Below are 108,318 nucleotides of genomic sequence, written 5' to 3' on the forward strand. Positions count from 1 at the left end.
TCTAGCTAAATGTCCATGCAAAATCCAATTCAAGTAATGCAGATTGTATGGAAGTACCATATATAGGTCTTTTCTCACACAGATTGTAATGCCGCTTGAGATATTGACATAAATATCACTCAAATGTGCACCATCTAATTAAAGGCTAGGGAGAGACTCTCGTCAAAATATAAATAGAAAAGTTATTTTATGGACATGCTTTTGATTTCCTGTTTTTTCTCTAGCTAGAAAACTAGCAATCTATAGGATCTTGTTGATTTCTTTAGCGTACACGAATTTATCATATCTCAATGGAAAATGGCCTTTAATTAATTTAATTTGGTGCTTTGAGTGTAATATGACACAAACCCTTCCCTAGTCCCTTACAAAAATCCTGTTAATAAGTTGAAAAACTACTCTTCTCATTGTATAAGGGTTTCAAATTTATCTCAAATTATTGATCACCTCATCCTTAATTTATTTTGAATTATTAATTTATCACGTCACACAAAAAATATATAATGTACAATATTTTAGAAAAGTTATTAAATTTACTAATATAATCTCATATATAGTGTATAGTGTATTCTTTTAAATGGTTGAAGAGTATGGTCATATTGTAGGCCATTTTCTAAGTTATATATATGGAGTAGAATCAAAATGTAACAATTCGATTTTGACACCTACTATGTGACCTATTATTTTAATCTGATCTCAATCCTCCCTTATACATAAATTTTAAGTACTCTTTTAATTCAGAACCACCAACTATTCTAAGACGTTTAGTGGTGAGAAAATTAATTAAATCACCTATTTTTATTTTTATTTTTATTTTTTAGGCTAGGGAGAACCGCAAGAAGAAGTAATGTGAATGAGATTTAATTCCAAGTTTTAATTTAATACCATCCTTCAAAACTTTAACTAGTTAAGCTAACTAGTTGAACATCCACAAGAAATCACAATTCATGATATGGCACCGGTGTATTAAATCATTTGATGAAACTAGAATAAAAAAAAAAAAAAAAAAAAAAAAAAAAAAAAAAAAGTAGTCTAAGGGCCTGTTCTCTTCTGCTTACTTTCAGTTCAGTTCAGCTCAATTTAGATGTGTTATGTTCAGTTCCTAATTTCCTTCTCTCATAAATAGTTCAGTTCAGCTCTAGTCAGCTTAGTTCAACTCATTTCAGTAAATTATGAATAGACCCTAAGTATACAAAGAGTCAATCTTTAGTATTAGGTCAACATGAAAACTAATGTCAAATGTAGAAAATACATACTTCGTATTTGTTAAATCACATGTGCAGTGGTAGGCCACATATTTCGTATATGCTAATACGGCGTATTTGTTATATTGTATCTAATACTACATACAGAGTATCATTAGTATACTCCTTACTCTTAAATTCTAAAGTGGCACCTTAATACCATACTTGGAAACAATACTAAGACATTTCTTAACATATGTTTTTTTTTTTTTTTTAAATTCCCAAAATATACTACCTCCGTTTCTTTTTAGTTGACACGTTTCCTTTTTGGGTAAATTTTTTTACCTTGCATTTACAAGCTACCCCACTTGCTTTTTCATTCTCTATTACTCTCTCTCCTCTCCTTAATAACCTAAATAAAACGCGTCAACTAAATAGAAACGGAGGAAGTATATTGGAAAAATTGCAGGTGCAACAGTTATCCAGAAAAGGTAAGATTGAACCTTAAGAACAGGTCATGTATTCCATAAAGATACATTGAAAGCAACAGCTAAAATACTGCCAACTGCTTCTTCTCTGTCAGTAAATCCCCCCCTTCCATATTTTCAGCCCATTTCTTTGATATATACTTGTAGACAAGTAGGAATCACAAATACCTGCACTTTCATTTTTATTTATGAATGTACTATACAATACACATACATTTTTCTGGCTCAAGATAATTTATGTGTTTGATTCTTATGCAATATTATTGCCCTGTTGCTCAAAATTCCTACACCAGACAATGTTTACAGTTGATAAGAATCTTAACCTTTCATAACCGTTACTACTTACTAGTATTATTGTTTTTACCCATCCTCTCAAACTTCTTGCCCATATATGTATCTCAGGTTTATGTTACATTATGTCGATCGATCCTCGAACGAATTGGTCTCATGTAATTTATTATGCAATTCAATGGTCAACGAAATATTTCATCTTACATCGAGTATGGTGTAAGTGTATAGAGGGCATCAGGAAAACCCTCTTTATTAAATTACATATACACGATAATAAATCACTGTGAGACTTTATTTAAAGTTAGTTATTTCTTTTTTTTTTTTTTTTAAAGAATAAAGTTAGTTATTTCTAAGAGTGAGGAATAGCTCAAGTGGTTAGAGTTTTCCTGCCGGTTATAGGAAATGTTGGGATCGATTTTTATCACTATATCCTTATGACTCTCTAAATACCAAAAAAAAAAACTTAATTATTTTTAATAAAACAAATTTATTCGCAAATGTAGCAATAAGTTACAAATTTTCAATTTTGATTATACTAGGAAATTAAGTCTAAGTACTATTGAACGAACTTAATGTATTAAGGTTAATTTCTAATACGGAGTATGTTGGTAAATTGATCTTCAATGCCCTAATTCACTATTCAATCGAACTAGGGTTCTTGGGCCCTTAGAAATTCTTGAGAATTAAAAGAAAGAAATAAAAAGGAAAAAACAAAATCAACCTCCATATACATGTACCTGAGCTTGCTATAGGTAAGAAGAAGAAGAAATACGACTGGAAGTTCCAGATGCTTTAATATCTAATGATTTGATGTTGACTAGACTATGTACATGTCCCTAGACGACGTAAGAACTTTTAAATTTTGGTAACGAAAAATCTTTTATACACTAAAATAATTACTTACTACGTGTATATAAAGAGGATGATCCAGTTTAAAACGAGATTTGATTTAAAACCTTAACCTTTCGAAAATTAGGAAGGAAGAACAAGGATATATTGATGTAATATGTACCATGTCAACATTTATGTTCACATATAATATGATTTAACTATTTTAGTTTTACTAATGTTTTGCGGTAGAATATTGAAGTTAATTATTGATTTTTTTTTCAAATGAGACGAAAAACTATTATTAATATTATTATTTTTTATGAAGTAGGATAACATAATACCTCAAATCAATTATAGAATACCTAAGTAAAACTTTTATATTATTATCCTGCCGGTCGTCACCCGTGTGGGATGATGATATGATATAATCGATATTTTCAAGAATAATAAAAGCAATCCCATTTGCATTACATAAATTAGAAACTAGTGGAAAATTATTTTATCCTATGTGAGGGATTCCGCCATAAATATTCTCTCTTTCTCTTTATCTTTGTTAGATCACCTTTCGCTTTATTATAGGGAGGAGATAAATTGGTCAAGCCGTACGATCAAAAAACCATCTAAAGCTTAGAAAACACTACTCTTCTCTTAATTATTGCTCTCATTTTTTATACAATGTTCGCCGTGTGCGAAAAACAGACTCGGCTGTAATCTTGTTAAATTCTTCTCGATATACAATTTCTAAGCATCAAGTCATCGTCAACTATATACTCATAAATTCTAAGATGCGTAATATTAACCTAATTTATCAAGCTGGTGTATGTCTTAGCTATCTGATTAAATCCTATTAAGAGCTTACTTTTTCAAATTTATTAATCTTTTTCGAACCTATTTTTCATGAATTAAGGTAAATTGAACGTATGAATATAAAGTTAATCATACGTAATATAAATAATATAATTATACACAATGTTATTCAAAATTATGCGTTGAAATCTGTTGAAAAAATCTAACGTAGAAAACCTCAAGGAACAGAGAAAGCACCAGAATAATAATGTGACGATAAAAGCCAAATGGACGGAAGGAGTAATAATAATAGAAATTCACAAGATGAAGAATTGAAGTAGCTGTAACGAAATGCATGGAGAACAATAAATGTGGAATGTTGCAACTTACAAATCAACATGGGCATCGCACTTACCCCAAGAAGATTAAAAACAAATCTACTCCCACCCCTCTCTTCATAATTCATACTCTATCATCTTATCTTTTTATCTTTTATTTTTTTTTTTATTTTTTTTATATAATTTTCTTCTTCAATTCATCTAGATTTTTGGTGGGGTATAATTTGTGAGAAACCCTAAATAAATTAGTGCACCCATGCATGTACATCAGTTTCGTACACAGTTCGTATCAAATTGCGTACTCTTAAGTCAAATTTATGTGCATGGGTGAAACAAATTTATAGGTCTTCTCCAATCCCTAGTAATACTCTACTAAAATAATTATGAATGTGCAGAAACAAAGAATTTTGTACTTGAATCACTCACTATGAGTACTACTGCTAGTTATTGACGTTGTTGGCCTTGACTAGTGACATTCTTAAATTTGTAGGTTGTGTATAAATCCAAATGACAATGGTTATCGTTGGGAGGATATATATTTAGCGAATGTTCATCCTCTGAGACCGGAGATGAGCTGAGAGCTCAACCATTGAGCTCCTATATGACACGAGTTGTTTTGATATAAGCGATAATGTTGAAGATGAGATTCGATCTCTAATCATTTATTGATGTATATGTCTAATGCACTCAAGACTTAAACAAAAAAAAAAAAAAGAGTTACTACTTACTAGTTTAGAGTTGTGAAGGTATTGCATTACTACATACACACAAAAAATCCACGAATAACAAACCAAATGGTCTACTATGACACTTTGCATATTGAATCTATTACGTGCGCAGTATAGTACTATGGTTTAAATATACTAGAATATATGATGATCCTCTCTACCTTCTACCTATATTTGCTTCGATATTGCATTGTGTATCACCATGGTTGATAGGAAAATAAAACCCATATATCATTATAAAAAATAATAAATAAAAAATAAATAAACCCAATAATTTTGGCAAATGAGATATTACATCTGTAATTCTGTTTATCAAAGAAAGTCCTACTTTCCATTTACTTTTGTTCCTTAAAAATCATCTCGCTTTTGTTTTATTCTAATTTCGAAAGGTTTTTTTATTCATTAATCACACCACATGATCATTTAATTCACTTAATAACACACATGTCTCTATCCAATTTTTTTATTTTCTCCATTTATATGAATTACAATATTCGACTTTATTATATTTCACACAATTACTACCCCCTATTATTTTATAACCAAATATTACAGTATGATTTATGAAGTATATGTAAAAAAAACTATATTTTGAAATCTTGTTAGATCTTTCTTGATAATACATTCAAACTATCAACTTTTAATAATCTATACTACTCGTACTTTACATAATTAAATTATTAAAGTTGTATTTTGCAATCCGTAAAACTCTACCACCTGTTATGATATTTATGAAATGGCAGAAGTATAATTTTACCAAAAAAAATGTGCCCACTTTTCATTAATTTCCTCATTTTCTTGATTTTTATCGTTTATATTTGCGGCATATTGCCGGGAATATGGTCCTAAAACAACATTTATTCGACAAAATTAAAGAGATACTATCCTTTGCTTCAAAAAAAAAAAAAAGAGATACTATCCTAAAACAACAATTACTTAAATTTTGAGAGGAGGTACACCAAATCGACCGATGGCAGAGAAACCTACTACGTATTTTATAATTTCGGGTACAATTGTACAATTTTCTTTTTTTATTTTATTTTTTTATAGTAGGGTACGATTTAGTGCACGTAGTGACGTAGAAATATTTAAAGCTCCAATAAACAGATGTAAATTTGGCCAGTACAGTGTACCTTTTTTTCCGATTTATTTGTACGTGGGGATTTCTTTTTTAAAAATGATTCATATTAAAATAATCATAATTATACTTTATCCACCATCAAATAAATAATACGGTTGTCAAAAAAAAACATACGGAATAATTATACTTTATCCACTTTAGAATAATTAACACGGCTTAATCGGATAATACAGAGTAATAAGTGCCTTTTACTGTATCATTTTTTTTTCACCGAAATGATGGGTGTAATAGAAGAGTGTGTAATATTCTTAAAAATAAGGGTAATTTATATGGGGATAAAATAATGACATTTTTGTTTCCAAAAAAAGAAATAATAATAATAGTAATGACATTTTTTTGAAGAAAAAATTAATAATGACATTTAATAAAGTTTTAGGCCCTGTTCTCTTCACCTTAAAAAAATAATACTTCGTATTAAGTAAAAATAATTTCAGTTCAATAAAAATAAGTTCAGTTCAGCAAAAATAATTTCTGTTCAGTAAAAATAAGTTCAGTTCAGTAAAAATAATTTAAGTTTAGTTAAAATCAGTAACTTCAAAGAAGAAATATAACATGGAATCAGTAAAATTAATTTCAGTTCAGTAAAATTAATTTCAGTTCATTAAAAATAATTTTAGTTCAGCAAAAATAATTTTAGTTCAGTAAAAATAATTTCAGTTCAGCAAAAATAAGGTGAAGAGAACGGGGCCTTAGTTATAGGGTACTCTATATTATATGGAAATTCTAAATAAACAAGTAAATTATGGCGTAAAATTGAGGAATGTAAAGGTCATTTATAGAGGAAAGATTTTTAAAAAAGTAGTATTGTATTACATCAGGCGTAACATTGTGAGACATTCAAAACGGAATTCATGCGCTATATTTTGGAGTGGAGTGAGTAATACAAATTCAACAACATTTACATGATAACACCTACTCCGTATATAATACATATCAGATAATTAAGAAATAATCAAAGTCATAACGTATATAGTGCAAAAAGATAACGTGTGTACGTTATTATATAACGGATCACAAAGGTAAGAGTGCAAACGAGATTCATCTTGAATTTTGGATACCAAAGCCCATAAGAGTTTACCAAATAGGTACCTTGGCTTATAGAAAATGTGATAGAATGTGAGTTTATACCGAATGTAGAATGGACACTTGAACTACGATAGTTGACATACACACACTTGCACTAGATTTGGAAAACATTTTCATGACTTGATCCTTACCTATGGCTGAAAAAGCACCCTCTCTCACCTCTCACTAAGACAGCATTATTTGGGTCCTCTTTGTGAGACATTAAATGCCTTGGAGCTGGCACTTTTCAAGGTACACATTATATATAGTCCCCTCTCACACATTCCTCTCATATCAGTCACACATACCCAAAACAAATCAACAAACAAAACAAGAAAAATCAATTGAGAAAAGAAACTTCTTTTCTTTTAGTATTTAAGTTTTAGTTAAGCAAATATAAATAAAAATGAAGGGTAAGTTTTTCCAAGTATCCTTAAACAAGTGCAGGAAAATGAGCAGCAAAGTTATACATTCATCAGAGTATGAATGTGACTCTTGCTGCCAGTGGTGTTTTTGGCCGTCGATGAGTTTACAGCAAGAAGCCGAAAAGTTCATCCCTAAGGATGTGCCCAAGGGTCATATGGTTGTATACGTTGGGCATGATCAGAAGAGGTACGTTATCAAAATCACCTTGCTAAAACACCCGCTTTTTAAAGCTCTGCTAGACCAAGCTAGAGACCAACACGACGATTCCACCACACCACCACGACTATGGATTCCGTGTGATGAACATGTCTTCCTTCATGTTGTCAGATGTGCCCGGTAACAAGTAACAACTGAGCTTTAAGGGGAGCAACATAAGTCATGACCCTCTTTGGTTTGAAAACTGTATGTGTATTTGGCAATTGGCATTATTTTGAGGCCTTTTTTCTGACTAATGTGAGAATGACATTCTTTGTAAGATAATGTAGTAAATAAGATTTGTATGAATAGCTTGTAAGTTAATTATCTATGGCTAAAGTCCTCATTTTTAGACTGAATCATTTCCAGTTGCATGATGTACATTCATTCACACTCTCTTCTTTTCTTTTTATTTTATTTTATTTTATTTTATTTATTTATTTATTTTATTTTTATTATTTTATTTTATTTATTTATTATTATTATTATTATTATTATTATTATTATTATTATTATTATTATTATTATTATTATTATTATTATTATTGTGTGTGTGTGTGTGTGTGTGTGTGTGTGTGGGTTAAAGAGAATAAACAAATAATGAAAAAACAATGGCAAAATTTTTAAGAAAAATACTTAAATTGGATTATTGTAGCATAAATAGTTGATACAAAATTTTACAACACAAAGAAACCCCAATGCTTCTAGATAAAAACTCAAGTTCCTGAACAGTAGCGATCATGCTGAACAAGTAATTAGTCCTGGTAACAGGACTTGTACATGAGGTTAGTTAAAAGTCACCTGGTAATTGGAGATGACATTTATAATCTTGATATAAAAGTGGCTATCGGCCATGGAACTTAAATATCTTCAATTGGAAGATTCTAAAATCAAATTCACGGCTGCATCAACAGTTTTGGCTAACTCAGTCGCTGCTCCAATATATGTGTGCGGTGTTAGCTTCAGGAGATTGGCCTTTGCCTCTTGTGGCAATTCCAATCCTTGAACAAATTCTTGCATGCTTTCTTGAGTGACTGCCTTTCCCCTTGTAAACTCCTTTAATTTTTCGTAAGGTTCTGGGACACCATATCTTCGCATGACCTGTGTATGATGAGCGCGTCAGTGGCCAGTTCAACTACAAATGATGTAGACAATCACATTGACATAACTTCAAACGGGTAAAAGCATAAATTCTATTACTGATTGGAAGACTTTCTACTTGACAATTTGACATGAAAGAGAATATGGTTTATCAAGGACAAAGAAAAACATAGCTATGTAAGAAAGACAATCAAATTTTACCAACAAGGTGAATTAACCAATTTTCACGACTTCCACCCCTCCTTTACAAGAATTTCAAAAAGCCGTCTGAAGTTCTAAAGCTAAATTCACAGTCAATCGAGTCAAATCTAGTCTTTTAACTTTCCAAACAGAGTGACAGTCTTAAAAATCTCCCAATGATAGACAACGGACTAGTAAGTAAAGGGAATTGGAATAAAAATCTTACAAATTCGTAAAAATATAGCAGCTTAAAAATCTTTCTTGTAAATATTAAAGTTCCTGGACAGTTACCAGTTGAGACAATCACAGTCATGCAACTCACCAAGCACATGTAAGCTATACCCTACAGTCTTTGAAGTAGATATAATTACTTGTTTGATGAGCAATTGAGCATAGCCTCAACTAAGTGTCAGGAAATGAAAATAAATGTGGAAGAAAAGCTAACCAATATCCTCTACTCTATGTCTCTATCAGTGATTCAGTGTAGAGTTTCGCTACATTTTCCTTTTTGATATGTGGGGAAAGTCCCCCAAAATAGGATCTTTTACTAGTTATCAACTCATTCCTTCATCAGAGTACGGAAATATACGAAGATTTTGACACTACAATTATTTTTTAAAAAATAAAAAGCAGGATCTATAATTTTTTGCAAAGAGTGCAGTGGTAACATTTATTATTTGGAGTAAATGCATACGATACAGGTACATACTGTTTGTATAGGTTCTGCAAGTACTTCCCACGAATGGTTCAAGTCTTCATCCAACCTGGTTTGGTTCACCTGTGTGTTCATAAAATATCAGATTGAGATACAAAATGTAAACAAAATGATAACTGGCAAATCGGCAATAGTGGTATATAAACAGATGCTTTTACTTCTTAGTTCTTACGGATAGCAAATCCTACTTTTAATCAAAATATTAATTTCTTACGTATAGTAACAAATGCAAATGACCAAAAAGGGCATTTAGTATGTAGGCATGTAGCAGAGACCTAATTTAAATAGTACACAGTAAGAGACTAAATACAACAAGAAAAGATGTTAACAGCAAGTTGTAGAGGTGTAAAAAGGAGTGTGCAAGCTAGAGAGGTCCACTAGTTTTTAGTAACGATACAAATTTTGTTTTCCACTATGGTCATTTTCCGGATATTCTACCAAGGTCTAAGCAGGAAACCCAGTCAGAAAAGCATAGAAATTATGTAATAGTACATCTGTAGCACGAAGCAAATACAGGCCAAGAAATCTCCTTAATTGCTTGTACCAAATGAAACAGTTACAAAGAACACAACGCATGTTTTACTGACCTGAAGCTTCCCAATACCCTGCAGGGTACTTCTGTAGGCTAGTAGGGAATGCCCTAATCCTTCGCCCATGGTCCTCAAAACTGTTGAATCAGTCAAGTCACGCTGCAATGTATACATTGAGTTAAGATTCAGCAAGACGCAACCAATCTAAAATATACAGGTAAAATTTCTGCTTTCCCAGACACCTACTTAATTCAGATTCAAATTAAGTACAGGGCACCAGTTGCAGCACATCTTATGAAGTCACCTACCCAGCCCACAGCATCCAGACCAGTATCAGACAATAACGTACACATTTGGGCCAAAAAACCATTCTCAAGAATGATGGCATCAGAGTTACTGTTTCAGAAGTATCCTTTCAAGAAAAGGACCAAAGAGCGGCCAGCCAAAAAAGGTATGACTTGACAAAAGCTAAAAATCTAAAAGAGGACCCGTTGCTAGTTTAGAAGAAAGAACAAGACAAGAAAGGAAAAGTTCTCATTGTAGCGTGGCAAAAGTATGGAGACAAGTTGTAAACCTGGAAAATACTAAATAAACAGCATTTTGGACATTGCAAGTTCATAAAAAGTGGAATGGAGTTGGTAAATCAAATCTTTAAGCAATATTTTTTACATTCCAGACCAGAATACTCTTTAAGATTAGCATGGCTTCTCAATGTCACAAAAAATGGTTATAATTTCCTTAAGAGAAATTAGTAAGTTCCAGTCAAGTATTGATCACAAAAGGCAGGACAAAGACGAAAATTAAAGCCCATGAAACTGCAAGAATTCTACTGTAGCATGACATAATAAAGACCAGTATGGTCAAATCTTAATCAAGAAATTACAGGACATTACCTGCCATCGCGAGATAGGCAACTTCATGCTTAGAAAAGATAGACCAGCATTAGCCTTGCCAAGGTTCCCTTCACTATTTTCAAAATCAATAGGGTTCACTTTGTGAGGCATTGTAGATGACCCAACTTCACCCGCCTTAGTCAACTGCAAATGATGAATACTCAGATTTTTTGTACAAAGGAGTTAATACTCACTAAGTAATTAAGTGAAACTTCTACAAAAGATTATAAAAAAAGGAAAGCAAAAAAAAAAAGTCACCTGCTTAAAATAACCCACTGAAATATAGCCCCATATGTCCCGGTCAAAATCAGTCAAAATATTGTTGAACTGGATAGTTGCATGGAACAGACTAGCCATATAGTCATGAGGTTCAATCTGCAAATGCATTGCTCATATATATTAACAAATGTTATAGGACTCCTAGAGAGAGGAATTGTACAAGGCAACACTTGTTATTCTAGCCAATAATCCATAAACAACTAATGACTAAACGTATCTTCTATCCAACTGGTAAAAATTCAATTTCAACAGATATCATGTAAATGGATGATAAACATATTAGCATCGCGAGTGACAAATACAGCAATTTGATAACAAGATGAAAGGCAACCAAGGACAGAATGCCATACTGAAATTGATATGACAGAATATCAAAATTTTAACGTGCAATTCTAATCTTTGAAAATTTGTCTAATAAATTTTTTCTTAAAAATTTTGCAAAATGGATTCTTATCCATATAACATTATATAGGGATAACAGGAGAGAACATTTGAAACATCTTGAATACTTAATATCTAGTTCATTAAGGACACGTGATCATTTTGTTTTCATATACCAAGATTGAATAATAGGTCTCAAGATATACCTCATGTGAAAGGATCTTTGAAGTTAAAGGTTATGGAGACCTCGGTTTTAGTTCCATTTTCTTATGGAGGAAGGAGGGAGGGGGGGGGGGGGGGGGGGGGAGTATATGGGTGCCACTACTTACCTACCTAAACATATACACCGGGAGAGGGGGGTCTGAAATTAATACCAACCAAAGTATCTTTACAAAACTTCACGCAAAACAGTAACTATTAAAGTGAAACTGAATATGACAAAACCAACAGATAAGCAAACGTAATATTTAACATATAAGAAACCATGAATAAAGAGATGGTAAAGTCGTCAACTGTAAGCTGCAAGGTCTGCAACTAAAACATTGCAAACGTACCTGAGTGACATAAGGATTAAAAGTTAGACCTAAAGGAAGATTTTTTCTCGGCAGAGAAGAGGGGACAAGCTCTATGCTTAGCGGAGCCCCATAAAGGGTGAAGAGCGAAGCTTGCACAAATTCTTCTGCAATCTTTGGCCAATCGATCTCAGGATAAGCAACCATATGAGCATTGTAGTTCCCAACAGCACCACCGAATTTCCCCAATAACTCAATCTGAGAAAGTCTCTGCCTCTCTCTGCTTAATCTGACTGCAAATATTGCCATCTCTTTTCCCAAGGTGGTGGGTGAAGCTGGCTACATAATATAAGCACAGAAAGAAAAATGGGTAACTCAGCAATTAGCAAAAGCAGAACATATAAAACATTTTAGGCTCACTATTGGAATCAATTCTTTTACAATGGGGGCAAAACATCTATTTTCATAAATCACAAGATTCACAACAAGGTAACAAACAATTTGTCGAATAATCACACTCCTTGTGAGTGGACAGGGAAAGGGTATAAAAAGACGTCAAGAAGGATATTGAGGAAGTTATATATGTAAGCACAATTTTGGAGAAAGGCATGTGAAAAGGCATAAAAGGTAGGATTACAGAAGCAAATAATTTGAGCGATAATATTTTAATCATATTTGAATTAAATAATATACTAATATTTTAATCGTATTTAAATTAAGAAAGCCCTGCTACCAGCCAAACACATAGTTCATGGCTGACACTAGAAGATGCAAATGGCCAAAAGTGTTAATTTAGTAGGATATGTAGCCTGATCAGGACAATGGATATTGTGCTAATCGGAAGCTGAGCTAGTGAAATGGCAACGTTGCTCTACTGAAGAAGGGTGGGAGTACATTTTCCAACTTCGACTGCTGAAAGTGCTTGCAAGTAAGAATAAAAAGGAGGCAAATAAGGTTATTGTCTCCACGAGATTGAAACTGCTTTTCATTGTGGATCATCAAAACCCCCATCAATTAATCATTTATATGTATAGATTGGTCACCTAAACTAGAGGGGACACTTGTGAAGTTCACCATGATTTCCTCCCTTTACCAATTACATACAGGTACAGGAGATAAATCAGTTCTTGAAAGAATTCTCAATTTCCCATAATCTCTGGCAAAAGTCAGTCTCTCATTGAGCACAATTGAAAGGTTTACCATGTAAACTTACCTGTCCATGAGTGCGGGAAAGCATAGGAATATGGGCGTATTCCTTGGCCATGTTACATATTGCTCCAATAACTTCATCCATGACAGGAAATAAAACATTATTCAATGCTTCTTTGAGCATCAATCCATGAGCAAGATTGTTGATATCCTCAGATGTGCAAGAAAAATGAAAAAACTCCAAAACCTGCAATAAGAGCCAAGGATGGATAACGGAAATATAGAACAATTCCTTCTAAGGCATTCTTTGCAGTTTCGGCATTATTAATAAAAAGTTCATATCAGTCACCGAAATATTGAAAACAGAACCTTAGAGATCTCTGGATGGGACTGGCATTTATCCTTCAGGAAGTACTCAATTGCTTTCACATCATGGTTGGTCACTTTCTCAATGTTTTTCACTTCCAATGCATCAGCCATGCCAAATTCATCAATCAAACTTTGCATATACTGATGTGTTTCATTAGTAAAGCTCGGCACTTCATTCACTTCAGGAATTTGGGACAACATCATTAGCCATTTAATCTGCAAACGAATGTCAATTATAAACCTAAGATAACAGAAACACAAGGAAGATATGACAATATGAATCAAACAAACAATTTCATCACAATACAGGCAATAAACATTCAACTTAAGTGCTTAACTAAACAAGTAAAACATTTTTCATTAGGCTCCTGATAACTTCATTTATTATATAAACAGAATTAATTGATTATGTGTAGCTTACTACTATACACAAACATCTTTTACAACTACTTATCCTACATTAAACTAGTTTTATGATTTAAGGAGGCACAATATGGTAAAATTTGTGGCGGTAACGACATTCTATCAATGTCCAATGCATATTCTTAGAAGCAAATACGAAACTACAACTATTAAATTACAGTTTCATATCATAACAGTGCCAATAAATCAAAGTTGCATACATGCATTACAAAACTGTAAGAATTTTAACTTCCAAGTTCAACCAACAAACCTCAACAATAACTCGGTATCGAATTAATCCATATTCACTCATAAAAGGAGCCAATTCCTTGACTTTGTTCCAGTATCGACCATCCAAGGGAGATAAAGCTGTCAAACTTGAAAGCTCAAATACACTAAAATCTCCCTCATTTGACCCCTTCACCTGCCAATAACATTCAACCATTTTCAACACACACAAAAAAAAACCAAATAATACAATTGGTACAAAAATCAGCATATTGAGAACCCAAAACTTCAATGTCAGTAAGTTGCAAGAAAAACCCAAAAATTCAAAAACCCCATTATAGTGAAATAAGCAATAAAATTGATTAATTAATAGAAAAAATGATACCTTTGAGGGAGAAATGGTGGCGTTGTTAGAGGTGACAGCGGCCTTGCAAGAAAAGGGTTTTTTGAGAGAAAAGGAAAAACCCTTTGAAGGAAAAAGGTTGGTTTTCAATGGAGTTTTGTGGGAGGAGAGAGAAAATAAATGGTGGTTAGTTAAAACCCTGGAAGTTGAAGAAGAAGAAGATACTGCTGCTCCAAACTCCATGAAATTGAAACTTAGAAAAACCCAGAAATTATGAAACTCAAGTGAAACGAAAGAGAAGCCTACAAATTGCAGGAATAAATTATGTGTTCTTCTTTTTAAGTGCCCGATTGGACCTGTACACTGTACTCAATTTTGGGCCGGGTAATCGGGTGTGGGTTTGATATGTTTAGACTAGGGTCAACAAATTCACTCTCGCATTTTCCTACGGTCCAGTGGCGGATTTAAGATTTGACTGATGGCATACCGAATTAAACTCATTACCAAAAAAAAGTTACTCCGAAAAATATCATTTTGAGATATGGGTTTATAATCTGCAATTTTATCAAATAAACAATAACATGAGTCTAATCATTCGACCTCAAATGCCTCAAACCAAGATTTGTGATCCAAACGTTTTTTTAGTTTTGTCACAATTTTGACTCAACATTACCGCTTTATCTTTATTTTTTAATTTTTTTGGTGGAGGCCGCTTTATCTTTAATGTATATTCTACATTACCTCGAAAGGCTCGAATTGTTTCTCATAAGCAAATTTTATACCTGCAATTGACTTAGTTGAAACTGATTTGTTTTTATCTATATATAGTGATATAGGGTTATAATGCCTTAATGAGCAACCATGGAATGATAAATAATAAAAAAAATAATTTGAAGCATGACCAAACTAAATATTACACCCAATGTGTGTGTAATGTAAAAGTTGTAGACTTGTAGTTGTTTTGGAATCACAAGTATATATATAATGCTTCGGCTAAATTGGTTCCATTCCTGCTCTAGAGCCCATTCGTTGATGGGTTTCGAGATCAAAACCATACTTATAACCTTTTCTTTTTATTCCTTGTTGTAGTAATTTAAAATTAGGTTAATTTATGAATAAGCTTTAGAGATCAAGATATGATCTAGTCTATATTTTAATACATGAATCCATCTTACCATATATATAGTGTTGAAAAGATCAAGAGATAACAAACCGGTGGTAATGAATATCTGACGTTTAACTCTTTTTTTTTTTGAGGGGAAATCTGACCTTTAACTCTTTAAGTAATGGTAATAGTTTGATAATAAAAACGGTTAATTAATTTTACTTACACCTCTTAAAAACAATGTACCAAACATGGTCTAATTAAAATTTACCTAAAATAAACACATGTCAACTAAATGGAAAATTTCCAAAAAACACTATGAGTATACATACGTCAACTATAGTTTTTAAATGAAAAACCGTAATCATATATTACATTGAATTACCAAACTAAGTTTGGTCTAGTGGAAAGGAGAGCAACACCTTTCAACCATGATGTTGGAGGTTCTTTTTACTTTTTAGGAAACTTTCCTAAGATAAATAAAACAAAAACAATTAAGATTATATTTTCTATGAAAAAAAAAAAGCTATTTATACCATATTACCGTGCTTTGTTTTTTCACTTTTCAATTCTTCCTCATACACTTTTCCTCAAGATATTCAAAACTTTGACGAGTACCCCAATTCTCTTGATCTCTACTCCTCTCATGGCGGCCTCTTCGAGCAAACGTTACGACATCATCTACCTCGCTAAGCTAGCTGCCCAAGCCGAACGCTATGATGGTATGTTCTTCCTCATCACTTTGTTTCACGTACCAGTTTGAACTCACAAACGCTATTTTTTGTGACTTCAAATAAAGTGTATTTATTGTATGTTAAAGAAAAATAGAAAATTAGTATTATCATGTGAAATCTTGTTATAGTATCACTTTATAGTTGTTCTAGGATATTTATGATATATCTAATACGTATGTTGTGCATTATTAAGCAATAAGCATGAAACTATTAAAATATAATACCTCCGTTTTTTATTAGTTGACACGTTTTGACTTAGCACTATTCACGCACTCCCCTTTGACCATGTTTTGTGATTTATACGTAATGAAAAATATAGTCACGTGGGGTCTTGTTAGATTCGTCAGTTCGTCACGGTATATATTTTCAAAATATCAACTTTTTATAATTTTCGGTAACTAAATATATTAATGTTTTGATTTGTGTATTGGCAAACGTGACTAAAGAAACGTGTCAACTAAAAAAAAACGGAGGAAGTAATTAACTAATGATTTCAAATCTAAAATTTTGCAGATATGATCGATGCAATGAAGAAAGTGGTGAAACTTAACAACGATTTAACAGCTGAAGAGCGTAATCTCCTTTCAACAGCTTACAAGAAAGTGATCGAGCCAAAGAGAGAATCATGGAAACTTCTCTCAATAACTGAACAGGAGGAGGATACAACATACAAAGACGAGACGTACATAAAGTGTATTCAAGATTATCGTAATATAGTTGAGTCGGACCTTGATAACATTTGCTACGACATTATAACTCTAATTGATGATCACCTCCTTCCTTTTTCGTCTAGCGCTGAATCCTCCGTCTTTTACTTAAAAATGTGAGTATATTTTTGAAGTATTTTAGCAATTAATTTATTGTGCATTAGTATTATTCTTTAAGTGAAGAGTTGGTTGGTTTAATTAACGAAGAGCGATAATATGATGTAGGAAAGCGGATTATTATCGATATATGGCCGAAATCAAAATTGGTGATGAAAAAACATTAGTTGCTGAAGAATCATTGAAAACCTATAAGGTAAATATTTGTCATTAACTTTGTGGTTAAATTATTTTGTATATCATTCGTTTTTCTTTTCGTTTTTTTTTTTTACAAGTGATTAATTGCAATTAAATTTTGTTGTAGGAAGCAATGGCCATAGCAGTACTTCAATTTTCACCTATTCATCCAACACGTTTGGGTTTGGCATTAAATTTTGCCGTTTTTTACTACTAAGTTTTAAATTCTTATCAAAGGTACTTGTATAGTACATTTATAATAAGCTTACAATTTCTCTATGATCATATATATTGTGTTGTTACTTACTTGTACGTAAATTTTTATATCTTTAGGGCATATCACTTGGCGAAGGAAGCTTTTGATGAGCCTATGTTAGAGCTCGATGATTTAGGCAAAAGGGCTTCTTCGAAAGACATCAAGATTATCCTAAAGCTTTTGAGGGATAATCTTACATTGTGGAAGAGCGAGAATGATGAAAGGAAACTTTGAAGCATTCACTTCGTATTATAGTAGCTTGAGAATAATGAAAGAAACATGTCAAACATTCCATTTGTTGTACAATAATTTAGCTTGAGAAAGAAAATTCAGAATAATATAGTAGTTCGAAATATCTGTGATTTTATAATATGTATTTATTTAAAAACTAGTGTCATTATCAATTGATCAAAAGTTGGCATAAAAGTATTTTTTCGGATTAATAGAGTTATTGAAGTTCAAAATTAGTGAAAGCAATTACTCTAACTTTGTCCAAAGTTTGTGTCAAAAAAAAAAACTTTGTCCAAACTCCAAAGTGTAAGGGCCTGTTCATATTTACTAAACTGAGCTGAACTGAACTGAACTGATTGGAGCTGAACTGAACTGAACTGAACTGATTGGAACTGAACTGAACTGAACTGAACTGAATTGAGCTGAAATGAATATTTTATGTGAGAGGGAAATTAAGAGCTGAACTGAACTGAACTGAACTGAACTAATTGGAACTGAACTGAACTGAACTGAACTGAAATTAAGTAAATATGAACAGGCCCTAACTCTATGGAACATGCAATGTATCGTAGTACTCCGTATATAACAATGCATGTCATAATTCATAAACCACATCTCTTATGTTAAAACTTAAAAGTGACTTATATATGAGTGTAATCATATCTTAAGCCAATTGTGTTTTGTGTATCAGTAAATTGGTGTAATAACGGACTTAAATTATGCGGTATAATTGCATCACAAACTAGGGTCTGTTTCCTTTAAAATAAAAAATAAAAAAATAAAAAACTAGGGTCTGCTTGCTTTTACTGAGCCGAAATGAATTGTTTACGAGAGAATGAAATTATAAATTGAACTGAAATTAAGTTGAAGTGAACGAACCCTTAGAGACATATCATCTACCCATTTTGCTGAACAACAAAAATTCATTGCATAAAATTCTTTACATAATCGAATGGCTTATCAGTTATCACATACAAAAGGGCCTAAGGACAACATCCCTGCGCTAAGGCTGTTACGCAACAATATTTTCTTATAAAGGTAGCATTTTTTAGCCTTGGATCGGAATATATTAGTCGTAGAAGTATAATCTATAGTACGGTAGTACTTTATCTTTGTGAACACTCTAGTGTTGCGATTAATACGAAATAGATGGAGGGAGTTAGGGATGGCACGTGGCCACGTGGGTATTAAAATGCGGGTTCCGCACCGCATCCGCCCCAATTTTGAAGTGGGTATGGGTCCAACTTTGGCAGGTAAGTAGGCGGGTATGGGTACAAAAGTCACACCCGGCCACCGGTAGCGGGTATATTTGATTAAAGTGAAGTGAATAGAGTGTTAATTGGTCAAAATCTTCTCAAATCCTTAAAGATAATTTCATAATAATCGAATTAACATCTAATACAACATAGTCATTATTGTGAATCACTCTAATATGGATACAAATCATTTATGATTCATATCATCTTTATTTCCAAATCATCCAAGCCCCCATTTCAATAATTTTTTGTAATATAAATAGAGAACGCCCAAATTCTTCAAATCAAATTCATTAATTAAAAAAAAATTCAATTCACCTTTTCAATAATTTTTTCATTTTGTTAGAATTTCATTGATGGGGAAACGAAGGGTTACATCACCAATAAAAGTGTTAACCCAATGGTTTCAAAGACGATCTTTTATTGTTAAATTTATTTTGGGAGCCGTAATAATCTTGTTTAGTTTGGTGGGATTAAAATTAAGTGTAAGAAATCATGATAATCTTTTTGTTGCCTCTGAAACTATTCATGCTCTTGGGATTTTGATCTTGATTTACAAGCTCACCATTCATCGATCTTGTTCTGGTATGAATTAACACTTTTAAAACCCATTTATGTATATTATATGCTTGTAATCATATATTTTTTATTTATAAAATAAGTTGAGATCTTTCATTAAGACTGTTGAGGAGTAAATTACTTGAATTATGGTTCGTATGATGTATGAATTACTTTATTGGTCATTTCTAAGAATTTTTGTTAAAAAATGTACTTTAAGACTAGCTTTTGAGTCATATAATTGTTTGATCAGGAAAATATGTAAATATATGCTTAATTGGGATTTATAAATCTTTGTTAATTAAGAGGAAAATTTTGGTGAAATGTGGTTTAATAGATTAATTTTCTAATTGGTAATTGAATAGAAAGACCTATAAACATAATATTTTGAGTTTTTGTATTGTATGTATTTACAGTCTCAATTTTAGATTTGTTTGAACTCCAATTCTTTTGTTGAATGATGAAAAGGAAGTGCATTTTGTGACTAACAAAGACTCATTTCTCCAACCATTTAAAATTTGACTTTTTCTTTCCTAGGTTAGTGTTAGTGCATTCCTAGGTTGGTACACTTTGGCTTGAAGAAGCTAAAATATAGTCATTATACGAGTATATTATTAAATGTATGTATACGCGAATCAAATTACCTCCTCAATTATATTTAAGGGTTTTTGCCTGCATGTATTTATTTTGAAATCTATTTGACGTCATCTAGTTGCTTTTTTAGTGAATTTACAATCAGATCTTGACTTAAATTATTCCATTTTTTAAGGAGGATAAATCAGGTTAAATACGAAGAATCATAGAGTTTTCTAATTAGCAAGTAGGGCAACTGAATAAAAAGATTTGTATTAAGTAGATAACTTAGAGTTTTGATATTTGATTGTGTATCATCGATCCTAGCTAAGATTTTCTCAAACGATAATGTTTTTCAATAATGCAAGGATGACAAAGAGATAATGAAGGACCAACCTATTGACTCTTCTACTCTTTAACCATAAAAATTACAACCTTTTTTTTAGAGTTAGTGCACATTAGTTCAAATATAAACCAACCTGCCTTATAAATGAGTATAACAATAATATCCATACTAGTATACTATCTATGAGTTAGCTCAATAACTCATCTACGTATAGATAAATCCGGCCTTTAGTGCAAATGTACAAGTTAAATTAACAATAATTTGAGTAATATGACAACTAAATCAATATGACAAAAGTAGTATAAACATAAGTATAATCTAAACTTTATATATTATTGAAATAATCAAATATATATGGTGCTGATTCCTTTGTAATTGTAACAGGGTTGTCACTAAAAACTCAAGAACTAACAGCTATATTTCTAGCTGCAAGACTTGTATGTAGTGTTATGGTTGAAGGTGACATTCATACATTTCTCGACTCCTTAACTTTGGCTGCTACTATTTGGGTGATTTATATGTTACGATTCACGCTGAATTGTACTTATAATAAAGACCTCGACACCATGCCCCTTTACTATGTGGTAATGTAATCTTCACTTTGTCTATTACTTAAATTTTGGATGATTATATCCTATATATACTGAGACATATACATTAAAAGTATTTCAATAACAATAGTACGATTTCTAAGGGTCTATTCTGATTTACTAAATTGAGCTAAACTGAACTGAACTGATTGGAGCTAAACTGAATTGAATAGAACTGAAATGGATTGTTTGTGAGAGAAGGAAATTAAGAGCTGAGCTGAACTGAACTGAAATTAAGCTGAAGAGAATAGACCCTATTTGTTGTCGATTTATTCCCTAACCTACCCCCTACTTTTAAGTGTCTAATCTACAAATACAGACCAATTAAAATCTCAAGAAAATCTTATTTGTTGATTAATAAACGATGATGTTTTACAGGTTATTCCTTGTGCCATCCTATCAATATTAGTGCACCCTCAATCGCTTTGGCCTCTTTTTGCTCGTGTTCTCTGGTCGTTTTGTCTGTGCGTTGAAGCCATTTCAGTGTTGCCTCAACTTCGATTTATGCAAAACGCAAAGGTTGTATTTTCACTTTAAAGCTATTAATTTGTTGTCATTTCGTCTTAAATTAGAGGAAATACACATATACAATACAATAGTACTTATACTAACCAATTTTTTGATTATGCTACTAAAACTTTGAGAATTTATGCTATACTTCAGATGGTTGAACCATTTACTGCTCATTATGTTTTCGCCTTGGGTATTTCAAGGTTCGTGGGATGTGCTCACTGGATCTTTAAGGTTAACAATTTTCGCGCTTTCAATCTACTATGAATTGAATTGCTTGAAATTTATACATTATTAACGTATAATAGTATACATTTAATGATAAACATTAACTAACTCTGTTCAATATAGATATATGAGACCGGTGGAACATATCTAGTGTTAGCAGGCAGAGGACATTTTTATATACTGCTAATATTGGTAGCTGAGATTGTTCAAACTTTCATATTGGCAGACTTTTGTTATTACTACATCAAGAGGTAAATTACTAAATCAACTTCTCGTATTTATTACTTTTGTCGAGATTTAATAGTTACAGAGTATATTAGTATTTCAAATTACACTATCAATGTGACTACTGATTTTGTACAAAAGGAGCTCTTCATTTTAGATTCACTACGTTATAAGACCGCTTGCTAATATCCTGTTTTATTTTGCAGTGTTGTGAATAGGAAGAAAATGATGAGCTTACAATCACCAGTCTAAAAGTTTATCACCTCATACAAAGTGATTTTGGTGATCAAGATTGGAAGGTTAACACAAAGGCAAAACTCAGGAGATCAATATCTTTTCTCTCTATTGTTGTTTGTTACTAGAGTAATGTTGCTCTTTAATATCTGGTAAATTTTCGCCGAAAACACATGAATAATTATCCTGATTTGAGATACATTAAAGAATCTACTTGTCCAAACTTTGTACTACGTATGACAGTTAAGCTAAGGCTTTTGGGCGAAGCCCCAACAAGAAAAGCTTTGTTGTATCATGGATTCATGGTTAGTTAAATCAAGTCGCGTCAAAGCAACAATACTTTGGAAGAGTCCGAAAAACGCATATCCCATCTAAAAAAGAAAAGAAAATGCAATAGTAGATCAGATCATATATACAATCCCCTCTGAAAAAACAATAACAGGGAAGAAAGCTGCTCCTACATATATTTTCCTTCCTTCTGAGTTCTGACTAATAACAGGATTATGTTCTTACTGCTTCAATCAGACTTTTATTGTAGCAAAGTATGATCCAAACCTTCAAACTAATGAGCGTAGGCTCATTATGGTCTGCCCCTCCATGACACTGTCGAACCACAAAAATACGATTCATCATTAGCCATAATGATTATGTAATCAGCACTCTCATCAGGAGTAGAGGAGTATATACTTTTTCACCTTATAACAGATAACTGGAAATTATGATATGTAAGTTCCCAATACTTACCTCTTAACATAGTAATAACAGAAATCTGCCAAGATGAATGTATGAACCAATTCAGCAACAAGAGCCAACAGTATCCAAAAATGTCCTTGTCCTATTAGCATCAGGTGAACACCTCTGGTCTCAATAATCTGTATAAGTTACAATGCATATAGTTAGTGAAGGAGACCCTTTAACATGTTACATATTAAGATTCATGTCATGCTAACTAGATAGGCAGCAAAGCGGACACAGGACACTGTCAACTAATACAGTAGGCGAAGATGAAGTGTCTGCTACGACTTCTTCAGAATCCATAAATAAATAAATAGATACATGACTGATTCCGAATTTAAAGCCTGAGAAGTACATGATACTGGAGGAAATGCCATACAAAATTTAAGCAGCAAGTGTTGTTCAGATCAATTTCCAAAGATAATTAGAAAATTTTCAGGTGTCAGAATGCTAACCTGAATTATCCAATTAGCACATCCCATGAACCTTGAGATGCCCAAGGCAAACACATAATGGGATGTGAAAGGTTCAACCATCTGCAAAATACCAATGAAGAAGTTAACATGTACGTAGTAATTAATATGTACAAGAGTACTTTTTAATTATTAATTTTAATTTTACAAAATCTTGATACTTGCTGCATTACACGAAGAGTCTGCCACTGATACACAACTGTGTAGTAAGGTAATTTGTTCAAAAAAGCCTCTATAGTGCTCAAGTGTAAGGTGAGTTCTTATGTAAAAAAAAAAACCTTCAGCTCTTTACCTACCGATTTTACTGAGAATTACCTTTGCATTCTGCATCAAACGAAGCTGGGGAAGGACAGCAACAGCTTCAAGCGAAATGCAAAATGACCACATCCACCGCATCAACAATGGAAAAGGTCCTTTAGGATTTGCTAATAATGCAGCAACAGCACAAGGAGCTAACTGTACAAAATAAAACAGTAAACATAGTTATTTATTTTTTACTTATGTGCAGAACATACTGCATAGTATAATCTTTGTTCATTCCATGATTAATTTTATGTACTTTATGAATAAACACAAATGTTTGATGCTCATTTCTTACGAGGTCCCTTTAAAATATGAAGTATATGATTGAAAGTTCTTGAGGAAATTAGTGAATGAATCATAGAAATACGTATGAAAAAACATTAGTACTAGTTGTCACAACTTTATGAGTACAGAGAAATACAAACTGTAAAAAGGAAAGGAAGAAAACAAGACATTATGGCACAACCAAGATGAAGACACTAAAAAATTACCACATAGAGCAGGGGCATATTGTCTAGTTCATGCAGGTAAGTTGATTTCAACTTGAACCGCATCATATACATCACCCACAAAGTAGCTACAAGGGTTAGGGAATCGAGTACAATATGTATCTGCTCTCGGATTGAAAGGCTAGACAGGAGTTTCACAAATAGATTTATAGCTGTAAGCTTTTGAGTCCTTAATGATAGACCTATGAGATACAAGCATTAAAAGATAATTATCAGTAATTAAAAGGGTCATATACTTGGTGCAACCATTGACATGTACTATATGCATTTACGCTCAAAAAATAGCTACTCCATGTCTCCATCTAGAACTAATAGTCACAATTCACGAATGTTCAGTAGAAAGATCTCACATTTCCTTAAAAACAAATAGACTAATATAGGTTTTCCATACATACAACATACCCCATTTTGCTAGGTGGTGAAGAGAGTATGGCCATATAAAATCAATTTAATACTCAATTTTGGACGGAGTGAGTACAGTATAACGCTTGCAAAATTTACTTTAAAAGGACAGCAATGTCTTCTGCAGTTACAAGATCAAATAAATGGAAAACTTAAATTAGTTGGGTCAGTCAGGTATTTACATTGATAGATGATCTGGTTTCTTATAAAACTCGCAATTATCATGACAGACAGATGAATTCTACATTGAACCATTTTACTACAAGTACTTTAGATTTGAGTACTAATACTAATTCACTTGTTAAACTAGTAAACTACTCCCTCCGTCCCATGATTACAGACAAATAACTCTAAAAAGTACGGTTTTTAAGGATGATGGAAAAAAATAGAGGAATATTGTATGGAAAAGTTAAAAAGTGAAGAATGTTGGGTGTTTTTAAGTGTTGAAAACGCAATTGATCATTTTCATTACCTATTATTTGGTAGGAGAGGTGAGTAACATACTCAATTTCTCGAGGGTAACCATTATTATCCATTTGTTAACCTTCCCAATTTTATGATAACAAAACCATTATTCTCCTTAATCTTCAATTTGATACAAGAGATTTTGTTCCTTAATCCTATTGCTTATCAACAACATCAATTGATTGGAAATTGAAAGTAACATAAAATCAATATAAGGATACTAATGGGTATTAATACTGTTGCAATGTGCAACATCCCAATATCTATATACTTCCTCTATTCTCTATTAATTGCAACATTGTCGATATACATTGGACTAACCTATAAAAACCAAAACATTGCAATTAAAAAAGAACGTGAAATGTTACAATCACAAAGATAAATGGGGTCAAAGAGCACATACCAGAACAAGTTTTGGAGATGGTAAGCTTGTAAATCAAGAGTAAGATACCAACAGCATGAGAAGTTTGAGCAGCAACAAAGAAATGGGAATGTTCTTTGACAAATATTTTTAACAAAAAAAGCAATACGACCGCAGCAATGGCGCCCATACATAGCTTCTGTTTCAGAGTACGATTTCGAACCCATCTACCAATTTGCTGCACCAATGCTGGTGTTTCATATTTGAATTTACCCATTTCGAATTTCTATATATTTTATTTTCTTGATTTTCTGGACATAATGAGGGAGAAAGATAGTGAAACACAAACAATTGGAAATTTGGAATTTCCATTTTTAGAGAGTCGTTAATGAATTGAAGGTGTTTATTGAATCATTTTTTGTACGAGTCTCTGAAAATAAACAGAGAGAAATCCGGTAATGAGAGGTCCGAGGAATTTTTTGGGTTCCAATGGGCCTTGCACCAAATATCATTTGTATTTTTTTTTTTAAAGAGCCACAACGATGGTTGATGATATCGATCGTAGAATCAAGTGGAAACTAGAGGGGAGCTCTTATCTGTAGTTGTTTTTAGATGTACGAGTAACTCATATAGTGCAAAGATGTTTAATTTAAAGTCAATATTAATATATTGCCCTAATTTTTTAAGCTTTAAACCGTAAGGGTTTATGTCTTTATGATATACGGAGTATTCATCGGAAATCTTGTTTGAAGGGCTATCCAACCATTTGAAATTTATGGACTAAACTTGATTTTGGTCTTATTTGGCTTTTAAAGAACCGAGATTATGTGCTCTTAGGAAATCCTCCTAAGGGCAATTTCTAAAGTATCAAAGGAAAGGATAAGGATTAGAATAATGATTAATACAAAGATAGATGCTCATTTAATCACTTAGTAAATGACCAACATTAGCGATCATGTTTGTAGCTCGATTTATCTCTCAATATATATGTTGGATGCTTCAATTATCCAACTTAATTGCTATCAAGGAAGTAGATGTTTGCCATAATATTCTTGATTTGCCATGGAATTGACCAAAAACCTCTAATTGAGTTTATCAATAATAGACTATTACTCAATAATATTGTATTTTAATAATTCCTTCTTTAAAAGCTTAAATTTGTTTTTGTAAAAAGAGTTGTAACTTCTGTTATGTAGATCTTGGTGTGCCAAGATTGTAAGTGCGAGCTTCAAAATTTGTCAACTATAATCTCTAGTGATAGTTCTTGTTGTTGAACACTAAACCTCCCAAGCAATTATGACAGAATTTGCTTAATTGGTGACAATGTAAGCTATAATTAATAGTTCGGAGTATGTTTGTATCAAAGAATAATTACTTACATTATTAGACTCAAAATAAAATGTCAAATACAAAATATATCTTTCCTTATTTAAGCTAGCATATCACCTATAGTGGTATTAATGTGGAAAAGCATGACAAAATCACACATCGATCAGTATAATTAATGTTAATTTTAAATTAATCTTTTTATTTTTAATTAGCATATCCAACGTCCTCGGGGCGTAGGGCGTTCGTTAGCTTTTGCCATTTAAAAAACATAATTATAAATAGATGATAATTAACCTATTTTGGCTTTCTTAATTATAATTTGGACCAAAATGAGATTATGAGAACATCCATCAAGAACATCTTGATTTTCAAAGGAGTGCAACATCTCAAAAACACCAAATGAATGAGAATGATCCTAAATCAATAAGGACAATGACCCATTGTCACGTGATTCACGTCTTAGCCATCTTTAATCTTGTTTATACACCAATAATTTAATTGTCTTCAATCTCTTCGTCCAACATACTAGGCGATATATTTCCGTTGTAGGGCCGAGCTTGATGTGAGGGCTTCTCTTCTACTCTGTTATAAAAATTGCCTCAACTGTCACCCATAAAATAAAATTTATTAATAAATAAATAAAAATGCTATCCAAAATCCATATATGGCAACAATAATTTGTGATTGTTATTTTTTGGGGTAAACATGGCAACATTAATGTAACACATGACACATAGTCTAACGAGGTCACAACCAATTAAAACCTACCACGTAGGACATATTACATGTTCTAGCCAATAAGATAATGCCATGCTATACTTGCAATTTATAATTTATTTTTTTCCTCTACTACTTCTAGCCTCTAAAATCTCTAATCTCTATAAAATGTTTCCTAAATTTATTATGTTGCAAAATTTAGTACTTCGTAATACTCGTATTAATTATTGATCATGCATTGATGCATATTTCATACTGTGAGGAGATGGAGATCAGACGAGGCTAGTAAGAATTTAAGTATAGGAAACTGTAAGAGATTTGAGATGTTAAAAATTTCAGAAAAATTAACTATCGTGTTATATTTTACATATATGTTTCATACTTTCATGGTATGATTTAATAAATAAACTAGTGTGTAGCCCCGGGCGATGTACCGGGTTTTGCTTCGAATATCAATACATATATTATTTGGGCTATAAAATCATAAACTATTTAATTACAAAAAATAAGTGAACAATAATAACTAATGAAATTAAATAAACGCTCTCAAATTGATGTCTTGTATGGTTTTCTTTTCCTTTTTTTTTAAAAAAAAAAAAAAAAAAAATCCTATTCAATACATTTTTCTTTTCTTCTTAGTTTCCTTAAAATAGACGGGAAGGGTGAAGACCTATATTTTAACGAATCACAGATATTGATAATACAGATAGAGTTAATTGTATTTCATAACTAATTGATTGGGCAACAACCCATAAACCACCTAAAAAAGAATACTTATTATTTGATCCATATCCTGACATAAGAAGTCCAATGGGAGCAATGCTTGAAATAGCGATCCTTAAAAAAAACACCAATATTGAGATCGGCTAGAACAAGGTGAGAAACAATTAAAAGAAATTACTGTATATTTTCACTTATTTTAAACTAATTACCTAACTGGATAATATAGGGTGTTTTTATCAACCTGATTTTTACTTATCTAAATTTACCTAAACTTATATCAAAAAGTTTTTATTTTTTATTTTTTAGTTCTTTCTTTTTTTCTAAACTAAACTTATTTAAAATAATCTAAAGTTCTAAACTTAACTGATTTCCTACACCTGAACTTATCAAATAAAAGAACAAAAGGCTAACCTTATATGAAGTACTCTATCCGTTTCGTAATAACAGTTACATAATAATTGAAACATTTCCATATTTAAAAAGAATCTACTATTATTTTATTTCTATCTTCTATCAACCCCGCTTTACAAATATTGATTAATATTTAATGTTTATATATATAGTCATATATCATTACCCTTAATAGGTGGGTAGCCATTTCAAAAAAAAAAAAAAAAAAAAAAAAAAAAAAAGTCTCTTCTAATTTTCACTATATAATAATTTTCCTAAAACTTTATGCATATCCCAGCGTTACAATCTGACAATCATTACGAAACGGAGAAAGGGTTAAATATACTTGAATAAATCATCACTCTCTCGTCTCCTTTTCATTAGAGTCAAACAAACTAAAACCAATTTCTCTCAATCTCAATATCTCTAAGTAAAAAGTCGGGGTAATGGGTGACAAAAGAGCAACTCCGACGGCAGTCAAACAACTGTCGCGATGGATTCGAAGCCGATCGGTGAGACAACTTGTAACAATGGCGACAATTGCAGCACTCATGTTCTTGATTTTACTCAAACTTTTCGTCAAAAATTATACTTATTATTATATTGCTGCTCAACTTGCTCATTCTATTGGGATTTTAGTCTTGATTTACAAACTCACCATCACCAAAACTTGTTCTGGTAATTTCCCCCTTTTTTCATTTAATCCCAATTTATTCAATTTTTGTTGTACAATTTCATATATTCTTATTTAATTTGATTTGATTGTTTATGAAGTATGACTCTGTTTTATTAATGTTTTCCTGTAATTTGCATACCCCTTTTATTCAATTTAATTAAATTATTTTTCCCCTATTCGATTGAATTTGTTATTTGGACAATGATGGTTCTTTTATTTAATTTTATTTTTTCCCCTTTTATTCGTTTTAATTTTTATGCTTGTCAATGTACGCCTTTGAATTAATAGTTTTCAATCTTATTAAAATAATTCATAAAAATAGATTATACTTGTATTGAAATTATAGAGTTTTATTGAGTTTCATGTTCATGTTCATCTTCATTATTGTCTGGAACAGAACCCTCCTCACGTGTGTGTCAGCGTGTTCATATGCAAAAAGACTTGCGTGAACCTGGTCCACAATAATGTTATTGTGGACCTGAGGTTTATAAACACGTAACTGACATTATATTGAACATAGTGACCCTTAGTTTTAACATAGTAACCTTATTTTTAACATAATAACCTTTATTAAAACTAGTATAACGTTTAATATTATTGTAAACTTAAAGTGCAACGTTATGACTCTAATTTTAACATAGTGACCTTTATTATTCATATTAATCGGTATATAAAATATTTCATTAAAAAATTAACATCTTATAGCCTATATATTACCAAAATGACTTTTATTTCAACATAGAGACCTTTTTTCTATTATAGTGACCCTTTTTTTTTACTAATAAAACACCTATAGTTTCTCCAATGCTAGTGGTCCACAATAAATTATTGTGAACCAGGTCCATTTAAGAATTTGTAGTTCATATGAGAATTTTTAAGTGAAAAAAAAAAAAAATATTCTACATTTTTTATTGATAGAAAGATTGAATATTCTTTAGGATTTTTAAATTGAATATTAACACTAACTTGTATCTAAATTTTGTATTTTTATGGCTTTTTGCTTGAATAATACAAGTACATGTCTGACAAAATAGAACTTAGATTTGACGAATTACGAATATTATTTTTGGGTTAAAGTTTGTTGAAAATGGAAGTAAATAGGGTGTTCTTAATGCCCTCCATGTTTCTTTTTGTCAATCTTGTTTAGATAATTCCAATGCAATGGATTTAAATACCCAATCAATATCTACAAGGGATTATAGCCGTGGTCTCGGGTGGGATCTTGTTTGATTCGTGTAAATTCACAATATTTATGCTTATGTGTATACATTGAAAATTTTGTGCAAAAAAGTAAAACAGGATTAAAAGAATAGAGAAGAAAAAAATCATACAGAGTACTCGTATTGTGACTATGGTCTATTAACAGTGCAAAAGATTTGATTGAGAAAACAATCTACATAAATCATGGAGAATAGCATAATTGATGCTAATATGATATAATATCCTGTCTACCTAACAATCAACCAGCAGATTACATGATTTTTGTTCATCTATTTGTGATACTGTAAATTTTTTTAAACAGATAGTCGATCCTTGGTTTGTTTTTAGTCTATTAATCATTCAATATGCTAGTATTTATGAATTTTAGTAATTGGTATATCCTTATTGATCTTCACAGGCTTATCATTAAGGACTCAGGAGCTTACTGCGATATTCTTAACCATAAGGCTCGTGAGTCATTTTATGTTCACACGCGATATTTACATTGTACTTGATTGTATAACCCTGGTATCTACTCTCTGGGTTATATATATGATACGATTCAAGTTGAAGAACACCTACTTGAAAGAGCTTGACAACATGCCTTTATATTATGTGGTAAGAACCCAAATTTATTTCCTATTCAATTTTAGATCATAAGTAACACATTCCGTGATATATTTGAGTCTCTGAAAATTGGTGTAGATTGAGGCATCTATTTGGATTGTTATATTTTAGAGTATGCAAAGAATAGTGACACGTTATTTTGCTGTTTGCAGCTGGTGCCTTGTTTTATTATTGCTGTTATAGGCAATCCTGGATCTGGAATCATCGGGGTGCTATATATGTTTAGTAAGACGATTGAAGCCATTTCAGTGCTTCCTCAGCTACGCTTAATACAAAATGCTAAGGTGCTGTAACTCTAGCTTTAATTTGATACTTAGCAAAAGTGTTAATGTCTCTTTTTTCATAAAGAAGCTCATTTCATTCTTGGGTAGTTTGGTTGTTTGGTTAAGTCATCTCATGCTTCATTCAGAATAGAGTCTTAGCTCAATTTAGGGGCCATCTATTGAAGTCCGTCTCTGCTAAAGCTAATGTTTGTCTTGGGTCCTGGTGAACTGGTTGGATTCAAGTAAAACGATACTCCATAATCCATATTAAACAAAGTGTAATAACTTACTTTCACAATGACACATACACATGCTTGAACTTATATCAGGAGCTACTTCATAGTTCATACTCGTTGATAACTTCCATTTGATTCTTCCCAGATGATTTTTCCTCTATCTTCTTGGGAAGAATTTATGTAATCACTAATCTTGGTTGAGCTGGATTTCTAAAGTCTTTTCCCTTTGTGATGCAGGTGGTTGAACCCTTTACTGCCCATTACGTCTTTGCCCTAGGTGTTGCAAGATTCTTCTCATGTGCAAACTGGATATACATGGTTAGTATACAACATATGTACTGACATACTGTCTTAACTCTCAAGTGTTCTTGTAATCTTTCATTTGTTTTCACAAGATTGTTTATGTGCATCTACATCATGAATTCAAATCTTTATGAAAGTTTAGCTGAGTCGGAGTTTCTTAACAAAGAGTGGAAGCATAGATGTAGGATTGATTGAATACACAAATGACTTGAATTGTGTGGTAGCGCTAATTTTATCATGATGCTCCCTTGACAGCTGGCATGTATGCTAGTATGCTAATTCTTCCTATTCTCCCTTTCTATGATCTTTGATCTAATCAGGATGAATCCTCACATCTGGTTTTTGAGAGGAACAAGAATTCAAATATCTAAAATTTAAGAGTTACTGTTCTTCTTCCCACCTATGGCGTTCTATCATCATGATAAACGTAGTGTTTTAGAATGAATGAAAAAATAGTTGTACGTGTATTTGTATATTTTTGTATTGTGAGTCATGTTACAGATTTGCCTAAGATTTCTCGACTTACTGATTTTGCAACTACATACAGATTGTTGACACCAAAGGAGCAATATTGACTGGAATAGGAAGAGGACAACTTTATTTGATCGTAATTCTTCTTGCTGAGGTGGTTCAAACTTTCATCTTGACAGATTTCTGCTATTACTATATTAAGAGGTACATCTATTTCTGAACACTTATGTCGCTTAGCTGCTCTAATGCAATATTACATCAAACTTCCAACCTCATATATTTGTGAAATTAGTAGTTCAAATAACATTAAACTCCAACATAGTGCTTTTTTTAATATTCTAATCTATAATCTGTTGCACAAATTTTTTGAAAACACTACATTTAAACCACATTGTCTTTTTACTCATTTCGACATACTTTCCTAGCTACTACAGGAAATTCTTAGCTATTTTGGTTATCCTTACTTTGCATTAGCTACAAAATACAGATTCTAATATGGAAAAACATTTTACAGTGTAGTGGAGGGACAAAGCATGATGCGTCTACCTTCAATGGTCTGAGCCCGGGATAAGAATTTGGGAGCTGCAGCCATAATTCTCTTCATGAAGATGCTTAAGTTAGTGAAATGCTCGCCTTCTGCCCATCTTTACATATCGGACAAATGGACCTTGTATATTAGGAAGGGTGAGCATCCAATTTGTGTAAAGTACTCTACATGAGTAGTAAATGTGAAGAATTAGGGTAATTGAGGTTCATTCTCGGCTGGAAGCAGCCCTGCTTATTGGAAATAAGAAGTGCACTTTTGATTATCCCGTTTCGTTTCAGTCTACTCTTAAAACTCCCCCTTGCTCTCTAGAAGAATAAAGTCTATCAGATGCATTTATCCTTGCATTAATCTTGATCTAAACAGGAGTATGTTTGTGTTACTAAACTCACGTGTAACGAGTCTGCAGCCCCTTATTTCTGGTTCTTCTGTGTATGGGCAGATACACTGATGTAGTTTGATTACTATCTCAGAGAACCCATATAGCTTAGACCTTGATCCTCCAAGCTCATAACCTCATAACCATAACATTATCTCGGGTTACTTTGTTTTTTTGTCAGAATATGGTCAGATCGAATCAGTTTTTGACAGCCCTACTCGTGTCTAACTGTCTATTATACCCATATTAGACGTAGTGCTGAACACACATAATACGTGTTTGCTATGTGAGTTCTTTTTAGCACGACTTATAAGTTGAATCCGAGCTAATGTTCCCAGAAAAACTGGTACCTAGAATTCATAAGTAGTTGATTAACAAAATGTACCCAGCATTCATAAACTTTGGATTTCCACGCTATGGAAATGGATAAGTTGGCGGTGTAGCAGCTTCATAACATTATTTGCAGGTAGAAGTGGTTCAAGTTCCACAAGTCAATCAACCTAACCATAATTGCATCACCTACAAGGCTACAAGTATTAAACTATGGCCTCGTCAATATCTCATACAATACAACATTAAATTGTGACTTAAAATTTAATTTAACTTTTATGAATAAAAAATTTAGTCCATTTGTTTATCAAGACTCGCAATGATTTGAATACATAATTTAACCATTATATCTGCAATTTACTATTAATAAAATTTTCACTCGTATTACAGTAAGGCATTGTTAAAATAATTCTATTAAAAAAAGTTTTTAATCAATAACTTTATATAACAAATATAATTGAAAATAAAACATAATATAATTAGTAAAATAATTTAATTGCTTTAATTAAAAAAAAAATTATTTTTTAAAGAAATAATTTTAATTCATCAAAAAGTAAATATTTCATTTTAGCAAAAATCAAAGGAAGAAAACGACGCATGTGTACCAGGACATAAATTCTCGTACGTGGCTAGATTACTTTGTTAGTTTTATAGAGGTCACTTTATTCTTTTACGAACGGTCAACTGAGCACATAATGTAAAACGAGCGGGTACGAATTAAAATGAGCCACAAGTATTTTTCTTTTTTTTTTTTTTTTTTTCTCGGGATTACTGTATTTGTGTATTTGAATGGAAAGGTTCGCCGACTCAGCGTGATTAGCAAATCCATTATAAAAATGGTAGTTAAAAGTCGTATCAAGTTGTATGTCATTAGTCATTAGTCATTAGTCATTAGTCATTACTCAACCAACTAAACCAATCTTCATCTCTCTCTTCTCTCTCCTCTAAGTTCCATTTTTAAAAAGAGTTGAAAAAATGGGGGACAAAAGAGCGACTCCGACGGCAGTGAAGCAACTATCGCGATGGATTCGAAGCCGATCAGTAAGACAACTAGTAACAATGGCGTCGATTGCAGCATTCATATTCTTGATTTTACTCAAAGTTTTCGTCAAAAATTATACTTATTTCTATGTTGCTGCTCAACTTGCTCACTCTATTGGGATTTTGGTCTTAATTTACAAACTCACCATCACCAAAACTTGTTCTGGTAATTTCCTCTTTTTTCTGATCATTTCTATTATTGATTTTTATTCTTTTATCAGTTCAGCTGATTATTTGAGAGTTTCGAGTTAATCTCTTTGATTTTGAAATAAATCAAGAATTTGTGATTTTTTATCTTCGAAAAAATCTCCGGAAATATATTGACGGTATATTCATTAATTATTTCGATTTTCATGGAATTGCTACTATATGTTTATTTTTCAATTTTAATTAGCACTTAATAACCAAGAGATGGACTTGGAATTTCTGGATTTTCCTCAAGAACTAAAAATGTTACTTCATCTCAATTATTTTTATTATGCTCTTCCTGTTTAGACGTTGAATAAATTTTAATAAGACTATAAAAGTATTTGTATAAATTATTATTGTGTCTTAATTAGGAATAATATTTAATACGGAGTACTAAATATTTATATTATTGGTAATTGACTAATTGGGATAAGATATGTCATAATGCGACAATGTCCACAGAGTGAAGTTATTGTTCACATGTCAATATCATACTATAAGCTGTAACACTAACACTTGTAAGTTGTAACATAAAAAAAAACATTTGGTGCCTTAGTGTCACCCGAGTACCTCGTGGAACACCTTGTTATTATAATAATATGTGTATGAATTCATTGTTATACAAGGACTCGTACTCCTTCCGTCCCTAAATTACATTCCTCTTTCTCATTCCTCTTTCTCACATTTAATGCTAGAAAGAGGAATGTAATTTAGGGGGGGAGAGAGTATTATTTTACATCCGTAAGGCATACTAGGCATTAGACAACGACTGTAAATGTATCTAATTTTATTCAAAATTGTTTTTAATTGATCATAATGGATTGAACTTACTAGAACTTATTTGATCTTATACTCTGTATGAACCTTTTTTTTTTTTTTTTTTTTTTTTTTTTTGGAAATCGGTAAAATTAGTTGGATAGAATGCACTCTAGTGTAACCATGCTTATGCACAAATGTGGAAAGGTTAAGAGGAATAGCCTAGGAGGGTTGGTGTTTAAAGATACGGAGTAATTTTGAAAACTATTTTCTTCAATCATGAAAATTGATATGAACTATGTGAAGGAAATGTCTACACAATCTATAAGGTTTAGTGCTTAATGGTTATTCCTATTTCTACTTCGTATTCAGGATGCATTGACATAAGATGTTCCTAGTAATATGTGTGTGTTCTTGATGATCTTTGCAGGTTTGTCATTGAAGACTCAGGAGTTAACGGCAGTATTCTTAGTCATGAGAGTTGCGTGCCATTTTATGCTCATACGTGATATTTATGTTGTACTTGATTGTCTAACCCTTGTATCTACTCTTTGGGTGATCTATATGATACGATATAAGTTGAAGCAAACCTACATGGAAGAGCTTGACAATATGCCTTTGTATTACGTGGTAAGCAATTCTGTTCCTTGTTTCGTTTTTGAAAACTGATGAACGATAATGTAGATTACATAATCAAGTATAATGTGCTTATATGTGAGGATCACTCAAAGGCAACTACAGCTTTACTAATAAAGAGAAGTATAGTACCTTATAAATTGTACCAGTAGGCAACTTTTTACAATATTGTCTTTGATCCGAAACTACTAAGCATGATTAATATTGAAATGTTACTGTTGTTATATACAGCTGGTGCCTTCTGCTATCGTTGCATTAGTAGGCCATCCTGGATTTGGAGTGAACTTTGGCCTCAGATTCTTCTATATGTATTCTAAGACAATTGAAGCCGTTTCAGTGCTCCCTCAGTTGCGCTTAATACAAAATGCTAAGGTATTGTTAGATTAACTTCGATACTTTACAAATATGTCTATAATATCTTTAATATGTTAAGATAATGTCAGATTGTAAAATTATAAAATATTGGAACTTCAATTCCTTGATATTTGGTGAGAGTGTGCTAGGTTGTTTAGTTGAGTCATCTCATGCCTCGTATAGGATTTAGGTCATCTAGTTTCTGGTTTTGCTTAAGTTTGAATAAGTAAACTGGTTGCATTCATGAGTCTGAAACTGAAAGTACCTATTCAAGTATTCATCACACCTAGGTGCACAATGCTCCGATGTAGTGATGTGGTAATATTTTTATTTAGAAGAGGGTTCAACCTATTTATGTCTATCTTTGAACAATCTTTACATCACCACAGAGCACATTCTCCCACTTTCCCACACGTACCTGGTACGTCGCATAACCTTCAGAGCTCAATTTCAGTAAACCAGTGATACCCCTCCAAACTTCATGCATCCTTGTTCAAATTCTATCAAAAGATAGAACCTATTTATACTCTGTCTAATGTTGTCTTTGCCATATAATTATCTACTTGCACTTGCTAATTTATTTATTGATTCCACTAATGCTTTATTAACTTTTCCTTGATTTCCCTTTGTGTTGCAGATGGTTGAACCATTCACTGCCCACTATGTCTTTGCCCTAGGTGTTGCTAGATTCTTCGCATGTGCAAATTGGTTGATCATGGTAAGGATATAGCATACATTACACTGTCTTAAACTCTTAATCAAGTGCCATTCTCTCATAAAAAATTTACAATCGCATGTTAAAACTTGTCTAAGATTTCTCGACTAACCACCCACCTTTTCTACTACATACAGCTTGTTGACAGCAGAGGAGCAATACTGATGCAAATTGGGAAAGGACATTTGTATTTACTAGTAGCTCTCCTCGCTGAAATTGTTCAAACTTTCATCTTGGCAGATTTCTGCTATTACTACGTCAAGAGGTACATCAATTTTTGAAAGTTCATACTTGTCCCTTTTTGTTTACAAAATAACATTACATCCAACAGTATACAATTTGTGTAGTTAATAGTTTAGATCATACTAATTATAGCGACAGGCTGATCATTCTATATACTGTACTAATTCTATGAGAATCCTCTTTTAACTATGTAAACTACTTGAGAGTTGAGACATATACTGTCCTAGCTACACTCTAGCATGTGGTTGCAAATCTATACCCCCCTTTTCCCCCTTTCTTTGGTAACAAAATGCAAAATTTAACAAGAAAATGGCTTTGACAGTGTAATGGAGGGACAGAGCATTATGAGACTACCCTCAATGGTTTGAGCTGCAGCACCTTGTGCTATCGGAAGGCTGCAACAATAAAGTCTCTTCATGAAGATGATCGAGTTTCTGCCCAAAGGGGAGAGTAAGACTTTACTCCCATGTTCGCCTTTCATGTGATAGCAATGTATCAATAGATAAATAAAGACTTGTATGCTCTCAGTCTCAGATTATATTTTATTTTATTTTATTCTTCCTATGAAAAATAAGGATTTGCTCTGTCAGCTATCAGAAATAAGAAAGTGAGCATCCAATTTGTGTAATTCGCACCACATTAGCTTATGTGAACTGTGAAGCAGGGTAGTTAGTGAAGTTGGGTTGGTCATAGGAACTTAAGAAGGTTCAACCTCAACTGAAAGTAGCTGTTGTATTGTTGTATACTTCGTGCTAGAAATGAAAAGGTGCAATTACCGTTTTACTTTCTCCAAGGATTACACTTTACATGATATTCATATTCATGTTACTCTCCCCTTCATTTGTATCCATGAGAAAGGCTGCCAATTTTCTTTTAGAGAGAAACTCTTCACCAAGCTCGGTGATTGAATCATATATTTCAAGATTTTTCTTCCAAAACTACCCTTCTCGAGTCCTCCCCACACAAAAAAAAAAAAGTCTTCAACTCTAAATGACACGTAGGCCTGGTCCGCATGTCCTAAATTAGGCTCACTCACCTGTTTCATGGGCTTAAAAATGATCAGCCCGGCACGAATAATGACCCCATCGCCCTGGCTGGCTAAAGAACCAAGCTCACCAACATGACCCAATACCCTCCTGTTATCAATTTGACTTCAATAAAATGGGTGAAATTTTTTAGTTTATGGTGACCTTGTATAGCAACAGCTCCCAGCTCTTATTATGAAATCGTATCAATTATTTTTTATTTATTATCTATTGAAATGAACCCTTTTTTAAAATACTTTTGGAAGAATTTCGAAGTTTATTTATTTGGTAAGAACACTACTACGCAACCTCACCTCATTATAATCAATATTTATGTAGTGGCTAACATGGCTAACATGGCTTATGGTTGCTCTCTATTATTAAGTCAACCAATAAATCCCATTTATCTCTCACTCTAATTTTCTCTCATTCTGTCCAAATTACTACTACCAAAGAATAACTGAATTGAAGTGAGATTAAATGAGTCACAAGAGGGGGGCAACTCCGACGGTGGGGAGGCGGATGGCGGGATGGGTTCGTGGTCGAACAATGAGACAGCAAGTAAGCATGGGCACATTTGCAGCATTGGCGTTGCTGGTGCTGTTGAAAATGTTCATGAAAGGAGAAACACATTTGTTTGTTGCTTCTCGAACATCTCATGCTGTTGGCATTTTAATCTTACTTTACAAGCTCACTATCACCAAAACTTGTTCAGGTAATGTACTTTCTTTTTACTTTTCTTTTTCCTCTACTAGAAAAGTTTATATCGTGATTTCCTCTTTAAACTTGTTGAATAAGATATGTTACATATTGGTTGTTGTGTTATTTACTTGTTTGAATGTGTTGCAAGAATTGGTTGTAATTTGGAATGTAATCATTTGCTAAATCAAGATAAAAGAGTTGCTTGACTTGCTACCATGAGATTTTTATCAATGAAACAATAATTTTATTAAACCAAAAAAATAATGTTGATTGTTAAAGAATTTAACACTGATGATTCTTGTTGATTGTTTAAGAAATAATAACTACAACACCGTCAAAACATATGAAGTAAATCTTTGATCTTTTCTGTGTCTTTTGCCATCATTCACTATTTGTGTTCTGTTATTTTTCTAACATATTGATCATAGACCGAGCTATATGAGCCATCTTACTATCTTAGTAATAAATGTGTGCAATAATCGTTGATGATGATGATTTTCACAGGTCTTTCAATGAAGACTCAAGAGCTTACAGTGATAATCTTAATCATGAAAATTATGTGCTGCTTTACACTCTTGTCCAAAATTCACGTTTTACTTGATTCTGTAAGTCTTGCATCTACTTTGTGGGTGATCTATATGATGCGATACAAGTTAAAGAACACCTACATGCAAGAGCTTGACACCATGCCTTTGTACTATGTGGTATGAAATTTTGTTTCATGCATGATCTATTCATCTTGCAATTGTAAATTGTAGGATGAACAATAGTGACATGTTATGTATATTTGGTGTTTACAGTTGGTGCCTTGTGCCGTTGTTGCATTAATAGGCCATCCTGGATGGCAATTCGACATTGTCACCAGATTCTTGTACATGTATTTAACAACAATTGAAGCTGTTTCAGTGCTCCCTCAGCTTCTCTTAATACAAAAGGCCAAGGTATCATATATTTATAGTTACAGATTTATTACCTTGCAACAAGTTTGTCTACCCTTGATCAGCCCTGAAAGTCGATCTCAGCACAAGCTCATATCAGTACTGATGAAACTTTGGAAATTCCTATATGTTACATTGTTGTAGTAAGAGTTGTATAAGTCATGAGTTGAATACATGAATTTACTCGAATGTTAGTTGTTCAGAATCAAGTCTTCACCTAAGTATAGCCAACTACTCGATGAAGCCCATTTAAGCTTTGAATTTAAGTAGGTAAATAGTTCAGCTGGAATTTAAGTAGGTAAATACACAGTACAGGCATGCTGATACAGGCACAAATGTGTATCAGTAGTAGTTGCTGTTTCTTACTTGTTTTTCATTGTTTTGTGTCGCTTTCAGACTTCATCAGTTAGTTCTCCTAGCTGAGTGACTCTATAATTTCACATGTATCTAGTAAAGAATTGTACATGATCGTGAATCCTGAATTCGTTTGTGTAATTTTTCTTTTGTAATGCAGCTGGTTGAACCATTTACTGCTCACTATGTCTTTGCCTTGGGTGTTGCCAGATTCCTCTCATGCGCGAATTGGATATTTTCGGTTAGGATACAGCGTGCCTACATTTTATACTGTCTCAGATGTTTTCTCTTAACCTTTCAATTCTTTGATTGATAATCATGTATATTTTGTAACTGTAAACAGCTCATTGATACCAAAGGAGGTATATTAACGCAAATAGGGCAGGGACATCTTTATTTATTAGTATTTCTTCTCTCAGAAGTGGTTCAAACTTTCATCTTGGCGGACTTTTGTTACTATTATGTCAAAAGGTATACCAACTGAACTCCTTAACACTTATATTCGTCACTTCACACTAAGTAATACTCTGTAGTCTGTACTAAATATTTTCACCTGCATTAATTTGTCGCATTACTGGTTCAAATTAAGTGTCTGTGACAACTATTATTTACTGATAAAGTTGGTCTAACAATCTGATCTAGCTATAAACCATACTAGATTTCGACTTGTTCAAGCATAGTCAGATGTATTCTTCTCTAGATAGTCTAGAATGGTGTATTTGTGATATTCAATTCTTCGGTCAAATACATAAACTAAAGAAATTTGGTTTTACAGTGTGATGGAAGGACAGCGAACGATGAGGCTACCTTCAATGGTCTGATGCTGGGATTTACATGGATCAAGTTTTCTAAGCCCTTAGCTTTGTTCCATACATTCTTTGTATTTGACAGCAAGACATGTATGCTTTTGGCCTATAAAATCTGCCTGTATAGAAGAAAAAAACATCTAATTTCTGTAAATTGTTTTTTACGAGCAAAGTCTCTATTATACACTTGACTGTACTTTTATGTACTTATTAGTCTATTAGATGTAAGTAAACCCGAGTTTATACAAAAGTAATTAACAACTACGAGTATTTCTGAATACAGTGAATATATAGTTAATGTAACAACAATTTGTTCCTGACAAAAAATAAAAAAAATTTCCCATCAAAAAAAAAAATAAAAAAAATGTAACAACTAAGTCTGATGAATATATAAATCCTCAATGATAAATGAAATAAATGAAGGTCACATTTTAAAAAGTCACTTTCATTCATTAATAAATAACAATGGAAAACAAAAAAACGTCTGCCTCAACTTTGAAGCTAAGCTGACCCACACCACCAGTTCACGTTCACTACATAATTGTAGTGACCCTTAACTCTCCCTTACTAATTTTTTATTTATTATACTTTCTTCTGCAATTCTTCATCTCAACTTTGACAATTCTAGTTGTTAGCTCTAAAAATGGGTGACAAAAATGCAACACCGGTGGCTGTGAAGAGGATAAGCAGATGGGTTCGAAGTCGATCAGTGCGAGAGCAAGTGACCATGGGAGTGGTTGCTGCATTTGTGATGCTTGTTTTGATCAAAGTTTTTGTTAAAAGCCAAACTTATTTGTTTGTTGCAACTCAAGTTGCTCATTCTGTTGGTATCTTGCTCTTAATTTACAAGCTCACTATCAACAAAACTTGTTCCGGTACGTACTCGATCTTTTCTTTTATTTACCTCTTTTAATGTTGATACGCCTCGTTTGGGTGGTTGGGTTTTATTACAATTTGCAAGTTTCCTTTAGGCATCATAGCTTATGTCATATATATAGGCTGTGCCACATGAGAGTTGGGACGGCGCGGCTCATGTGGGGTGGCCGTGCCATCCCATGGGTCACTACAAGTGTTGCTAATAGTATCGTGATTAAAGAACATACAGTATAACATTGTGATGCATTTTAAACGAAGTTATCACATTGTATTTCATGCTCTTTATTATCTTAAGTTCATAATATCATGTTTTATTTTACAAACAAATTAAATTGTTATACAATATATATGTACACATTAGTATTTTTGTGCATGCTATTTATCATGCACTTGTGTAGTTGTGTATGATTTAATTTCGGGCAGAGAATACTTTCTTTTCTTAAATTCCTCCCTATGTTTAGTTGGATTATTCTGTTTTCTTGGTCAAACTGATTTTAACCGTATTTTTTTTTTTTTTACTTTTTTTAATCATCATTTTAATATGTTGGTAAAATAGTAATTTTGTCACAAAATATATTAAATTTTGACAATATTTTTATCCAAGTATGAAACAGAAGTTATTAATGATTTAAGCGGTATAGTAGTGTCTAGAGACCATGGAAAAGATAGTGCAACAAATATATATATATATATATATATATATATTTTTTTCCTTTTAATTTAATTTATTGATAGAGTTCTGAAGAAGACAAGGATCCAGATAAGAAAAGTGAAGTTGTTATCTATTTTTGTACAATTATCAGATAACACTGTTAATGATAATCAAGATTGGTCCCATCTCATTTGTCACAATTAATAGCAAACTAACACTCGTGAAACACATGTTTGGAGGATAATATTGTGGATTTGTGGGTCACATAGATGATTATTATACTGTTGTCGTAAGATTGATACCAAAAAAAGGTTTTAACTCCTAAAAGTTAAGCATCAAGTAAAATTTACACAAATTTTTGGTAAATGATATGGTCTTAGATCGAGGTGGTATATAGTTATTTGTAATATGTGAATTTGTGAGCGGATTTGTTTAGGAGAGCAACAATGGCAGCAATGTAGACGAGATTTAATAGTAGTCAGTTAATCACCTTTCCTATCTCAAAATCAAAGACATTCAATGAACAAATTAAATAAAAAATCAGATGATTTTTTTATCAATCCAATTGACCAACACCCTAAAGATCTCTTACAAAACATGGCTACATTCAAAGAGCTACGTAACACAGATAATTCCTTAATTTTCTAGTAGACTATATTAATGTATCCTTGCTTTCAAAAAAAAAAAAAAAAAAAAATATTAATGTATCCTTTCTCAATCTTCACAGGTCTATCACTGAAGACTCAGGAGCTTACAGCAATGTTCTTACTCATGAGAATCCTATGTTTCTTTGGGATCTTCCGCGATATACATGTTGTTCTTGACTCACTTACCCTTGTATGTACTCTATGGGTTATCTATATGATGCGCTTTAAACTAAAGAACACATACATGCAAGAACTTGACAGCATGCCTTTGTATTATGTGGTAAGCAATTTTTTTCTTGTCCTGTTTTCAATCTTTTATTTTTCGCTTTTTTCGTTTAGTTTGGTGCTTAACTTCATTATTATTGCCTTGAACACACTTATCTCACTCATAGGATGATTAATATAGTGATTTCACATGCTATGTTTTCGGTTGACAGTTAGTACCTTGTGCCATTGTTTCAATAATCGGACATCCTGGAGGGCGAGCTGGCATTCTCTTGGGGTTTTTGTTCGTGTACTATATAACTATTGAAGCTGTTTCAGTGCTCCCTCAACTTCAGTTACTACAAAAGGCCAAGGTACTGTAATTCCTGTTTTACTTTGCTAATATTTTACTAATCTCTTTAAGCTGTTTCAGTGCTCCCTCAACTTCAGTTAGTAAATATTCCAAAGTACTTATTCTTATTTTGTAATTTGATTGTATAAGGCTTTAATCTTCTGTGTTTTACAGAATCATGTTCACTTTTATATGTTCTTTCGCCTATTTGTTTATTGGTGGCCCTGTGTGAACTAACGCGTTCTTCTTTTACCCTTCATCTTATGTTTCTCAGATGATTGAGCCATTCACTGCTCACTACGTATTTGCGTTGGGTGTTGCAAGGTTCTTCTCATGTGCAAATTGGATAAATATGGTGAGGATATAAGTCTGTTAGGATCGGATACATTTACTGCTACAAATGCTCTAGTAACTTACCCCTTTTAATGTATTGGAGTGGAAATTTTGAAATGTATGATTCATGTCCAACTGAAATTTGTCTAAGATTATTCAACGAAACTTATAGCCGTATATTGATCATATTGCATACAGCTTATTGACAGTAGGGGAGAACTCCTGACGAAAATAGGGCAAGGACAACTTTATATAGTGGTGGCTCTTATCTCAGAGGTGGTTCAAACATTCATTTTGGCTGACTTTTGTTACTACTATGTGAAGAGGTACATTAGCTTCATTCTAAATTTTACGTATGCATTTTACGTTATTGATAGTGTATAAAACATGTGACAATGTCACAATGCTAGCTGAATGTTGCAATTTGATTTAATATAGAAAACTACATTTACAGACTGATGTCTGATAGACAGCATCTGACCATGTAGACATCATATAGCTATACAAATTTTGGGCTTGTTCGACAAAAGTAGTTGATAGCTTCCTTGGTAGATGTTATACTTGTAACTTGTCAGCATGATGTTTATAAGGGAATGGTTTTTGCAGTGTGATGGCGGGAGAGCGCATGATGAGGCTACCTTCACTGGTCTGAGTCTAGGATCCGTTATCGGGGCAGATAATGCTGGGAGCTGCAACCGTAAACTTTGTTCATGTATATGCTGAAGTTTGTTTGCTGTTTGTTTCATTGTTTACTGCCTTACTGTACAACCCCAAATAAACAATAAGGAATAAGACGTGTATGTATGTGTTGAGTCTCAGATTGACTGAAACCTTCAGCCATCATCGACTCGAAAGTGAGCAAATTTATGTAAAATACAGTACTAACCTTGCAAACATTCAAGTGTAGGGTTGCTAATGAGACGAGAAAACTCGTGAGCTACTCGAGTTCGACTCGGTCAAAACTCGACTCGAGTGAGCTTGACTCGAACTCGAGATTGACTCGTAATGTTAACGAGTCGAGTCGAGTTGCTCATTACTCGACTCGAAAGCTCGTAAGAAGCTCAAAATCCTTCATATAATATAATATTTACAAAAAATGAAAATATTTTGATAAAAAAACTTTTATTTTAGATTATTAATCAATAAATAAACATTATTTACGTACTCTAATCATCATATATATACTTCTCAAATGACAAAATTAAAGAGAATGAAGAGATATTATAGTATATACGGAGTTTTACTAAAGATGGATCAAATTTCAAGCTACCCGAGATCGGCTCGACTCGGTCAAACTTAGTCAAAGCTCGACTCGGTCAAAGCTCAGTCAAAACTCGACTCGATAAAGCTCGACTCGATATGTTAACGAGTCGAACTCGAACTCGACTCGCATCATAAGCACCCCTATTCAAGTGTGTGTATGGTCTGAGTAAAACTGAGAGGAAAAGGGTGAAACAAAAGCTATTTACTATGTACGAAGTATATGACAATATGACATACTTGTAATTGACATTGCTTAAAAAAACCAGTTTTACGCTAAAACATACAAGGTTCATTTGGGCTTTGTTGGCTGAACGCCCAAAAAAAAGTTTGGGCCAGTCATTACTGCTGAAAATTCAGGTCTGAAACCAATTAAAGTTAAAGGTGATCAATTCTGGATTGTTATTTTCCATTGCACTCACTTTGTAAGGAATTGAATCATTTAAAGGTTTATCAGTAATATGAATCCGATAATTTGAATCTGATTCAATGAAACTGAGGGAGTATTAGACTTTTCGTCCATGATGAACAAAGTACACATAATCCAAAAATTCGTAGATACTTCCTGTGTTTTTTTTAAAGTGTCCTACTTTTCTAAAACAACTGTTTTTTAAAGTATTTCATTATCAAATTTGAAAAATCTCCTTACAGTATATATTATTTACTTCTTATCTTTTTTGACCCATCTTCATTTTATAATAGTGGTCTCCGTTTAATTACCCTCTTTTACAGTTTTACTTTTCAAATTTTTTTATTTCTAACCATCTCCAATATTACTACTCCCTCTACGTAATACTAATAATCACAATACATTTCTTTAACATTCGTGTACACCCTAATAAATACGAGTAGATCACTTAAAAATAAACGGAGGGAGTAAATAATAATAGGAGACGGAAGGAATATCTTGTACGTCGCCATAGGTCCCATCGAAAATAAAAACCTATCAACTTGGGAATAACAAACATGTGTCCACTTCTAACATCCTACTCAAGCAGTCAGTACCCACCACAAGAAAGAAAAATCACACTACTAGCTTAAGCTTAAGCTTAAGCTCAAGTAGTGTTTCACTTAGTCAACCAAATTAACCAATTTTCCAAACTTTTGATAACTCTTTCTCTCCAAAAACACCATTGTATCGAAGTAGAATAGTAGTAGTATGGGGGATAAAAGAGCGGCGAGTCTAACACCGACGGCGGTGAAGCGAGTAGGAAGATGGGTTCGAAGCCGGTCGGTAAGAGAGCAAGTAACTATGGGCGTGGTTGCAGCAATTATGTTGCTGGTTTTGTTGAGAAGTTTTGTGAAACCCCAAAACAACTTGTTTGTTGTTACTCAAGTTGCTCATTCTGCTGGTCTCTTAGTTTTGATTTACAAGTTATCTATCACCAAAACTTGTTCAGGTGTTTCTTCTTTCCTTTTTTAATTCCACCAACTTTTAGTTATTTTTTTATTTTTATTTTTATTAATTATTTAATACTCGTACGAAATAATATGCTCATGTGAGATTTTGTTTGATTCGTGTCAAGGTAAATTTTTAATATATATTTTTTAAATTTTTTCTAGAAAATGTTTTGTAGATATTATCTACTCCAATTGATTAACTTTTTATTGTTATAACAAGGTATAATATGCTCTTTTTGGCTCAACTAATTTGAATTTGCTTTCATTAAATACACAATTTATATATGAGGGCTTTTGTATGATTGGATCAAACAAATAGAAATTATGTGGTAATTTATTCTAATTAAGAGTTGTGATACTACTATACTAGAATTTTAAAATTTTTTTTTTTTTTTTTGAATAATACTAGAATTTTAACTTCAGAGATGATTATGTTGGCTTTTAAGACTTATTTAAGTCTTGTGAGTCATTATTTAGGCTTATCATCTTTAACTGTTGAAAAGTAGAAATCTTACATCTTTATTTATTATGTTCATTATTGTTTGTGTAACAGTGTAAGTGCTCAAGTTCAACTCTAAAAGTAAGTTATAAACAATACAATTGGAAAAAATCAGGTGAAGATAATATAATTAATTTGGTTTTATAAACATAGTGCTTTTTTATGTTTTGACCATCAAAGTCAAATGTGACCTATAATTTAAGGACTACGCCACATAGAGGCATAGACGGAGTCTTGACCAAACCTCTAGTAGAAATTATCAAGATTTTACTAAAACTATTTGCAATCTGCATAATTGCATAAACTCTGAAGTTAGCAATGAATTACATGGACAATAAAAGAATGAAACCTCAAATTAACAAGCAAAGACACATAAATGTGGCAATCAAATGATCTTTGTTCATTCTAACAAATTGTGGGTCTTTAACTTGTACAATTAGTGTACTAATCATACAACTTTTTATAAACACAATCTTCTAATAATCTATGTATGCTTATGAATCATATGCATAATGATCATCTTACAGGTCTATCATTGAAGACTCAGGAACTAACAGCTATATTCTTAATCATGAGAATCATAGCTTATTTTGGCTTTTTACGCGATTTTCATGTTATACTTGACTCACTAACCCTTGGATGTACACTATGGGTGATCTACATGATACGGTATAAGTTGAAGAGCACCTACTTGCAAGAGCTTGATAACATGCCTTTGTATTATGTGGTAAGCCAATTTTCGATCTCTTGTTTAGGCCACTATATATAAATATACTTTTGTACTGTACACCCTGTTTTTTTTCTATACTCAGATTCAGATTTACAGTAAGTCTTTCAAAACATGTTGGAAAGTAATTGTTGTTGTATTTATAGACAATGTAGTACAATTACTCTACCAAAATGCACTTATGTTTAGTGAATAGCTACTTTTAGAGAGCTCTATTTATCTTGAGATCACTGAAACATTGATAATTTTGTTAAAAGTTTCTACAAGTATATATATTGCAAGCTTAAGTATAGAACATATATAGCAAGAAGGATAGTGACAGATTTTGGTTATTGCTTGCAGTTGGTGCCTTGCGCTATTGTTGCGTTAATCGGCCATCCTGGATGGCAAGCTCACGTTATCTCAAGATTCATGTTTGTATATCTTATCACAATTGAAGCTGTTTCGGTGCTCCCTCAGCTTCGTTTAATACAAAATGCTAAGGTTAGTAATACTTGTCCTAGATTTGATACTTTGTAAAATATGTTTCATAATCTCTCTGTCTCTTAAACAAGCTCATTTCATGTATTGGATGAAAAACTTAAAATTTCTTTTTGCGTTTCAGTACGAGTGTGAATTGGGAGTTGGAATGTTAATAATAGTGAGTTGAGTTGAATCATGTACTGATCATAATCGAGCTGTCCATTTCTACCAAGGCATGTTTGAGTATGTAGGTATACAAATTGGTCTCAAGTTGATAGTATTGAACTTAAAAGGTCAAAAGTATGATGAACTACTTGCAGTCACTCATACAGAACTTGGTCTCAAGCTGTGTCAATATTCAATTCTTGACACATAGCTACGAATGTTAATATGAGTTTGATAGTTGAATTTTCAATGTGATTAAGAGTAGTTTTATTTTATTTACAATTTGATCATATGAGATTATGAGTTTTGTCGGATCATTTTGCTTCTAGAGCATTATTAGCCGAATTCTCTAATTTCCTTATTAACATCTTCAAAAATGTTGTGTTGCAGATAGTTGAACCTTTTACTGCTCATTATGTCTTTGCTTTGGGTGTTGCAAGATTTCTCTCATGCGCAAATTGGATATTTATGGTCAGCACACACCATACATTTTACTGTTTAAGTGTTCTATTTCATTGCCTTCCTTTTTATGAGATTACTATGGCATGTATCTTGTTGTTCATGCACCCATCTATTCATACCAAAATAAGGAGTGCAAACACTGAAAACTATGATTGGTAGGATACATAAATAATGTGATGTCCTGATTGTTTTTTCCACTGGCGTGTATGCTACTAGTCTATCTAATTCAAATACTATCATGGATCCTGTCAAATCTACTATAATCTTCTGTGAATTAGCACACAGGCTCCCCTGCCCCAAGCCCAGCTCCGTAATGGGCAGGTATCCCGTTAGTGCATTGGGACAATGTTGATGATGTATAAATGCTAAGTTCTGAAACTTAAAGCAGGCTGCACACAGCTTGCTCCTTTGAGAAACCAACTTCATCCGAAGCATAACTAGGCCCTATATAGAGCCGGTCTTGGGACACTTTATTTTTCTATACCTGATCATTTGGAATGTTTCACATATTTCTCACCACGACGAAATGCACACACAAGTCATTGATCTAAGACAGAAAAGTACCACTTTCTGCTCTTCTGATCTGCCGAATCACTGTATTAACCCCTTTTTTTATTGAGAAAAATCACGGTATTGCATTGGTAACTTATTGATGAACGATTTCTAGTTTGCAGGGTTAGTATGCTCTATAATATGTCTTATTGAAAACTTGTCTATGGTTTTTTGACTGACTGTATACGATGCAACTACATACAGCTGATTGACAGCAAGGGAGAAATCCTGACACATATAGGACAGGGACATCTTTATATACTAGTGGCTCTTCTCTCGGAGGTTGTTCAAACTTTCATCTTGGCAGACTTTTGTTACTACTACGTCAAGAGGTATACGAACTTCTCAATAATGTTTTATATCTGTCCATTCGTCGTTGCAATACTGCCTCTAATTGCATCATCTGCATTGTCACGCTATTAGTTCAAATTGCACTTGTCATATCTGATCAATGGCTTTGCCTGATACTTCCACTTATTCTTGGAATTTACAGTGTAATGGAGGGGCAGCGTATGATGAGGCTACCTTCGCTAGTGTAAGATCAGGATATGCTGAGAGCTGCAGCAATAAATTTATGGAGACACATAAGTTTGTAAAACTCTTGCTTTCTGCCCCTTCCCCCAACCAACAAAATAAAGAGGTAAAGAAAGCATAAGACTGTATTTCCATATTCTCTGAATATATGTGACGCCAAGATATATTTGTTGTATGCTCTCAGTCTCAGCTCTGTCTGGTAGACTTAAAGATTTCGAACTTCCTCAAAATCGTCAACAAAGAAGTCATCATCCGATTTCTGTTAACTATACTAGCAAGATTATGTACTCTTCTATAGAAAATGTCTAAGGTATATATAACCTCCCCGATGATCTTAAGTATTGCATAAAAAACTAATACAAAAATCTACTGAAAGAGAAAAAAGACGCCATCTTCACTTCAAATTGAGATCTTTGGTTATAATTGCCATTAGATGTCCTAAAGTGGGTGAAGTCATCTATTTCCTTTGGTTGCCACTTTGCCTTTGTGGTGGTGAAAGCTTATTTCAATTGTGGTTGTGTATATTTGTTGCTTGGGTGGGTTTTAGGTCTGTCTAGGTCTGTCAATGGGAGTATGTACCTAATTAATTATGTAAGAAAAGGAAAGAACTACTCTTTTTAAGAGATTATTTTGATAATTAGATGAGGGACAGTTTCAACTCTTTATTAAATTAATGATAATTACATTTAAGCCATAAAAGGATGACAATTACTTGTCAAATTTCTATTGTTTATAGTACATGATAGACACATACATGAGAATATGACATAATAAAGTTATATGACCATTGACAATGCATTTTTTTATTTTTTAATGAGCATTATGATATTTTAGTCACTTGAAAGTCTTGAACTATCAAAAACAAACATATTGGTGTTACTTGAAAAAAGCACGTCAAACTTAACAAATTGCATTTTCATAACCCAGTTAAAACATTGACGTGTTACATGCTCAAAGTTGTGATTTTCTTTCATAAAATGCTTTCTATTTTTTGACTGCTCAAGTACTCCCTATGTACTTCAAACAAGTTCCTAACTCGAAGTATATCGCTTAAGCATAACGATTTAGGAAAGAATTGGTGGGATCTCTCTGTTGAGTAAATGTAAAAATGTATGATATACTTTATTTTATTGATTGTTCTTCGATGAGATGAGAAAAAATGGTGGATCTTTGTTGAACGAAAAATGTATAACAAGGGGAAGAAAGTATATACGTATTACATTATCAGATAGGCCTAGCTAACCTTGAACATTTCTAAGGCTTGGACGCTTGGTATGTAGGATGTACGGCTTGGATGCTTGGTATGTAGGATGTAACCTAACATTTCTAACCTGAACCAACTTTGATCCGAAATTGATGATCAATCAAAAGGCCAATAATAAATGATTACATCACACCAGAATATACTAATTGATATATTTACCAAAATGCCTTGCTGATTGGACATTTTTGTTATTATATTTACAAATTTGTCATTTGATAAACAAAATTTATTTAACAAATTGATTAACTGGAACTTACTCGCATCACACACTATTAAATAATTGTATCAAATAGAAGTAAACAATTACTCTAGTCCCTTTCTAAAATTTGGTCCACTTCCAAGTTCCAACTCACCCGGTCAGCCTAACCACACTATGTGTAATCAACTTCTCTTCATTACTCTATTAATCTAACCTCTCTTCCTTTGTCTTTTATCTTGTAATAGTCAACTAACTTAACTAATTTTCGACCTCCTTTCATATTTTCCGTTATACAACTGATATATGGGGGACAAGAAGGCAACTCCGACGCCGGTGAAGCGGCTAGGGAGATGGATTCGGAGTCGATCCGTAAGAGAGAAAGTAACCATGGGCGTGGTTGTAGCAATTATGTTGCTAATTTTGTTGAAAGTTTTTGTCAAAAAACGCACCCATTATTATGTTGCCACACAACTTGCTCATTCTGCTGGGATCTTAGTCTTAATTTACAAGCTCACTATCAACAAAACTTGTTCCGGTACTTCCTCTTCGTACCTTTTCGATTTTCATCATCATATAAGTACTTTCTCTGTTTTTTTTTTTAAACTCGCAATAAAATTAGTATAGTCCTATTCTTGAACATTCTTCATATATGTGGCATAACGCATGACTCATTGATCAATTAATTATACTTTCAAAGTTATTGACCACGTATGCTTTGTGACATATTTTTTTTCTTACAATCGTAAAAGTCAAAAACTCAAAATCTTGTAATTTAATAAACGAATTGATAGAATGAAGTACGCCTTATGAATTCTTATTGGTTTTTAACAGGTGTATCATTGAAGACTCAAGTGCTAACAGTGATATTCTTAATCATAAGAATTATAAGCCATTTTACACTAGTACGCAATATAAATATTGTACTTGATACTTTAACTCTTGGATCTACTATGTGGGTGATCTATATGATGCGTTATAAATTGAAGTTCACCTACATGCAAGGCCTTGACAACTTTAGTTTGTATTATGTGGTAAGTAAATACAACTTATACTACTCCGTAGTATTTAATTTGATCTTATTTCACATGCACAATTCTACATGGCTTTTTTTTTCTATCGATTATTGAAATTTATAATAATGCTTCTGTCTCAAAAACGTTCCACCAAAAAGATGATTGGATATAACAAATTATATGAGGCGAAAAGAGGAGTTACATAATACTTGGTTCTCTAATTATATACTCCGTATTATATTAATTGAATAAAGTTGACTTTTACGCTAATCGAAAAATATGTATTCGTGTAGTAAAAAAAATGTCATATGGCATAATTGGTTTAAGATTACAAAAAAAAGTTAAAAAAAAAAAAAGTTTTTCTACACAGTAACCTGTTTTTTTCACTTTTCTACGTTGTGCCCCAAACATATATGACTTTCTACACGGTAACCCAATATACTTTTTGTTTCCATACGGTAATCTTGCCGTTATTCTGCCGTTAAAAAATTCCGTTAGTGGGGCCCACTCTCCATTTATTAATATTATTTTATCGAATTGGTATTCCGTCAAAGGTTTCGGGGGCTATTTTGGTCCTTAAGGGTCCAAATTGAGCTCAGATTTGGCAAAAAAATAACGTAAATGTCTCGTTATATGCAATGTTTATCTAGGGCGGGATAAACTTGAATTTTCTCGGGCAAAAAGGCTAGGTCTAGAGTTGAAATTAACGTTCTTTATCTATTTGGTTACAATTAATAACATGCATCAGTTATATGCAATGTTTGGTGATGACAGTTGGTGCCTTGTGCTGTTGTTGCGGTGATAGGCCATCCTGGATGGCAGATCAACTTTTTCAGGGAGCAATTTCAATTTGTAAGGAGACTCTTCTATGTGTATGGCTTGGCAATTGAAGCCGTTTCTGTGCTCCCTCAGCTTCATTTGATACAAAATGCCAAGGTTTGTACAATTATATGTTATGCTAATTTTGATATGCATCACTTCATGATAGCTAACTCATACAAGTATTACTAGAAAGTATAACTTCATTTGTTAAATGGTCATGTAAACAAGCTCATCAATTCGAACTGATTGTTATTTTAGTTTTTGCTAGTTTCCTTATTGGCTATATATATATCATCATTAATGTAGATGATCAATAAGACATTTTCCCCTTATGTCTTTTAATTTAAATTTTGTGTTGCAGATGGTTGAACCTTTTACTGGCCATTATGTCTTTGCTTTGGGTGTGGCAAGATTCTTCTCGTTCGCTAATTGGATAATTATGGTTAGTTTGCTATCTATCAATAATCCATCATCTTATTAACTACTTCCTCCGTCCCCTTTTGACAGTCCCTTATGGGCAAATTTTAGTCCCAAAATGTTCACCTCATTTGCTTTTTCCAACAACTATTAATATTAATTTTTTTATCAAAATTCCTTCCAATTTGCAACAATACTTGTGCAAATTTAAATTTCCTATGTAAATTTTGTTTTCCCATGTACTTTTATTATTTTCTCTCTCTATTTTTTTGCATACCCAATGACAATTTACTTTTTCAATGAACTTCTATTTTTATTTGTGTTTATTAATTCCCGTGAATAATGCCCATAAGGGACTATCAAAAGGGGACGAATGGAGTATTTGTATTTTGCTCCATTAATAACGATATGTTATTTCTTCATTATTCTCTAACCCACCTTTTCAATTTTCATGAGTGTGTATATCATTTCCAACTGAATATATATGTCCGACGACCTATTAGTCATTTGTTGATGAATTGAATGGTTTAATTTGTTCTTTGTGTACGAGAATGAAATGAATTTCTATAAGGCTTTACTTAACTACTCCCTCATCCGATGATATTTTCACGTGTATTAGGATGCATGTCTAGAACCATTGTACGTTTGTATGTGTTACATTACCTGTAAAAGATTCAGATCTTGATCGATTCAAACTCTGTATAAAGCCATGTTGAAGTAACAAAAATTTGTATATTGAGAGGGTTAGGAATCATAGGTTACAATATATAGTGATAATTAATTCCAAACAAAGGAAAATCAGTGCCTTTTGGTGCAGCAGGCCACATGGTGTGGCCTGCTGCCAAGTCAGCAAAAATAATGGGAGTTACTGGTATTGTCAGGGTTACTTGTATTTTTCAGGTGTTACTTGTATTTTTTTTTTTTTTTCAGTAGTTACTTGTATGATTATTTATTTAGGGGTTACTTATATATTTTTTTTTTTCAAGAGTTACTTGTATGAATTACTTATTCAGGGGTTACTTGTATCATTCAGGGGTTACTTGTTTTATTTTTTTCAAGAGTTACTGATTACTTGTATTTTTTAGGGGTGACTTGTTTTTTTTTAAGGGGTTACCTGTATGAATTACTTATTCAGGGGTTATTTGTATGATTAATTATTTAAGGGTTACTTATATGAGTTACATTACTAGCTTATATAAGTGTTACTTGTATGCATGGATTACTTGTATGAGTTACTTATTCAAGGTTACTTGTATGAGTTACTTGTTCAAGGGTTGCTTGTACGTATGCCCTATACCAAACCAGTAACACCCTAGAAGTAACCCCGACCAAAATTAGTAACACCTTACAAGTAACCCCTGACTAAAACCAGTAACATCGTACAAGTAACTCTTGAAAAAAAAAATTGTATTCTGGGTTACTTGTTTCTGGAGTTACTTTTAGGTGTTACTTGTAGAATGTTACTTGTATTCTGGGGTTACTTGTATGGAACACTTGAATGGGTTGAGTAACCGCCCCAGACCAAAATCTCGTACCAAACCAATAACACCCTACAAGTAACCCCTGACCAAAACTAGTAACATCAATACAAGTAACCCCATAATACAAGTAATACCTACAAGTAACCTCTGACCAAAATCAGTAACACCCATACAAGTAACCCCGGAATACAGATAACACCTACAAGTAACCCCTGACAAAACCAGTAACACCCATACAAGTAACCACAGAAACAAGTAACACCTATAGTAACACCATACAAGTAACCCCTGCCGCACCATGTGGCCAGCCGCATACAAAAATTTGTGAAGGAAAATATACATTATGAGTATCCGATCCGTTTGTTGTATCGAAAATTGTCTATTATTCCTTTAGTTTCCTTGTACTAAGTTGTACAAGTATATGATGTGATTACCTGCAGCTTATTGACACCAAGGGATCACTCCTAACACAAATAGGGAGGGGACGTCTTTATTTACTAGTGGCTCCTCTTGCTGAGCTAGTTCAAACTTTCATCTTGGCAGACTTTTGTTACTACTACGTTAAGAGGTACGTCAACACATTGCTAAAATTCATAATATAATATCCGTAAGTTAAATTAATTTAATTTCATCGATCATTCTTTACTTTGAACAAAATATATAGAGTAAATTCTAAAACTTAACAATGAATTTTACACTTTAATTTACAGTGTGATGGAGGGACGACGCTTGATGAGGCTACCTTCACTTGTCTCAGTTGTGTGAAATTTGGATATGATGATGAGAATTGTATAATCCATTTATGTAAAGTACACCTAACATATCATAAGCTGCATGAATTGTGCTTTTCCTATATGGTGAACACGCTGAACACCATGCTAAGATTGTTCGCCGCAAGCACGCCTGCACATTATAATTGGTGTGCTACCAAAAAAAAAAAAAGGAAAAAAAGGAAAAAAAAAACTTCCATAAGCTTCCCTTAATCCCTTTATTATGGTCTCAATATTGTTTCGTATACTCAATGCTCGTATGTTTTTCATGAAGTACAGAGTGAACGCATAAGGTATAAAAGTTATTATAAAAAAATTGAGATATGAAATTTTGAAGAGCATAACTTTCATCTTTAAATTAGATGACATATTTTGACTTTTAACATCATATATATATAAATTTTGTTTTGAATAATATTTATAATTAATAAATATTTTAAAAAATAAAATAGTCACATGTGATCTTATTAGATTCATTTCACTATGTACATAATGAAAAATTAATTTTTACCCGAGTAGTATTTTTATATAATATCATAAATTTATATAATGAAAAATTAATGTACTAATGTTTTTTTTTTTTTTTTAACAAGAGGAAGGTAATGTACTAATGTTACGGAGTAATTAAGACAGATGGGATCATTCATCAACTTGGCAAGTTGGCATAGTATCAACTTGTCCATTGACTCAATTGGTCATGTCACTATTATGGAGTATTCCATTGTACTTTAGAATGAATAGACAATAAGGGGGATTTTTTTTTTTGGACAGTCCACGAAAAATATCTATGGTGGTTTGTTAATACGAAGCATGAACTTTTTGGCACCCATTGCACTAAATAAGGAGGAGCCCTACTTTATTGCCTTAATATCAACTGGCAAAATTATGCTCCACTTTTCTTTTCCAGCCGTTTTTTTAAAAATTTACTTTATTTTTTCATTTGAAAAGCTTTTATAAAAAATAAATAAATTAAAAATATAATAAAATTAAAAAGAAAAACTTTTATAATATTTAATTCATTTCTCTTAACTAATGAGAGTATGGGATCCAATTTTATTACTTTTAGATTTCCTCTCCTCCAATTTATCTTTTATCAATTTCTCCTAAAACTCCACACATGAAGTAATAGAGCAAATATTTAAACAAAAACGAAGAGAATAACTTTTTTTAAAAAAAAATACTACTCGTAATGAGAGTACATATTCCGTATAATATACGGAGCAAGTAGTATGTTGACCTTCACAGCTCATTAGTCTTCAGAAGCTGGGACCCACTTACCGTAGCACGCTCATCTGTTACCCGTACAGTTCATTGAACGTAAAACATATACGCAACACGTGTCGAACATGCATCACCCCTTCACAGCTTTATCATTCCCCTACCAAAATCCCCAATTTACCCCTCTAAAACACACCATCCTACGTGTACCCGCCAAAAAGTTAGAATTTTTATCAATTTCATTAATTATTCACCCAAACGCATCTCGCCACGTGTCGCCTGTTCCGTCGAAGGGTCATACATCATCGTCAAACTCCCTTGCACTCTTCTCTGCTACTTTGAGCTGTCATTCGTCGTCCACGTGTCACATGTCAGGTGGATTTCGATTGGTACATTGGGACCCACTGAAATGGACACGTGTCGACGTGGAGTACTATGCAGCGGGAAAATTTTAATCACGTGCTAACTTTAATTAAGAAAAATCCTACCAGATGTGTTGGACCCACAGTTTGTTGACACGTGGAAGATGCTGATTGATGTTTGCCAGACGCTCTTTACTTCTGTCTATTGGTGCTTGATTAAGTTGAGGAGTGAGCATGGAAGAAAGAAATTCATCTCATTTATGGAAATAAATTTTGTTGGTTTTATGGTTTTTTCTAATGTGAATGAGATGTTGATTAGTGCACTACAAGCTAAGTAATCTACGTTTTCAAGTTTCCTACAAGATAAGTATACTGCATTTTCTTTCGTGATTCAACAAAATAAACGTTCTCCTAAGAAATTAGGTTATTCATCATGATTTAATATAAGATTACCGTATAATGGAGTAGTTCTTCAAAGGTTTCATAGTTCTAAAGATCTGCATTCGTCTTTAATGTGAATTGATGAAACTGCATTAAATGTGATTAGGTCATGACTTACACGATTAAAGCCCCATTCTTTAGAGCTGCTTTGCTCTGCTGAAATCTGCTCTGTTCTGCTTCAATCTACTCTGCTTAAAAATAGTACTTAAAAATAGCTGCTTCAATCTGCTCTGCTCTGTTGAAATCTGCTTTGCTCTGCCCAGAAGCTCAAAAGAACAGGGCTTAAGTTCTCATTCATCAGTACATCAGCTTATAAGTATTACGTATATAATTATGGAGTAATTTTGTAGGTCATAGCTCATTAGCTCTTACAAGATTAAGTTGTCGTTCATCACCAACATCAACCACGGATTATCCTATAATAAAGTATATTTTGAGGTTTATTTCATGATTCTAATGATCTATACCACAATGTTAATGTAAACCGTGTTAATTAAATTAAAGTGAATTTGTGGTTAGGTCAAGTAGCTTAGGATGATTAGCTAGGGACTCGTAACTAACTGCATATTATTAAGAAGTATGCAAGTTAAATAATGCTAAAGGCTCAACTCGACTCCAATTATAGATAATAAGCGCGCAATAAATAACTAATTTCCAAGCAAGGTTGTAACTATAATTTTTAAGTTAGAAGATCACTTGCTAGCTGCTAGCTAATTTCCATTATATAACTGATAATCGGACATATAATAAATTAATTATTAAAATTTGAGTATATTTTATCTATATGCAAAACTTTAAATAATGATATCTGATGTATGATATGGACTATTTCTTTTGTCTAATATTACGGATTTCGACTTGTTAGTTGTTAACCATGCATTTTGGGACGTATTGAAATTATGATTTCCTACCTACTTTGGCACATGTATATATCCATATCACACAATGTGCAATGGGTTCCATTCTTTCTCTCAATCACTAATTTTATTTATTTCGACGACTACATGAAAGGAAATTTGTTTATTAGAATTAAATGATATGATGATATTATATCTAAATTAATTAACTAGAACAAATTTAAACTGTAAAATAGTATATATTTTTTTCTAAAATTTTAAATAAGTTATTAAGAATAGCTATTTATTCATCACTATTTAAGTTATCAAGAGAATATAAAACGACAAAAACGTATCATACTATCATTCATTTGCATGCATGGGAAACCTTATAGTAAACGCTATATACCCATCTCAATTCAAACTTTATATGATTTTCACTCTAAATTAATGCATTGATGAAGAAATAAACTCACCACAATGTAGATATTTGAAAGTAAGAGCAAAACTAAGACAATAATATAATAAATGAAAATAAAAAAATGAAAATAACCAAAATTTAATTTAACCTAAGAAATCGGAAAATTTGCTTTAATATAGGCAAAAAAGAGTTAGATAAAGTGGTGAACGTTAGTCAATCTTATTCTCATTTTATCAAAGGCTTTCATTTTTTTTATTATTTCATTTTTTTTTTTCCAATTTCCTATGATTTCTCATATATACTTCTTATGTTGTTTCAAACATTGTTTTTGATGTTTTAAAGTTTTTATTCCCCTTATTAACACACTTCTCATTATTTCACGCTTGCATCAATTCATATATTACGCTTGCCGCATTATAGTATTTCAAACACTATTTTTTTTTTTTTTTTATTATCAATAAGTAACATTGTGAAAATATAAATTGAAAACATGAAGTGATGATAAATAACTATAAAAAACCGAAGAAAATAGTTTGCAAATTATTTCATGCACCTATAAAACTACCAAGAAACGGAATTATACTTAATGTCACGTGAGGACAATTTTGGACTTCTTATGTTGCTCCTGATTTCAACGCATGCACGACATGCACCCCTCAGCTCACTTAATCCAAAATATCATTATATATACACCGTAAAACTCTCGTCCAAAAATACATCATAAATAAAACGAATTTACACCCTCTAATTATATTTTCATAAAAAGGTGTTCAAAACTTCAAATTCTTCTCCATCAAACTATTTCAAAAAAAAAAAATAAAAAAAAAAAATTGAAATATTGGAAAAGTAGAAAGACAATTAACCACCATTGAAGTTTAGAAGCTATAACAACAACAAGAATACACAATTAACACATTGTCTCTCTCTTCAAACCCGCCTCCCAAACACTTCTTACGTGTTAACAGCCATCTCTCACCTCCTCTCTCATCCCACCACGTGTCATCCTCACCCTAAAATTTATTTTTTTTAAAAAAAAGTCACATTATTTTTAAACCCCTTCTTCTTGAATTCTACCCCCTTTAAAACAACCCAAAAACAAAAACGCTTTCCTCCTTCCTTCCCTCCCTCCATTGTTACATATGCTTTTTAGAGAGAGAAACTCTTCATCTTTTTTTAGAGAGAGAAACCTTCCTTAACCTTCATCAATGGCGGACGAAAACCCACAATCCGACGAACCCCCCACCTCCACAAAAACAACAACAACCGCCATTGATGAAGATGACTTAGAGCTTAGCCTCTCTCTCCGCCCTCTCAATTGCTCCTCTTCTTCTCCACCTTTATCTAAGAATGTTCTGGAACCTTCTTCCTTTGTTTCCGCCTCCAACGGTCAGATCCTCTCGAAGCGTGACGCGCAAGCTCTCCGCCGCCATGAAGCAAAGCTAAAGCGTGACTTGAAACGTAAATCCTCCGCTAAAAACGACGTCGTTGCTGGTAATCATCAACAGGAGGATTTTCTCGATGAACGTCGTCGGAAACTTCTGAATTTAGGGTTTCCGGGAACTACGCCGCCGTGGTTAGGGTGGAATGCTGGTATTTATCAAGGGCAAAACGGTAATTTCACCTCTCAGAATGACGGTGCCGGCGCCGATGGTTCTATTTCTAGCGGTAGTTCCTCTGGAATTTCTGATAATTACCAGTGTATTTCTGGTACAGGTAATTTCTTCTGAATTTTTAATTTATTTTGAATTAATTGATTAATTAATTTGGTTATTTAATCAGGTTTTTGGTTTAATGATTTAGAATAGAATTGATTTTTAATCAATTGCAAGTTGAATGGATTTTATTCTGTAATTTCGTTTTCAAGGAAGATCTGTCTTTTTAATTTGATTTTAATGTTGTTACAAGTTGCTAATATTATAAATTTGATAATAATACTAGAATAAAAAAGCCACATGAGGTTAGTAATCAAATGTTGTTTTATCAAATAAAAAATGATCCAATTGGTGGAGAAAGATAATATTTTTAATAATCATAGGATTAAGAAAGGGTAATCCCGATATTATAGTTAATTATATATATTAAAGAATGTGTAATTGGGGTTGTTTTTAAATGAATTAGAAGGGTATGAATGACATTGTTGTGGAATTATGCTTTAGGTTGATATGATATGACACTGAGTCACACTGATTGCAATTTGCAAGTTGTATTAATTTCTTAATTTGGGGTGCAAAGTCATTAATCAAGTTGTAATTCTTAAATTGTGCCAAAGAACACCTAGTTGTACACATTGCTTTAATTTATAATTATGGACGGTGACGGTGTTGGTGTTCCTAATCAATGACTATTAGGTAATGAATAATGATATTAATCATCCGATTTTGATGGATTAATAAAAGAAACTTAGGAGTACTAAGAGTAATATATTAGTTCGAGAATGTTCATACGGAGTCACAAAGGGCAATGATATGGATTAGTTTTTGGTTTTGGATTGATTTGGTAGATGATAACATAAGATTGGATTTGTGTGATTATGATTAATGTGCAGATTATAAATATTAATGTATGCAATCAAGGGGAATGCATTGCTGAATTGGGGTTAGATTTCCATGAGTTAATAAAAGAAACATTTGAATACTACGAGTAATGATGCAAATTATTCTTCGATTTTAATTGTTTTCCTCTAATAGAGTTGGCTTTGTAGATTGAGTTGGAAGATGATAACTTAAGATTTGATTTGTGATTATGATCAATTCTTAGATTATAAATACTACTCCCCTTAATTGCATACATTCTTAGATTATGTATGCAATATAGCGGAATGCAGTGCAAATTTGGAGTTGAATTTTAATCTTTTGTCGTGACATCATGAGTGACGGCTTCTAGTAATCAAGTATTACCTGATTGTTTATCTCAGTATTCAAGTTGTTCGACCATGGAGATAAGATTAAATATTACACATGATTACATATTTTTTGGAAGATTTAATATTGTTAATCAGCATTGGGTTGGTCTGTGATAATCTGCACAGTCCAATCATGTTGACAAGGATGTTGATTTTCTGTTTAACCTGGATAATATTGTAATCAACTCGTTTGGAGTCTGTTTAATCACATAAGTTGGCGAAGGTACAAATTAAACTCTCAGAAAATGGGTAGATAGTAGAGTTTGCAGTGTTTATATTCTTTAGAGTTTAGACTTAAATATAAGAATGTCGATTGTTAACCTTAATCCTCGACGATTTCACATTGGAAGAATTGACACAATCAGAGTTTAAGAAGAGGATACAATGACTACATAGTTGATAACTATAAGAGTTTCAAGTTTCAACTCATAGAAACATTTCCTAATAAATTCTTATACCAAATATCCCTGTAAACACAGAATGTTTTGTGTTCTTCTCATCTCCATATTGTGGTTCTTCGCCCCATAAAATTAGTTTTCTAGCTCTCTAGATTTTGGCAAAAAAATGATTGTCGATTTGTGATGTTTATCCAAAGCTTGTGATGAACTCTATTTACATATTTGGGATCTATTTGAGCTGACCTTTTGCTGTTAATTCTCCTATGTTCAGGTGGAAATAGCAGTGATGCTGGCAGTCATTCAAGTCATCCTCACTCGCCATTGGCCCCAACAAATGCTCCGGCAACTAGTACTACTGCACAACCTTGTTCATCACAACTAGAACTTCAAATTAACTGTTCTAATCCACCCCTCTCAAAACCCCCATTGTGTAACTCATACTCTAACAAGATTGAACTCGTCACGGGTTCTAGACAAGTCTCCAAGTCACCAGAAATACTGAATATAACTTGTCAACAAAATGAAGCGCGACCTAACATTGACGATAGATTGTCAGATGATCATAACAAAACTCTTCGAACCACAATCCCCAAAGAAGCCAAAGGTGAAATTGGGAAGCCTCCAAAGCCCGTTGGGCTAATAGACCAGCAGAAACTTTTGTTTTCTCAAATGCCTTGTGTTTCCACCACCGGAAATGGACCCAACGGAAAGACATTAACCGGGTTTTTGTATAAATATTCAAAAGCTGAGGTGAGCATTATATGTGTTTGTCATGGAGCATCATTCTCCCCAGCTGGTTTCGTGGAGCATGCTGGAGGTGTCAATGTAGAATACCCTCTCAAGCATATTAGAGTGGTTCCTTTTGCCCTTGGTTGAGACCTTGATCTAACCTTATGAGCTGTTGAGTATTGCTAAATTGGAGGAAGATCGAGATCGTAAGACTCTTTCTGGCTTCTGTTAGTTTTTCTTAAGTAGTACAGGCAAACTTTCTTTTTGTAGCAGTACAGGGTATAGATAGGAAATTCTCAAATTCTTTGTTCTGAATGTTGAACTTTTTTTTTCTTTTTTTTTTTTTATCTAACTAAATTAGTAACATTGGATGTTAATTATAATTTTATACTTTTGTATAAGGTTTATTATGAATTCAATTAATCTTTCCTAGTTAGCCAGTTTGAAGCTTAAGATTCTTAAATCTTCCTTGCACACTTTGATAAAATGGGATTTAATACTACAAAAAAACATATCGAATGTGACATGTTACAATTGTATACTTAAGAGAACCTATAGGTGAATTCGAGAACCTATAGGTGATCAAGGTGAATGCAAGCACAAATTCGAGTATAAAGGTCACATGAAGAACATGGATCTATTCTTAGTATTACATGGAGTATGAGCTCGAGCAAGACTTGACTCACATGGTAAGCGTCTTATCCTAAAGGTATTTGGAGTTGGAGGTGGGGTTCTCAGTTCTCTCACTTCAACCCCTATTTACAAGTGTGTAGCTCGCAAACATCGGACCAATAGATCCGTAAGAGTTGAAATGTGGTCAATATCTTTCTCATTAAAAAAACATTATGCATGCACATATTTGCCACCGCCCATGGATTTATTTGTACAAATTACAACGTTAACTTCCCAATAAAGCTTTGCCGTGTACAAGTTCAAGCAATGCACGCAAAAGAAAGAAGGGAAAAAGGCATCTGCTTCAGGAACACTGAACACATCTAAAAAGCATATAAACTGCTATATTTAGAAGAGCATTATGATGTCTTTTTAATTGCCACATGGTGTTTTTATTTGGTAGTTCCGTCCTCATAATGTTATTTGTTTTATTCTTCCCTCCTTAATTCCCGTGTAAATTTCCAAAGAGGAATGTAATTTAGGGACGGAGGGAGTATATATCTATCCAAAATTAAACTTTTTTCTCATTACATGAAAGGTTATGATGTTATGTGAGACATTTATTTCCCTTCAAAAAAAAAAAAAAAAAAAAAAGGAGACATTTATTTTTAGGCCGAAGTAATAATTATCTACGATGAAAATCAAAGATCTTTTACACCCGCCCGAATATCCTTTTTAGTTCCTTATATAGGTGCATGTTATAGGCAGCCGATGAAGAACATGTATGTGTTCTCAAGTCTCAGCTAACTTGGGTTTTGTTTACGTGAACAAGTTTATTTCTACTACGGAGTACTTTCTATGTAAATTTAATCATTATCTTTTATTTAAAATTGCTGATTTTGTGTTTTCATTCCTTAAGTCATGTGTGATTTCATTCCTTAAGTCATGTGTGATTTCATTCCTATTATGTGTGAATATATGAATTGATAGGATGAACAAATTTCCTAATTTATTATGAATTTATTCGCTATCTTTGATAAGGTTTGTTTTAGTAATCAATGCATGCATATAACACAGACTTAACTAGGTGCTATAATACAAATTATAAGTTACAAATCGAGGTGGGAGAATGGAACATGCGACTGTATACATTCTCTCATTCTTAGATCAAGACTTAAGGAGTATTATTTTAAAGAAAAGGTTATTGAATAACGGTATCTATATAATAAATAATTTTGTTTGCGGCCCGTGCGGCAAGGGTTACCCGAGTTTTTCGGTCAGGGGTTACTCAAGCTACTCGATTAAGGATTACTTGAATTACTCCTAACGTCTGAGTAACCCCTCAAGTAACCCCTGACTGAACCCTCAAGTAACCCCTAACCGAACTCTGTAAGTAACCCCTGACCGAACTCCTTAAATAACCCATGACCAAGTAATTCGAGTAACCCCTAACCGATAACTCGAGTAACCCTTAATCAAGTAACTTGAGTAACCCATGATCGAGTAATTCTTGACCGAGTGAACCCCACGAGATCCCTGTCCGATCCCCTCAAGTAACCACTGACCGAGTAACTTAAGTAACCCTGAAGAGAAAAAAAAAAAAAAAAACCTCGACGGGTAACCCCTGACAAAAAAACTCGGGTAACCCATAACAAAAAAAGTCGGATAACCCCTGTCGCATGGTGTGACCTACTACATCAAATAGTTGCTGCACCTGTTTTGTTTTTTTTTTTTTTTTTTTTTTTTTTTCTCGTTGGGCGGGCATCCTAATTTTGGCTTGGTCCAAAAATGGTCTGAAAAAGTGGATTTTGGGCACAATTCTTTGGCCTGATAAGCCCGTTGAAAACTTTGACCTAAAATGGGCCAATTTTACTTGACAAGGCCCAACCTGGCACAGGCCAACACATGATCAGGTCTTGAATAAACTCAAAGAAGATGCACCTTTCGAATTTGATTTGATATGCAACTTAATAATACTCACTAAGTCAATAGTCACTAGAATCTCAGTGATTGTATAATTGTGGAGTTGAAGAAAAATAATTAAACCAAAGAAGTAAAGGGCGAGAACTAAGAAACAAGAGAGAAAAGAGGAGTGAATTAGACCGTATTATCTTTGCAATAAATTTGGAAAATTAATCAACATCATACTTCCTTGAGTTCCTTCCCTTTGTCTCTAACTAATTTGATGATATTCTACACCCAAATGAGTACGAGCGACCATTATTAACAAAGAGTCAAAAACACATAAATGTTATTGAATAGGCGATTAGGCAGGCAGTATATGGACAAAGTTCACTGGAGATTTATTTATACATCGGGTGTACATAGAGGTAGTTTACTGAAGGAAAAGTAGGTGGTGTGTGGATGGAAAATCCTTGAGTGAACCTAACTTTAGGTGCACTTGAGTGTAGTTAAAAATTTGTTGTACTTGGACAAAAACAATGTAAGTAAAAAAAAACCCATGTGGTAGATATTACTAGGGTTGTTCACCGATTTAAAATTTGATTAGAATGACTAAAGATCAAAAATTTAAAATTGAAGACCCGAGGGTAGGAATGTTTTTGCTCGGATTGAATCTGGACGGGAATGTTTTGGACTATTATTTCAATTTCTGTAAGAAGTGTTTTTATAATGTTAAAAGAATTCGGTATGACCAATTTTTGAACACCCCTATGTATTCAAGAGTACTCCCTTCACATGTTGGCTTTTATACAATTATATTTTAGCTAAAATAAGCATATCAGAAAAATAATTTCAATTCATCATTAAATAAAGCAAAGACAACAAAACCTAGGTACTACCTCTGTTACAAGTTGTGTGCAACGATATGACATAAAGTAGAGAGGAAAAATGTCTAATCGTTGCACATAACCTGTAACGAAGGTACTCCCTCCGTTCCCTAATGTTTTTTACGTTTGGAATTATGCGCGGTAATTAAGAAATTGTGTAAAGTTGAGGTATATTGGAATATTTCAATGATTGAAAGTACAAATTTATTGAAAAATACAATGTTGAGCATGTGGGGTGGAGAAATTAGAGGAGAGAGGAGAGAGAAAGTAATAATAAGTGTTGAAAAACTATTAAAATAGTACAAAAAGTACAATAGCACATGGAAAAGTAAGGACTTTTGAGTAAAAAAATTGTAAAACAAGGGTAATTTAGTCCAAAATTTATGATCAAAATAGGAAAGATACTAAATGTAAAGAATAAAATGGAACACCCTAAATGGAAACGTAAAAAACATTTAGGAACGGAGGGAGTAGTATATAAAATTATAAATAACAAAAACAAAAACAAAAACAAAAACAAAAACAAAAAAAAAAATGAATTTATTTCATTTTTTTTTTTTTGAAAGAATTAAATTCATTAATAGTACTCCAACCCACCTTTTTAAAAAAAATTTCCGAAAATAGTAAAATGAGGAGCCGGCTTGGAGACATCGGAGAAAGACCGGGTGAAGGATCTTTTCCCTAACCTCGGCAGAGAGGTACTGCGCCTCCTTTAATTTAGTCTCCAAAAAGACTCGGATTGTGACTCCAATAACCAAATATCCTTCGTATTTTTCGATCAAATCGATTATTCGTTCATTTAAAAGAGCAGAGCCTTTACTTTAGGTTAGGCCGGTCTCGTCATTCACGCAATTTCCTCGTCCATCGATCGATCGCGCGAGTACGCATCCAGTCAGCACATAGCGAACGAAAAAAGCGTTCATCCTGGATTATTTTCCTGAATCAAAATTGATATCATGATAGCATGCCTATTCATTCGGTCAAAGTCTCCCTATCTTTATGGTATTCGTCGTCCTTTGACCGCACCATATTCACCTCAACAAAATGGTGTTGCCGAAAGACGCACAATCCTTAACATGGCACACAACTCCGGCGAATAAACCTTCCCAGAGGTAGACTAGTTTAAATGGAATCAGGCCAGTCTGCTTCCTCAAATGTAGTTTCAGAATCCATTGAATAAGCAGAAAAATCCGCTTTCGAAGAGGGTTCAGCGGTGAGGATCCTTTTTGGGAAATTCAACACCAAAAAATCTCGCATCGGCTTGCTACTTTTTCTCCTAAAAGGGAAGTCAACGACGCTGAAGTTGATGCGAGAGAAAGACAACCCAATAGTAGCTCTCACACACACAGAGTCACACCCCTCGTCACAGTGGATCACTACCCACACTCACTCTCCCACTCGTCAGTCCCTCTCATAACAAACCAACACAATTATTCCTTTTCTTTATTATTATTATTATTATTATTATTATTATTATTATTATTATTATTTTTACCCTATTTTTAATTCCTCCCCTCTCTCTTCCCCTCTCTCTCTCCGCCGCCGCAACTTCCTCCTTCCTCCACCACCTCTAAACCCTAACCACCACCTTCTTCTCGGCGAGGAGAGAGAATTTCCCCTTTCTCAAACCCTAATTTACAATCCTCTGTCTCTCCTCGCTTCCCCAATTTCCTTCGATCAATCTTCCCTATTTTACAATCCTCAGGTATTTTTAATTTATTCTTCTTCTCTCCAAATCGCGCCTTTTTTCCGATCTTCAATTTCTTACCCTAATTTTTTATTTATTTTTTTCGATTTTTTTTATTGTGATTTTGTCTACATTCTAGGGTTTGCGAAAATATGGCAGCACCTCAACCTCAACCTCCTACTGCCTACATTCCACCTGATGAGGTTGTAACTCTAACTCCATTTATTTTCTTCTTTATTATTTGTATTTTCTGATTTTTTTTAATTTTTTTTTTACGTTTTTTGGATGTGATTTAGGTGGGAAATGCGTTCGCAAGGCAGTATTATACAATACTTCAGCAATCTCCTGCACTTGTTTACCGATTTTATCAGGATATCAGTAAGCTTGGTCGTCCTGGAGATGATGGTGTTATGGGGTTTACTTCTACCATGGATGTAAGCTTCTGTTTTTTCTCAGATTTTTTTAATATTATTTTTGATTATTTTTGTTTTTGTGGGTCATTTATTGTTTCATGTTATAATAATATATGTAGCAGATTTTAATAATGTGTACTTGAAAAGTTATTTTAGTTTTATTTATATACTCGTATTACAGTATGCTGTGATGTTTGTTCCACGTAATTGTAGTCTGGATCTATGTGGGATAAATGATGTTTGTTTATATTATTGGATTAATAACGCAAATTTGCAAGTATTAGAATTGTTGGGTTTTTTTTGTTGTTGTTGTAATTAAGTTAAAGTGTTGGTTGTGTGTGTCCAGCTGATGAATAATCTGTGAGGCTGATGGAATGGATTTCGTGCTTTTGTTGCTTTTCTTTGGGTTAACTGTATTTTGATTTTACGGTTTTACTGTGTTTGGTCTTCTATGGTCTTTCGATTGGATATGGTCAATATGGGTATTCTGTGAGTGTGTGTTATGATCAGAATAAGTATCATGGAAGTCTTGTATTTTACTGATTCTAATATGCGATTGTCAATTCTTCTTTTCAGTAAATAGTTCTTGTAAGTATGTAGAAAGTGGTTATTGTTTGATATTTGCTCATATGAGGTATCTATTGTTTGCTATCTAGGCTATCAATGCGAAGATACTGTCGTCTGGAAGTGTTAAGGCAGATATTAAGTTTGTTGACGCGCAAGAATCCTATAATGGGGGAGTGATTGTTCTTGTCACTGGATCTTTGATTTATGCTGATGAATCGAAGCGGGGTTTCATTCAGACTTTTTTTCTGGCACCTCAGGATAAAGGGTTTTTTGTTTTGAATGACATGTTAAGATTTGTTGAAGATGTTCCTCATCAAAAGGAGAGGCAAAATGGTAGTATAGCACCAACTGCTCCGGTTCATGGTAATGAATTGTTTCTGTTTCTATTTACTGTCAGTTTTATAGAGGAGTTTAGCTTCCTGTCCTAATATTTCTTGCCTTGAATTTATTTTTTGTTGCTCCTATTTAAAAGAGGTGCCGCCAGTCCAAGAGAATCACATTATTGAAGAGTCCAATGGTGAAGTCTATAATCCACATGAGAATGGTGTACTTCAAGTTGAGGAAGAGGAAGAAGAACCTGTGGCCGAGGTGGTTGATGAACTTCCGACTGACCCACAGGTTGCAGTTGAATCCATAGTTAAAGTTGAGGTTGAATCAAATGTCAAAGTTCCTGATGAACTTCCAAATGAGTCACAGGCCCCTAAGAAGTCATATGCTTCTATTGTAAGTACTAACTGATTACCTCTCTAGATATTACACCATGAAACAATTTACATCCTTACTCCTCCATGTGCTGAAAAATTGTTTTGTCTGGATGTGGAGAGTAACAGAAAAAATCCAGTATAAAGTAAATAGATACTTATTTGCCAATTTCGCAAGAAGTTAACAAGGCTGCATTAATATTGTTTGTATTGCTTCATGTTTGAGTTTCAAGCCCAATTTTTGCTCTTAATGTATCATCCTATTGGAATAAGTTTATGCTATTGTTTTAATGATAATATGACTACTTTAGTTACTTGCTAAGTGAAGTATATTTAGTGGAGGACATTTTGGATTTTTCCTCTTGTATTTCAATTATATCTTGACGACTGTGCTAGCACAATGATGCGAGTGATGAAGTACAGGACTGCTGAAATGAATTTCTAATTTTTGGATCTGCGTGCTTTCTTGATAACTTGGCTTTTGTGGTGTTAAAGGTTATGAAAGACACTCCTGTTACTGCACCAACTCCGAACCTTCCAAAATCTACACCTAAGGCTCAAGAGCAACAAATGCCTGTGAAAGCAGCTCCTGTGGCAGCAAACTTACCTTCCAGTGCTGATGTGGTTGATGATGGTAATAACCATGAGCCAGAAGGTAGCTTGTTCATCCATACATTACCATTTTATGAAGTTATGATTGCTTCATCACATGACTATGGTTTTCTCTGAAGACAGTCAGTTACTGGTCATTACTTTCTGCTTCTCACTGCTTTTTGGCAGGTGAGGGTCACTCAATCTACATAAAGAATCTGCCTTTTAATGTACCTTATCTTGTGGTTGAGGAAGCGTTCAAAGGTTTTGGCCCAATTAAGAGTGGTGGCATCCAAATTCGAAAGAACAATGTAGGTTTGAAATTCTTGGTTTTGATTTAGTTGAACGTCTTTTTTTGCCTTTTTTTTTTTATTTAAATTACTAAACTATGAGCTCATGTGGATCAGAGTTTCAGTTTTGGGTTTGTGGAATTTGAAGTGGCTGGTGCTGCGCGAAGTGCCATTGAGGTATGCCTTTTCACCGTCTGAAATTTCTAGCATGGCTTGCAGTTGTTTTACAAAGTTTTCATTTTGTGATTTTACTTTAAAATTAATTATAGTTTGCAGACCAGCAGAACTGCACCCTTATGTTTTCTGTATTGGATTTTTGACAGCAAAACATCTTTAGCTTTCTGTAAACCTTTGAAATAGATATTCAAGAATTGTTTTTAAATTCTAGTCAGTACAATGTTGCTCTGAATTCTAAATGATTCTATTGAAGTGTATGACTTCAAGCATCTAATAATGTATTGTAATGTCGTTGCTTTGTGCTGAAAATTTTGGAGCTGAATGGTTGTCAGAAGAGCATAATATTCAGAAATTGCTGATAATATTGCTATAAGAGTTGGTTATCTAGTGAATAATGGAATGAGCAGAAATTCTGCTAGTCTAAATTATAATGTAGAGCTTCCCTTGTTAGTGAATATTTTTTTATTTTTTATTTCGTTAAGTGTCTGCTTTGTTATTTTACTGTTCCAGGCTTCACCCATTACAATTGCTGGGCGTGAAGTTGTGGTAGAGGAAAAGAAGTCCACTGGTTCTCGAGGTAAGTTTGGTTTCAGTTAATGTTTTTAGCTGGTCATATATGGCTTTTGGCTCGATCCACTGTGTCTCATTCGCTGATTCTCTCTCCCACCCTGAAAGAATAAAAAAAGATGAAATGAAGAAATACTAAGGAAAAGGATGAAAAATGGTGGAGGGACCTGTGGAGTTGATGGATGTTGCATGTTCATTAGTCATGGATCATGCTGTTCCCAGCTCAAAATATTCTGCATTATTTCTGTTGTTCTGAAGGCTTACTAATCTGCTTGAGTGATTTTCATCTGCAGGACCCATCCGAGGGCGGTTCCCCTTAGGAAGAGGTGGTGGTGGATTCAAAGGTGAGGGAGGTAGAGGACATGGAGGTTATGGGGGAGGACGAGGATATGGCCGGGGAGAGGGTAACAGGAATGATTTTGGAAACAGGGGAGGTGGTCGAGGATACCATAACCGTAGTGAAGGGTTCCAAAGGAATGATCAAAATGGCAATGGAGCTGGGAGGATGAGTCGCGGTGGAGGTACGGGTATCAAAAGTACAAGAGCACAATTTACACCTGGAGCTTAAGTGAGTTATCAATTAGATTGGATAGTCATTAAGGGGAGCAGTATCTGCTTGATTTTTTTGTCACTTCTTTTGACAGGAATATTTTACTTCTTTATTCCTCCGATTCTAAATTTTGGTCGGTCTGCCTTTTGGAGATACATTAGATAGTATAAGAATGTTTTTGAGTAGGGTACCCTTTTAATGTGCATTGTAGGGGTGATGTAAGATCTAATTTCAGTTGGTATATCTAGCAAGTATTCAAGAGTCATGCTACTATCTTGGTTGAAATTGTGGTATAGTAGGATATTACTGGTATTTAAAATGAATTGACTTTGAATTGATTGTTTGCATCTTCTTTTGTTTACATTTTTTTTTTTCTCATTTATTTATGATCTTATGACTTGTTTAAAAAGTGTGGATCATATACTTAATACTTCACTCTTTTAAGGATTATTGTACTATTGATCTTGTTTGGCACCGAGTGTTAGGCAGAAAAGCACAGTATGTATTTCATCAAAGTACCATTTTTATGATTCCTTCAAAAAAAAAAAAAAAAAAAAAAAGTACCATTTTTATGAACGGCAGGAAGTCCTTGTGTATAAAGTGCAGCATATGTTTCATCAAAGTACCTTACTTGATGAACGATGGTATCAACATGTCATTTGGTTTAACTAATGGGTGCAATGGCTAAGTTAAGTCCTGATATTCGCTAATTGCTAATAGATTTTGCTGCTGTTGCATGTCACTGAAATTATCTTTGAAGGATTGTACAATATTGATTCGAGGTTTTGAGTTTGGTTCACAAGTTAGTATGAGTTTGAAATTAGGAATAAAATAATTCGAGGTTTTGAGAAAGTTCACAAGTTAGTATGAGTTTGAGATTAGGAATAAAATTATGGCAACACTGCAACATAAGTTTAAAATGTGATTCTAAATACCGTGGTATTGTCAGGGAATTGTTTGATATTGGAAGTTTTTGTATTGAGCTAAATCTACACACCCTTTGAGTTTCTATATCGCATACCTTGGAGCTTTGAAATATGTAAAACTTGCAAATTTCTCATACACAAGTTGAGGGTTGTAGACTTGTAGGTACTCTAAACACATACCCCAAAAGGCTTAAATCAGACCTTTAGCACAAATGACCATGACTTCACTAACGTCAATATGTTCATCAACAATTTAATTGTAGATGTTGCTCACACTCACCTCGCTAGAAAAAAGGATGATATTATCCGCAAAGAAATAAAAACAATTAGAGAGAATATAACCATTCTGGTTAGCACAAAGAGTCTCCGACTGCAAGTTGGCTAACAAATCGGGCAAGATTATATGAAGTATTTTATAAATATACTCCATTTTAATATTGTACACAATTATTAGTAGCAAGTAATTTTACGACTGTTTCTTTAATACAAACAATAGTACATTATTATTTTGATTGGCTGATAACACAGTTTTACAAAGTTGTGAGAACATTAGAGCATGTAATCCACAAAAGAATCAAATAATCTGCTCTGAGCCATTGCAGACTAAGGAAATTTTATCCACGACAGGCAAATATATAGTTACGTATCAAACTCTGTTTCACCAAAAACATGTATTAGAGCCAGTAATTTATACGAGCCATGTATTTATGAGCAAAATATACATTTAGATGTGTAACATGAATTCTGAACTATAGTCCTGTCAAATTTTACATGAATAAGTATCAAGTTGCCTCGATTGGAAATCACAGCTAATAAAAAAAAACCCGAGCTTGAATGCTAAATCATATGGCATGAACGAATTCTACAATTGACCAAAAATTTCCTACATAGCAGATAGAAAGCAACTAGATTCTCAAGTGAGTGGAAAGTGATGAAGTGAACCTTGTAAACTTGACCGCCTTTATCAAGCAAATATTCAGTGAGCTTTTCCAAAGAAAAGAAACTAGAGAGCGAAATTGCAACCCTGGACATACTCATTCTCAGTGTCAACATACTTTGTCCAAAGAGGTTTGAATTGGCCCATGGCAATATCAAGCCATGGCTTCATATTTCCATTGAAGTGCACAACTGCAGCATTGCGGATCTCATCCCAGCTAATGGCTGGATTATAACCAAGTCCAAGAACATGCCATGATTTGTCAAGTGGCTTGGTTGTCGAATAGAATGTGATCAGACCTGGGGGAAGGGTCCCAAGTTTCCACAACGTTCGATTTTCATTCTGCATCAATATGAAATTATTGTTGTCAATAAATAGCACAAAATACTCTTGGACCAAATTTCAGCAAGCAAGCAAACAAAAAGACTACACTTTTCTAAAAACACCCTTATTAATTAATGAATAAATCCACAAAAGTGCCGCAGTTTTAGAGCAATGTCAAGAGGATACAGAGCATAGTTCCTTAAGTCACTCAACTTTGGCAGTATCTAACCTAAGAAAAAGACTCAATGCTATGATTGCTATCTAACTAATTCAAGATACCCGAAGGAATAGTAACATATTCTATTCATATGACTTCAAATTGCCAGAAATGTTTTTTCTACACCAAGTATCAAACTATGAGCACACAACTGCATCCACATACAACTCGCCCACACAAAATCATGAGACAAATTGTATGACACAAGTTGTAGAGTGTAGACTTGTACTTCCTAAGTTCCTAACACATCGCTAAACAATTTAGATATTGTAACTAGGGCTCAAATCACCTCCTAGAGTGCTTACCATAAGAATAACTATTTTGTCTATTTATACATGTGTTACCATCAACCAAGAGAACAAAAGCTGAAAGAGATAAAGCTTAAGTTTAGATAAAGGCATTTATAAAATAATGTCTGCAATCAACAAAGGACTCAATCTTACCATGTTTTGCCAGTAGTGGTATTGCTCGGTTGAACCTTCCTTTCTCCAAGCATCCAGATCAAAAAAATTCATACCATATGCCCATGCACATGCTTTCGGATTAAACTTCTCCTTGATCAGGGGATGTGAGAAGTTCATGTATTGAGCATATCTGTGAAATGAACCGAAGCATGTTTCAACTGCTCCATTTACTTTCCCATCCATATCTATCTCCCATAACCCAGTCAAATCTTTCTGCACAACAATATCATCATCCAAAAATAGAATCCTATGTAACTTAGGATACATCTCAGGCAGATAAAACCTTAAATGGTTTAACATGGACAAGTACTTGGGGTTCCTAAACTTCATATTGGTAGTATCCTTCGTGGCATTCTCAATTTTGTTCTCAAAGTAAAATTTCTGCAAGTTTGCAGACTCAAGCTGCTTAAGAACTGGCACATACGATGAATTTAAGAAAGTATAATCCTCGTATGCCTTCACCTCAATGTGAGCTCCACTATAATCCTTCATTTTCATCATAACCTGCATTGCCCCTAGATTCATTCTGTCTGTCACGACATGGAACACATGTTTAGTGGGGTCTTTTGCATTCTTCACTGCCGAATTTACCACCACAGAAGCTGCAATAACATTATCCGAAAAAATAGCATAATGATATAAGTTAGGATCCTCCAATGCAGGCATAGGAGCTTTGCCCTCATCAGAATACTTCTCTGGCTGTGCAATTCGCTCTTCCATCAACCTCATGGACAAGCAGTGCAAACTTTTAGGTATGGACTTTGCAGCAATCAAGCTTGAAAATGCTCCTTGCTTCTTCGCCTTGGTTAACTGCTCATTCAACCCGAAAATAGTGTCCTTTAGCTTCTGAATCTTAAGCTGATGATCAAAAGACTCTTTGGCTTCAGCAATCAATTGCCTAGTGACCTTGATCCGCTCCTTAACCTCCTTCTCAAATTGGCGCAACTGATACTCATCAATCGAGAGAGCATCGGACTCAAATAGAGCACGATAAACAGGCTTACTTAAAAGATCCGTGTAGTTTCGTGAAAGATCAGCAAAGATCCTCAACATCTTAGAGTTCTCAAGTTTAAGCTTCCTGGCATATGATGCATATGCCAGGACAAGATTCCGGTGATCATCAGCTTGCTTCTTAATTTGATCAACACGAGGCTTTAACGGATCGGATTTAAGTGCCAACACCGATCTCCGAGTCGATCCACCACTAATCCACTGAGCATTATAACCCTAATTTCACACAACATAATCAATCAATCAACAAAAACAATTTTTTTTCCAAATCAACAACGAAATTACATCCTTCAATGAACTGAACATCAAAACAAATCAATTGCACTCCACAAATTTCATGCCAAACCTTTCGCATTAAATTCACAGCAAATCAATTTAGCAAAATATGCGATCAAAAACGACGAGCGCTGTAATTATAATTACACATTAAATAGCAACCTAGAACATTAAATTTTATATAAAAAAAAAAAAAAAAAAAGCAAATGAACACGAAAATAAATGAAGCAAAAGCGGCATTAAAATCAACAACAGTACAATTCAGATCGATTAACACTAAAATTAGCAACAAAAAAATGATCGATCTCAAAATTTTGATTAAGTTGATTACAAAAAAAAAAAAATGCAGAAAACAGATCTAAATCAAACTTACAGAAGCGGAAACATCTTGGTAATCGGGATTATGAGTGAAGACGAAGGAAGAGAGAGAAAAGAAAAGAGTAAGAGCAACGGCAATCGACGAAGCGAGGAGTTTAAAGGTAATCACCGACACTCCATGCCTCGCCATTGTTGAAGCTTCTTCTTCTTGGTAGTTTCCACCTTGTTGTTGAACCCAGATTGTAGAGAGAGAAAGTGAATGAAAAGGTGTTTACATTTAGATGAGAAGCAGAGGAGAGAGAAAGGAAGGGTTTTTGTGGAGGAGAGAGAAAATGAAAATGGAAAGAAAAAGGGATTGATGGTTTTTCGTCGGTGGTGGGAAGGGAATGAGCGCGGGGGAAGAATGAAATGAAGAAAAGGGTGGCTTTCTTTGCTAAGTGAGTGAGGGTTGAGTGAAGTGAGTGTTTATTTATTTATTTTTTTATTTTCAAAGGTGTTGGATTTGATTGATAGGTTGTTAGATGGCATTTAATAATGGTTTTAGTATAATAATGATGGTTTACGATCTCCATATACTCTCTTCGTTTCGTAATAATCGTCACACTTTGACTTTTGCATTATTTATATGCTTATTTTGACTACAATTTTTATCAGTATAGCCAAAAACATATACTCATGTTACCATGTAAATTATTTTTTTTTTTTTTTTGACATGACCATGTAAATTATTTTAGATTGGTTATATATATTTTTTTTTATTAGATCAAGTTTTTATACTTCTTAATAATATATAAATCACAATTATTAATGGTCGAAATTGTGCATTGACATGTGCCAGTTAAAATGTTGCGATTACTATGAAACGAGGGGATATGTAGTTGTTTACACAAATTTCGAGTCTAAATAAATAAAGACGGGAAATAAAGTAACAAATGAATTTATATTAATATTTGATTTTTGGGTACAATCTCTGTATAAAAGTTTATAATAAAATAAACTAAGTTCTCTGATTCTGTTCCGCAGCTTGACGATAACACGTGTGTGACACCTGTAGGGTGACGTTTGATGACGTCGACTTGAGTTTGAATGCAGGGTGACGTTTGATGATGTCAACCTGTATTCAGGGGTTTTGTTTGAATACACCTGAACGAGAGCTTATGAAGCTTAATCCCGTTCAAATGTATTTGAGTGTATCTGAACAAGTCGGCACGAGTTTGATGTGCTTGTTGACTTACTTCAGAGAGAATTCCGTTTGAGTTTTATGAGCTCTTGGAATAATGATTTCTGGATCCCCTCAATTGATAGAGGAATGGTGTATTTATAAGAGATGAAAACCCCTTAAGTGGACTTAGTAGGTTTGGGCCTGACCCATTTTATGACTTAAAAGTCTTTAAACCTGGTCCAATTTGATTTATTTTATAACCCGAATTGTATTTGATTAATTCGGATTATTTATTTGGGTGGCCAAAATAATTAAAATGGATCATTAACATGATTTATCCCAAATTAATTTATTTAATTTAATGTATGACACTTATAAAATTTCCGTGTCTACAGTAGTAGTTCAACTCCATAGAACATACGAAGTACATACAAAAATGAAAGATGTGAACTTCGTTCACGGAATCATAAAAGTACATATAGTTCATGATAAAGAACATTAATGCTTACTTCGTTTTACCTCGTAATAGTGACTGGATTATTTACCAAGTATTTTTTGCTAATCTATCACAAGAAAATATTATCAGATTAAAAAGCCGTTGACTTTAATCGTGTATTTTTACTATATCAAATTTTAATTTTTTACTAATATATAATCATAGATATTATGAAAAATATGAAGTACTCCACATGATTAATTTGTGGATTGATAAATGTAATAGTCTAATTGTTAAATTATTAGAGTTACTATATGACTATATGAATATGAAGAAGTATTATTTTAGAGGGAATAATGGGCATCATGTTGTTGGCCTAACTAGAGTATAATCGAACAATTGAGGTAGGAAAATGGCATGAGATAATCAGATATCGGGTAAGAAATGTAACTTGTTAGGCTTCAATTTTCTATTAAGAGAAGTGGGTAGTTAAATTAAATAAAGTTGATGTTGATTATTGACAGATATGGAGTCATCGATCATGCCTCATGTCATGTGCATTACATTTATTTTACGTAGTATTATTGAGTTCACTATATTTCTCTTTTCCAAGTGTTTAATCCTTGTTTTATTAACTTTGACTCTAATTCATGAAGTCAAAATTAGGGATTTCGCGTCTTGTACTTTATTACTGTACTCATATAAATTGATTTATTGATGGGAATTCATGGTTTTTAAAGAAGATATGAGATTTTGAGGTAGTGTTAAATAAAAATCTAAACAGAGGCTTCACAACAAACTGCCCAATGGCAGCAAATGGTCTTCCACAATCAACTGTTATGGATTATACATCTCTCACAATTCAGAATATAAGTTATGATACCCAAAAGATAGACTAAAAGTTACTTCGTATACAATTGTACGTACATTTTGAAATTGAACATAATTAAATCAAACAAAACACCAGACTAAGGGTCTGTTCACATTTACTAAATTGAGCTGAACTGAACTGAACTGATTGGAGCTGAACTGAACTAAATTGAACTGATTGGAGCTGAACTGAACTGATTGGAGATGAACTGAACTGAACTGAAATGAATATTTTATGAGAGAGGGAAATTAGGAGCTGAATTGAACTGAACTGAACTGATTGAAGCTGAATGAATATTTTATGAGAGAGGGAAATTAGGAGCTGAACTGAACTGATTGAAGCTGAACTAAACTGAACTGATTGGAGCTGAACTGAACTGAAGTGAATGTGAACATGCCCTAATCTACTTATCTATATGCAAATCTTCGATGAGTTTGTGATTGGCAACTGATAATACCAGTCCACAAACAACTCATGACACACACACACACACACAAAACAAAAAAAAGGCTCACTTCTAGCCAATAAGTGAGCCTTTTTTGTTCGTCGAGATCAGCCATTCACTGAATGGTTTGTAGACCAAGTGTTATCTTTGCGACAAACTAAGTCTTGGGAGCTGTTAATGAGTTTGGTTTCTTTTTTATGGGCCATTAGGATCGCTCGTAATCATAAGGTTTTCCGACAAGCTGTGCTTTCTCCTGCTCTTGTTCTTCACATTATGCAGGACTGGGTCTCACGAAGCCTCGCAGTTCAGCATTTTAAAGTTTCAACTCTCTTGACCAGTGCAGGTGGCTGTCCTAGATCTAGATCCTCCTTTTCGTCCTGCTGTCTCCACGGTCCTTCCGGGTCTACATATGATATTTGCCTGGTGTTTGATGGAGCTTTTACATCACATGATAGCTCTGCAGGTGCTGGTTGGATTTTTCGTGACCCAGGTTCGGATATGGTATTTGGTGGTGGTTCCAGAGCTTTCCTTTCTTCCTCTGCTTTACACTCAGAATTACAGGCTTGTCTATGGGCTCTCAAGGCTGCTGATCGTTATGGTTTCAGGCGCTTGTTGATGATCTACACTAACTGCTCGACTTATTTTCTTTTCTTCAAGATAAAGGAGGTCGAGACATTTCTTACATCTGGTTGATTCAGGACATTAGGGATATCCTTCTTAGGTTCTCAGCTTGTGAACTTCGGAAGGTTCCTCGTCAGTGGGTGGCTCCGGCTCATTGGTTGGCTATTCAAGCTCGCCGTCGTCATTTTTTGTTATGGTCCTTTTAGTTCTTTTAGTTCTTTTATAGTTCGTCTTGTCAAAAAAAAAAAAAAAAAAAAAAACCAACCTTCTAGTTCTACGTCATTTTCTGGTGTTGATGGTCGTGGCCCTAAATATTTTTCCCCTTCGTAGAATAGCGGTTGTCAAAATGAACAAAAGTTTCACCCACATTTTTTCAATTCATAAAACGGATTCCTGATCAGTAGTATTCCATTTTGGCCATTATTACCGATTTAAGATAAAAGAAATGCTTATGTATTAGCTCATGAAAACCAAAAGGAGGTGATTTCAGTAAAGCCATCATGAGAAGCAAATATTAGGCGCATGGTCATGCTCCAAAGAATTTATTATGGCTAAGGAAGTTTGAACATAGTTACATCCAATAATATTAAAAAGAAGTTGAACGAATATATCACTAACGAACAATGGACGAGATGACATCCAAAAGACTACGACCATTTGTCTAGTTATGAAAACAATTGGAATATTTAATTCAAATATTCCCAAATATCTAAAATTCCTAAATCTATTCATAGTATCTCACGTATATCTTTTCACAATAATATCTCATATGATATTATTATCATAATATCATATCACAATATATATTCCTATCTCAATAATAACAATTACTCATCATCACCAAGTATATATGGATTTGAATATGAACTTGATGGAGGTATTTTCTGTTAAATAGATTTAGAATTGCACTAAGAATCGATCACAGAATTCCTTAAATCAAGAGGGAACCTCTAACCACTTAAAATATCCCTCACTCTAAGAAACCAAAAAGTTCAACATAGACCTTATCATGGATTAGAAGTCTAGAATCATAGTCTTGTAAAAGTGTAATAATTTTATGGATAATGGTTAATAATAGTATTGTAATATCTTATCTAAGGGCCTATTCATATTTACTTAATTTCAGTTCAGTTCAGTTCAGCTCCAATTAGTTCAGTTCAGTTCCAATTAGTTCAGTTCAGCTCCAATTAGTTCAGTTCAGTTCAACTCCAATCAGTTCAGTTCAGTTCAATTCAGCTCCAATTAGTTTAGTTCAGTTCAGTTCAGCTCCTAATTTCCTTCTCTCATAAAATATTCATTTCAGCTCACTTCAGTTTAGTTCAGCTCCAATCAGTTCAGTTCAGCTCCAATCAGTTCTGTTAAGTTCAGCTCAGTTCAGTAAATGTGAACAGGCCCAACTTGATTGTTGATCAAATTGGATAATACAAAATTTAATCCAATAAAATTTGTAACTACAAGATAAAGCTAAGGTGAACGAACAGGAAGTTCTATCTATATGATAATATATTATAGATAATTGAGGGTTCGTTTGGCATCATTATGGTTTTCTATTTTTTGGTTTTTTATATTTCAAAATCATATGATATATGTCATATAATAAATAAAAAAATAGTCAAATTTATTAAAATTATGATAATTTTGAAAACTGGCAACAAAAAAGTGAAAACACCTTTTTCTTGTTTCCTGTTTTTGGTTTTTTGTTTTCAAAAAAACAGAAAACTAAAAACGAAAAACAATGCCAAACAAGCCCTGAATTATTAACATATGTAAATAGCATAGTGATTAGTGGAACACAATATACTATTACCCAAAAAAAAACAAATTCTATTAACAATATACGAAGTACATTCCCAATTAATATAAACCAGTTTCCATTTAAAAAAGTTTTAATCACTAAAATTAAACCATACGTATAAAAAAAATTAGTACTAGATATAATAATTACTTTCTTAAATTAAATTAAAAATTTATTTGATGCTATAATAATTACTTTCTTAAATTGGTTAAAAGGCTTTTATTGGATTAATTATCAATTAATTGTGGTACAAGAAATTGAAAACTATAGTATATTGTCATTGTACATTGAAGATAATTTATCAAAATAAATTTATGGATATACATACATCAACCAAATCCTAAATCAAAACGGATTAGGATTGAATATTACTTAATTGGTTGTTATAAATACCCCTCCATATATTCATCAATCCTCACCCTAATCTTCAATTCTCTCTTTTAGCCTAAAACTATCATAGCCAAACTTCTAGATTAACTCATCATTCATTGTTAAACAATGGCAAAAACACCTTCAATCGTGTCGTTCGGGGAGATGTTGATCGACTTTGTACCGGATGAAGCCGGTGTTTCGTTGGGTGAATCTCGTGGATTCATCAAGGCTCCTGGTGGTGCACCCGCTAACGTTGCATGTGCCATCACTAAGCTTGGTGGTACCTCGGCCTTTGTAGGAAAGGTAATATGATTCCATCACCCTTTTACATACCTTCGATTATTAAAATACTCGTAAATTTTTTGCAACTTAATTTATTAGCGATAGCATGATTATTCCGAATTGAATTTGATAATTGTTAGTAATAATTATCTTGCAAATATTTGATGTTATAAACTTCAAACTATAAATTTATCGACCATTAATTTAATATTATTCTATCTTAAATTCTTAATAAAATTATTTGCAGTATTGGATCAGAGAACAATAAATCTTTTTATTTGTTTTTAAATAAATCAAGAATGTAAATAGATTATTGTTATGGTTAACCTAATTTTTCTTGTTTTGATGTTTTAAATTAAGGCTCAATTTAAGATTACTACACTACAAGAAATAAGATCAAAGAGGGCAACTTTAATCGCCCTCTTAGAGCCAAATTTCGCCTTCTTAGGCAAAGAGGGCGACTTTTAAATCGCCCTAAAGTTGCCCTCTTAGCATCGTTGTATTAGCTTCGGAGGACAATTTAGATGTTTCGCCCTCTTTGTATGAGATCAAAGAGGGCAAAAAATTTCGCCCTCTTTGAATGAGATCAGAGAGGGCGAAATTTTTTGCCCTCTTTGACTGATTCAAGCAGAGCAACTAGTTTTTTCGCCCTATGAAATCAACTCAAACAGGGCACCTTAGTCGTCCTCTTTGTCCATTATCAAGAAGGGCAAATCAAAAAATCGCCCTGTTTGTTGTTTTTTTTTTTAATTTTTTTAAAAAAAAAATTAGTTCTCTAATACAGGGCATATATAAAGTAATACAATAATTTATATAATTATGTAATCAACATTATTTATTAGCAAAAAGTATATTACAAGAGAATGTCTTTACAATAAAAAACAAAAACCAAAAAAAAAAAAAAAAAAAAAAAAAAAAACTATTTTCATAAACATGCTACTTGTACAACAAACATAATTAAGCTAACATAATGCACAACTGCAATATAATTTTCACTCCATTGCTAGTGAAGCTGAAATTTATGGTTCGAGTGTCCTTGGACTTGTCTTCACTTGTCTTCCACAATAGAGTTGCAATTAATCATCAGAATTCAGTTTTACTCTTCAATTCAATTATTCCTGTAATGTTGTTACTCCATTTTCTGAAGGAATCAAAGAATTGAAAGTTTAACAGAAGAGGGTAAATAGTGAGAGAAAAAAAAATAAAGATGTTATAGGTTATTAATACATACAAAAGCATCAGAAATTCAGAACTGACCTTGCCCAACAAGTATTGCAGAATAGATGTCTACAAAGTTATCTATTCAAAGTTATCCCACAAAGTAATCTGTCCAACAAAACTCAAGCTCAGCTCATAGGAGGTTTTCAACAATGAAAAAATTATTGACTCCCGGAAAAGTGTGCAACACATAATCAAGCTTGCCAAGGAAAGATGTATTAGTATGATGATCAGATCATTCTATCAGGAACCTAATTAACCCTATTAAAGATATGAAATGTTTCTGCATTATAATCATTAATTTTAATGCTAATCTGTGGAATTATTCCTCAATCAGTAGTTACTTAGCTTGTTCACTGTGTAATCTTTGAAGCAAAACAAGTTGGAATAGATGAATAGAGGTGCATATTGGGACTTTTCACTGTGTAAGTACCTCTTGGAGTAGCTTTGGGGCATAGATTGCAGTTGATGGTATTTGTTCTGCACTCTTCAAAACAGTTGTATACCTGCATGCTAAGGTAGTCGCAACCTTCCACACAAACATGAATATAGGGAAATTCAATGAGAAATTCCACACAAACTAAAGACACTTCATCTCATTAGATAGACACACATTGGAGAATTAGACATTCAGGAAAAGAAAAAAAAGAGGCAATGCTAACACCTTAGCCTGTTTCAATACTCACCTGCATAATATCTCATTAGACGAACACACATTGGTAATTCGGCTTTAGCAGCTTACTCATAAGGCTTGCCATTGTCCCAAGTCTCAAGGGCAGCTATCTCATCAGTATGCTACTAAATGACTCTAGAGCAGTTGAAGATATAACACTTTAGCCAGTTCAGAATTTGCAATTTATACACATCAATTTTCAAATCTCAAGACCAATATTAACAAGAAATATGCTGCTTAAAATTTGAATTGTTAAACTCAACCAAACTGATAGAAAATTGGTCATTCATAACCAATTTGTTGTATAAAAGCAGATCACAATTATAAAAAAAAAAAAATAAAAAATAATGCAGCTGAACAAATATCAGATAATAGACATGTATAATGAAAAAATTAAACAATTAATTAAAAAAAACAACAAATTATTCAAATAATACCAGAATTTAGTGACTTGACTAAGGAATTTGAGCAGCGAACCAAACTAATTGTGCTTCAAACCCTAAATTAAATATAATGAGACAATTAATTAGCAGTAATTCTAGATTGTGAAATTGCAATTTGATAATTTAACACATTACCTAAGAAGGTGCTTTAATAGAGGAAATTGCTTCAGCAGAGGAAAAAGCTCAGAGGCTGCTTCAATGGAGGAGAAAGCTCAGAACTCGCTGCAATAACGACAATCAGAAGCTTAACTCCATAAATTTCGCATGATCTGCAACAAATTTTGAATCCTAGCAACAATTTCTAAAAATTCGAACAAATTAACTAGTGTTAAACCCTAGATTTTGAAATTGATATTTTCGATAAATTAACAAATACTACCTGATAAATTGGTTTGATGGAGGAGCTATTTCAATTGGAGGAGAAAGCTCAGAAGCTGCTTCAATGGTGAAGAAAGCTCGAAAATCGCTTCAATGGAGAAGAAAGCTCAAAATCCGCTTAAATGGAGAATACGAAGTATGAATGCTCATATTGTGAGGAGAGAGAAAGATTTTACAATTTTATATTTCTGGGTTTGCCTTACTCCACAGTGTTTTACTAAGTACTCCGTACTCGTCTTTGTTATTTGTGCGAGAAAGGAGCCAAAGAAGACAAATGTTTACAATCCGTCCTCTTTGTTTATCAAGGATGGCGATTTTTAAGGTCGCCCTATTTAAAAAAGGGCGATTGTTTAATTCGTCCTTGTTGTCTGATCAAAGAGGGCGAATTTAGTTCTATCGCCCTTATTGATCAAGTATAAGACAACGACTTATTTTTCGCCCTCTTTGATAACAATAAAATAGGGCGAGTTACGTATGCCCTGCTTGATGCTTTATAAGAAGGCAAACTTCAAATTGCCCTCTTTGCCAAAATAAAATCGCCCTCCTTGAACTGTTTTCTTGTAGTGCTATAACTATTTAATTAATTGACTATGTGTTTCTAAAATTTGTTTGATTTGCTTTTTCAATGAAAAACCCTAATTGTACGTGTACTAGTATTCTCCTAAGTGTTAAATTCACTTGATTCGTGAAAATTTCTAATAAATTGATTTCATGTTTCATCTATGTAATTGTGTTATAGGTTGGGGATGACGAGTTTGGTAAGATGCTCGTGGACATACTCGATAAGAACGGTGTAAACACCGAAGGAGTGTGTTTCGACAAGGTTGCTAGGACTGCCCTAGCATTTGTTACATTAAAGAAAAACGGTGAAAGGGAATTCATGTTTTACAGGAACCCTAGTGCAGATATGCTCTTAGAATCATCGGAGTTACCTCTTGACCTAATCAAGCAAGCCAAAGTGTTTCACTATGGCTCGATTAGCTTGATCACTGAGCCTTGTAGGTCAGCTCATATCGCGGCTATGAAAACTGCTAAAGAGGCCGGGGTTCTCCTTTCGTATGACCCTAATTTGAGAGTACTTCTTTGGCCTTCTTCTGAGGCTGCTAAGGAGGGTATTATGAGTATTTGGAAAGAGGCCGATATCATTAAGGTTCGTTTGTGCTCTTTAATAATAAACTTAATTCTAATTGAAGTGTTAACTAATGTTTTGATTGTTATAATTAAAATCTAAATTGTTTTGTTTGAAATAGGTGAGTGATGAAGAGGTCGAATTCTTAACTGGTGGAGATGCTAGTGATGACGAAGTGGTGAACAAATTGTGGTTCGATGGCCTCAAGCTCCTCCTCGTTACATACGGAGAGAAGGGTTGTAGATACTACACCAAGGTTAGTTATACTTGTTTATATGTTATGCTCTTGCATAAATCAAAGTATAAAACTTTTGGAACAGAAAGTTGATTATTGGATGAAATTTGAACAATTTGCAGGATTTTAAAGGATCATTGAAGGGTTATTCAGTAAACACGGTTGATACAACAGGAGCAGGAGATGCATTTGTTGGTTCTTTTCTCTATTCGCTTGCTAAGGATTCTTCGATTTTGAAGGTAACATTAGCAATTTTCAATCCTCAGTTTTTAATTAATCCTCGATTTTTCATATATTAACAAATATGATGAATTTAAAGTTCTCTAATTAACATAATTTTGCCTTTTTGTTTAGATCTTTTGGTTCTATTTTTATGTTGTGGATTAATTAATTTTATAACAATATCGAACAGGATGAAGTTAAGCTAAATGAAGCATTAACCTTGGCGAACGCTTGTGGAGCTCTATGCACAACCCAGAAGGGTGCCATCCCCGGGCTCCCAAGTTTACCTGCTGCACTTGAGCTGATCAAACAAGGAAATTGATCGAAATTTTATTTTAAATAATAATTTGCTCATGAATAAGACTAGTTTTAGTTTTTTGTTTAAGTTCGAACAATAGTGTTTTATGTTTTGAAAGGCTAACAATGAAGATCCTTTCTATGCTTATATATTTATCGCATTTGTCTTTTACACAATTTCTCATGATTTTAATCTCTAATTTAAGAGTTTATAAACTATCGAGTAACTTGTGCAGAAGAAAATCACGAAAACCTATACTTTGTACTACGTACATCGTACTAGGCTAGATCAAGTTACCTTGGCTGAATAATTCTTGGTACCACAACTTATACAGTATGTTGCATAAGCTTGCAACTGCAAAATCGATTATCAATGTGTATGTTTCCTGATCAAAGCATGTGTACGTTTCCTGATCAAAGTTTCAAAGTAGGCTTTTTTCAGATTAAAATCAAGGGGACATCATAATTTATCTGATGTATGATTACCTTTGTCATATCAAAGGGGAAACACAATCCATAATTTACCTTTACAATCAAGTATTTTACTCCGTATTTGGGTAAGGAGAGTTTTCTTACAATAAAGATCGATGGAGATCTTACTCGTATGTGGTGAGAATTGAACCCCTAGAGATGGAAGGAGGGCCAATGCCATACGAACTTTTATTGATAGCAATTAGCAAAGCAATAGTCTGGTTAACCAAAAAAGAGAAGCAATAATCTAATGCAGAAACATCCTCAAGAGTAATAAGCAACCCAAAATCTAGTGGATTTAGTGTACAATCCTTAATGAATGATTTTACAGACCTTAACATGATGTACAAACCTTATTCACAAGAACAAAACATATTTACTCACTTTTTTTTTTAGTGGATGATTTTATTAATTTCGCAAATTAACACATTTATTTACTACTTTGTATACATTACCAAATTAACCAATAATCATACAAAGAAATATAAAAACATTAAAACAAAAAATTCCCAAAAAAAATAAAATTACTTGTACCCTTTTTTCCCTTGCTTTCTAACATGATTTTGCAAAAATCCAATCCCCTTAAAAGCCTTAGAAAATTTCATCCCCATACTTAGATTCATCTTCCCAGCAGACAACTTCAAAGCTTGTAAACAACAAAATTTACCATTATCTTCATAATAATCATCTTCATCTTCATTAATCATCATTAAATCCTCCATTTTTTCTTCCTTCTTCTTTCCTTTTTTAGTAACCTCTTCAACCTTATTTGGCTTTTTATTCTTGTTTAACAACTCTGTTTCATAAGTTTCCCATAACAAATCCATACCTTCTTCACCTCCTCCGCCATTAATAGGTGCTTGATTATTGCTCCCATTATGCCTTTCTTCAAAAATCTTACATGCCAAAGTTCTCCTCCATTCTTTTTCTTTCCTCATTGACCCAAAACTCCCCATATAAGGTTGCCCACCAAGTGTTTGTGAAAATGTCTCAGTGAATTTTTTCTCATCATCAACCTTAAATGACCTGCTTTTTGGTGTTTTAATTGCCTCGGATCCTATTTTTGACTCGACTTTTTTCAATTTTTCTTCTTTTTTAACCTTTTTGGGGGTTGTGCCAACTTTTTCTTTCTCCATAGTCAAACTTTCACACAAATCCCCTGTTCCTTTTCCCACAATTGAAGCATTTTCCTCGAAAAATTCAACTGGGTATTCTTGAATCTTTTCAATTTTTTCTGGAGTTTGTTGAATTTGTTCAATCTCAACTGGGTTTTGTTCAATTGTGGGAATATCGAAGACAACCTTGTAAACTTCAAACTCTTCAATGTGGGTTGAATTCTCATCTTCATCCTCTGAATTTGGCCGTAAATTCTCTGAAATTGAATTGTAAGCTGTAAGAAGTAAACCCTCTTTGGAATTGATGATGGATTTGAGTGGAATAATAGTAGTGAAGAGTGAGAGAAGAAGAAGAGAAGTGGTGAAAAACAGAGGAGAGAGAAAAGATAGGAGCTTGAAAAGGTAAGGGGAGAAGAAGATTAAGTAAGAGAAATAGAGTGGATGAGATAGAATAAAAGAGCAAAAATTAGTGAATTTAGAAGAATTCTTCTTGGTTTTTGTGGTAGATTTGGTGTTTTGAAAGCAAAGTTCTGTCATTGTTGTTGAATTTGGAGAATGTTTGAAAAACAGAGGAGTTGAAGAATATGGTGAAAATGAAGGTTTTTGGGATTGATTTGTTTGTTTAAATGTGAATGTGTTTTGATGGTTTGGTCATTGAGAGGAGAAGAAGAAGATGATGGGAGTTGAAAGAGAAGTGAGAATTGTTGGCGTGAATAAAGGAGAGGGAGTGGAGAGAGAGTGAAGCTAACTAACTGATTGGAAAAAGTGGATGATTGTTATACTCAGTCATAGTGGATTACTTTATCCATTATTATAAACCAGTAACATATACGAGTATGCTTTTACTTTGTGCACTATTTATATACGAGTATTGGCGTACTTCGTATAAAATGTTGTTGGATTACGAACATATACTTAAGTAACTTAACCGAAGTAATACACTTATTAAAGTATAGTGGCAAGTAGATTAGTACTCCCTCCGTCCCTTTATTATATGTCTGTATTTCTTTTTGTGGTGATCAAAATTAAATGTCTGTTTCTATTTATAGGTTGTACATTTTGCCAATATTATTCTTGTTTTGATGATTTGTCATTATTTTTTTTTTTTTTTGTACTTTATCCAATACTTTCTCTCTCCTAATTCTCAACCACATTTTTCTTTCTCTCTATCTCTTTCTAACCCCACATGCATATTTGTACTCCCAATTTTTAGTTTTAAGAAATCTTTAACTTTCTTAATTCCTGCGCAAAATGAGAAATAGGCATGTAATAAATGGACGGAGGGAGTACTCCATAGCTATTAATATTTTTTTTGACAACCTCTCCATAGCTATTAAGTATTAACCACATCACATCGATTTCCTTTCTTCATTTTTTTTTTTTTTTTGGCAAATCATCTCTTCTTGTAGCTGGAATCTTTGAAGAATTATAGTGTGATGATCTATATAAGTGAAAAAAAAAAAAAAAAAATAAAAAAAATTAAACAATAGTTGGTGAAAAGGTTAAAAGAAATGCATGTATGAAAGGGTATGTTAAGATTGTTAACATCATCATAGGGGTATGTTTTTGTCATCTAATGTTTGCAAGGGAAATTTGTAATTCTGTACTGTGTCAATAAAATTAAATTATTGTTTTGTGGTAGATTTGGTAAATTAAGCTTTATGAAATGCTTGCAAATTTGCTTTCATTTTACCCATAAAGCTTAATTTACTATTGCAAGTTTGCAACGAATAAATTAATTTACAACTTTACAAGCATTTCATAAAGCTTAATTTATTCGTTGCAAACTTGCAATAGTAAGTAGCTTAGCATGGTGAATGTATGCATGTTACATTCACTAGTAGGAGGTCTTGTACTATTTTAGGCTTTTATCGTTCTTCACCTCAAAACAATGAGCAATTGAGGGACCCTTATACATAACCCTATCCCTCTTTATATCATTTTATGACTAGCTGGTCAAGTTAAATACATATTATCTCGGTGATTGAGTTGGAGAAATCATATCATAATACTTATCTCATTAATTACTACACAAGTAATCCGTTATAAGAAACCCAAAACCGGAAATTGAAACTATTTATTTTGAATCAAAATCATTTTATGGCACTTTCATCATTAAAAAAGTCTGAGCACCAGCTGCTCGACCACATGTTCTAATTTGAATACCAACATAAGCTACATAACTAACCATGAGTGATATAATTACTCCTGGTTTAAAAAACTTTCTCTGTTCTCTCTCTTCAAATCTACCCACCATATTAAAACTTAGGGGCTGCCATCGATTTTTATCGGTGGTAAGCCCCAAATTCTTCTTTAACTTAATGTTTTTTGCTAATAAAGATCACCATCAGTATGGTGATTATAATCAGTCCCTCCATGTAGGGTTTTGTCAGTCCCTCAATGTAGGGTTTTGCCAGTCCCTCCATGTAGGGTTTAGTATTGTTTGTTTGTTTGGTTTTAGTGTATGCAGGGATACAAATTTAGAAGATTCGTCTTGTAAATTTGTGGAATTGCGCGTCTGTTGGTATAGGGGTGCAAATTTAGAAAATTCGTTTGGCAAATTTGCAGATCTTGATGATCAATCAAGTTATATCTCTTTTGCGACTATACATCAATGGAGCTTTATCAAGAACGATGCAAAGACATCTAAAATTATGCAAGAGCAGTTCGGAAGCGATGCCATTAGTTTAGGGGTATTTAACTCTTGTATTGAGAATTTAGATCTTTTAAGGGATGATTGTAAGTGTCGAATGGCTATTATTATTTAATGAAATCACCCCTCCCTATTCCATTCAAAAAAAAAAAAAAAAACTAACCATGAGTGATAACTCAAAACAATAAACTTTCTGACACTTCTTGGATAAATGCTTTGGGCATTCCATAAGTTATACAAGTAAATGCCACCTTCATCATATCCTAATGCCAAAACCACATGCATTAACTCCTTAATCCTTATATGTCTTACTATTCTCAACAGCTCAAGTTAGCTAGCATCGTAATACCAAAACCACATGTTCTCAATATTGACACAATGCATTAGGTTACTACTTTTTTCTAGTGCTTTTATATAGAGTCTATATAAAAGTTCCTAATTCTCTAAGAAACTTCATCTAAAGGGTATTTTAATTTAATATTTTCAAAGAATGAAATATACACGGTTCTAATGATCCCTTTTAATTAATCTTATTCTATGTAAAGTCCCTGGTATTATCTCTACTAAGGCCTATTCTCTTACGTTGAAATTCAGTTTAGTTCAGCAGAGTTCAGTTCAGTTCAGCTCCTAATTTCCTTCTCTTATAAAATATTCATTTCAGTTCAGTTCAGTTCAGTTCAGCTGAGTTCAGTTCAGTTCAGTTCAGCTGAGTTCAGTCAATGAGAATAGGCCCTAACTCTACTACTCATGTCTTTTGACACTGTCTTAGGGCCTGTTCACATTTACTGAACTGAACTGAACTGATTGGAGCTGAACTGAACTGAACTGATTGGAGCTGAACTGAACTGATTGGAGCTGAACTGAACTGATTAGAGCTAAACTGAATTGAATTGAATAGAGCTAAAATGAATATTTTATGAGAGAAAGAAATTAGGAGTTGAACTGAACTGGTTGGAACTGAACTAAAATAAACTGAACTGAACAGAAATTAAGCTGAAGTGAACAGACCCTTATTGATTGAAAATGTCATTATTCTTGTCAAGAAAAAAAAGAAAATTTCATTATTGATTTTGACTGAATAAAACTAATTGAATATGTTTTTAAACTAATTCTAACTCAGCTCATTGAAATTATTGATTGTATGCTAGTGATTATAGTGTTTTAGCTAGGTGAATTATTGAATTGAGCATAGCCTTAATTTGTAATTTTAAGATGAAAAGAATATGTGGTAAAGCATATGGTTGTTACCGAAATGCCACAATTAGGGGTAATAATCATGACTTTATCTCAATCAACCACCATCTAAGCCCTGGCCATTGGGGTTTTGGTTTTGAACGGTGAATCCACATGAATTTAGTAATCATATACTTGTCGACAAATTTTTTTTTTTTTTTTACTTCATAATTTACATAATAATACTACTCCCTAAATAAGATTATAAATTGTACAATAAAATTCATATGAGTTCAAATAAGGGGTCGTATCAATGTGATTAAAATGAATCATTAGACCATTTTCAAGTTTAGTAAATTAAATTCCCTTATACACTACCTTATTTTTTAAAGGAGATGGACCTACTCAACACGTACCTCTTACAAATTAGACAACACAACTACATAGATCAACTCCAAAGATCGAGTAGAGGGGGAGTAAGGAAATTCCCAAGCATATGTTTAGAACTACATGAATAGAACATTTTGTTTTAGACACTACATACTCTATATCATATCATATAACGAAATTATTTGATTATTTTATGTATGGGTATGGTGAATGCACTATGAATTATGAAAATCTTAATTGACCATGTAAAAACTAAACAAATTAATCTATAAAGCTTTGGTGTAATGATTTCTTATTAAATTATATTTATTAGGTACAAAACTTATGTAAAGAAAATAAAAAGTGTGCAACCACTACATTTCACATCCTGCCTATGTAACTTAATCATGGAGGTCGTTAAGTTGTCTAATGCTTCGTTTCATATTTTCATTCATATAAAAGGATTCATGTCCGACAAGATGCAAATAAAAGTTTACTCTATTTTTCATACCACAATTTGCTTGGTAGTATTTGCAAATGATTTGAATAAATAAGAGGATGATCGAACTTGAAACAAGTTATAATGTTGAAAATAATGTACTTTTAGTTCTTGTGAGACATAAAATCCCATATCCTTAATGACAACAACAAAAAATAATGATTATATGAGCCTCAAAGTTGGGATTGTTGTGTATTAATCCATTATTATGATTATAGTAAACTTAATATTGTTTAAGATTATCCTTAATCTTGTATATGAAGCACGAGTTACTTAATGATGGTTTAGTACTAAGGACTAATATAAGAAGATCCTGCTGGATTAATTAAGAATCTATAGGAGGTGATCAATTAATATCTTACATATGCTGTACAGAATTGTAAATTATGTTGCCTCATTAAAGTTTATTTATCTATGGTTTTGGTGTATAGTTTCGTGCTAATTATAGATTAATCTGAGTCATTTAAGAATCTAAACTTTTATTTGTAAGAGTCAAGCTTTACACTTAACATCTAGCTAGCTAATAAATACCTTAAATTAGCTTGTAAAATTACCTTTTTCTTGTTTGTTGTAGCAAGAATAATTTCACAATTTGTTATCTAACTAAGTAAACTAATTAACCAGTTACCGCTTAAGACACTTTATATGTGTTACACAACTTAAGCCCCAAAATAAATCCGTAACTATAAGCAATGCACTTGCATTAATAGCTAAACTTATTGAAAGCTAGCCAAAAAAAAAGTGAGATAGATCATCATAGAAGAAGAGTTACAAAGATGAGATGACTAACAAACAACTTTAGGGTTATTAATAGAGTAGAGGGTGGATGAAAATGATGGAAGGATTTGATGCTAAAAAGTGTTTGGTAAAGTTGATAAGAAGAAGGTAGCACTAGCACATGGAATATCAATTTTAATGAGTAACGACTCTAGTGCATGCTATACTTGATATCATTTTTGCTTTGCCATTTTGATTTTATTTTATTTTATTCATTTAATTTTTGCTCTCTTTGTTTCTAACCTCTTAATTTTAGAAGGGGTCCCAAATGTTTGTTTAATTTACCTCCACTTTTAGTTGGTCCATAAAATGGTTTACTCATTAGTAAAAATCTATGTTTTTCTTTGTTTCCTTCTCTTATGGGACATTTGTCCTCTTCGGTTTACTAATTTATACCTTTTATTTCTTGTCCTTTCTTTTTAGGGGTGTTATTTTAACTTTTCAAATTAGAAATACTTGATGGTGCAAGAAAATTACAACTACTAGTTATTACTCCTAAATATTTGTCAATTATTTTATTTTATTTTTTTTACCGATTTTGGAATATTACCTTCAATAATGATAAATTTGTGATGTTTCTCTATTTAACTAGTTTTACGATACCTTGGTTAAATCCAATATTATGTTGATCTAGAATCCTAGAATCATAAATTAACTTTAATTGAAGTTCTATCTAAAAAGCTATTCAAAAAAAAAAAAAAAAAAGGTTCTATCTAAGAAGCATATATTTTTTTCAAATATATGCATGTTTAGTAGTTAGATGTATAGTGTAAATGCTTGTCAATGGTTATAGATGAGTCAATATTTGTTTTTAGGACAATAATCTCTCTAAACTTACTTGATCGGTCTTCTTTAATTTGAAAAGAATCAAAAAAAGTTTAATAGAGTGGGACGTTAAACAGAGAAAGAGATGGTAGATTATTTCTAAAGAAATATATTTTTCTTATCTCATCATCTTGTACAAATTAATTTGGCATCCGACAATTCAAATCATTGCAAGTCAACTAATTCTTCTTGTAAAAAAAATTGTAAATGAATTATATATGAAAAAGAACCAGAACCAAAAGTCCAAAGTTTTGCTGATAAACACTTCTTTTCAAGGCCATCTAATGATTAGCTGAAATTAGGGCATAATAATTAGAACTTTAGAAGGGTAAAAAAAATCCATGAGATTCGAAGCAAAATGGCTTGAGAAAACCACCCACTCAATGGCCCACTCACTTACCAAAGTTACCACTGTCAAAATTGGATAACAGCATTATCATTCATCATTGTTGTGGATGTCCACAGTGATAAAATTGCTTTTCCTAAAGTTACTTCACCATTGAGTCATTGAAGCTGGAAAATTGGCACCTTCATCTGGTTATACTCTCTTTTGACTAATGAATGAATAAGCACCAACTACCACTTAACTCACTTTCTCTTTAAAGTTTCTACCCCATGTACAAATGTCTGTTGTGAATATCCATTATGTTTTCGAGTACACTTAAAGTTTTTTTTTTTTTTTTTTTTAGGGTTATTCTACATGGTACCCTTGTGTTTTTTGGGTTTCTACATGGTGTTTATTGGTGCCCTTATAAATTTAACTTTCTCTATGGTGCCCATGAGTTTTATTAAGGTTATTAGTATAGAGAATTGAAGAAGAATTGTGTGTTTTCATTAAAGAAAAACCAAACTTATATACTATTACAACCTAAGTAATATGGTTACAATAAAAGTAATAAAGGATATACAGCCCAACATTAAGGAGAGAATTAAGGAAGATAATTGAGAATATTATTTACAAGTAAATAACTAGAATCAAGGAGAGTATTAAGGGGAATATGGAGTATAATGAGCAAGCATCACCGGTAATCAAATCAAGGATCAAATCAAGGATTAGCCTTGACTTGATTATTCCTTATTAATTAGCAATACCCATTCCTTAATTAAATGTTAATTTACATTTAATTATGGTTAACAAATTTTTTTCTCCCAACTCCATTAAACCTGATTTCAATTTTCCTATCTTACCTTCTTTCCACTGAACAGCCACGCCTATTTTAGTATTACTTTATTTGCAATTCTTTCTGGTTTCATTGTTTGTATATAATTTTTTTTCCTTAGGCTTATTGATTAATAATGGTGAGTAATTTAAAGGAGAGATTACATTAGAAAATGCTTTAAAAGTCAGTATGCAATGATAATCACAATATAAAATCAACGACTAACGCAGTATAACAAACCATTGTACTCAGAGAGTTTGCTAATTGTTAATCGTATCACCAGAAGGTGTTTGCTTGAGCTGAAATTGCCCAAACTGGTAATTTTATCACCAAGCAACCATAAAAGGCTGACTTGTAGCAAATTGCTCCTACCATGAATCTAACCAGGCCAACCGATTTCAACAAGAAAACCTTTTCTTTTTAGATAGAACAATTAATCAAGTAATCGTAGCTTTTAAAATAATATGCGCAAAGACTTCCAGTTTCATTGAATTGAGAAATTTAAGTTGCAATGTTTGTGAATTGTGAATAGAACAGGGGTGAGTGAAGGGGAAGGTGAGTGGTTTGATTAGAATTGAGAATTTTTTTTTTTTTTTTTACCAACCACGGTCAAGTGTAAGTTAATTAACTTTTAGCCAAGGAATAACCCAATATACAAGGGCACCATGTAGAAACCATAAAAACACAAGGGCACCATTGAGAAAATTAAATAAACAAGGGCAATATGTAGAAACCATAAAAACACAAGGACACCGTATAGAAAAACCCTTTTTTTTTAATTACACTCAAGTTTTTTTTTTATACTTCGTTGCTCATTTGGGTTTTGGATTACTCATTTTGGTTCATCCAAATGCAATAAATGAATAAATACATAGCCTCGAGTATATTTATCTCTCAATTTATTATCCTCGAAAATCTGAAGATATATGTGTACAATTTCATTTCGTAAGCTTTAAGGGACAATGGGATACATGATATCCATGCACTCGATGCTTTTCTAAATTCCCTTTTTTTTTTTCCTTCAGTAGAGCAGAATCTGTAGTGAGATTGCATGCAGGTGTCCAGACATGCAGCACAACAACTGAATAACTGATAATCATATTAAAGGAGACAGAGTCTAATACAAGCATTTTGCAAAAAAGTTGCATCTAAATAAGGACTCTTTTTTTTTCTCAAGAACAATATTACTCTGATGTTTTCCTTACAGAATTAACTAAGGTAGATAATGGTGTAAGGTTTTTGGAATTTCTAAGAAAAAGTTTGTAGAATTACAATGCTAAGCATCTGGATTGTCATGGTTTAAAACTTTAAACTTAAAAGTTGACCAAAATGACTATTAAATTATTACAGAGTATTACTTACTCCGTCACTAACGGTATGTCGGTGTGTTTGAAAAGAAAAGAAAAGAAGGGGAGACAGGAAAGGGGAAGGAAGAAAGAGGAGTTTTCTTTCCAAATCTCTCCATTGTTGGAGGGATTAATTTCTTTCAATTTAATCCCTCCATTTCTCTTCCCTCAAATTCAATTTCTTCCTTATTTATTATCCAAATGAAAGATACCCCCATCCCCCTATTTCCTTTCTCTCCATTTCCTTTTATCCAAACACACCGTAAATAACTAGACAGGGTCTTAGAAGTTAGAACAGAAAGAAATAATCAGATATTAAATACTTCAAAATCAACAAACTCACAAGAGCTTTTCTCACATAATAACAAGCTAAAAGTTCTTTCTTATCTCATATTCAAATTATAAGATGCTACACAAAATAACAATTCATGTCACCACAGCTATTACATGCTAACATCAAACGATGGTCCACCACCAATGCCAATCAGCTCAAAAATTACTCATTCATCACAGGCTTGTTCTCACTAGCTTTTGGTCTCTGCTCCTTGGGCTTATCCTCTGTTTTCCTGCAAGTCCAAGCAATATTCATGGTTCAAAATGTAGTACGGGGTGAACCAGAAACAAAATACGGAGTACTCAAAATTAGACTAATAAGATACATGACCCCAAAGTTCTATATCCCAGGTTTCAAAAAAAAAAGTTGTATATCCCAAAGGTTCACTACACTTTGGTTCCCTCTATACTAAGTTACAAACGATTAATCAAATATAAGGTATAAGACATAGCCACAAACTTGCAAATGTAATCATATCCAGCCCCTGAGATGTCTTCCACCGGTAAAGGTAAAACAGGCAAACAGCCCCAATTAAAAAGCATCCTTTAAATACTATCCCATCAGTTATGAAGCCATTGTTAACTCAGTATAATCTAGCCCAACCAACCGGTAGAAGACCAGAAGACCCTCTTGTGTGCAATAGGTGCATTCAGCAATCAACATACAATTTTTTTTGACACAATTAGCATACAATTCTAGAAGGAAAGAGCACATGCAAAAAGTAAGGGGCTGAATGGCTGATACATATTAGAGATGCCATCTTTCAGACCACATTACAAACTAGTCAACTGTCAACCTATACTGAGAAGCATAAAAAAAAATGGACCTGTTCCATCTCTCACACAGCACATCAGGCTTTTTGCAAAGGATAATTGAGCATGAAGAGATCACAACAATAGCATGTCTGATCAACACCAAAGCCCAACCCAGGTTTCTGTATTGCAAATTTTTGCGAATGGGAGGAACGCATGATAAAAGAACCATTCAAACCCCCTTCTTAGACCTCATGCCTTTAGAAATGATACAACTTTTAAAATGTCTCAGATTCTCATAGGGTTTCCAAGTAGAGGCATGAAGCAATACAAAAACCTTTAGCACTACTAGTTACTTGAGACACTAAAAAGCAATACAATACCTACAAAAGCCTCACAAATCCTCAAATCAAAACACAGTAATACAGTACTACAAAAGGGTTTCTCTGAGTTGAAGTTGAAGGCAAACAGTTTCTGCTCTAAACGATAGTGATATTGATTAAACACGAGTAATTAAACAATAGAAAAAGCCCCAAAGCAGGTCAGCTTTGTATAATTACTTTTGACATTCTAAAGCGCAAAGCAGGCTTCAAGCATCATTCCCAAAAGTATGCATGCCTGAAGTAACTTAGATATTAGTCATATTACACAAACTTGACAGACAGCTACCTGGATACCTTGCCAGGAAATAATTAAACAAAGCATGGACATAGTGGCAACTGGCAAGGGACAACGTCGATTAAGAATTGTGAATGTGTAAAACAGCACTGTGACTATTAGGGTGGAGGAAGTAACCCAGGATAATGGAATGGTAGGACACCTTAATCTCTTAATGTGCAACAATGTGATCAAAATCTAGGAAAGATCATAAAGTCGGAATTTTTTCCTATTGTCTCCCAGACTCTAATGTAACCTTAAGAAACATAAAGTCAAAATCAAAATTTAATTTAACTAACATCAGTAAGTTCCAACCATTTCTAGTTTGGTTCCTCCTCACATTATACGACTAATGTTCGGTTTCTTGTAACTTTGAACGCGATAACAAGCAAAATGTAATTTCATTGTTGGACAAATACACACTAGCTACTAATAGTACCATGGCAACGGCTAAACCATGTCGAAATTCTACACTTTCAGCGAGTCCTAATAGCATTCCAGCTTTAAAAGATATAATCTCCTAATTTCTAATCAAAGTTCGCGAAGATTCTTTCACACAAGATAAACACCAGATCAATAACGAGCTAGCATTTCAATAAATTAGCAATAACCTCACCATTTATAACACATTACAAATCCTAAATCCTTCATTTTAATCAAATTCTTCCACACACTTAAATCTAACAATCAATCAAAAACCATTCTAACCCAAATTTCACAAAGATTAACACACAATTAACAGATATAAACAGAAACCAAAAAAATCCCCAAAAATCAATCAATTAAATCAAAGAGAGAGAAAAAGTACCTCTTATCAGCAGCACCACCCTTCTGGCTGAGGAAGGAACGGAAAAGATGTGAAGTGACGTCGTAAATCATCGTGTTTGAATTGTAAAGATGATGTTCAGAAACCCTAGAATGCGATTTTCTCTCTCCTCTGAATTTATTCTGGAAAATTCGACAATTTTGCGGTAAGATTTTGTTGGGTTGACGACGAAGTGGTTTTTATATTGTGAGCTTTGAAGTCGGTTAAACTACTCGGGTTATTTTTAATTAGGCCTAATCCACAAGAGTTGGGCTTTACTAACAATTAGCCCAAACCAATTTTTGATGTTGAAGGGAGCATTTGCTCAAACCTTGTCACCCCATGATGTGATTTTACCAATCTTGTTTTTACCCTACCCCCATTTGTGAAAAATTTAGTTCCATATGCCGTATCGCACAAGTAATGTGAATATTAATTAGGTCATGTTTAGCGGTAGAGGGTAGCTTTTAGTGGTCGAGTAGCGGGTAGCTGTTAAGGTAGTGAGTAGCAGTCAATTAGTACTGGGTAGATATTAGCTGTCAAAGTATCAGTTGATAATATGAGTGTTTGGCAAAAGTAGCGGTTGCACCACTAAAATATATCAAAATTTATATAAATATGGTTTAAAAAGTAATAAAAAAAATTGTCAAACGCTACCCGCTACTTCTGAATGCTACTATTTTTAACGTTTGAGAAAAGCTACCTAAACGCTACTTCTTTTGATAACCGCCACAAGAATCAATACCTTACCAAACACTCAACTTTTTTCTAGTAGCGTTTTGACTAGTAAACGCTACTACCAAATAGAGCCTTAGTTGAGTTGGTTAAGTCTTTAAAAATTGTAAGGGTGATATTTAAAACCTGGAATAATATCTTATCTCATAATAAACAAATTATTTTATTTTTTTTTATTTTTTTTTATTCAAATGAGGAAAAAGGATTCCAAGAGGATAAAAAGAAACAAAAAAACAAAACTGACCAAAAACAACAAAGCAAACTAGGAAGGGACTGGCCGTGGTAAGGCCACGCCTCTGGCATCCTCCGCTAAAATTCTACTAAGTTCTAAAGGGACCGACTCAATTAAATAACACTACAAGAAATAGGTCATTTTGCGACGGAAACCTTGCAACGGACTACAATTCCGTCGCAAAAAGGGTTAATTTGCGAGGGAATAAATTCCGTCGCAACTTTGCGACGGAAACAAACTTTTGCGACGGAAATTCCGTCGCAAAGTTTGCGACGGAATTTATTCCCTCGCAAAAGTTTGTTTGCGACGGAAATAATCGTCGCAAAACAATATTAAAAAAAAAAATTAAAAAAAACATTTTGCGACGGATTCTGCGACGGAAATTCCGTCGCAAAAAGTTTTTAAATTTTTTTAAAAAAAACTGAAGTTTCGCTGAAGGAGAGAGAAAAAGAAAACGAAGAACAGAAAGAGGAAAGCGTAGAGAGAGATAGAGGAAAGCGTAGAGAGAGAAAGAAAATCCGGCCACTTCACCGCCGCTGTCGCCACCGGAACGACCGGAATCCGGCCACTCACACCTACTAACGCCCACCCCCTCCGTTCACTCCCACTCACGCGCACTCACGCCCACCCACGCCACCCCCTCCGTTCAAGCCCACTCACGCCCCTCCGTTCGCCGGCGGTGTGCAGCCACCACACCACCCTCCTTCCGGCAGCCGGATTTCCGCCACAACACCCTCAAATCCCGGTGAGTATTCCACTATCCCCCTTTGTTTTTGTTTTCAATTTAATTTTAATGTAAACCCTAACTTTTTCTAATTATGTTTTTTAATTTAATTTGTAACTAAATTTTATTATTTAATTACTTGTGTTTAGTGTAGTGTAGTTTAATTTATATTGCAATGTTAGAATTAGTTTAATTTTTAAGATATATTGCAATGTTAGAATTAGTTTAATGTATGTTAGTTTAGTTTAAAATATATGTTAGATTAGTTTATAATGTATGTTATTTTAGTTTAAAATATATGTTAGTTAGTTTATAATGTATGTTAGTTTAGTTTAAAATATATGTTAGATTAGTTTAAAATATATGTTAGATTAGTTTAAAATATATGTTAATTTAAAAATACATGTTAGTGTATGTATGTTTATTTGAATGTGGGTAATTGTGTGTTAATTATATGTGTTTCATCACTTGCTTTAAACTTGTTTAAATTAAACAATTATGGTATGTATGTTAATTATATATGTTCACTAAGATTTGAAAGCATTTGCATCTTCTTATTCCTAGATACCCGTTCAAGACATACCAGTGCATTTACCGTACGAAGCCAAGTTAGGTGGCCCTGTTCAATACCGATGGATGTATCCGTACGAAAGGTAAACCGATTACTTACATCATTGAACTTTTTATGCTTCTACCTACATCAAACTATTATTTGAATATAATTTCAGGTTTCTAAATCATTTGAAACGGAAAATTGGTAATAAGGCTCGTGTTGAAGGATCAATATGCAATGCTTACCTTACTGAGGAGATAGCAAACTTTTGCTCAAATTACTTTCAGCATTCAATTGACACAAAAACACGAGATCTTGGTCGAAATGTGAATGCCGATGTTGAATGCAGCTCCCACAACGATGTCGTTCCTGAATTGTTCACAGTGGACAGTGGTCGTGTGCGAAATCGAGGAAAATATAGGTATTTAGATGACAAAGAACTTGGTAGTGCCCACAACGATGTCATTTTTCGATTTTTGTATATGGATGACATTGTAGTTTTAAAAATTATATCATGTACCGTACTTGGTAGTTACGGCTACGTGTTGTATATATTTGAATTATGTTAGGGCGTGGACTTTTTGACTGAAATTATTTTAAATGCACGTATTTTATTAAACAGGATTGCATGAATACAGGTTCCAGGAAAACAAAACAAAATACAAAAAAATTAAACAGGATTGCAGGAATACAGGTTCCAGGAAAAAAAAACAAAATACAAAAAAAAAAAAAATTAAAATTACAATAACTTTGCGACGGAATTTCCGTCGCAAAATGGAAATCCGTCGCAAAAAACTTCATTTTGCGACGGAATTAAATTCCGTCGCAAAATTTGTGACGGACTATTCCGTCGCAAAATTTGTGACGGACTATTCCGTCGCAAAAGAATCCATTTTGCGACGGAAATACATTCCGTCGCAAAATTTGTGACGGACTATTCCGTCGCAAAAGAATCCATTTTGCGACGGAAATACATTCCGTCGCAAAATTTGTGACGGAATATTCCGTCGCAAAATGATTCCTCTTGCTACGGAATTTTCGTCGCAAATGTTGTTTTCAGCTACAACTACCTTTCCGTCGCAAAATCCGTCGCAATTCGTTTTGCGACGGATATTCCGTCACAAAAGGACTGTTTGCTACGAAAGTTCGAGCGACGCCATGCCTGTGACGGAAATCCGTCGCAAAGTCACTTTGCGACGGAATTTTGCCAGTTTGCGACGAATTATTTCCGTCGCAAAACGGCCCTTTTCTTGTAGTGTAAACTCCCGTGTCTTAAAAGACTGCGGTTGGCCAACCAATCCGCCGCGCGATTGCCCTCTCTATAGTTATGAGCCACTTTAATTCTCCAACTAGCTTCACGTAGCATCTTTTGGCAGAGAGTGATTTCATGATAGCATTCACTTCGACTTATATTTTCCTTCTGAAGAACCTGAACACAAGCCAGATTATCTAACTGAACACATTATTTTAACACAAATTTTTATATGTGGCTGGCCACATGGTGCGTCAGTTTTACTTGTACGGTGTTATTGTAGGTGTTACTTGTATTTTAGGGTTACTTGTATGGGTGTTACTGGTTTTGTCAGGGGTTACTTGTAGATGTTACCTGTATTCTGGGGTTACTTCTATGTGTGTTACTGGTTTTGGTTAGGGGTCTTGTAAGTGTTACTTGTATTATGGGGTTACATGTATGAGTGTTACTGGTTTTGGTCAGTGATTACTTATAGGGTGTTATTGGTTTGATACGAGGCTTTGGTCTGGGGTTACTTGTAAGTGTTACTCAACCCATTCAAGTAATATCCATACAAATAACCCCAGAATACAAGTAACCCATACAAGTAACCCCAGAATACAAGTAAATCCAGAAACAAGTAACCCTGCCGCACCATGTGGCCTGCCGCACTAAAAAAAGCTTTGTTATTTTAATTAACTATAAAGTAGTTATTCTATGTTTGTTACTTCGTATATTTGAAGAATTGAACTATTGAAGCTAACTTATAAAATCATTTACCGTTTTTACTGGCTCTTAGACTAATTGGAAGAATTTTGGGAACTATATATCTCGTCAACTATGTTTCTGCATTGTTTAATTTTTTCCACTTATTTCAAGATAAATGAGTTCAATTAAGATTCAATTCACTGAATTTTGATAAGGTAAGTTCAACACTTAAAAAAAAAAAAAAAAAAAAAAAAAAAAAAAAAAAAAGTAGGTTACAAGAAGAGGCGGGGTGGGGAGGGCATTCCAAGTTTATATACAAATAAAATGGAGTTATTGAGAATTAATATAATTTCAATTTAGTTAAATATAAGTTGAGTTGGTGGCAAATAAATAAAATTAAGTTGACTTAAACTCTTAGATACAAGTAAAACTCGGGTGAATAAAAAAGAGGAAGCCCCAGTTAATCTTTGGGATAAACAAAATTTGTTTATCACATGACATTTTGGTAAATAAATCAACAACTTTATTCAGTCATCGTCACTATAAGACCCGCTTTTATTATAAAAGTTGTTGATTTATTTACAAAGATACCATGTGATAATCAAATTTTGTTTATTCCAAATATTAAATGGGGTTTCCTCATTAAAAAAAAAAAAAAAAAAACCATGAAATCCTCAAGAGAAAAAGGCAAGAAAAAGCCCCATTACTAAACATAGTAATGTCTATATGCGCCTCATCATTTTCCACATCTTAGTTCTTTACCTCATTGACTCACTTTTGTTCACACCTCCTTCAATTCTCACTAGTTCATCTTTCCATTGACAAAGAAATTGAACAATTCCTTACCATTTACTTCTGCACATAATACACACAAACACTTGTCAACTCTTCAAAGAAAGTGTACGTCGCAGAAAAGGCATAAGAGTGAGAAGAACGTAATAATATACCCTTATCGGAAGAAATTATGTAATCGTCTTTAGAATAAGAGTAGAGTAGTTGACTGATAGTAAAAGGCCAACAAAACAATTCTTTAAGCACTAATTATTTACATCGGATTTTATGCAATTAAAAAAAGTAGAAAGGAGAAAACTAGATTAGATAAGTGTAATACTCATTTGAAGTAAAAAAGTAGCATTGAGGAAATCTTTTTAGTAGTATAAACTATAAAACAGGAACAACCAAACTGAAAACACTCTAAAATGAAAATTAGAGCAAATAATGGTGGTAACTAAAGTAGTTATGTTAAGTATTAAGGGCCTGTTCACATTTACTGAACTGAACTGATTGGAGCTGAACTGAACTGAACTGATTGGAGCTGAACTGAACTGAATTGAGCTGAAATGAATATTTTATAAGAGAAGGAAATTAGAAGCTGAACTGAACTAAACTGATTGGAGCTGAACTAAACTGAAATTAAGTAAATGTGAACAGACCCTAATGCATGTCCCGTTCCTTTAATATCACAACATTTACCTCTTAAAAAATATTTAATAAATATTATAAGTATCAAAGTATGCAACAATAAACTCATGCTAATAAAAACAAATTTGTTAAAAGATAGTTATATTGTTGTTTATTTACGGTTTGCAATTCCATGAACAATTTTTATTTCTTCTTAGTCTTCAATTTTTTTTTGTGAATTTCTGGTCTTTGTGTTGTTGCAATATTAATAAAACGGATAATGAAATTGTGCTATTGGCATGCACAAAATAAATGTGGCATATATAAGTATGTAAAAAATTTCAATGCAAATAACTAAACGAATAGTGATAATAAATATATAAGGCCAAAGGTGGCAAAGAGTTGGGTTTGAGGTGGGAAGTGTTATCTCCACACGCTTGTATGGCAGAACACACACCCAATCATATTCATCTATTCCCGTCGGTGGCCGTGCTCTTCTTAGCTCCTTTCTATTATTGTCTTTCAAAGTTCACATATTATGTTCATATTTAATTTTATTTTTATTTTTATGTTTGTAACTACCCTCCTATACCAAACTATTGCACTACTATCTCCGTTACATATTATTTACAACGATTTGACATTTTTCCTCTTTACTTTATGTCAAATCGTTGTAAATAATGTGTAACGGAGGTAGTATATGAATAAATGATTAAATGTTATATTCCCTCCGTTTTTAAATATCCATTTCTATTTTTTACACTATTTATTTGTTTTATTTTGACTAATGTTTGTGATTTATACATAAGAAAAAATATAGTCTCGTGGGTACTTGTTAATTTCGTCTCAATAAATAGATTATTAATGTTTAATTGATAGAATTTATACTTATTTATAATTAAAGATATAATTGATCAAAGATTAGCATCGCCATACGTGCCCAAGAGAAATGGAGCAAGTATTTAAAAACGAAGGAAGTACAAATCATTGTATTTTATCTCCAACATACCTTGTATTTGTATTTATTTTTGTTAATAAAATGACTGCATTGTCCTATCTCTTTCTTCATGGGATTTTGCAATGAACGTGCCTTATCTTAATTGTTTGATGTTATTTGTTTTTTCGGTAATGGGAGGTCAACAATACTTTGTTTAATTTAAGGTTATATTCTTAAGAAAATTAAACTAATAAGGTCATAATAAAGATGTTATTAGTTGATAATTGCATCCCTATAACTTGGAGGAAGTCTCATCCAATAACAGTCATGTGTCTTATGTGTATTTCAGTCTCTGTATACACGACATGCGTACATTCGATCTCTTGAAGTTAGCAATTACATATATTTTCACAATTATTGTTCTATTGATAGTCTTTAGAATGATGATTAAGACTTTGTTTAATTTATTTCTCATATTATCTTTACATAAGCTAAGTTCACAATTAATAAGTTCAAATGGTTAAATTAAAGTAATTGCAAAAAGGTTTAAAACACCAGGCAACACTAACCAACGACTTATTATATCAATTGTGCAAACAAATGATTAGTGTGTGATAGCTAAAGCTAGCTAACCTTGAGTATCATAGCCACCATACTAATTTTAATCCTAGGTTGTGACAATATGAAGGGTAGTTCAGGGAGTGTTGGTGAATTCTTATTGAGTGTTCGTATGATAGATCCAAGATTTTATGTTCAATATACTCGATATTGTAGTTGTGAATTGTGTGTAAATACAAAGTGATTGTATTAAAAAAAATATGTTGGCATGCGCACACAATTTATTAAATGTTATTATAATATTTTCGTCGTGT

The 108,318-nt window shown here is 33.1% G+C and overlaps 15 protein-coding genes and 1 long non-coding RNA gene across 18 annotated transcripts; 11 read left to right on the top strand and 5 right to left on the bottom strand.

The window, feature by feature from the left end:
• Nucleotides 1-8,090: 8,090 nt before the first annotated feature.
• On the bottom strand, nucleotides 8,091-14,879 carry LOC145616489 (uncharacterized). Its single transcript, XM_081671219.1, has 10 exons — nucleotides 14,595-14,879; nucleotides 14,253-14,405; nucleotides 13,580-13,795; nucleotides 13,275-13,457; nucleotides 12,104-12,400; nucleotides 11,148-11,264; nucleotides 10,890-11,033; nucleotides 10,054-10,155; nucleotides 9,461-9,529; nucleotides 8,091-8,571 (listed from the first exon to the last, which is right to left on the bottom strand). The coding sequence occupies exons 1-10, from the start codon at nucleotides 14,793-14,795 to the stop codon at nucleotides 8,341-8,343; spliced, it is 1,713 nt and encodes a 570-aa protein (XP_081527345.1). The 5' UTR covers nucleotides 14,796-14,879; the 3' UTR covers nucleotides 8,091-8,340.
• A 1,424-nt stretch (nucleotides 14,880-16,303) lies between these two features.
• On the top strand, nucleotides 16,304-17,882 carry LOC145616767 (14-3-3 protein 9-like). The gene is made up of 5 exons (XM_081671495.1): nucleotides 16,304-16,379; nucleotides 16,905-17,214; nucleotides 17,324-17,411; nucleotides 17,520-17,594; nucleotides 17,745-17,882. The coding sequence occupies exons 1-5, from the start codon at nucleotides 16,304-16,306 to the stop codon at nucleotides 17,880-17,882; spliced, it is 687 nt and encodes a 228-aa protein (XP_081527621.1).
• A 1,609-nt stretch (nucleotides 17,883-19,491) lies between these two features.
• On the top strand, nucleotides 19,492-22,195 carry LOC145617941 (uncharacterized). The gene is made up of 5 exons (XM_081672714.1): nucleotides 19,492-19,720; nucleotides 20,997-21,196; nucleotides 21,581-21,721; nucleotides 21,866-21,946; nucleotides 22,064-22,195. Exons 1-5 carry the CDS (start codon nucleotides 19,492-19,494, stop codon nucleotides 22,193-22,195), a joined length of 783 nt encoding a protein of 260 aa, XP_081528840.1.
• A 562-nt stretch (nucleotides 22,196-22,757) lies between these two features.
• Nucleotides 22,758-26,121, bottom strand: LOC145618528 (uncharacterized). Its single transcript, XM_081673298.1, has 6 exons — nucleotides 25,690-26,121; nucleotides 24,402-24,601; nucleotides 23,923-24,063; nucleotides 23,590-23,670; nucleotides 23,144-23,271; nucleotides 22,758-23,002 (listed from the first exon to the last, which is right to left on the bottom strand). The coding sequence occupies exons 1-6, from the start codon at nucleotides 25,922-25,924 to the stop codon at nucleotides 22,957-22,959; spliced, it is 831 nt and encodes a 276-aa protein (XP_081529424.1). The 5' UTR covers nucleotides 25,925-26,121; the 3' UTR covers nucleotides 22,758-22,956.
• A 2,976-nt stretch (nucleotides 26,122-29,097) lies between these two features.
• On the top strand, nucleotides 29,098-33,391 carry LOC145616644 (uncharacterized). Its single transcript, XM_081671401.1, has 6 exons — nucleotides 29,098-29,484; nucleotides 31,101-31,300; nucleotides 31,462-31,593; nucleotides 32,046-32,126; nucleotides 32,659-32,786; nucleotides 33,097-33,391. Exons 1-6 carry the CDS (start codon nucleotides 29,253-29,255, stop codon nucleotides 33,140-33,142), a joined length of 819 nt encoding a protein of 272 aa, XP_081527527.1. The 5' UTR covers nucleotides 29,098-29,252; the 3' UTR covers nucleotides 33,143-33,391.
• Nucleotides 33,392-34,623: 1,232 nt separating this feature from the next.
• Nucleotides 34,624-38,489, top strand: LOC145618565 (uncharacterized). The gene is made up of 6 exons (XM_081673337.1): nucleotides 34,624-35,042; nucleotides 36,252-36,451; nucleotides 36,689-36,829; nucleotides 37,449-37,529; nucleotides 37,664-37,791; nucleotides 38,092-38,489. The coding sequence occupies exons 1-6, from the start codon at nucleotides 34,811-34,813 to the stop codon at nucleotides 38,135-38,137; spliced, it is 828 nt and encodes a 275-aa protein (XP_081529463.1). The 5' UTR covers nucleotides 34,624-34,810; the 3' UTR covers nucleotides 38,138-38,489.
• Nucleotides 38,490-38,754: 265 nt separating this feature from the next.
• Nucleotides 38,755-41,820, top strand: LOC145618564 (uncharacterized). Its single transcript, XM_081673336.1, has 6 exons — nucleotides 38,755-39,509; nucleotides 40,001-40,200; nucleotides 40,297-40,437; nucleotides 40,949-41,029; nucleotides 41,132-41,259; nucleotides 41,564-41,820. The coding sequence occupies exons 1-6, from the start codon at nucleotides 39,275-39,277 to the stop codon at nucleotides 41,607-41,609; spliced, it is 831 nt and encodes a 276-aa protein (XP_081529462.1). The 5' UTR covers nucleotides 38,755-39,274; the 3' UTR covers nucleotides 41,610-41,820.
• Nucleotides 41,821-42,179: 359 nt separating this feature from the next.
• Nucleotides 42,180-45,551, top strand: LOC145618566 (uncharacterized). The gene is made up of 6 exons (XM_081673338.1): nucleotides 42,180-42,469; nucleotides 43,850-44,049; nucleotides 44,207-44,347; nucleotides 44,600-44,680; nucleotides 44,857-44,984; nucleotides 45,265-45,551. Exons 1-6 carry the CDS (start codon nucleotides 42,238-42,240, stop codon nucleotides 45,308-45,310), a joined length of 828 nt encoding a protein of 275 aa, XP_081529464.1. The 5' UTR covers nucleotides 42,180-42,237; the 3' UTR covers nucleotides 45,311-45,551.
• A 1,350-nt stretch (nucleotides 45,552-46,901) lies between these two features.
• Nucleotides 46,902-50,895, top strand: LOC145616296 (uncharacterized). The gene is made up of 6 exons (XM_081670995.1): nucleotides 46,902-47,318; nucleotides 48,346-48,545; nucleotides 48,888-49,028; nucleotides 49,563-49,643; nucleotides 50,391-50,518; nucleotides 50,680-50,895. The coding sequence occupies exons 1-6, from the start codon at nucleotides 47,078-47,080 to the stop codon at nucleotides 50,723-50,725; spliced, it is 837 nt and encodes a 278-aa protein (XP_081527121.1). The 5' UTR covers nucleotides 46,902-47,077; the 3' UTR covers nucleotides 50,726-50,895.
• A 1,591-nt stretch (nucleotides 50,896-52,486) lies between these two features.
• Nucleotides 52,487-56,681, top strand: LOC145616768 (uncharacterized). Its single transcript, XM_081671496.1, has 6 exons — nucleotides 52,487-52,718; nucleotides 53,015-53,214; nucleotides 53,971-54,132; nucleotides 54,380-54,460; nucleotides 56,357-56,484; nucleotides 56,627-56,681. The coding sequence occupies exons 1-6, from the start codon at nucleotides 52,487-52,489 to the stop codon at nucleotides 56,679-56,681; spliced, it is 858 nt and encodes a 285-aa protein (XP_081527622.1).
• Nucleotides 56,682-61,052: 4,371 nt separating this feature from the next.
• Nucleotides 61,053-64,433, top strand: LOC145618335 (uncharacterized). Its single transcript, XM_081673112.1, has 2 exons — nucleotides 61,053-61,677; nucleotides 63,536-64,433. The coding sequence occupies exons 1-2, from the start codon at nucleotides 61,170-61,172 to the stop codon at nucleotides 64,138-64,140; spliced, it is 1,113 nt and encodes a 370-aa protein (XP_081529238.1). The 5' UTR covers nucleotides 61,053-61,169; the 3' UTR covers nucleotides 64,141-64,433.
• A 4,330-nt stretch (nucleotides 64,434-68,763) lies between these two features.
• LOC145617565 (nuclear transport factor 2-like) lies at nucleotides 68,764-73,260 on the top strand. The gene is made up of 10 exons (XM_081672283.1): nucleotides 68,764-69,099; nucleotides 69,221-69,284; nucleotides 69,378-69,515; nucleotides 70,151-70,424; nucleotides 70,534-70,784; nucleotides 71,258-71,417; nucleotides 71,543-71,664; nucleotides 71,761-71,820; nucleotides 72,331-72,397; nucleotides 72,681-73,260. Exons 2-10 carry the CDS (start codon nucleotides 69,234-69,236, stop codon nucleotides 72,953-72,955), a joined length of 1,398 nt encoding a protein of 465 aa, XP_081528409.1. The 5' UTR covers nucleotides 68,764-69,099; nucleotides 69,221-69,233; the 3' UTR covers nucleotides 72,956-73,260.
• Nucleotides 73,261-74,537: 1,277 nt separating this feature from the next.
• LOC145616360 (galacturonosyltransferase 8-like) lies at nucleotides 74,538-77,867 on the bottom strand. The gene is made up of 3 exons (XM_081671071.1): nucleotides 77,466-77,867; nucleotides 75,785-77,032; nucleotides 74,538-75,142 (listed from the first exon to the last, which is right to left on the bottom strand). The coding sequence occupies exons 1-3, from the start codon at nucleotides 77,598-77,600 to the stop codon at nucleotides 74,867-74,869; spliced, it is 1,659 nt and encodes a 552-aa protein (XP_081527197.1). The 5' UTR covers nucleotides 77,601-77,867; the 3' UTR covers nucleotides 74,538-74,866.
• A 5,371-nt stretch (nucleotides 77,868-83,238) lies between these two features.
• On the top strand, nucleotides 83,239-88,014 carry LOC145616361 (putative fructokinase-5). Its single transcript, XM_081671072.1, has 5 exons — nucleotides 83,239-83,415; nucleotides 86,846-87,256; nucleotides 87,357-87,491; nucleotides 87,593-87,709; nucleotides 87,883-88,014. The coding sequence occupies exons 1-5, from the start codon at nucleotides 83,239-83,241 to the stop codon at nucleotides 88,012-88,014; spliced, it is 972 nt and encodes a 323-aa protein (XP_081527198.1).
• On the bottom strand, nucleotides 84,295-86,483 carry LOC145618549 (uncharacterized). Of its 3 annotated transcripts, XR_014107943.1 has the most exons (7): nucleotides 86,108-86,481; nucleotides 85,864-85,950; nucleotides 85,723-85,784; nucleotides 85,299-85,420; nucleotides 85,046-85,141; nucleotides 84,652-84,720; nucleotides 84,298-84,535 (listed from the first exon to the last, which is right to left on the bottom strand). It is a non-coding gene; the product is annotated as an uncharacterized LOC145618549 (long non-coding RNA). The 3 variants fall into 3 exon arrangements; XR_014107942.1 differs by having other exon boundaries at nucleotides 84,295-84,535; nucleotides 85,299-85,784; nucleotides 86,108-86,483; XR_014107944.1 differs by lacking the exon at nucleotides 85,299-85,420 and having other exon boundaries at nucleotides 84,299-84,535; nucleotides 86,108-86,480.
• A 735-nt stretch (nucleotides 88,015-88,749) lies between the features above and the next one.
• On the bottom strand, nucleotides 88,750-90,353 carry LOC145618365 (acidic leucine-rich nuclear phosphoprotein 32 family B protein). Its single transcript, XM_081673137.1, has one exon. It carries the CDS (start codon nucleotides 90,110-90,112, stop codon nucleotides 88,985-88,987), a length of 1,128 nt encoding a protein of 375 aa, XP_081529263.1. The 5' UTR covers nucleotides 90,113-90,353; the 3' UTR covers nucleotides 88,750-88,984.
• Nucleotides 90,354-108,318: the final 17,965 nt, after the last annotated feature.

The sequence above is a fragment of the Chenopodium album genome, chromosome 26 (assembly GCF_948465745.1).
Source record: "Chenopodium album chromosome 26, dcCheAlbu1.1, whole genome shotgun sequence".
Lineage (NCBI taxonomy): Eukaryota > Viridiplantae > Streptophyta > Magnoliopsida > Caryophyllales > Amaranthaceae > Chenopodium > Chenopodium album.

Excerpts from the sequence above, each read along its gene's own strand:
- LOC145616489 (XM_081671219.1), bottom strand. The coding sequence starts at position 14,795 with ATGGAGTTTGGAGCAGCAGTATCTTCTTCTTCTTCAACTTCCAGGGTT. Across the intron at positions 13,458-13,579 it reads CCCATCCAGAGATCTCTAAG|GTTTTGGAGTTTTTTCATTT; the intron begins GTTCTGTTTTCA and ends CTCTTATTGCAG. Across the intron at positions 12,401-13,274 it reads TTTCCCGCACTCATGGACAG|CCAGCTTCACCCACCACCTT; the intron begins GTAAGTTTACAT and ends TATATTATGTAG.
- LOC145616767 (XM_081671495.1), top strand. The coding sequence starts at position 16,304 with ATGGCGGCCTCTTCGAGCAAACGTTACGACATCATCTACCTCGCTAAG. Across the intron at positions 17,412-17,519 it reads AATCATTGAAAACCTATAAG|GAAGCAATGGCCATAGCAGT; the intron begins GTAAATATTTGT and ends ATTTTGTTGTAG. Across the intron at positions 17,595-17,744 it reads GTTTGGCATTAAATTTTGCC|GAAGCTTTTGATGAGCCTAT; the intron begins GTTTTTTACTAC and ends CACTTGGCGAAG.
- LOC145617941 (XM_081672714.1), top strand. The coding sequence starts at position 19,492 with ATGGGGAAACGAAGGGTTACATCACCAATAAAAGTGTTAACCCAATGG. Across the intron at positions 21,197-21,580 it reads CCATGCCCCTTTACTATGTG|GTTATTCCTTGTGCCATCCT; the intron begins GTAATGTAATCT and ends GATGTTTTACAG. Across the intron at positions 21,722-21,865 it reads GATTTATGCAAAACGCAAAG|ATGGTTGAACCATTTACTGC; the intron begins GTTGTATTTTCA and ends GCTATACTTCAG.
- LOC145618528 (XM_081673298.1), bottom strand. The coding sequence starts at position 25,924 with ATGGGTAAATTCAAATATGAAACACCAGCATTGGTGCAGCAAATTGGT. Across the intron at positions 24,064-24,401 it reads ATATGCCCCTGCTCTATGTG|TTAGCTCCTTGTGCTGTTGC; the intron begins GTAATTTTTTAG and ends TATTTTGTACAG. Across the intron at positions 23,671-23,922 it reads GTTTGATGCAGAATGCAAAG|ATGGTTGAACCTTTCACATC; the intron begins GTAATTCTCAGT and ends GGTATTTTGCAG.
- LOC145616644 (XM_081671401.1), top strand. The coding sequence starts at position 29,253 with ATGGGTGACAAAAGAGCAACTCCGACGGCAGTCAAACAACTGTCGCGA. Across the intron at positions 29,485-31,100 it reads CATCACCAAAACTTGTTCTG|GCTTATCATTAAGGACTCAG; the intron begins GTAATTTCCCCC and ends TGATCTTCACAG. Across the intron at positions 31,594-32,045 it reads GCTTAATACAAAATGCTAAG|GTGGTTGAACCCTTTACTGC; the intron begins GTGCTGTAACTC and ends TTTGTGATGCAG.
- LOC145618565 (XM_081673337.1), top strand. The coding sequence starts at position 34,811 with ATGGGGGACAAAAGAGCGACTCCGACGGCAGTGAAGCAACTATCGCGA. Across the intron at positions 36,830-37,448 it reads GCTTAATACAAAATGCTAAG|ATGGTTGAACCATTCACTGC; the intron begins GTATTGTTAGAT and ends TTTGTGTTGCAG. Across the intron at positions 37,530-37,663 it reads GTGCAAATTGGTTGATCATG|CTTGTTGACAGCAGAGGAGC; the intron begins GTAAGGATATAG and ends TACTACATACAG.
- LOC145618564 (XM_081673336.1), top strand. The coding sequence starts at position 39,275 with ATGAGTCACAAGAGGGGGGCAACTCCGACGGTGGGGAGGCGGATGGCG. Across the intron at positions 40,438-40,948 it reads TCTTAATACAAAAGGCCAAG|CTGGTTGAACCATTTACTGC; the intron begins GTATCATATATT and ends TTTGTAATGCAG. Across the intron at positions 41,260-41,563 it reads TGTTACTATTATGTCAAAAG|TGTGATGGAAGGACAGCGAA; the intron begins GTATACCAACTG and ends TTGGTTTTACAG.
- LOC145618566 (XM_081673338.1), top strand. The coding sequence starts at position 42,238 with ATGGGTGACAAAAATGCAACACCGGTGGCTGTGAAGAGGATAAGCAGA. Across the intron at positions 42,470-43,849 it reads TATCAACAAAACTTGTTCCG|GTCTATCACTGAAGACTCAG; the intron begins GTACGTACTCGA and ends CAATCTTCACAG. Across the intron at positions 44,681-44,856 it reads GTGCAAATTGGATAAATATG|CTTATTGACAGTAGGGGAGA; the intron begins GTGAGGATATAA and ends TATTGCATACAG.
- LOC145616296 (XM_081670995.1), top strand. The coding sequence starts at position 47,078 with ATGGGGGATAAAAGAGCGGCGAGTCTAACACCGACGGCGGTGAAGCGA. Across the intron at positions 47,319-48,345 it reads TATCACCAAAACTTGTTCAG|GTCTATCATTGAAGACTCAG; the intron begins GTGTTTCTTCTT and ends ATCATCTTACAG. Across the intron at positions 50,519-50,679 it reads TGTTACTACTACGTCAAGAG|TGTAATGGAGGGGCAGCGTA; the intron begins GTATACGAACTT and ends TGGAATTTACAG.
- LOC145616768 (XM_081671496.1), top strand. The coding sequence starts at position 52,487 with ATGGGGGACAAGAAGGCAACTCCGACGCCGGTGAAGCGGCTAGGGAGA. Across the intron at positions 53,215-53,970 it reads ACTTTAGTTTGTATTATGTG|TTGGTGCCTTGTGCTGTTGT; the intron begins GTAAGTAAATAC and ends TGGTGATGACAG. Across the intron at positions 54,461-56,356 it reads TCGCTAATTGGATAATTATG|CTTATTGACACCAAGGGATC; the intron begins GTTAGTTTGCTA and ends GATTACCTGCAG.
- LOC145618335 (XM_081673112.1), top strand. The coding sequence starts at position 61,170 with ATGGCGGACGAAAACCCACAATCCGACGAACCCCCCACCTCCACAAAA. Across the intron at positions 61,678-63,535 it reads CCAGTGTATTTCTGGTACAG|GTGGAAATAGCAGTGATGCT; the intron begins GTAATTTCTTCT and ends TCCTATGTTCAG.
- LOC145617565 (XM_081672283.1), top strand. The coding sequence starts at position 69,234 with ATGGCAGCACCTCAACCTCAACCTCCTACTGCCTACATTCCACCTGAT. Across the intron at positions 71,665-71,760 it reads TCCAAATTCGAAAGAACAAT|AGTTTCAGTTTTGGGTTTGT; the intron begins GTAGGTTTGAAA and ends CATGTGGATCAG. Across the intron at positions 71,821-72,330 it reads CTGCGCGAAGTGCCATTGAG|GCTTCACCCATTACAATTGC; the intron begins GTATGCCTTTTC and ends TTACTGTTCCAG.
- LOC145616360 (XM_081671071.1), bottom strand. The coding sequence starts at position 77,600 with ATGGCGAGGCATGGAGTGTCGGTGATTACCTTTAAACTCCTCGCTTCG. Across the intron at positions 77,033-77,465 it reads ACCAAGATGTTTCCGCTTCT|GGTTATAATGCTCAGTGGAT; the intron begins GTAAGTTTGATT and ends GTGTGAAATTAG. Across the intron at positions 75,143-75,784 it reads ACCACTACTGGCAAAACATG|AATGAAAATCGAACGTTGTG; the intron begins GTAAGATTGAGT and ends ATATTGATGCAG.
- LOC145616361 (XM_081671072.1), top strand. The coding sequence starts at position 83,239 with ATGGCAAAAACACCTTCAATCGTGTCGTTCGGGGAGATGTTGATCGAC. Across the intron at positions 83,416-86,845 it reads CCTCGGCCTTTGTAGGAAAG|GTTGGGGATGACGAGTTTGG; the intron begins GTAATATGATTC and ends ATTGTGTTATAG. Across the intron at positions 87,492-87,592 it reads GTTGTAGATACTACACCAAG|GATTTTAAAGGATCATTGAA; the intron begins GTTAGTTATACT and ends AACAATTTGCAG.
- LOC145618365 (XM_081673137.1), bottom strand. The coding sequence starts at position 90,112 with ATGACAGAACTTTGCTTTCAAAACACCAAATCTACCACAAAAACCAAG.